The 127,347-nt window shown below is 36.9% G+C and overlaps 3 protein-coding genes across 4 annotated transcripts in view; 2 read left to right on the top strand and 1 right to left on the bottom strand.

The window, feature by feature from the left end:
• LOC140140124 (uncharacterized protein C16orf52 homolog B-like) overlaps positions 1–1,508 on the bottom strand; it is a 14,592-nt gene extending 13,084 nt beyond the window's left edge. For both annotated transcript variants that reach the window (XM_072161959.1, XM_072161960.1), the window contains exon 1: positions 1,429–1,508. The gene's annotated coding sequence lies outside the window, so the exon portion shown is untranslated. The remainder of the gene's footprint in view (positions 1–1,428) is intronic.
• Positions 1,509–7,420: 5,912 nt separating this feature from the next.
• On the top strand, positions 7,421–41,864 carry LOC140140123 (polyunsaturated fatty acid lipoxygenase ALOX15B-like). Its single transcript, XM_072161957.1, has 14 exons — positions 7,421–7,534; positions 18,924–19,267; positions 19,711–19,836; positions 21,324–21,371; positions 22,352–22,486; positions 23,704–23,855; positions 25,834–25,987; positions 27,091–27,201; positions 28,974–29,188; positions 30,767–31,044; positions 37,532–37,635; positions 38,177–38,404; positions 39,462–39,649; positions 39,809–41,864. Exons 1-14 carry the CDS (start codon positions 7,513–7,515, stop codon positions 39,939–39,941), a joined length of 2,238 nt encoding a protein of 745 aa, XP_072018058.1. The 5' UTR covers positions 7,421–7,512; the 3' UTR covers positions 39,942–41,864.
• An 18,411-nt stretch (positions 41,865–60,275) lies between these two features.
• LOC140139437 (uncharacterized) lies at positions 60,276–76,438 on the top strand. The gene is made up of 7 exons (XM_072161194.1): positions 60,276–60,664; positions 66,219–66,285; positions 66,838–66,917; positions 68,435–68,711; positions 69,395–69,712; positions 75,293–75,404; positions 76,219–76,438. The coding sequence occupies exons 2-7, from the start codon at positions 66,219–66,221 to the stop codon at positions 76,412–76,414; spliced, it is 1,050 nt and encodes a 349-aa protein (XP_072017295.1). The 5' UTR covers positions 60,276–60,664; the 3' UTR covers positions 76,415–76,438.
• The last annotated feature ends 50,909 nt before the right edge of the window (positions 76,439–127,347 follow it).

Below are 127,347 nucleotides of genomic sequence, written 5' to 3'. Positions count from 1 at the left end.
TTGAAGAGTTTAAAGAATGATAACTTTATTAATATATGTGATAAAGTTTGTGGTGAATCTCTTCATATTAAACTTTGTAAGATGATATTGGGAGTCCATCGTAAAGCTTCTAATCATGCAGTTAGAGGCGAGTTAGGAAGTTATCCCTTATTATTATTTATGCTTAGTTTATCTGTAAAGTACTGGTGGAAATTGAATAATGATGATTGTATGTTAGGAACTCATCTCTTGTTATTAAGGCACTTCTTAATGATAGAAAGTTAAATAGTAATAACTACTTTACTTGGTCTAATGGTATAAAAAGTATTTGTACTTTGATTGGTAAAAGTGAGATATGGGAAAAACCTAATATTTTAAAAAAGACAACGGTTTTTGATATTGTCAATTCTGGCTTAAAAGTTGTTTATGATTCTAATTGGTTTTCATATATATCTAACTCTAGTTCCAAGCTTAGAACTTACTGTAAATATAAAACATCTTTTGAGCATGAAAATTATTTGCTCTTTTTTAATCGTGCTTCATGTTCAGCTTTTACCAAAATTCGTATCAGTGCCCATTGCCTCATGATTGAAAAGGGTAGATATTCAGTTCCTAAAACTCCTCCTGAAAATAGGATCTGTCAAGCATGTAATCTCTTGGAAGTTGAGGATGAATTTCACTTTCTTATGCGGTGTAAGCTTTATGATGAACTTCGGGACGAACTTATCCAGAATGTATCTGAGACTCTTGTTATTGACAATATTTCTGATAATGAACTTTTCATAACTTTAATGAGTGCTAATGAATATGATATTGTTAAAGATGTTGTAAGTTTCATGTCTAAAGCTTATACTATTCGTAGTAATGATATGTAAATTCATAACACACATTTGTGGTCTCGGGGCCCACTCAGGTCAAACTATTTGTTTGAAAGTATAACATCTTTAGGACCGACGAACGTTAGATTGTCTCAAACTGGATGTGTTGGAGACTATCCATATCAATGGTGTTGTACGCATGTGTATTGGGTCAATTTCTTGCTCTTGTACTGGCTCATATGATGATATATATCGTGCATTTTTATATATAATTTTTCGTATTTCATGACTTGATAGACCTTTAAAAAAAATTTTAGTGTACACAGTTAATCTTGAAATGTATTGTATATGTTTTTGTTCTGTGTAATTGACTACACCTTTATATTTGGTATTTGTCAATAAAATCTGAATATCTATGAGTTGCAACGGCCTGATATTACCTTGTTTGTATGGAGATGGTTTATATACCGGCTCCATACATTCGATGTATGTAATTGGCAAAGATCTGACAGCAAGTTCAGCAAACTCTTTGTCTCTATCGACAAAACCCTGTAAGATTCTACCTTACCTCTTCAATTACACTATCTACCATAATGTTAAGTATATTCATAGCATTTCAAATTCAACTTACGGTATTTACAAGATCATTTTAATCACGATGGCGATTTCTTTGACGAAGTTTTCACAATCCCAACAACAACGAAGTAGCAATGGCGACAATCAATTAGTAGACTCTGGCGAATGCACTGTCGGAGTTCCAAGAGCGCATCATGTATACAGATGCAGGCGCGGTATTTTATAGTAGACTTCAAAAAGGCTATGTGTGCTATTTTTATCACATCAACAGAGGGCGACATTCATGACATTTGAAAGTAAAAATTCCTTTAAAAAGAAAGTGAGCTGTCTTCATGGTCTTGACGGGTGATCCATTGATAATCTTCACTAGCTTTGCCGGACACTGCAGCAAACACAAAATTAATATGTTTTTAAAATATTAGAAACGTGTTTTGGTTTGGGTCATACGTTTTCGTAATATTTAAATGAATGATTTTTAAACCAAAACGTTTTACATGAAACAAGAAGAGTCTTTCAAAAAGACACAGTTCACGGATCGTGTATAGTAACTTTCCATTTTCATATCCGACTATTCTGCACTGATCTTATAATCAATTTTAATCTTTTTCAAATCAATATCACTATCATAGGCCTATTGAAATTCAATTGATATACCATCCAACATATTTTTGCCAAACATTTTAACATAATATTAGAATGTTTTGCATCAAGTTTTCTAAACTATTTTTTTTTTTGTTTTTTTTTGTTCATCTTTAGCACCCAATGATGAAGTATTATGCAAGTAGCATCCATTGATGATGTCATCTTAGGTAGATAGCATCAATTGATGAAGTAATCTTAGGCAGATAGCACCCAATGATGAAGTCAACTTAGGCAGGTAGCATCCATTGATGAAGTCATCTTAGGGGACCTAGGTAGATACCGTAGCTCCCATTGATGAAGTCATCTCAGTAATATTACTTATTGATGAAGTCATCTTAGGTAGATATCACTTATTGATGAAGTCATCTTAGGTAGATATTACTTATTGATGAAGTCATCTTAGGTAGATATCACTTATTAATGAAGTCATCTTAGGTGGATAGCACCAACTGAAGAAGTCATCTTATACAGATAGCACTCATTAATGAAGTCATCTAAGGCAGATAGTATATTCAATGATGAAGTAATCTTAGGCAGAGAGCACCCAATGATGGAGTCCCGGATGGAGTCTTAGGCAGGTAGCACCCAATGATGAATTCATCTTGGGCAGGTAGCACTCATTGATGAAGTCATCTTAAGTAGATAGCACCCAGTCATAGGCCTATAGGTAGATAGCAACCATCGATGAAGTCATCTTCGGTAGATAGCACCCACTGATGAAGTCATCTTAGATAGCACACATTGATGAAGTCATCTTAGGCAGATAGCACCCAATGATGAAGTCATCTTAGGTAGATGGAATCCAATTATCATCATCATCACCAGTCGGCTGCTTTCTCCAACTATTGCAATCTTGGGCAAGCGAAACAATTTTGTTTGGCTGCAGCATCCCTTCGGTATCTCCCAGGAGGTGCTGGACATACTGTAAGTACAGTGTGCGTGGCCGTCCCGGTTTCCTCTTCCCATGTGGTGTAATATAAAGGGCATAATTCACAGGCTCGTCGTCTTCAAGACGCAGTATAATGGCCGAGAAATTTGAGTTGATGAATCTTGACACTGACTACCAGTGGAGTGGTGTTGGTCAGATTGTACGAACAGATAACACCAAATGATGAAGTCATATATAGGTAGATAGCAAGTCATCTTAGGTAGATAGCACCCAATGATGAAGTCATCTTAAGCGCTAAGCAGACACCACCCAATGATGAAGTCATGAGGTAGATAGCACCCAATGATGAAGTCATCTAGGTAGATATACCCAGCAAACACAAAAACGTTTTAAAAACGTTTTAAATAAGTTATATTTTGGCTTTTGGTTTAGGTAAAAACGTTTTAATAACATTAATATGTCGGGTTATATAAAGGTCATGATAACGTTTTAAAACGTTTTGTATGAAAACACACTACAACAATATTTTTAAATGTTTTCAAAAAATGTTATTGTAAACTATTTTTGCAAACATTTTTGCCAAATATTGTGTCAATACTTAAATAACATTATGTTAAAATATTTGAACCCAGCAAGCACAGAAATGTTCTTAAAATGGTTTTTTCAAAACCTATTAATAACATTTAAATGTCGGGTTATATAAAGGTCATGAAAACGTTTTTAAAACGTTATTGAAAATATTTTGGGCAAACATTATTCGCAAAATATTTTTTCAACTCCCAAAATAACATTCTGTTTAGAATGTTTTGTATCAAGTTTTCAAGAATGTTTTTGGAATGTTATTAAAACGTTTTTATACCCTTTATATAACCCGACATTTAAACGTTTTCTGTAAAACATTTTTGTTTGCTGAGCAATAGATTATCAGAAAATGTTTCTTAAGGTTATGAAAACCTTTTATACTCTTAATATACCATTTATATAACCCGACATTTAAACGTTTTCTGACAACCTTTTATAACCTTTTGCGAATGATGTCGAAAACGTTTTGTGTTTGCTGGGCAGCAAGTCATCTCAGGTAGGCCTAGATAGCACCCAATGATGAAGTCATCTTAGGCAGCTGCCATCCAATGATGAAGTCATTTTAGGTAGATAGCAATTAGCAAGTCATCTTAGGCAGATAGCACCTAATGATGAAGTCATCTTAGGCAGATAGCACCCAATGATGAAGTCATTTTTTTGCAGATAGCACCCAATAATGAAGTCATCTTAGGTAGATAGCAAGCCATCTTAGGTAGATAGCACCCAATGATGAAGTCACCGTAGGCAGATAGCACCCAATGATGAAGTCACCTTAGGCAGATAGCACCCAATGATGAAGTCATCTTAGGCAGAGAGCACCCAATGATGAAGTCATCTTAGGTAGATAGCAAGTTATCTTAGGTAAATAGTACCCGATGATGGAGTCACCCATGGCAGATAGCACCCAATGTTGAAGTAATCTTAGGCAGATAGCACCCAATGATGAAGTCATCTTAGGTAGATAGCAAGTCATCTTAGGTAGATAGCACCCAATGATGAAGTCATCTTAGGCAGATACCACCCAATGATGAAGTCATCTTAGGTAGATAGCAAGTCATCTTAGGTAGATAGCACCCAATGATGAAGTCACCTTAGGCAGATAGCACCCAATGATGAAGTCACCTTAGGCAGATCGCACCCAATGATGAAGTCATCTTAGGCAGATAGCACCCAATGATGAAGTCATCTTAGGTAGATAGCAAGTCATCTTAGGTAGATAGCATCCAATGATGAAGTCATCTAAGGCAGATACCACCCAATTATGAAGTCATCTTAGGTAGATAGCAAGTCATCTTAGGTAGATAGCACCCAATGATGAAGTCACCTTAGGCAGATACCACCCAATGATGAGGTCATCTTAGGCAGATAGCAAGTCATCTTAGGCAGATACCACACAATGATGAAATTATCTAATAGGCAGATATCACCCAATGATGAAGTCATCTTAGGTAGATATAGCACCCAATGATGAAGTCATCTTAGGCAGATACCACCCAATGATGAAGTTATCTAATAGGCAGATACCACCCAATGATGAAGTCATCTTAGGTAGATAGCAAGTCATCTTAGGTAGATAGCACCCAATGATGAAGTCATCTTAGGCAGATACCACCCAATGATGAAATTATCTAATAGGCAGATACCACCCAATGATGAAGTCATCTTAGGTAGATAGCAAGTCATCTTAGGTAGATAGCAGCCAATGATGAAGTCATCTTAGGTAGATAGCACCCAATGATGAAGTCATCGTCTTAAGTTGATAGCAAGTCATCTTAGGCAGATAGCACACAATGATGAAGTCATCTTAGGCAGATACCACCCAATGATGAAGTCATCTTAGGTAGATAGCAAGTCATCTTAGGTAGATAGCAGCCAATGATGAAGTCATCTTAGGTAGATAGCACCCAATGATGAAGTCATCTTAGGTAGATAGCAAGTCATCTTAGGTAGATAGGACCCAATGATGAAGTCATCTAAGGCAGATACCACCCAATGATGAAGTCATCTTAGGTAGATAGCACCCAATGATGAAGTCATCTTAGGCAGATACCACCCAATGATGAAATTATCTAATAGGCAGATACCACCCAATGATGAAGTCATCTTAGGTAGATAGCAAGTCATCTTAGGTAGATAGCAGCCAATGATGAAGTCATCTTAGTCAGAGACCACCTAATGATGAAGTCATCTTAAGTAGATAGCAAGTCATCTTAGGTAGATAGCATTAAATGATGAAGTCATCTTAGGTAGATATAGCACCCAATGATGAAGTCATCTTAGGCAGATACCACCCAATGATGAAGTTATATAATAGGCAGATACCACCCGATGATGAAGTCATCTTAGGTAGATAGCAAGTCATCTTAGGTAGATAGCAGCCAATGATGAAGTCATCTTAGGTAGATAGCACGCAATGATGAAGTCATCGTCTTAAGTAGATAGCAAGTCATCTTAGGCAGATAGCACACAATGATGTAGTCATCTTAGGCAGATACCACCCAATGATGAAGTCATCTTAGGTAGATAGCAAGTCATCTTAGGTAGATAGCAGCCAATGATGAAGTCATCTTAGGTAGATAGCACGCAATGATGAAGTCATCGTCTTAAGTAGATAGCAAGTCATCTTAGGCAGATAGCACACAATGATGTAGTCATCTTAGGCAGATACCACCCAATGATGAAGTCATCTTAGGTAGATAGCAAGTCATCTTAGGCAGATACCACCCAATGATGAAGTCATCTTAGGTAGATAGCAAGTCATCTTAGGTAGATAGCAAGTCATCTTAGGTAGATAGCAAGTCATCTTAGGTAGATAGCAAGTCATCTTAGGTAGATAGCAAGTCATCTTAGGTAGATAGGACCCAATGATGAAGTCGTCAAATACTTTTTATTATGATAAAGTGATCTACTCTACATTGTATGCCAAGACTAACCCCATTGTCAGCCAATTTGATTACAAAGTAGGAATGGATACTAAACTAGAATATTTCTTTATTGTTAAGAAAATTCATTCAAAGCTTATTATGTGGGACGCGTTTCGATTAACTGTGGTCGAATCTAGAGATCTCGCTGCAAGAAAATTGCTGAACTATCCATACTTGTAATTATTTATATGACTTGTATACAAGAATTTATACATGTATTTTTATTTCCGTACATGTAATAGGCAAAGAACCAAACGATGTATTGTATCTTGGGCTGGTTGATTTCAATATTCCTATTCCATAGTATGCTTATAATTGAATGAATATTTAGACTTTAGTTAATAGACCTTCCCGATATAGGCCTATTCATAATGTGCAGTGATCGTCACAATCAACATGATCAAGTTCATACACAGCTAGATTCATTTCCTGTAATGATACATTCTATGCTTCCCTGATTTAAGTTTACCTATTGAGTATCCACTAACTGGTGGTTATCCATAGTGAGTATTTCATGTTGCGGCCTCTATACTGGCATCACAGATCCTGTGTTGGCATGAAGATTTTATAGCTACGTTATTCTGGCTGACGGGGAGGCACACCGACATCGCCTGGTTAATAATTACTTGGCGCATCAGATATACTAAAATGAATACCCGGGATCGATACTGACAAAATATTCCATAAAAATGTGTAAAAAGAAGCATGAAACATAAAGCAAGTAAATTGTACAATCATAAAAGAGTCTTGCAATTATTATTGTTGCACATTAGTCTCAGATATGGACGATTGTTCCGTAAAGTTGGAGCTGCAACTGAGAAAGCAATGTATACAAAGAAATTGATAGATATTGAGGTATGACATTTTCACAAGAAAATCATCCTCATTCATTCTTAAATGTCAGTTGCTGTATGTACCTTCTACCCAATGAGGAAAGGGTACCCATGGACAACTAGGCCTATCCTGCGTAGGATTATGTATGTGTATACCGGTATCCTGGATAACTGGTACTGGCATAATGCGTTCTAAATTTGGAGTGCTGTGTTAAATGTTCATTAGTATAATACTAGTTGCAGTTGGTTGAACACGCCTGGTGGCTACTATGGGAAACCAAAATTCAGGCGGTAAGCATTTTACATTAAATTGAAATCAGATTTTAGCATTTTTGTAAATGTGTGCTAACATGTTGGGCTAACATGCCATGCATGCAGGTGATAAGACATAACACGTCCTAATAATGTAAAGCATAGAATATTGTAATTTACTACTAGCGCCCATGCATGTTACTCCGATACGGTACGATCCTCTGGGCGTGTGTATGTGTATCCCGCACGCCGTGTACGTACTGTGCATACGTGTTCGACTAATATTTCCATCGTTATAATAAAACGCCGGTTCCATTGTTGTATTCAAAATCTCGGATTTTGACAAAACTACAGCACATAAAGTCTTGATTTTTGCAGAGTATCTTTATTGACTAAAGTACATTACAATCGTGTAAAAACCAGAATTTAAAGTTTTTTGAGGGCGTTCTCCTCAGCAAATGTTAAAATATGGCTTTAACTATTGTTAGTAACCCATGCAGGCACAAGTAAGATTTCACTTTAACGGAATAACACATTGCAACAAAGTCAAAGCCCATTGAATCTTATTGGCCTTGATCTATTTTGTATTGTTTCCCAACGTAACATAGCATCCAAAACAAGCAAATCAATCTTATTTTGATTGTCAAAGGAACATTTGGAGACCATTTTGATATTGAATATCTGATTACGTTCTCCAAACCTGTTTTAGCTACATTTGATGGTTCGGATAATTTGCATTTTTACCGATTCAGTAACTTCTGATTTTCCCTTTGAATAAATACCTGGTACACTAGCTTCTAAACAAGAATTCCTGACAAAATGGTGTCAGTTCCAATTTACAATGTAATTATTATTTGAATGTAATGTTAAAGATGGAATTGCATGAGAAGTTTTGCAATGCAGGACTGACAGGAACATTTAGTGGTAGTTCATTTATCATTGAAGGCTTAATGTACGATTTCCTTCAAATTTTAAATTTGTCATTATATACTCAAAATGCTGAAATAGTAGTAATGATCGGGAATGGTTTCTGTCCATTTTGAGCTGAAATAACGAGGTAACGTGAAAGAAACACTGCTTGTTATTTTGGCCGTTTAACACGCAGTTCTAAAGGGCGGACATAAATTCATAATTTCTTGAATTATGACTTTATGTCGAACTTTGCTCCGTTTACCTACAAACACAACAAATTTGGCTGATTCCATTTAGGTGCATGTTGTGACATGTGTAAACATTACAAATATGCCAAAAAATCAGGTTTGAAAAAAAAAAAACCAAATTCATATTATAAGATCGTACATTGGGCTATTACAGAAATTAACGGCACCTACCCTATAGAAGACTTGGGATTCCCAAAATAATTTTTTTGATTTACGAGGTTAGATGTGTCAAATTTGTCTTCTATAGGGTATGTACCTTTTATTTCTGGAAAAGCCCATACAGAGCAGGGTCACGTGACACAAAACTTCGGACGCTGTGAGAGGTTGCATATCAATCTTCTGTCACAGTTCAATAACAGAGATGCAAGAGTGAAGCTAAAGCAGCAGGCAGAGTTGGGGGTATGAGGCTATTATTGAGTTAGTTTCCAATATTCTAATAAAGTTTGGTTATTTCTTCATCATGTAGGCCTTAATTTACACGAAATTAGGATTAGGGTTAGGGTAAGGGTTATTAGAAGGATAATGGTTAGGTTTGGGTTCGGATTAGCGTATACGAAATCATTTACGTGGAGTATCAACTTCAGATTTTTTTTTCGTTTTTTTTTTTTTTTTTTTTAAGTTATTAAGCATATATAAAGATTTTAAAAAACGAGTTTCAAGAAAATTTATCTTCGAGTCCCAATTTTTTTTCTTGAGAAAAAGGCTGTTTCGTGATTTTTCTTCCATAGATGACAATGTTAAAACTATTTTTGTTTTTATCCGTTTGTCAAAATGGAGACTCGGATGGCTTTCAAAATAGAGTACCACGTGCCCACGGATATGATGATTGATATAAAAAAGTTTGAAATTGACAACCGAAATCCGAAATATTTTTCATTTTATACCAAGAGAGATTTTCCAATTCAGAACAAAATATTTGATGTGCATTTTACGAAAAATGTCAATTTTAAGCTGTTGAAATCCAAAACGGAAACAAATTTCGTTCCTTCAGGTTGCAAGAGATACGACGTGCATAGAAATGGTCAAAGAGTGTGCTTTTCTAGCACTTTGGAGAAAATCATATTTTCAAATTAATGCAGATATCCCGTTTTGTCGGTTGCGTAGGTCTATACATTTTTAAACATTGGATATTGATAAACTAATGATTGATGATCGATAATTGTTTATAGATAATTGATTATCGATAATCGATAATTGATTATCGATAATCGATAATTGATTATCGATAATCGATAATTAATTAGCCATAATTAATTCCACGCACAACCCCCCATACCCAGAAGGAAATCATCCTTAGCGATTCCCAGTTTTGTCGGTTGCGTAGGCCTATACATTGAATAATTGTTAAATGATTGATTATCGATTATTGATTATCTATAATCGATAATTGATTATCGATAATCAATACCCCATCACCCCCCCAGTATCCACAAGGATATCATCCTTAGCCATTTGAACATGAGAGTCTGTTTCATCATTTGCGTGTTAGGGTTTAGAATTTAACTGAACGTTGATAACTGATTGATCATTGATTATCGGTTATCGACTATCTATAATTATATCTCCTCCCCCACTCACACAAACTCAAACACTACTTAACTATGGCATCTACTAGCGTGGTCGGAAATGGTTCTGCATTATGACATTTTTTTTTTTGGGGGGGGGGGAATAAATAAATAAATGGGCTATTACAGAAATTAACGGCACCTACCCTATAGAAGACTTGGGATTCCCAAAATAATTTTTTTTTTGATTTACGAGGTTAGATGTGTCAAATTTGTCTTCTATAGGGTATGTACCTTTTATTTCTGGAAAAGCCCATACAGAGCAGGGTCACGTGACACAAAACTTCGGACGCTGTGAGAGGTTGCATATCAATCTTCTGTCACAGTTCAATAACAGAGATGCAAGAGTGAAGCTAAAGCAGCAGGCAGAGTTGGGGGTATGAGGCTATTATTGAGTTAGTTTCCAATATTCTAATAAAGTTTGGTTATTTCTTCATCATGTAGGCCTTAATTTACACGAAATTAGGATTAGGGTTAGGGTAAGGGTTATTAGAAGGATAATGGTTAGGTTTGGGTTCGGATTAGCGTATACGAAATCATTTACGTGGAGTATCAACTTCAGATTTTTTTTCGTTTTTTTTTTTTTTTTTAAGTTATTAAGCATATATAAAGATTTTAAAAACGAGTTTCAAGAAAATTTATCTTCGAGTCCCAATTTTTTCTTGAGAAAAAGGCTGTTTCGTGATTTTTCTTCCATAGATGACAATGTTAAAACTATTTTTGTTTTTATCCGTTTGTCAAAATGGAGACTCGGATGGCTTTCAAAATAGAGTACCACGTGCCCACGGATATGATGATTGATATAAAAAGTTTGAAATTGACAACCAAAATCCGAAATATTTTTCATTTTATACCAAGAGAGATTTTCCAATTCAGAACAAAATATTTGATGTGCATTTTACGAAAAATGTCAATTTTAAGCTGTTGAAATCCAAAACGGAAACAAATTTCGTTCCTTCAGGTTGCAAGAGATACGACGTGCATAGAAATGGTCAAAGAGTGTGCTTTTCTAGCACTTTGGAGAAAATCATATTTTCAAATTAATGCAGATATCCCGTTTTGTCGGTTGCGTAGGTCTATACATTTTTAAACATTGGATATTGATAAACTAATGATTGATGATCGATAATTGTTTATAGATAATTGATTATCGATAATCGATAATTGATTATCGAGAATCGATAATTAATTAGCCATAATTAATTCCACGCACAACCCCCCCCCCCCATACCCAGAAGGAAATCATCCTTAGCGATTCCCAGTTTTGTCGGTTGCGTAGGCCTATACATTGAATAATTGTTAAATGATTGATTATCGATTATTGATTATCTATAATCGATAATTGATTATCGATAATCAATACCCCATCACCCCCCCCAGTATCCACAAGGATATCATCCTTAGTCATTTGAACATGAGAGTCTGTTTCATCATTTGCGTGTTAGGGTTTAGAATTTAACTGAACGTTGATAACTGATTGATCATTGATTATCGGTTATCGACTATCTATAATTATATCTCCTCCCCCACCCACACAAACTCAAACACTACTTAACTATGGCATCTACTAGCGTGGTCGGAAATGGTTCTGCATTATGAAATTTTTTTTGGGGGGGGGGGAATAAATAAATAAATGGGCTATTACAGAAATTAACGGCACCTACCCTATAGAAGACTTGGGATTCCCAAAATAATTTTTTTTTGATTTACGAGGTTAGATGTGTCAAATTTGTCTTCTATAGGGTATGTACCTTTTATTTCTGGAAAAGCCCATACAGAGCAGGGTCACGTGACACAAAACTTCGGACGCTGTGAGAGGTTGCATATCAATCTTCTGTCACAGTTCAATAACAGAGATGCAAGAGTGAAGCTAAAGCAGCAGGCAGAGTTGGGGGTATGAGGCTATTATTGAGTTAGTTTCCAATATTATAATAAAGTTTGGTTATTTCTTCATCATGTAGGCCTTAATTTACACGAAATTAGGATTAGGGTTAGGGTAAGGGTTATTAGAAGGATAATGGTTAGGTTTGGGTTCGGATTAGCGTATACGAAATCATTTACGTGGAGTATCAACTTCAGATTTTTTTTTCGTTTTTTTAAAAAATTTTTTTAAAAGTTATTAAGCATATATAAAGATTTTAAAAACGAGTTTCAAGAAAATTTATCTTCGAGTCCCAATTTTTTTTCTTGAGAAAAAGGCTGTTTCGTGATTTTTCTTCCATAGATGACAATGTTAAAACTATTTTTGTTTTTATCCGTTTGTCAAAATGGAGACTCGGATGGCTTTCAAAATAGAGTACCACGTGCCCACGGATATGATGATTGATATAAAAAAAGTTTGAAATTGACAACCAAAATCCGAAATATTTTTCATTTTATACCAAGAGAGATTTTCCAATTCAGAACAAAATATTTGATGTGCATTTTACGAAAAATGTCAATTTTAAGCTGTTGAAATCCAAAACGGAAACAAATTTCGTTCCTTCAGGTTGCAAGAGATACGACGTGCATAGAAATGGTCAAAGAGTGTGCTTTTCTAGCACTTTGGAGAAAATCATATTTTCAAATTAATGCAGATATCCCGTTTTGTCGGTTGCGTAGGTCTATACATTTTTAAGCATTGGATATTGATAAACTAATGATTGATGATCGATAATTGTTTATAGATAATTGATTATCGATAATCGATAATTGATTATCGATAATCGATAATTAATTAGCCATAATTAATTCCACGCACAACCCCCCCCCCATACCCAGAAGGAAATCATCCTTAGCGATTCCCAGTTTTGTCGGTTGCGTAGGCCTATACATTGAATAATTGTTAAATGATTGATTATCGATTATTGATTATCTATAATCGATAATTGATTATCGATAATCAATACCCCATCACCCCCCCAGTATCCACAAGGATATCATCCTTAGCCATTTGAACATGAGAGTCTGTTTCATCATTTGCGTGTTAGGGTTTAGAATTTAACTGAACGTTGATAACTGATTGATCATTGATTATCGGTTATCGACTATCTATAATTATATCTCCTCCCCCACCCACACAAACTCAAACACTACTTAACTATGGCATCTACTAGCGTGGTCGGAAATGGTTCTGCATTATGAAATTTTTTGGGGGGGGGGAATAAATAAATAAATGGGCTATTACAGAAATTAACGGCACCTACCCTATAGAAGACTTGGGATTCCCAAAATAATTTTTTTTTGATTTACGAGGTTAGATGTGTCAAATTTGTCTTCTATAGGGTATGTACCTTTTATTTCTGGAAAAGCCCATTATGACTTTAAATAATTATACACTTATACGTGTTTTGGCGAAGCATATTCCCAAAATTTCAGTTGATTCCGATTTTGCGTTTGCGAGTTATGCATGATTATGTGTATTACACTGCTCCATAGACAATACGTTGTAATTTCGTTCTGGTGCACCAGAACGAAATTCAAATTTCGCGACATCTTTGCTAAACGAATTAATCTGCAAGAAATATTTTGTACATAAACATTATGTAGCCAGAGTATTCCAGTGATATAAAAATCTCAACTTTTTTTGAGAAAAGTGGGGGATGAGGCTGTGGATCACGAAGTGCCCCTTTAATATTGACGTCACAGATTCGATTTGTCACGTGATCGTCAAACCTGTAGGAGAAGGTGTCAGTTCTTCAGGAGCTGACACAAAAACATAAAGGAGCAGTAACTGATAATATTGATTTGCTCTCTTTTCTATTATGCTAAAATGGTGCTAACCAATGTGTTTATCAGTGTCAGGAGACTTTGCGTTGCCTGCACAGTACGACCAATGACACTCAACTGATTTGTTATTCGCCGTAGATGTAACAGGATTGACCTCCATAATGACCATAACAATAGGTTAAAACAATTTTGAACATATCGCCCTGCACTATAAGCAGGTTGTACTCATCACCTGTGTATGTCTGCAATAATACAATACCGTTCTTTTCAAAGATATGAATCTTACAGGTGCGAGTGATCAGCGTGATATGAATATTCTATAGTGCAGTGCGATATATTCAAACATTGATTGTTACTTCATCACTTCTACGGCGAATTGGTGTTTTGAAAAATGGTAATAAATGAGTATGATCCTTAATGCTCTACGTGCTAGCCATGCACTTCAATGGAAAAAGTTCAAGTTTTGAAATATTTTCTCAAAATATCAAGAGCTATCTTAAGAACTACTGATCAATACTAGGCTTGTTTGTACTCATTTTAATGCATTTTTCATGCTGATTCCAAATATGGTCATGAAAATTTACATTTCTGAATTTTTTGAATTTTGATTTCTTTTTTTTAAAAACTTGTCGTCTGCAGTCGACACCCGCGTGAAGAGAGTTAAATTTTGTTGGTACATAATGTTTTAGTTACTATTACTACTGTCTGTTCAATTAGCTTAGATTCTTGAATTTTTAAGATATTTGAAAAAATAAAAACTTGTGGCCAAAGTCATCAAAGAAAAGTGTTAGCACAGCCTTAGACCTAACGTGATTTATACTTTTCAAATTCCCAAGTTCAATTTAAAACCCCATTTCTTTTCAATTTTGCCTCATTTTGGGCAGTTACTTGGGTCCACCGAAAGGGTTCGCGACCTTTTTACAAATCGAGTGGGACGGTCCATTCTCAACTTAGGGCATAGACCCTATCCAATTTAGCAAAACAATCTGTCCACCAATCTGTCCTGCCATTTCAATTGTTATACCGTTCCGGTTATTGGATAGGTTCTATAGGTGATGATGGTCCACCGGTTTTTGTTACATGAAATTATATGGCACGAGTACGTTTTATGCATAACATTATTCTGAGCATTATTTTTTCCTAAACAAGGACATTAAAATTATGGATTTCGTTCTCATTTCAACTGGTTTACAATGTAAATTGAGTTTTGTTTAATACCACCATTCCTTCCCAAGAATATCAGCATTCGCTTGACATTTTCAGATACAGTAACTTTACAAGAAATGTTTTCTGTAACCTGATTGTTTTAAATAATATTTTCTTGTATAAAAGTTCTTTTGTTTCACAGTTTTTTCAGTTTGTATTCAACAAACAAAAGGAAATAACAAATTGAAAATGTGTAGTTTTATAATAGGCCTATAGGCCTATACCTTCTCAGACCCATTCTCAGACCCATTCGCACAATAAATAAATAAATAAATAAATAAATAAATAAATAAATAAATAAATAAATAAATAAATAAATAAATAAATATATAAATAAATTAATAAATTAATAAACAAATAAATAAATACACAAGGAATGTATTTATATAAGCTGGGCCTATTTTAGAAAATCTTAGTTCCCATAAATAATAACGTAATGATTCGACAGTAGGGTTTCAACACAAATTATAGGCATACTGGCAAATATTTTGCTGGACAATACTTCCTGATGCGGATGGTCGAATAAATACCATCTCTGCGCATTGTGACATTCGTCCCCATTGCTCTAAATGGATTGATTCCAAAAATTTTATGGTACCCGACGTTCTACGGCTTTTTATAAAAATATCGCGGGAAAAGACCAAAATTGAAAAGAAATGGGGTTTTAAATTGAACTTTAGAATTTGAAAAGTATAAATCACGTTAGGTCTAAAGGCTGTGCTAACACTTTTCTTTGATGACTTTGACCACAATTTTTTATTTTTTCAAATATCTTAAAAATTCAAGAATCTAAGCTAATTGAACAGACAGTAGTACGTATTTAGATCCTTGAAGGAATATCACAACAGGAAATGGCAAAGTTAAATGTCGAAGAGCGATGAGGCGTAACAGAAGTTAACCTTTGCTAAACAACAACGTGAATTGTCAAAATGTCATGTTATTGTATTGGACTATATGGGTCCTGATTTCTTGGAATCAGCACAATGAACGGGCTAAATTCGTGCCATGTTATTTCTATGAGGAATTGGATCTTTAGGAATGGTTGACATCTACCTACTGATCCTAATTTCATTAAAATCCATTATATTTATTTATTTATTTATTTATTTATTTATTTTGTTACTTAGTTATATATTAATGTTTACATTTCTTGTTTATCCATGAACATGATGAAAGTTATCATCTAGGCAACAGCTACAGATACGGTTCCCTGTGTCAGATATTTGCATCCCGCTAGATTTGCGTGCCAAAATGGCTTTTAATCTTTCAATTTTGGGGTGCTGATTTCAAAAACATTAGTTAGGTGCCATTTTCAAAATGGCCGCCATTTCTCATTATTCCTATATCTCAGCTTCTGTACAACATAGAAGAATAAAATGGTACGTATTTCTGAAAGTTAGGTAATCATCTGTAGAAAAGTAATACTGACTTTTAAAAAGAAGTCCCATTCTCGTAACGAATCTACCCCCCACACACACACACCCGTAGGACTTTTAACGCACCCCGGTCCCATCCCATGCACAGGTTAACAGGAAATTGTTTACTTGCATGTTGCCGCTCTTTCCCTTTTATTTTTTAAAATGACATATAATACTCAGTTCTACACATGCCATCAATCAACAGTGTTTTAGACGAAAACCAATCCGAAAGAGGGGCGGTCACCCCTTTCCCAAACCACCCCGGTACGGTACTATCATATGCCCCTGCCCCGGGCCCCTGCTACACACTATTCAACATTGTAAAGTTCCAAAGGAAAAAAACAATGTAGCGGGGAAAAAGTATGATTCGGCAGTCAGCACCTGGGAGTTACCGAGTGTGGCGGAAATAAATTGTCTTCTATATTGTCATTTAAAGTGGAAATTGAAGGTCAAAGGATATGTATATTGTATGCGGAAATGATTTCGCCAGGTTTAGTTTGTTTATCGTGTTTTTAAATGCTTCTATTTGTATAAAAACGTCGACGACTTTGTTCCTAGATCCTGTATCCTTCATACTGCAGTTACTGTCCGTTTTCCTATACACAATACACAGTGCTCTCACCATTGACGCGTGAACTGTACAAATGATGTATGTTGGGAGAATGGACACTTGCCTAGTTAACATCACTGTGTGAAAAATAACCAGCCAATATTTTATTTATTCTCCAAAACTTCTAGCAAATATATTTCTCTAACATGACCTAAATTTTTAGCTAATTTAGATGTTTGGAGAGGGTCGCACTTTTGTGTTTTAGGAAGGATATGTAAACGACAGATAACACCAAAAATATGAAGAAATTATTTCCAAACCGTGTTAAGTCAACAATCATTATGTTGCTCATTTTGAAGAATGCTGGTTAACAAAAAGCAGGTCTTTGTCTCATTTCGTGAACAAAAGTACACATACCATTGTTTCCTTTCGTTTCCTTTATAATCGGTTACCCAACTGAAGCTATAATACGCAAACTTTATTGCGATATCGCACATGAAAACAGTCACATGTGCACAGCCAGAGAAGATCCGATTTAATCAGTTGAGCTGTTTCAATGAGTGTTATCTTGGTTTAATAGCTTTTAATGGGGTTAAGTCCTGCATCATGTGACGCTAACACCCCGCCGCCAACGGCCAATACGCGCTAGCAAGCGAAAAGAAAACACGGGGATCTCTGAAATATTTCGGCCTTGGTAAGACAGATTCGCCGGCTGCTTTTGTCATCAAATAGAAAGATAACGGGACGGCCCACACCGACATCGCCCGGTTAATAATTACATTAGTACAGCCAGAGACACTCAAATGAATACACGGGATCGATACACGTAAATGTGCTATGCACGATTGATATTCAGACGATAAATCTTTTGATACCGGGGTGGAAAATGATGAATATCTCCCGTAAATGATTTCGTATAAAGAAACCAGATGTGGTTCCTTGCACTTGAACATATATGTTCAACATATATTATCGTCGTTAGGTTGCGCTTTGAAAAACCAGCGTGCGTCTTGAGCTGAAAAAGTGACCAAAATCATCAGATTTTATATAGCGCAGCGCGCAGCGTAGACCCTCGTGGAGGTAGTCTCGTCCCAGACTGTATGATGTGGCTATCACGAACATAGGCCTACAGGATCGACGAGTGTCCGACCGACTGACACAAACTGACTGTGTAGGAGACTATCGTAAAGGCAGTTAAAAGCATATGACAATGGCGTATGTATGTTCGCTGACCGTACAGAGGTCAGTCACAGGCTAATATCATTAGCCTTAGTCGGATGTCCTTCAGCCTATTATGTGTTTTATAAACAGGTGGGAACACCCATTCGTGGCTGTGGATTCACCCTACCATGGCATTTTCTGCCATGAAGATATCGGGACGATGACACTGTGCGGCCATTATCCAAAATAAGTGGTTATACATGAAGATAGATTATCATGAATTTCTGTAGTTCATTCTTGTATTGGACCCTTATTATGAGTTTGAGGGCCTGTTTTTGGAACATTTTATAGAGGTGGTGATGTCACAACATTGTTTTAAGTATTATTTTGTGCGGGGGACCCACTCCGATATATATGGGCTACGCATACGCTGTAATAATAAACACGTGAAAAAAGGATCGGATTTTCGCCATCGGACGTCGTTTTGGGAATAAGGGGTAAATTTTGCACTGTTTTGACATGAATGGTGTGTTTTTGGAACAACGCTCATCACCATTAAGGCCTGTAATGTTTATGGACCTTCATTTAACATTGCCCATGTATTTCACTTGACCCATATCGTGATTGTCTTTGCAACTCTTGATAACACTTTTTTTGCAGATGGACATTACCAGTTCCGGATATCCATTGTAACTGGACAATACATGGACCAAGATATAATCGGCAAGGGGGATGTTTGTATCCGATTTTGGAATGTAGATGGCACCACCAACTATGTATCTGACATCTTCAAGTATAGTGGAAGATATTTCTGCAAAGGCTCCAGGAATCATTTTTACGTCTCTGCACCCTTTGAAAAAATCGACCAGATTGAGATATGGATCCATCGTGTTGGCAACTTTACAGACCTGAAGTGGTTTGTGGATACGATTACATGTACGGAGGGACGGACCAAACATAAGACGCTGTTTCCGATTACACGATGGATAACAATGAGATCTCAGGTATATGTCATTCAAAACCATATAATGAAAGACAATAATAAACAGACTAGTTCGCCTCTGAAATTCTGACAACTGGACAGAAAATGCCGTACTGCGCAGGTTGGCAACCAATCACGGCGCGCCTTTGCCCTGACGTCAGACGCAATTTAGTCTTTTTATCTCTGTCTTTCATTATACACATGTGTTGCATGCAATCACAAGGGGAGGGGTTGGGTAACCTGGGTTCTCCTCTGAACTTTGTGGTAGAATCAACAAGAGAAGATTTAAATCAGGCGTTTGCCGTTTTTGTTTCCTCTCCAACTAGATTGCATGGCGCAAATGGGCAAGGACTGCGATTTTGCCCCTCCTCCAGACTGCTTGATGTGCACGGATCACAATAATTATAATAATATTGTTTTAAGGCTCGTTGTATGCCTCTAATGTTGACATCCATTTTCTTTCAGATCATCACAGCAGTAGATTCATGTCTTCCACAGTTTGATAGGAACGCGGAAAGACGACATGAAGCAATATTCATGGACAGAGACTGGTTCTACTTTTCTCACTTTGCAGGGGGCATTCCAACAATGGTAATAATATATTGTTAAAATACTAAAGAATCCAACGAGCCGAGTGATGCTCTGCACCAAACTGGTGTTGTGACTGCCCAATTGGGTGGATTAAATCCGCTTAAAAATCGATGCTGAATTGTATTGTGTTGTAAACTTTCATCATTCTTTTCTCTGCGTGTAACACGGGTGATGGAATGCAGTTTAATATCCCCGCCAAGACCACATCATTTCACATTTTAGGTGGGATAGACCTAAAGGGGGACCCAGCTATGGCTGCCATTGAGGTGTAGGAATGCGTGAAAATGTACAAGGGTTGGGAGTGGGCACTGTGGTAACTTAATATTGAGGTTTGCATGCGGTGTCACCCTGAATCAGCTGTTTCTGAGTGTATTGTTGACGTCGAGAAAACAAATTAACAAGTATTAGCTACAACAACTGATGTGCTTCAAGAAAGCTGGCGCTTAGATAGCCATATTATTAAACTTGTCGTCAGTGGTTTTCAACATATATGTCTATATTATAAACATTAAAATGTCAGCCCAATCAGGTAAAATTAATGATTTATCCTGAATTACCATGTTGAATTTCACACTACCTCCGGATTCTAAGTGTATTATATCGATTGTAGGGTCACACTATAATCGACAATGGGTAAATCACTGCGCTTTTTAAAATGGGTCAAATATTGGTCAAAATTTTCTCCTCGTCTGCGGACGCTGTACTTGACAAAACTGAACAGTATGGCTCACAACAGACAATTTTATAATGCTGGCGATATTAAACTTTTCATATTATGGCAAAATATTGGCAATGTAATACAAAATTACGAGTGGCAAATCCACCCCCACATCACCTTATGACATACACAAACACTTTTCGTTGAAGACGTTGTTCCTATTAAAAGTTATCTAACGATATGTGGAAATTGTAAACAAGTTGCGTGAAAGATTGTTTCCCAGCAAACACAAAAACGTTTTCAAAACGTTTTAAATAAGTTATATTTTGGCTTTTGGTTTAGGTCAAAACGTTTTAATAACATTAACTGTCGGGTTATATAAAGGTCATGATAACGTTTTAATTAGTTATTGTAAACTATTTTTTTTGCCAAATATTGTGTCAATACTTGAACATTATGTTAAAAATATTTGAACCCAGCAAACACAGAAATGTTCTCAAAATGTTTTTTCAAAACCTTTTAATAACATTTAAATGTCGGGTTATATAAAGGTCATGAAAACGTTTTTAAAACGTTATTGAAAATATTTTGGGCAAACATTTTTCGCAAAATATTTTTTCAAACCCAAAATAACATTTGCTGAGCAGTAGATTATCAACAAATGATTTTTAAGGTTATGAAAACGTTTTATACACTTAATATACCCTTTATATAACCCGACGTTTTCTGACAACCTTTTATAACATTTTGTGAATGATGTCGAAAACGTTTTGTGTTTGCTGGGTTGTTATTATAGTGGTTCTCATATTGTTTTTACAATTTCTTTCAGACTGATGTGTTAATAACTTCCCAAAGGTTCAGCAAGAAATACTTCGATGTAAGTTTCGTTTTAATTCAGCCATATTACTTATTAGCTGTACATTAAAGCCATATACGATCTTATTATTATGAAATTGGTTAATTTGTTTAAAGCCTGATTTTTTTGCATATTTGTAAGGCCCAAACTGAAAAGAATTCTTTGCATGCCCTCCAGTGGGATTTTTGGGGTGGGTCGGTAGGTCGGAAAAAAAAAAAAATCTGTTCGATCTTTGGATCGATCGTCGATGCTGATTCAATGCTTGTAATTATGAACTAATAACTAATTAATCAGAGTTAATGCTAAGTTTATATTGATCAATATCAATTCAGGCAAATATTTATATCTTATCACTATTAAGAATAGTCAATTCATAAATAATAAGGATCGAACAAGCATCGATAGTCGATCAAAAGATCGAACTAATTTGTTTCTATTGCCTTATGTGGAATAAGAAAAATATGTTCGCTTTGTCGAATCTATCTCTAGCCTTAGCTTCTAACCTTAACTCTAAACCGAGCCCGAACCGAGCTAACGTTTATTTCACATTCGACATAACGAACCTTATTTTACATAGCAAACCTTCGACATAGAGGTCTGAAAACCTGATACCATGCTGCACCATTTTGGCCTAGTTAATTATTTATAAATTTGTAGAATAATCAGGCCATATATTTATAATATGTGACACGATCTGGTCCATGGAGGCCATAGAAAACATTTTTGAAAATTGAGTTACTACAATTATTACCTTATACAAACATTAAGCTATCATGTACGGAAAACGCCAAAGGTGTAGCATACTTGGTCTTATTAATGTTATGGAGTTTAGTGATGTCTATATTTTTTATGCATTTTATTGTTTTTTACTCTATTTTTTGCCTATATCTCAATTTCAAATTTGCCGCCCTTGGCTTCCATGGACCAGATCGTGTAACATATTATGTACAGTTGAAACAATGCATCTATGTGATGCTTTTATCATTTTTTATATTTTGTAGAATGTGTTTTTACAGCAAGGAGTAGTGAACAAGATCAAACAATTTCTGCTGCCTATATTTACACTTAAGTGGCGGCGTCTGACGGACCTTGACAATATCTACGGCAGGTGCTGTCTTGCCTTTGAAAAACCACCGGTAAGTAAGGCCAAAATTGAAGATATCCCTCTCTCGGACCATACTCGGAGCCAGAAGAAGTATCACGGGGATTGAACAGGTTTCCATGCTATAGACGAATCCAAATACACGCATGCCTACACCTGACTAGCAGCCTTTAGTTGGGTCCCCGTCGGCTACAATGCATCCAAAATGTGAAATGATTCGGCCTTGGCGGAAATTTTAAATTGCATTCCATCACCTGTTTTACACCTTCCGCGAAAACACAGGTAGACAAAAGAATGACAACACAATACAGTTCCAACAGTTATGCAAATAAAAGCCGCCTTACACCTAGGGAAGGTCGAGGAGGGTAATTAATAGAATAATACAATAGATATAATTCCGCAGGTACTAGTAATCCCAACGCATCTATTCATAGATGTACAAATGGATGAACAAAAGGACTATCACGGTATGAATAGATGCGACAGGATTACCTCTATTGTATATTATTATTCTATTAACCCTCCTCGTCTTTGCATCTTCTCCAGGTGTTTGGCGGCTTTTATTTGCACAATCGGGCGCTCAAAACCCCAGGTTGGTGCTAGCGGGAAACCAAAGATGGCCGACCAAATCCTGACCATGACTTGGCTCGTTGACTAGAAGAAAAGCAGAACTCTTGATTAAGTACTACTTATCACTTGAGCCTTGTAAAAGCAACTCTTTTGTTAACAAACGCAACGACGTAAAAACTGTTTGTTGTAAATCTTAGGAAGTCCTAAGGCTTATAAATTCCCCAGCAAAGTGTTACGTTAATCCGATTATCACTATATCAACTGGATCACGCTTTTGAGTTCTGCACCACGATTGAAACGATCGCAATACAAAGTCTATAGTCGTGTTCACACAGTCGGATTTAAGTCACTTAATACCGGTAATAAGTCACTAATACCGGTTGTAAGTCGCTTATTACCGGTAATAACTCACTTATATCCGACTGTGTGAACACGACTTATGGCATGTACTACCAATATCAAAAGGTGCGTGATCCAGTTACCAAGGAGTTATGTAACCACTTCGCTAGCGAATAGGACATTAAATCGCGGTGAAAGTCATTGCAATGGTATCAAGAAACATGTGCGCTTTGCCCCTCCCTTTCAGCCCCAGTCACATTAAATATCACTTATGTGGGCATAAATAGCTTTGGTGCCACTACTACAATGAATCCATCTAATTTTCTTGTATACATTACGCAGACTGTTGCTACGTACATGAGAGTTTTGAAAAGTGCAAAAGATGGCAAGTTTGACCAGACAGAGTTAGACAAGATTTTTGGAGCCCAGCGTCTTAATGGTACCAACCCTGTTGTCATCAGACGTGTTGAATCAGCTATAGATATTGAACAAGCGTAAGTAGATAGCAAGTTAGGCTATGCCATAGTCGATATTTGAAAAATGAAACAAAATGTTAATACATGCAGTTAAATTCAAAATAATGCCGATTTACTACAAAGCATAAAATAAACAGTTACGATATCGATCGTATTAATCATAATGATTTCGTATGATGCCAAAAGTAATTATACAGATCTGCTTTGGACATTCTGACTTTGTAATCTACCAGTTTAGCGACTACAAAATCCCGATTATATAATGCCTTCTGCAAATGCACACTCTTCTAAGTCCAAGCGAACTACGGAGAAGTACATAGGCAAGGTTAACCAGACTGAGTTAGACAAGATATTTGGAGAACGTCGTCTCATTGGTACTCACTCTGCTGTCATAAACAGTGTATTTGAGTCAAATAAAGATATTGAACAATGTTAAGTTTGATGAACAGTAGACTGAATCACACAAGAAATTTGGTGCCCAGCGTCTTATTGGTACAAATTCTGTTGTCAAAAGACGCGTTGAGTCAGCTAAAGATATAGACCACTTGGCATGTGATGTCATTGCCCGGCAGTATGCGCGCGCATTATGGCCACATTTCATATAGTACAAGAAAGCCATTGAACAGTGTAGCGGATCGTTCAAGCATATCGACAGACGAGTCCCTCGCCTTTGTTGATAAACAGTGATGTCAAGTGGTCTATAGAACAACGGTATATAAAGTAGATGGCAAGTTTGACCAGCTATTAGGTGCTCAGCTTCTTACCAATCCTGATGTCATAAGACGTGTTGAATAAGTTAAATACATGTATTAAACAAGCGTAGGCGTAAGAAATTTGGTGCCCTGCGTCTTAAATGTACCAATCCTGTTGTCATAGTGACGTAGTGAGACAGTTAGAGACATTGAACAAGTGTAAGTGTGACTTAATCATTTGTGACACTATGAGCGTGTTTATAGTGAGCCAGATTATGCGGTATTTAACTGGACTGCCACGCAGTCTATATTTGTTTATGTTTTACTAACCATTGCAAATCTAGACTACGCGGTAGTTTAGCTAAATAACGGAAAGATTGTCTCACTATAAACACGCTCTATTTAGTCTAGCCACAGCGAAGGAGGCTATTTTGCAAATTCACCTTGTGTATATTATTGTTGTTTGTTCCCTATTTTTCATTGCTTTCATGCATCTCAAATTCCCGATGCCCCCCCATGGCATGATTGAAACAGATCGTATTACATTTTGAAACTGGTATGAAGTCCTTATTTGGGTACTTTATTGTCAATAGGTACATTCTCAATGTAATACCATCATCCTCGAACCTCACTTCCAACCTAATCCATCCCCAACACCAACCTCAACCATATCTATGTACATGTATTTGGCCCCATCCAGGTTTCATTATCATTGAGGTATAGGACTTTTAAATTTTTTCGGAGAAGAGCAGGTAGGGCAACTACTTTTAGAAAAATTAGCATGGTTCATTTTTTTATATTACATTTTTGTTACTAAAATTGGGGTTATAGCGCCCTCAACGGACACCCTCTCCATAGGGCTACATGTAAAGACCAGTTATAGAAAAATGGCCCTAAAATAAAAACGCCTCATTCATTTTCCCTCAAATTTTGCGTATGATGTAGATTTAACATCTGAAATGTCGTTGCTGCTCTTCTAAATTCATTTGTAAAATGTCCGCCCCAGACCAAGGTATCCTGCCGTTTCCATAACATTACTGCATCCCAAAACAGCTTTCAAAATTTGTGACTCAAATGAGGCGAAATTTTGATAAATTAACCATCTATATTTCATTGACCTACAAAAAGGGGGTAATTGATCCGGAAGGCAGGAAGCTGTAACCCATAATGCTTGGAGCATGTCCCCGTGTGCTCATTTGTGTTGAGTAGCCCCCTATGAACTGGAACTCCCAAGTAAGATTGTTGAAGTAAATGTACTTTTACCCAATACTCAATGAGAGAACGATTTTTTCCTTATTAATCAGAATGAAGCGGCCTGATGGAGTAGAGGGAAGTTTAGATGACCTGCTCAAACCTCACATGGAGGGGAATACATTGGAAGAAGCTGTGGAGAAAGAGCTGTTGTACAAGGTGGACTACACAAACACCTTGGCAGATGTCCCATGCAAGACTGGATTTGTAAGTTGAATGAACAAATTAATCATCATTAATGCTCTGCGTGCCAGTCATAAGCTTCAACATAAAAAGACCAAGTTTTGAGAAATTTTCTCAAAATATCAAAAGCTATCTTAAGAACCGTTGAACCAATACTAGGCTTGTTGGTACTCATTTTAAAGCATTTTTCATGCTGATTTCAAACATGGTCATGAAAATTTACAATTCTGAAATTTTTGAAAAATTCAAATAAAATTGGAAACTTGTCGTCTGCAGTCGACACCCGCGTGGAGAGAGTTAAGAATTATGTTAAAAGCCCCTAAAGATCCCTACATTTTTACGCTCACGGCCCTTTTCTTGAAATGTAATTATAATTGTAGTTGTAATTTCTTCTGAGTTATAATGTTTACCCGGCCCTACTGTGTTCTCTAAGGGTCCCTTGAATAAACCAGGAATAACCGGGCCCTTTTAAACCAGTCAAAAATTGACAACATAATTATGCGATGGCCTGTATTAGACCAAAATTAACGCGAGTTTGCCCATCTCAGCATTGCATTTGATAATTTCATGTGCTTTGCGCATTTATTTAAGAGATTTGAGCCTTTTCTTTCCTTCTGTTTTTCCTTCTTTTGACCCGTTCTTTTCTCCTTCCTCAACTTTGCAAGACGGTGGCAGACAAGCTTTTGAAGACGACATGACCGACTTGTATTTTTTATTGATAAATCTCCAAAGTGAATGCAAAATCATTAAAATCAAAAGTTCATTTTCTCATGAACATGATGAAAGCACCCGTAGTTAATACACCTAGAGTCAGTCTCGATGTTTATTGCGTGGTGTGGGAGATTAATATTGTCTAGCTAATTAAGGGGTCCCTCTGCACAAACCTAAACTTAAGGCCTGGTCTAGCTATGGAGATTCGTCCAACGGAGCTGGGGAACTTTTTGGTATTTAGATGGCTGTAGTTTAACTTTTGGACTTTGCTAGGTAAAGGAGGCGGGATTTCAGATTTAGCGAATTATCCCGTGGAATTATTGAGAGTATGTCAGATTATATTATTAAATCTAATGGCTGACATAATTGTATACATGTTATGCATTTCAATAACGATGCATTTGATCCCTTTTCAGATTGCAGCACCCATAGCTCTTTTCTATGTGGATAAAGACCAGGATCTGATGCCTGTTGCAATTCAACTCTTTAGGAAGGAACACCCACATTCAATGGGACGAGACAATCCAGTAAGAAAAATTAATATTTGACTAATTGGTAGAGGAGTGTGGTGTAGACATAATTATTTAAAAGTATAGGATCCAGTAACATGTACGGCATACAAGGCACGGGGGCAAATTGTGACTATAATAGTCTATCTACCTCACAGAATTATCTACCTCCAGTCAGCGGCACTTGCTTTGAAGTTCAGCGTGTGCTGCGTTTGCTTAGCGTCATTTCTTGCGTGTAAATATGCGCCACTTTGATCGAGGGCGTAAAAGATATGTACACGCACCAAGTAACGCTAAGCTAACGTAGAACACTTCAAAGCTTGTGCCTCTGACTGGAGGTAGATATAGCCTGCTTGTTAAATGTGCACACCAGGGGCGTAAATCAGAGAAAATAAAGGTAGAGAAGCGACACTCCGTACAATTAACGTGCAGACGGCCTATACCGATGTGAGGACAGAAAATGTGACTCTCCTGCTAGTCTCGGGCGCGGGCCAGACTGTATGCGGTATGAACAAAAACATAATTAACTGGTTGTGTAGGAGACTAGCAGGAGAGTCACATTTTTCTGTCCTCTGCTGTCCTCCGGAGTGTCGCGGTCCTGCGTAAATCCGTTTTTGAAAGTGGGGGGGACACACTGACAGTGGGTTGCGGCCATCGCGTCGCACTTGCGCGACGCAGGGGTGTCTGAGGGGGATGTGCCCCCTCAGAATTAAAAACTTTTGCAAAATGAATACCTAATTGAAGCAATTTGGTGGCCCATTTGGCACTATTAGTGTGTAAAATTTTAGTTTAAAAAAGGCAAAAATTTGTGAAATGACAGTCCACAAAGCCTTTCGTAGAAAAGTTTTCCATATTATTGTATTGTTTAAGTGAAAATGGCTACTTGTTTACCCACTATGTAAGGGGTGTCTGAGGGGGATGTGCCCCCTCAGAAGTAAGAAACTTTTTTAATTGAATACCTAACTGAAGCGATTTGGTGGTCCATTTTGGCACTAATTATAGTGTGGAAAATTTTAGTTTAAAACAGCCACAATGTTGTGAAATGACGGTCCATGAAGCCTTTCGTGGAAAAGTTTTCCCTATTATTGTGGGCCTATAAATTACATAAATTGGCAAATGTGGAAAGCAGAACCGAAAATGGCTACTTGTTTACCCACTACGCAGGGGGTGTCAGGGGGGATGTTCCACCTTGAGAAGTTGGACAATTTTGCAAAATGAAGGTCCAATTGAAGCCATTTGGTGCATCATATTTACACTATTTAAATCATTGCTTAAACAAAAAAGGGTCCGAACTCAATTAGCAAAATGTTAAATGTTACACAGGTCCACTGATATGTTAGGCCTATAACTATAAGACCCACCCCCTGAATTTTCACACGCTTATGGGCGCGCCCACCCACCTTCACACAATGCCTAAAATAACCACAGGCCTATACCGGTACCGACTGTGCGGTTTTTGTAGGCATGGGCAGTGATGGGCATACTCAATTACATGCAATTTAACCTTTCTCTTCTTTTTTTCTCCCTTTTCTCTTCTCTTTTTCTCCCTTTTTCTTCTCTCTTTTCCTTTTTTTTAGGGGTGGGGACCAAAAAGTGGGGGGGACATTTGATATTGTGTCCCCCCCACTTTAAAAAGTGAGGGGGACGTGTCCCCCTGTCCCCCACCCAATTTACGCCCATAGTGCACACAAATATGTGAGAATGTTACATGTTGAAGTGATTGTTTTCAAAATCCGTTTTGAAGTGCCCCACTCACTCTAACTTACAGGCTATTTCGGTCTTTGTTTTAGATATTTACCCCAGATGATGACTCCTACACTTGGCTTCTTGCCAAGATGTGGTTCAACAATGCCGATGCCTCATTTCACGAGTCTTCATCTCATCTGGGCTTCACTCATCTCATTATGGAGACCGTATACCTTGCCTTACAGCGAACTGTGTCTCTTTCTCATCCACTCTATCGGCTCATGGCTCCACACTTCCGATATCTGATGAATGTAAACAGGCAAGTTATGATTGGGAAAATATTAAAATCATAATACAGTATGTCCCAAAACTATGCTAAGATCCAAAGAAATATAAGTCTTTTTATCCAACTCATAATATCAGAATCAGAAAACTGAACACAATATTTTTTATTCCATCATATTTAAGGTAGTATGAACGGCTAATCAAGCTTGCAGCAAAATAGCCACAATAGCAAATTGGAATTGTGTACCTTAGAACAAATTAATGATAAGTCTTCACTCCACCTATTTTTAGAGTTTCATAAAAATTTTACCATTTCTTATGTATTTCTTTATTTTTTGAAAATTACCTAAATTTTTCCACATTATAATTTTTTTTGCCTGCATGGAGTGTGCTATGGTTTCCAAACTTTCAGGGATGGTGTATAAGCTTAATATCTAAATGCTCTCGCCAGCTTTTTTGGATAAAGTGTTTAATTTTTAGAGATTTTAGGGAAATTTAGAAACACCTATAACTTAAAATAGAAACACTTAATTTAAAAAAGCTGGCGAGAGAATTTTCAAAATTTGATTACCTTTCATATTATGACACCTTGTTTGTTGAAATTGGACCTATAGTTAGCTCAAAAACATTCTAGAATTTAGGTAATTTAGTGTTTCTAGAAAAAGTCAAGAAAATTGAAAAAAGTACTAACATTACCATTTTATATCTCCTTTGTTAAGGCCAATACCTTGGAAAAAATTGCTGTCCTTTATTAAGTAGCATTTTTGCAATAAAACAAATTAAAACCCAGATTTATGCAGTGGGTATAAAGGAGAGAAAATCACAATTAAACAAATTACTTGTTTTCAAAAATTAAGCTGATTTGAAGATCTTGGCAACATGCCAAAAACATGCCGTGTGCAAAGTCTATGGGGTTTTCCAATCACAAAAAATTACATAAGCCAAAAACGCTCTTTTGAAAAAAATTCAAAATTGGCAAGTGAGTTTTTCTCACCCATCGCCACATTCTGTATAATTTTCAAGCAAATCTGAGCATGACACCGTAGCCGTTCTTTGTAACCCACCACTTAAACAGGATTTAGCCAAAGCAAACAAAGACTAGAGCTATTTAAGAATTCTATAGACATAATTAGAAGCTTATTATCCTCTTCAACAATAGGAATATTGATTGGTTTAAAAGATGTTTGACTGGCACTAGCAAAATGAGATACATGTAGCACCAACTTGATATACCTATGAATACGACCTTCATGCACATTTTCTACTGTAATTCAGAATACAGTTTGCCGACTTTACGGCTGGATGAACGGTCACATGATTAGCTAAATGTATAAAAATTGGATCAGGTTATTTAATGCCCTAGGAATGGAATCAAAACTCGACCGTGCCCGTGCACCCTTTTTGTAGTCACACTGTGAACATTTGTAACATCACCAAAGTTAACAAAAAGATGTAACAAAAAGATGGATACTTAATATAAAGTCCGAAAGTGGACATTTTTCTATTTTGAGGAGTTGTTGCTATACCCCTACGTCACTTAATTACTCCTAAGATCAAATCAACTGTCCTAATGTGTCTTATTTATTATTGGTCTTATTTATATTCCATTCAGTATTGCGTGGGACTTACTGCTGAACAAAGGTGGTTGGGTGGACAGTGAAATGAACATCGGAGTTGTAGGAATGCTAGAGATCATCCGTCGCAAATTTGAAGGATTTCAAGGATCTGTTGAACCCTGGCGTCTCCACGTGGAAGGCAATATTGAGAACGACATCAAGAACAGGAAAGTGGAAAACTTGCCCAAGTACACATTCCGTGATGATGCTGTTCGTGTCCATAAGATCATCAAGGCGTATGTAGCAGAGAAAGTTGAAGAGTCGTACAAAGGAGGTAAGAGATATGAAGAATTCAGATGTAATATGCTACCCAGCAAACACAAAACGTTTTCGACATCATTGGCAAAAGGTTAGAAAAGGTTGCTAGAAAACGTATAAATGTCTGGTTATATGAAGGGCATATAAAGGGTATAAAACGTTTTCATAACATTAAAAAACAATTGTTCATAACCTACTGCAAATACAGCCGGTCTCAAAAAACATTGTGCAAATGTGCTGTAAAATTAAATACATGTGCATGTCAATGATTTTATCATGGTAAATACTGTTCTCTTTGTCACTCGAGACATGTTAAAAGACAAACAAATATTGCACACTTATAGGTTAATGAACGCGTATTACTTGTTGGGAGAGAAATTAGACAAAATAATACATGCGCGCTGATGTGATGCGTCTAATGCACGAGCCCCGAAGTGGGAGTGCATTAGACGCATCGACATCTGATTCAGCTATCATTGATTTGCATTGTGATTTTACCCTTTCGTTGTTAAATAAACATATCTCGAGATTGAAACAAGCAAATTGAACAGAACAAACGGCATTTGAGAGCTAAGACTGTGCCCTTGACGTTTATTTAAGCATCATGTCACAAAGGTATTTTCTAATTGTCAAAGAGGGCGCTTTTCACTTGCACAATTTTTGTTTTGAGACAGGGTGTATTCTAACATAATGTTACTTTTAAAAAGTGCTAACAAAATATTTGGTAAAAAATGTTTGCAAGAAATATTTTACAATAACATTTTGACAACATTTTAAAATGTTGTTGTAGGATACCGTAGTGTTTTCATACAAAACGATTTAAAACGTTTCCATGACCTTTATATAACCCGACATTTAATGTTATTGAAACATTTTTATCACAACCAAAACACAAAATTTAACATGTTTAAAATGTTTTCAAAACATATTTGTGTTTGTTGCCCAGGGGCACTCAACTTTAGAAGTGAGGGGTATGTACCTACCGGCGTCGCGAAGTAGGGGCCTATCGGGTACAAAGCGTTATTTTAAAAAAGGGGGTCATTGGGTACAAACAAAATAAAAAAGGGGGTCATTGGGTATAATATTTTGAAAAAAGGGCAGGGGCTATTTTAACGTGCCTCACTGTCACGATCGTGCAATGAGATAAAAGTGTTGATGAAATAGAGTGCGTTTCTAAAATAAAAAAATTGACATTTTTACCTGAATGTGACCATAAGAAAGGCTCTACCATTGTCTACTATTAAAGCATATCTACTCGGATTGTTAATTGTCACTGCACGAATATTTTATCTCGTCACGTACGTGACAGTGAGGCACGTTAAAATAGCCCCTGAAAAAGGGGGTCATTGAGTATAAGATTTCAAAATAAGGGTCATCGGGTAGAAATTTGTGAAAAAATGGAGCAAAATTTCGGCATAATTTTGAAAAAATTGAGCAAAATTTGAAAGTTCGGCATTATTTTGTTGCATTTTGATGATGCTATTATAGAAAATCTAGAAAAAAAGGGGGCCATTGGGTAGCCACAACCAGAAAAATGGGGTCATTGGGTATGGCTTTTTAAAAAAGGGGGGTCATCGGGTATAGTCGACTTCAAAAGAGGGGGCCTATTGACAGGCACATACACCGTCACTTCCAAAGTTGAGTGCCCCCCCCCGGGGTTTTGTTGGGTAAATTACAGCAGTGTGATGTGTATTACAATCGTGCGAAAAGTATAAATTAAAGTAAAATTAAGGGCGTCCTTGTCAGCAAATTATACATTTTGGCTTTAAAACCACATTGCAGCTGGCCTTTGAAAAGACGTAGGCCTACTCCATGATGAAAGTTGTGGCTGCAAATGTATGTCTTAAGAGCTCTTGAACATAATTTTTTAGATGTGGCTCTATACCTCAAAAAATAGATTTTTCTGATATTTTGTGCAATGATACATGTTAGGGTGTAGACTACTTGTGTGACTAAAAAAAATCAAAAATCGGCTCGTTGCCATGGAAACGGCCAAAAACCAGATTCTGTCATTTTGGGCCAAATCGGCACTGAAATTAGTTTAAAAATATGTTATTTCAAGTGTTTGCTGTATCTAAGTCATATAATGCTGGAACATTACATTAAGTTCTTGTGAAAGGACATTTATTCATCTGATGATCAGCATACTTAAAGGTCAAAAAGTTATTCTTAAGGGTACGTGCAGAGCCCATCTGTCAGGTGTATTTTCACTTTTTCAAAAAATGTCATTTTAGCACCTAAAATATCATCATGAAAATCAACAACCCGGTGTTGCCAGGATTTTGTCCATTCTAGTGTGGATAGTGCAAGCTAGGTACTTTACATTTTAGCAAAAATCAGCTTGGGCAAATGTTACTTCTAAACACAGTGTTGCCAGAAAAACCGGTATTTCTGCAAATTGACATTTTGTCAAATTACGCCTTTTTGTCACAATTTTGTGCATTTTGACAAATAGTTTCCTTCAGGGTGATTCCAAACAACACTTTTCGTCTCTTTAAATATCTAAATACTGAAACTCAAAATTAGTGTTGCCAGAAGTCTTGATAAAACACCCAATATTAGCATTTTACTGATAGTATGAATTTTTGTTCATGATTTGGTTAGGAAATGCTTATTTCTAATTTTCATACATCGAATGTATATAGTATAGATTGTTATATGAATGTTTAAACACCAGAGCACAAAAGAAGTGTTGCCAGAATTCTTGATAAAACACCCAAAATCATATATATATTTATATGTGCCACGATCCAGTCCACTTACGCTTAAGTTGACAACGTCAAAATTTGGTTTACTATCATCAATATTAATAATAATATCAAAAATATTAACATCATTATCAATAATAATCCAAAATATTAATATCAATATCAATAATAATCCAAAATATTAACATCAATATCAACAATTATCAAAAATAATAACATTAATACTAGAACTACCGGTACTTTTAAAGCCATGATATTTTGTAACACGGATTACGAAGGTGGCTTGCAATACCCCCTAATTTTCAATTATAAACGTCATATACCGTTAAGTCCGTTATATTTGGTAACAATGTATAGCTATGGGTTTCCTCTATCCAGTGATACCAATAAGTACAAACATTCCCCACATAATGTCGCTATGACTTCATAATGTAAGGCGCCCATGCAAATTTGGGAAATACCAGCTATGTACAAAAGTATAGAGAAAATTGATTTTCGGCTAAAAATTCCACAAAAATTTGATTTTGACCGAATTTTCTCCTAAATATAAAAGGAAATGACTATTTCAACCTAACTAACAAGTAAAAAGTCAGTAGCTTATAATAATTTTATATGAGCGAAATGAAAATCATTGAAAGTGGGCCTCACCAAAGGATGGATCTACGATTAGCTTAGGTCGTTTGGGCGTAAATGCACGCGTTTTTACAGCAGATAAAAGATCTTAGGGAGTTGGTACTTTGTAGTTCTAGGGTTAATATCAATAATAATCCAAAATATTAATATCAATATCGATAATAATAAAAAATATTCATATCAATATCATTTATAATCAAAAATATTAATACCAATACCAATAATTTTCAAAAATATTAATATCAATATCAATAATATTCAAAAAATTTAATATCAATATCACTAATAATCAAAACTATCAATATCACTAATAATAAAAAATATTAACATCAATATCAATAACAATAAAAAATATTAATATCAATATCAATAATAATCAAAATATTTTAATATTTTAAAATTGATATTGATATTAATATTTTGATGATTGATATTGATATTTTGATAATTATTCATATTAATATTAATACTTTTGATTATTATTGATCTCGATATTAATATGTTTGATTATTATTGATATTGATGTTAATATGTTTGATTATTATTGATATCGATATTAATTTGGTTGATTAGTATTGATATTGATATTACCGTAATATATTTGATTATTATTGATATTGATATCAATATTTTGATTATTCTTGATATTGATGTTAATATTTTGATTAATATTGATATCGATATTAATTTGTTTGATTATTATTGATATTGATATTAATATATTTGATTATTATTGATATTGATATTAAATTTTTTGATTATTATTGATATCGATATTAATTTGTTTGATTATTATTGATATTGATATTAATATATTTGATTATTATTGATATTTATATTAAAATATTTTGATTATTATTGATATTGATATCAATAATTTTGATTATTATTGATATCGATGTTAATATTTTTGACTATTATTGATATTGATATTAATATTTTTGTATTATTATTGATATTAATATTTTTGATTATTCTAGATATTGATGTTAATATTTTTGATTATTATTGATATCGATATTAATTTATTTGATTATTATTGATATTAATATATTTGATTTATTATTGATATTGATATTAATATTTTTGATTATTCTTGATATTGATGTTAATATTTTTGATTATTATTGATATCGATATTAATTTGTTTGATTTATTATTGATATTGATATTAATATATTTGATTATTATTGATATTTATATTAAACAATTTTGATTATTATTGATATTGATATCAATCATTTTGATTATTATTGATATCGATGTTAATATTTTGACTAGGCCTATTATTGATATTGATATTAATATTTTGATTATTCTTGATATTGATGTTAATATTTTTGATTATTATTGATATCGATATTAATTTGTTTGATTATTATTGATATTGGTATTAATATATTTGATTATTATTGATATTGATATTAAAATATTTGATTTTTACTCATATTGATATCACTAATTTGTTTATTATTGATATCGATGTTAATATTTTTGATTATTATTGATATTGATATTAATATTTTTGATTATTATTGATATTGATATTAATATTTCTTTATTATGTTTGATATTATTGATATTGATATTGATCCAATCCACTAAGGCTTAAGTTAAAGCCATGATTTATCCGTGTTACAAAATTTAAAATCCGTGTTACAAATTGGATTTTCCGTTTTCCACATAATTATAAAGACCTAAAAGGTTAAAACAAACATGTTTATTTTAAAGTGTATTTTGTCTTACCTTTTATTGTAGTATGGCCAGAGTCTTGCATCGAAGGCCTAGAATTAATGCTAGAATGGATTGTTTAATGGTTGATTACTGCTAAATGATCACTTTCCTTTGTTTTATTTTGCAAATCAACACAAAAGGTAGACATTTTGCATAGTTTTTCACTATTTTGTGGCATTTTCAAATTTCCGTTCACGAGCAAACCCGAATTCCGTGAATTTTTCCGTTTTTCCGTATAACGGAGAAATCATGGCCTTAGCTTAAGTCACCAGTAACTGTATTGGCAAAATAAGGTGGCAAAATCCAATAGAAAACAAAGACCAAAATTAATACCCATATACCTTGACCATAACTTTGTACTAGATAATACTAAAATTGTGGGGTTTTCAAAATTTGAAAACGCTTTTTAGGACAAGCTATTGATGATAGTAAACCAAATTTTGATGTTGTCAACTTTAGCGTGAGTGGACTATATATGATTTTGGGCGTTTTATCAAGAATTCTAGCAACACTTATTTTGTGCTCTAGTGTTTAAACATTCATATAACAATCTATATGCCTACTATGTACATTCGATGTATGAAAATTAGAAATAAGCATTTCCTAACCAATGCATCAAGAAAAAATCATATTATCAGTAAAATGCTAATATTGGGTGTTTTATCAAGAATTCTGGCAACACTAATTTTGAGTTTAGTTATTACAGTATTAACAAAGATGAAAAAGTGTTTTTGGATTCACCTTGAAGGAAATTATTGTCAAAATGCACAAAATTGTGACAAAAATGGGTAATTTGACAAAATGTCAATTTGCAGAAATACCGGTTTTTGGCAACACTGTATTTAGAAGTAGCATTTGCCCAAGCTGATTCTTACTAAAATGTAAAGTACCTAGCTTGTACTATCCACACTAGAATGGACAAAATCCTGGCAACACCGGGTTATTGATTTTCATGATGATATGTTAGGTGCTAAAATGACATTTTTTGAAAAAGTGAAAATACACCTGACAGATGGGCTCTGCACGTACCCTTAAGAATAACTTATTGACCTCTAAATATACTGATCATCAGATGAATAGATGTCCTTTTACAAGAAATTAATGTAATGTTCCAGCATTATATGGCTTAGATGCAGAGAACACTTGATATAACATGTTTTTAAACTAATTTCAGTGCCAATTTGGCCCAAAATGACAGAATCTGGTTTTTGGCCGTTTCCATGGCAACGAGCCGATTTTTGAATTTTTTTTAGTCACACAAGTAGTCAACACCCTAACATGCATCATTGCACAAAATATCAGAAAAATCCATTTTTTGAGGTATAGAGCCATATCTAAAAAATTATGTTCAAGAGCTCTTAATCTTTACAACTTGATGGAGATGTGAGCTCATTAATCTTTCTTGTCATTTTTCCTTCACTTACAAAGATCCAGCAAATCTTAGATATGACTACGAAATACAAGCATGGGGTAAAATGTTGTACGATCCTTCCACGCCAGCTGATCCTGCAAACAGTGGATGCGGGATAAAGGTAGAGTGTATTTTTCTTGTTTGTTGAACTTTCGTTAAAAATAATTGAGATCATAATGGTCATCACAAATATAGGGCAGTGATACCAAATAAGGCGTCCGAAGATATGGGTTGTGAACACTATACCGGGCACTATACATGCCACGCAGCTATGACCAAGTTGGTTGCAGTTGGATGATTTGAATGTTGATGTCAGACCATGTTTTACCAGTTTACCTCACATGACCTTTGACAATTCATGTAGATTTTTGTTTGTTTAAACGGGGGACACACTTGGTTGCGATCCGATTTGAACTGTTCGTGAGAACAAATTTTATGTATGGTTGACGCGTGCGCACACCACCCACAGACACACTACCCATGCTTCCGTAAGGTCCAATCTTTGGACGTCCTAAGCATTGTGTTAGCATTCACTTTGGTTTTATATATCATCTAAGGTTTGTGCCATCACTTGCTCATTTTGTTTGTCTTCAATTTCAAACATTGCATGGGTTAATTTGTCTGATAATGAACCTTGCTTTCTTTACCTTTAATTTGTATAGGGTTTAGCTTTTGAGCACCCCAAGGAGATTGATGGACAGATGGTCTACTTCCAGACGCTAGATCAACTGATAGACACTGTCACAAGCACCATATTCACGTGCAGTGCTGCACATGCTGCCGTTAACTTCCTTCAGTATGCGAATTATGGGTTCCCACTCAACTACCCAGCTCTGCTCCTTGGAGATCCACCACGAAGCAAGGCTGGATTCGGTCCAGACAACAAGAAGGTATGAAAATTAATTACGGGCAAACTTGAAGGTGGCATGCAGGTGGGGCAGACTGGACGAAAGAACAGGAGAGAAATCATGAAATTAATATGTAAAGAAAATTAAATCATATTCCAGTATGCAGCACTCACATTTTTTTATCCCGTATTCTACGGTTGTATTAATCACTAGGCCTACTGCTCTTATAGCTCATGATTGAAATGGGCGTTTTTGACTTCTCCAAAAAGGCTGTAGGCCTATATGGTATATTCCCATAACTCAAATGGCAAGGAACCCTGTCGAAACAAGAGGTGGTGGTCCATTACCATGGTCAGCCATAATCCCCCGTTAGTCCAAATAACAAAAGATATGGATGGTGTGGTACAATACATCTCGATACACACATTGTAATTCGATTTGTACGACTGTTTGACATTGAATAACTAATAAAACCACACTTTAGGGAAGGCCTTGGCTAAAAATAAAAACTTATTTCAATGACTGTATACTTTAATAAAGTTTACTGACCACATCAGTAAAATGCATGCAGCTGATAAAAACAATCTTAAGTACTCCTAAGATGGAACCACCCAGAATCTGTATGGAAAGATCATAGAAGCTTGAACTGGTGTGAGAGAACAAGAACAGAAAGAATGCCACCTGGAAGAAGATGGTGGACCATGCAGCAAAGGCAGCCCCAAGAGAAAGCTATGCAATCTGGTTCACCAGAAACTCCAAAGTTTTCCAGAAGATGTCCTCAGTAGTACAAAGACCAACAAACAACCCAGAGGGAGACGGTTTATGGCCACGCAGAAGTAGTTGAATCCACCAAAGCCTGGTCCTAAGCCCAGGAACCTAGAATTAGTCACTAAGCACAAAAACTATATTGACAATGATCAATATCTTTGTCCACATGCTGCTTCCAGATCGCCAGTAAATTTTGACATTTACTTGAGTACATCCCCTCCTCTATACATGCATGGGGCTATAACATCAGAAAGACATTCAAAACACTATCAATATATATCAGACAACTGACAGCTCGTAGTCTTCTTTTTTTATATATACATTTTTATAGGTTCAGAGGACTGCAGGAGACATACTCCAGGCTTTACCTACTAAGCAGCAGACACTTGGTACTATGAATATCACCAAGATATTGAGCAACAAGGCCACCGTGGATAAGGATGACAAAAACAACCTGGGCAATTTTCCCATCCAGTATCAATTTACTGCAGATGGCGGAGTACCTGAGAACGTCAAAACGTATGTACTAGTATGACCATCATAAAAAATCAGGTTGCATAAAAAAAGTGAATTTTACTTCCATATTATATTTCTAGTTGTTCAAACCAGTACACTAACCTTACAAAAAGATGAAACCTGGTATTTTCATTTGTATTATGTTCTTGTCTAAATATCTAGGTTCCAGAATAATCTCTACGAACTGTCACTCAAGATTGATGAACGTAACAAGGCCCTTAAACATGAAGGCAAGTTTTTGGAGGTCTACGATGTCTTGGATCCAGCACACATTCCAAACTCCATCAGCATTTGAGATGGAAAGCCACTATTATCTGATTCATGATCAAAGACTTACACCCTTCGGGCTTTCAACAACTTTGGCTGTGCGAAATAATTATATTATGCAATATTTATAGTATGTGACTTATTACATCGAAACACGGCAGTTATCGGAAATTCACATTTAGAGGTAATGAAGAAAATATGTATGAAAAAACATAAAGACAATAATAATGGAATTTGTACTAAATTTGTCAAATAAAATCAATATTCAACATCTAACATCAATGTGTGATATGTCTATTTTAAGCGAAACAAAAGACATTTTTGAAGACATCTGCCAATTGTTTTGACGTGATGAGTCGCATATATAATATTTTACTAGTAGGTAGACGGTAGACTATGCCATAGTCTATTTTTGATGTTAATCATGATGAAAGCATTCAGTTGAACTCGAAATTATACTGATATTAATTACATCAAAATACTAGTATAAAATTGTTATGAAAAAGTTTATATAATTATATTATTGACAGTAAAAGTAACGTGTACGTAGGCTTATATTATTGAATGCAACATATCATAATGTCATAATTGTATTGGCACTTCAATACTGAACAATTCTGATTTTAGAATCTGCCAGTTTATTAATCGCGAAATAACACATGTGAAAATCTATCAATTGTGCACACATTAATTAAATCAGAGTTTTAAGCTTAAATACAATATCCAGAGTATGCACAATGGGCAAGTAGACTTCGGGGTAGTCTAGGTAGCGGCAGAACGAACCTGTTTCTATGGTTTACGGTAAAGAGTAAATATGGTGCTTAAAATCATTAGAGAGTATGAAACTTTGACTCATTTTACTTTCAATTCATTTTAAATCATATATGAGGTTTATATCAATGAAATATATAATTTGAATAGAAGATTATTAGTTCTAAATGTAGACTATTAGATAGCAGGGGTTATCAGAGGTCAGTTTGTTTGTTTAAACGGTGACTCCGTGTTGAGACACACTTGGATCCTGATGGGACCAAGTTCAAAAAATGTACAATATTGAAGCTAAACTGGTGAAGTGTTGTACAAAAGTGAAATACATTCGGGCAAAGCGCGTAAAAATTGGCCCTTTTTAGGTTTATATGGCCAAATATGAGCTTAATTTGGTTAGAAACCCACACACAGGTGACAACATGCAGGGTGATTGTATGGACCGTCCAACTATCAATATATTGGAGGGATTTATCCCCCATCCCCTATAGGATTTACGCCTATGCCCATGGCTAATCTCCATTGGTGCTGATTGGTGCTTAGGAAGGGCGCGATGCAGAGGGGTGATGTCTTGAGGCGAGATTTGATTTGAAAAGTCTATGGAGTTCGAAGAGCAAGGGGGAGGTTATTCTACAGCATTGGCGCTACGCGCGAGAAGCTTCTGTCGTACGTTCAGGGCCGTCGCCATGGGGGGTGCGACACCCCCCTGCCGATCCCTAAAAAAACAGAAAGGAAGAAAGAAAGGAAGAGAGAAGGGGAAGAGAGAGGGGAGGAAGAGAGAGAAGAGAGGGGGTGGGAGAGGGTTGGATAAAACTACATTCAGTTTGTAATATAGGTCCTATTAGGGCCTACAATGTTGTTGGTCAGGCGCGTTGAGGCGATGTGGACATAGAACTAATGATTTTGCAAGATCTACAAAATATGTGCGCAAATCAAATCTCGCCTCAAGACACACCTATCATTCATGTATTATGTGTATATTTTGTATTTGGTAAGCCTATTATAATTTCAAAACATTATTTCGTTGAAATAGGACCTATTGTTTGCAAGGGTCGACCACGCCCACTGAATATATAAAATATTATTCTAGAAAGGATTAAGGGTATAGAGCCTAATGGTAGTTTTATATACACTGATTAATAGGTACATTGGCGGAGGTGGGTAATAAACCAAAATAAAAACAAAATGTGTTCTTGTTGAATTCCTTCAAAAATTGTGTTTCCCACTCTCAAATATTCTCCACCAAAGTCCACGTTCCCTTAAACGCTGCATTCCCTTTTAATTAAAATCATTTCGTAGTTGCATGTCTTTTGTAGCACGTGATATGATGACGTCATCTTGGGTAGATAGATTATATTAGTCAGAATAAACCCAATGGCGAAGTCATCTTAGGCAGGTAGTATTCATTTATGAAGCCATCTTAGGTAGATAGCACCCATAGATGAAGTCATCTTAGGTAGATAGCACCCATTGATGAAATCATCTTAGGTAGATAGCACCCATGAAGTCATCTTAGGTAGATAGCACTCATTAATGAAGTCATCTTAGGTAGATAGCACCCATTGATGAAATCATCTTAGGTAGATAGCACCCATTGATGAAGTAATCTTAGGTAGATAGCACCCATTGATGAAGTCATCTTAGGTAGATAGCACCTATAGATGAAGTCACCTTAGATAGATAGCATCCATTGATGAAATCATCTTAGGTAGATAGCACCCATAGATGAAGTCACCTTAGATAGATAGCATCCATTGATGAAGTCATCTTAGGGAGATAGCACCCATTGATGAAATCATCTTAGGTAGATAGCACCCATAGATGAAGTCATCTTAGGTAGATAGCACTCATTGATGAAGTCATCTTAGGTAGATAGCACCCATAGATGAAGTCACCTTAGATAGATAGCATCCATTGATGAAGTCATCTTAGGTAGATAGCACCCATTGATGAAATCATCTTAGGTAGATAGCACCCATAGATGAAGTCATCCAAGGTAGATAGCACACATCGATGAAGTCATAGTAGATAGCATCCATTGATGAAGTCACCTTAGATAGATAGCATCCATTGATGAAGTCATCTTAGGTAGATAGCAGCCGTTGATGAAGTCATCTTTGGTAGATAGCATCCATTAATGAAGTCATCTTCGGTAGATAGCACCCATTGATGAAGGCATCTTAGGTAGATAACACCCATTGATGAAGTCATCTTGGGTAGATAATGCCCATTGATGAAGTCATCTTAGGTAGATAGCATCCATTGATGAAGTCACCTTAGATATATAGATAGCATCCATTGATGAAGTCACCTTAGATATATAGATAGCATCCATTGATGAAGTCACCTTAGATAGATAGTATCCATTGATGAAGTCACCTTAGATAGATAGCATCCATTGATGATGTCATCTTAGGTAGATATTACCCATAGATGAAGTCACCTTAGATAGATAGCACCTATTGATGAAATCATCTTATGTAGATAGCACCCATTGATAAAGTCACCTTAGATAGATATTGATGAAGTCATCTTAGGTAGATAGCATCCATTGATGAAGTCACCTTAGATATATAGATAGCATCCATTGATGAAGTCACCTTAGATAGCATCCATTGATGAAGTCACATTAGATAGATAACACCCATTGATGAAGTCATCTTAGGTAGATATCACCCATAGATGAAGTCACCTTAGATAGATAGCATCCATTGATGAAGTCATCTTAGGTAGATAGCACCCATAGATGAAGTAACCTTAGATAGATAGTGCCCATTGATGAAGTCATAGGTAGGTATCGATAGCACCCATAAATGAAGTCCTCTTATGTAGGTAGCACCCATTGATGAAGTCACCTTAGAAAGATAGCATTCATTGATGAAGTCATCTTAAATAGGCTAGATAGCATCCATTCAAGATGAAGTCATCAAAAGCAGAACAAATAAGCCTACAACGTCCGAATCAATTGATTTTTTTTGTGGAAATAGACTTACTTTGAAATAAACTGTGATTGTGTATTTTGTTGTTGTTGTTGTTGATTGGGAGCAGAAGTAAATTCAATCTCATCTCAGCCCCGAATGCATACATACCCACCCGAAAACCAATAAAACACACCAGTCTAAATGATTCTTGTTTTGTTCATTAAAGTTACATGTTTTAATCATGGTATAGGTGCGGCCACACACGCAAGCTATCTCGCGCTCTACATCATATAATATCTAATATACAATACAATACAATTATTATTATAATTATAATTAACATTATTCTTATTATTAACGTTGACATTATACATTATCATTGATGTTGTTGAAATTCTGGCGCATAAACTGTTAAATAATATACTCACTTTAACCAATCCTTTTGCCTGACATAATTGCTGCAAATTCGCATATTAAAAAAATTAATAAATGAATTAAACAAATCGTGAATTTTTGATATTCAAAATATTAAATACTTTCCACTTTCCACTGCTGATTCATATTCAAACGAAAACCGTCATGGTTTTGATCATTTCGTGATCGAATAACTGCGATTCAACGCATATCAACTGACACTGAAGTGGAACTGTCCAAGGATATAAAACACGAAACAGGTTATATTAACCACGAGTTTATCATGAAGATAATGACCTTAATCTACCATTCACTACACAAATAAATAATAACTTTATCACATAAACATTGGAAATTAATAAATGGCTGACTTCGTGATCCAAGAGTATCCTTTTGACAAATGTATACACTTAGAAGTATAGGAACGAGAAAAATGATTGAAAAGAACAATAACCGAAATTGGTGGAATGAAATTCAGATTTGCAATCATCAAAAGATGCGAATGAAAATGGCATCATAATACATGCAATGAAACCAATGGCAAAACTCAAAACGACCTTGGGATAGGCGAAAACAGAGAGAAAACCTGAACAAATCAGGGAAATACTCTGGAAATTCCTATCCGGCCCCCGATGGCGACCAAGCGGTAACAGAACGACGAACATTTTTGGAATGCTCCAAGGTCAATCACTAATTTAGAAAATTCAATATTTTTGACAATAACGAGCGAACAAGAGCAAAATATATCTCCTAATCTAATTATTACAAATTATGAACTGCATGATATACATGTATATATATAGGACCCCGGGAAAAAAATGAATCGTGTGGCGTGGTGACCGCGAATGACTGATACACCCAAATTACTCCAACACAAAAACTTCTCGCATCACTACCCCATTTGCATAACACTAACTGATCGATCTCACACTTACGAAGAGATAACAATTCCCTTCTAAACACGTAACGAAGTGAATTTATCAATCTCATCTCAGCCCCGAATGCATACATACCCACCCGAAAACCAATAAAACACACCAGTCTAAATGATTCTTGTTTTGTTCATTAAAGTTACATGTTTTAATCATGGTATAGGTGCGGCCACACACGCAAGCTATCTCGCGAGCAAAAAAAGTTCGGAAAGGGTGTAAAAACAGGATAGATTTACCAAAAATTAGACGATTTACGCCTCAAATTTAACGATCATGAAATATGACACTTAAAGCTTCATCGCACGTGACACAGATAATTTACTTGACATTGAGTCCTTAATGTACATGTCCTTGGATATCAAAGACTTCCATCCTCCTTGCCTAGTAATACATCTTTCGTTTACCGAACCCGTAGAGGCGGCTTCGGTTGCGCCCCCTGCTCTTAAACTATGAGTACCCAGAGTGGTAGGATCGCTGACGTAAGGAGATAAACCAGATAAGATCAACTCTCTCGCAGTAGTATATGAAATCGCTTTTGTTGTGGGTTTCAAACCTTGACGTTTTGAACGACGAAATCCGCAAACTACCGGATGTGACGACTTATCTGCGATTCCCAACATTTCGATGAAACGCTCCGCCATAACAACTGGGCAAGTAGGATTGCCTGATCTGGCGATATAAACTGAATGCCCTTGCCTTAATTGGTCATTTTTCCTCTTTGGTATAAATATAGACATATGATCGGATAAAATGTAATATCACGTACACGTAAAGATATAATCTCTTCACATCTTAGCATGCCGGCAAAAGACACGAGACATATAAATAGTAAACGAAGATCAAACAATGAGGCATTCGAATCGCCTTTATCGGCTACCAATTTTGCTAGAACCTCAGAAGATATAGGCTCTTTTGGTGATTTACATTTTGCAAGCTGACGCCTACTTCCTTCTACGATCAATTTAACAAAATTATCATCTGTGGAAGATGGTACACCTGCCAAATTGTGTGCCCACCTTATGCTGTAAACAGCCGTATCAATTGGAGCTACAGAAGATGCCGAAGCCTTTAAATGCTCAATATATAGAGCTAACTCAGTAGCTTTGACGGGAAAAACTTGCAGATTAAACTGAAGTGCGAAAGACTTCCACCGCTTCCAGCCTCCGCGATATTTGTCCGTAGTAGACCCGGCTTTTGAAGCCAACGCAGTGTCTTGAAGAGACGAAACTAAACCAGAGAGATATTCGTTGTTGCTAATGTCAGTATCAGATGCAAACTCGCTCCAGACTCCACTGTCCAGTACATCTGAAAAATTAAATGAGGTGGCCGTGAGTAAAAACGAAATATTGCAATAGAAACTCATCTTATTGCAAAATACGAAAGAATTGACAAATTCTGATACAAATGTTTTTTGATTCAAAATACATAATCAGGATCATATGCGAAGAATTGACAAAACATCTTAATTAAGTCAAAAACTCTGAATTTGATATCATTGACATATAAATTACATACTCCTCATGAAATTGGTTTATTTATCTTCTGTCGCTCGTGGACTATAACGCTGACATTAAATTACGATTTACATGCTCTTTCTCTCAATATAAATTGATAATGATGATTATATAATCAAGGACTGGTGAACTGTCAAAAAATATTTCGATTACTGCATAGTCTTTCATAGACTGGATCAAAATAATCTCTCATGGACTATGTAAAAATCCATCATGGATTGCAACAGCTCTTTATTACATCGTTTATCAAATTAATTCATGTCATTGATAAGTCTCTCATGGACTGATTCTTAAGTCTCTCAAGGACTGCGAACAATACAAAATCACTCATGGATACGATTTACATGCTCTTTCTCTCAATATAAATTGATAATGATGATTATATCATCAAGGACTGGTGAACTGAAAAAAATATTTTGATTACTGCATAGTCTTTCATAGACTGGATCAACTAATCTCTCATGGACTATGTAAAAATCCATCATGGATTGCAACAGCTCTTTATTACATCGTTTATCAAATTAATTCATGTCATTGTTAAGTCTCTCATGGACTCTCAAGGACTGCAAATACAAAATCACTCATGGATTATTCAAGGACTACAAACAATACAAAATCACTCATGGATTACCAACAACTCGGATGCATGTGCGCATTTTCACTTAGATACAATATTATTATTATTTTTATGCTTTTCTGAAATCGAACCTCATGGCAATCAAGTTGAACGGCAAAGCGTTTTCAAATAAACGCTTTCCTTTTTTGTAAGCAATGCACTGCCCTCGACCTGGCTTACACAAATCTTGCAAATTTGGCAAAATCACGTGAGTCACCAAATATTTCTTCAAAGAACCCAATTTTGGTGAAAGGACGGGCCAAAATGGTGCAGATGGCCATTCTGGAACTATAACAGTTCCATATGCTTTGCATTTCATCATGTGCTTCACTGCATTCAAAATCATAGAAACGGGAGGGCAGACCCAATTGTTCTCGTGAACCCAATTCTGCGTAAAACAGTCAGCCGCTACACAACCAGGATTCCAATATCTTTAATTGAAACGAGGGATTTGCGCGTTGTAATATGATGCAAATCTATCAATGGTGTGTGGACCAAATTGATTGTCCAAAAATGCGAAAACACTGCGATTCAAAGACCAATCATCCGGATCAATGATCCTACTTAACTCGTCTGCTCGTGTATTGAGATCACGCGGGAGCCATTCAGGCTCAATAATAATGTCAAACTGTAGACAACAATTGAACACATTGATACTTAAATCGTGTAAATTGGGGTTTGTACTACCCACGGAAATAATACGACAAGCGTTCTGGCTATCGGTAAACCACTTCAACTTTTTTCCCGATAGTTTTGGTCCTAATGAGCGGAGTACATACAAAATGGCTCTGAGTTCACGACTTGTTGAACTTTCACGACTTTCGGCCTCGGACCATAATCCCGAACACACTGAATCGACCAGCTGAACTGAAACCCCCAAAACCCGAATCACTTGCGTCGGAATACACTGCGGCTGTTGCACAAAAATGGGTTTTATAGGCTGACCATTCACGCGTGCTATATTTTTGCACCAAAATTGTAATTCTCTGATAGCACCTTCAGAAAGAAAAACCTTACTTGACCATGAATTGCGAGTTTCGATCAATCTGTACAAATGTCTAGAAAACAATCTTGTCAAACGACCGATAGCGTCGGATGCAGAGATAATAAAACCTGCGATACGGGCAATGTCTCGAACGGGAATACATTGTGAACGCTTATTCAGACAATCGGCAATGGCATTTTGTGTTTTTGCCAACTTGTTACCGGTAAACTGAATTGCATAGAGATGGTATCGATCAATAAACCCAACCATACTCCTGATTGTTTAGGTACAAAATCACTTTTGACACACTTACTTTAAGACCAGATAAAGCTAGGTCTTTTTGCACGATATGGCTTGCCGCAAGAGCTGAAATCTTGTCGGCGTGACCTGAGATGCCGTCGTCAATATATAAAATAGAACAATGCCCCATGGAACGCCATCTTGTAACCAAAGGTCGGAGCGTTTTCGTGAAACAATGACTAGCTGTGTTTAACCCGAACGGGAGAACGGAAAACGTATAATAACGGACACGATTGCCATACATCCAACTAAAACCCAAAAACTTTTGGTGGGGCTCAAAAATATCAATATGATGGTACCCGCTTTCAAGATCAAAGGTGAAAAAATAAAAATCTTCAGAAAACATGTCAGCCAAAGTAGAGATACCTTCATACTTGAATTTGGACACGAATGTATATTGGTTTACGTGTCTCACGTCCAAAACCAATCTGAGTTTTTTGCCCTCAGAAACTGTGAGGGGTTTACAACGAAAGGGGTGAATCGTGCTCTTTAATACTACCTGCCTCTAACAACTTTGAAATGGCCTCGGTGACGAAATCCGGATGATCCAAACTTGATCGATTATTCTTGAGATACGCTGGTGGCGGAAGACTTGTGAATGGAATTACATAACCCTTATTAAGGATATCAATGACAAACAATGGAGGATTAAAATTATCGAACCAGTATTGTTTACAGCGGCGCAAACGGCCTGCAACTCCAGAGAATTCGGAATTTAATTTCGCTTCATACTCATAATTCTTTTCGATTTCAAACTCGTCAAAAATACATGTACTTATCTTATCACTATGCTTTATTTCCTCCCTGCCATTGCTGGCCCGTGCTTCCGCCCGATCTTTGAAGACATTGGTATTGTTTATACCTTCTGCCAAAACTTCTTTAGCCTTTTGAAATTTGCCTGCATCGATGCTTATGGTTGCCTCTTCTAGTTTCTCCTTCACTTGTTCATTGTGATGATACTGCTGCTGGCACCCTGTTTCTTAAATTGTACAGGATTCAGTCTCTTTTTCACAACGGAAGTCAATTGGAAAGCCGACTCTTCCGTGATCTCCCTCTTTAATTTGGATAGTTTGGTATCAAGGATAGCCGATATCTGATTAATATCCAAGTTCCCAGTTGGGGGAAGTGGAACACCAGTACTGCTTTGGCCTGAAATAGAGCTATCTTCTTCCATTGAAGAAATATTGAAAGTGTTATATAAAAATTCAAACGGGAAATGTATGGAGAACCGAATGAATGAAATGAATCGTGTGGCGTGGTGACCGCGAATGACTGATACACCCAAATTACTCCAACACAAAAACTTCTCGCATCACTACCCCATTTGCATAACACTAACTGATCGATCTCACACTTACGAAGAGATAACAATTCCCTTCTAAACACGTAACGAAGTGAATTTATCATTCTTATACACCGTCTGTCATTGGGAATCCCTATATTAAATTCGTGGAATACATCATCTGGATCGTTTGATTGATTGTTATACCGCCACCACTTTTTCATATCGTTCGGTCGAATGTAAGAGCAAAGACAAAGTGATGGCGTTTTCAGACTTCCTCAGTTTAATAGTTTTACCCCGGCCCTTGACCAATAATGTAGACCCCATTGGGATGTCCAGGGGGTGCCGGGTGTCCGGTGTATCCCTTCCATTATTTTGATGAAGGGGTGGGGTCCATACAATATCATTTGTATCATTTCTAAGTCACGTGTATGATCCGCTTTTGAAGACTGCTAGCAAGACTAACAGCTTTAGGATCATCACAGCAACACCACCAAGCTCTGATAAAGTCAGTGGTTCATTGACGAAACTGTCAGCGAGAAAGACTAGTAAGTTACTTTTTGAGATGTTTAGCATTATGACACTATAGCGCTAACATATCAAAACAAACCCATGAAACAAAACCACCATATAATGGCAAATTAGTTGTTTTTGCAAAAACGCAAGCGGGTAAATCTCAGACCATCTTGAACAAAATGCCCAAGATGACTTCATCAGTAAGGTGACTTCATCATTGGGTGTTATCTACCTAAGATGACTTGCTATCTACCTAAGATGACTTCATCATTAGGTGGTATCTGCCTAAGATGACATCATTGGGTGGTATCTGCCTAAGATGACTTCATCATTAGGTACTATCTACCTATGATGACTTGCTATCTACATAAGATGACTTCATCATTGGGTGCTATGAAGTCATCTACAGCAGAACAAATAGGCCTACAACATCCGAATCAATTGATTTTTTGGAAATAGACTTACTTTCAAATAAAATGTGATTGTGTATTTTGTTGTTGTTGTTGTTGTTGATTGGGAGCAGAAGTAAATTAATTCTCATACACCGTCTGTCATTGGGAATCCAAATTCTTGGAATACATCATCTGGATCGTTTGATTGATTGTTATACCGCCACCACTTTTCATATCGTTCGGTCGAATGTAAGAGCAAAGACAAAGCGATGGCGTTTTCAAACTTCCTCAGTTTAATAGTTTTACCCCCGGCCCCTGGTTTTACCAATAATGTACACTAAGCCAAAAAAGAAAGTTATAATATTTCACAAGGTCATATCTTAAAATCCTGTCCATCAAAATTAACCAAAATTACACACAGGATTGCCTCAATACTCTACTCTAAACACATGTTAGTAACCATCAGTTGGCCAACTGACACAGCCGCAAAATGCACTGATATGGAATAACTTCCTAAACCACATTCGCAGCCCTATTGGCATCCAGCAAAAGAAATCTGTGAGAATGGCATCTTGAATCACAGGTCACATCCAACAATTTTAACAACATTAAGTTAAAAACATTAAAGAGAGTCAAAACAAACTTACCAGGATCATCATGTCACATGTCCAAACAAATAGTGAAGTCCTTTAGTAACGGGAAGCATGGGACGATCTTCCCCAGGATATCATCAGGAACTTAGTTGGAAGCATGAGAAGCCGTGGACCGTTACTAAAGGACTTCATTATTTGTTTGGACATGTGACATAATGATCCTGGTAAGTTTGTGATCTGTTTGTATCGGTTGGTAAGTTTGTGACCTGTGATTCAAGATGCCATTCTCACAGATTTCGTTTGCTAGGTGTCAATAGGGCTGTGAATGTTGTCCAGGAAGCTGTTCCATATCAGTGCATTTTGCTATTGTGTCAGTTGGACAACTGCCTGGTTACTGACATGTGTTTAGAGTAAAGTATTGAGGCAATCCTGTGTGTAATTTTCGTTAATTTTGATCGACAGGATTTTAAGGATCCAAAATGAGCGTTTATTGCGTTTCGACAGTATTTTTGTGGGACATGAGAGCACCTCAGACCTATCAATTGCATTCTGAATACGAAGCATGTCTTTCTGATATCAAATAATTTTCATTTTTAAAATCACAATATAATACAAATTTTATGACAAATTATAAAAATTTGATATTTTTCAAATTTTGATATATAACAGTCCTCGAAGTAAATTATATAAATCTAATGATATATTCTTAAAGTGTACGTAGCAGGGAGGAAAAGGCGACGGTCAATTGAAAATTTTGACCTTTCATATTGAAGATATGGATTTTTTCCCAAAAGACCTAATTTTTGTTGTTGTTTTTTTGGGAAAAAATCCATATCTTCAATACGAAAGGTCAAAATTTTCAATTGATCGTCGGCTTTTCATCCCACCTACATACACTTTAAGTATAAATCATCAGATTTATAAATTTTACTTCAAGTACTGTTAAATATCAAAAATATCAATTTTAATGATTTGCCATAAAATGTGTATTAAATTGCGAATTTCAAAAAATCAAAATTATTTGATATCAGAATGACATTCTTCGTATTCAGAATGCAATTCGATATGTCTGATGTGCTCTAATGTCCCAAAATAAATACTGTCCAAACGTTCATACCCCAGCCCTTAAGATACGACCTTGTGAAAAATTATAAGTTTCTTTTTTGGCTTAGTGTATTATAGGCATCCCCATTGGGATGTCCAGGGGTATATCCCTCCCATTATTATGATGAATGGGTGGGGGTCCATACAATCATTTCCCCAAAATTGACGCCCGTGGGGGTGTGTGTGGGGTGTGTACTGTATTCTTGACCAAGTTAGCCTCATTGCCAATCAGTTTCAGAATTCTACCTACTTCAGGATTTTTGACCAATCCCATCCCCCATACAATAGCCATGATAGCGTAGCCCGGATGTTAGTATGGGGACAACGGCAACTTTTCGTCCCCACTTGTCATTTTTTGCATTATTATTTTGTAGTTATTTTAAGGACACTTTACCACGGTGCCACCGACAAGGGGAGGTTACCCCCGGGCCCGCGGGGTCACCAGGGAGCCCGTTAAAAATAAAGAAAGAAATACCTTAATGGGCCCATAAAAGCAAAGATAAGAGACATAGGGGCTCGTAAAATGGGGGCCTATGTGCGTTCATTTTACCCCCAGGCCAGTATAAGGCTCTCGCCCGGGGGCTCTCGGCGGCAGTGAAGTGATTTTACTCTTTGCCGTCCCCATTTTATCCCTGAAAATTTTATTATGTGAGCAGTTTTACCCCCTGGCTATGCCATCATACACGTGACTTAGATTGTAGATCCCCTCGTTTCTGTTCATCAATCATCTTCCTGATCTGACTTGATTAATCCATCTTGCTTTTCTGAATAGCCTAATGAACATAGACGAGGTGATCTACAATCTAAGTCACGTGTATGATCCGCTTTTGAAGACTGCTAGCAAGACTAACAGCTTAAGATGACTTCATCATTGGGTGCTATCTGCCTAAGATGACTTTATCATTGGGTGCTATCTACCTAAGATGACTTGCTATCTACCTAAGATGACTTCATCATTGGGTGCTATCTGCCTAAGATGACTTCATCATTGGGTGCTATCTACCTAAGATGACTTGCTATCTACCTAAGATGACTTCATCATTGGGTGCTATCTGCCTAAGATGACTTTATCATTGGGTGCTATCTACCTAAGATGACTTGCTATCTACCTAAGATGACTTCATCATTAGGTGGTATCTGCCTAAGATGACATCATTGGGTGCTATCTGCCTAAGGTGACGTCATCATTGGGTGCTATCTACCTATGATGACTTGCTATCTACCTAAGATGACTTCATCATTGGGTGGTATCTGCCTAAGATGACTTCACCATTAGGTGCTATATACCTATGATGACTTGTTATCTACCTAAGATGACTTCATCATTGGGTGCTATGAAGTCATCTAAAGCAGAACAAATAGGCCTACAACATCCGAATCAATTGATTTTTTGGAAATAGACTTACTTTCAAATAAAATGTGATTGTGTATTTTGTTGTTGTTGTTGATTGGGAGCAGAAGTAAATTCATTCTTATACACCGTCTGTCATTGGGAATCCAAATTCTTGGAACACATCATCTGGATCGTTTGATTGATTGTTATACCGGCACCATTTTTCATATCGTTCGGTCGAATGTAAGAGCAAAGACAAAGTGATGGCGTTTTCAAACTTCCTCAGTTTAATAGTTTTACCCCCGGCCCATGGTTTTACCAAAAATGTATTATAGGCATCCCCATTGGGATGTCCAGGGGTGTATCCCTCCCATTATTTTGATGAAGGGGTGGGGGTCCATACAATCATTTCCCCAAAATTGACGCCCGTGGGGGTGTGTGTGGGGTGGGGGTGTTCTTGACCAAGTTAACCTCATCAATTGCCAATCAGCTTCAGAATTCTACCTACTTCAGGATTTTTGACCAATCCCATCCCCCATACAATAGCCATGATAGCGTAGCCCGGATGTTAGTATGGGGACAACGGCAAATTTTCGTCCCCACTTGTCATTAAGTTTTGCATTTGTACCGTAGTTATTTTAAGGACACTTTACCACGGCCGCAGACAAGGAGAGGTTACCCCCAGGCCCGCGGGGTCACCAGGGAGCCCGTTAAAAAGAAAGAAAGAAATACCTTAATGGGCCCATAAAAGCAAAGATAAGAGACATAGGGGCTCGTAAAATGGGGGCCTATGTGCGTTCATTTTACCCCCGGGCCCGTAAAGGCTCTCGGCGGCAGTGAAGTGATTTTACACTTTGCCGTCCACATTTTATCCCTGAAATTTTTTATTATGTGAGCAGTTTCACTAGCGTACCGTGGCCGCCCCAACCCCGGGGGCTGAAGAAGAAACAATTTTGCCGCCCCTTCCTTAACAGCCCGAAAAGGTTGACCCAATTTTTTTCACGGTCGTTTGAAAAAGTGAAGAGCAAAAAAAAAAAAAAAAAAAAAAAAAAAAGGATTTTAGGCGCTAGCGTCCCAAAAGCAACCTTGTTTCGAAATTTTTTTATGCTTTTTCGGCGCCCTTTTTCCTTTGCTAATTAGTTTTGCCGCCCCTTCGTTTTTGCCGCCCCTGTTTTTGCCGCCCCTTCGTTTTTGCCGCCCCCTACTTTGACCCCGGGGGGCTGGCGCCCCCAAAGCCCCCAAAATACGCGCATGAGTTTTACCCCTGGCTATGCCATCATACACGTGACTTAGATTGTAGATCCCCTCGTTTCTGTTCATCAATCATCTTCCTGATCTGACTTGATTAATACATCTTGCTTTTCTGAATAGCCTAATGAACATAGACGAGGGGATCTACAATCTAAGTCACATGTATGATCCGCTTTTGAAGACTGCTAGCAAGACTAACAGCTTTTGGATCATCACAGCAACAACAAGCTCTGATAAAGTCTGATAAAACCACCATAATGGCAAACTAGTTGTTTTTGCAAGCGGCTCAATCTCAGACCATCTTGAACAAAATCAGAGATGTTTTCATTTTTGTCCATAACCGGCGGGAACTTTATAGGTGCGCATGAATGTTAGGTCCTACATGCAGCAGACGGACATTCATGGAGTTGTGACGTTGGAATTGATATACGGTGTCTTTGAGCCAAATAGTTAAATGCCTAATAGAAGATGTTTTGTGAATTTGACTCTCTCCTCCGTACAAAAAGTCAATAGGCCTATATGAACTGGACATCACATTTTGCCTTTCTATAGGCCTATTGCTTTCACCTTCTTTAAGTAAACCAGGTTACAGACTGCCTCAAAATGTAGAGTTGAATGGCACTTGCAACGAATTGCAGGAAACGTACTGTGTTTATTCGATCAAAAGGAAGCATTGGTGACATTAAATCAGGATATCATTCCCCGTTGCATGCCCTGGCTGGTTTCAAAACTTTAAAAATGCTATAAAAGTGAATAATTTTGTAGAAAAGGGGAAATTAAAGTTGAGAATGACTCATAAGCATCTGTATACATTAACATAATATTACTTGTGGCTGTTTAGCCTAAAATTTGGTTGTACATGATGTTTTGTTTGAAAAATTAATAAATGATCCCATCAAACAACCGTGGCAACAGATGATCATATCAGCTTATTTCCTCCCTAAAAAGCGTCCATTTTCAGGGTATCTACAAATAATTGTCATTACCTTAGACAGGTATTGTACCCATTGATGAAGTCATCTTTGGTAGTAGATAGCGCTGATGAAATCGTCTTAGGTAGATAACGCACTCACTGTTTCATAAGCCAAACTTCAACGGTTGCAAAATTGGGCTGTCAAACTTATTCATCGCGCTGGCAAGCAAGACCATGCCACACCATATATAGAACAGTTACATTGGCTTCCGATTCATGAACGTATTGTTTTTAAGATATTGCTCCTTGTTTATAAGGGGTGTTCAGAAATACTTTGGTGGGGGGCTGGTGAAAAGGAGGGGGCCAAAAAGTTTTGGACCTTAAAAAGGGGGGACCAAAAAGTTTTAAGTGGTAGGAAAGGGGGGACAAAAAGTTTTCCTCTTCAAAACCCAAAGTTTTCGCGCGCTTCGCGCGCATTGAGAGCCTCTAAATCACTTTTAACATGGACACGTTTGGGTTTTCAGTGCTTTTGTTTGAAAAAATGATGGCACTAGTCTTAGTGTACACATATCTATTAATTATATAACGTTAAAGATGATCAGCAACATGCAACATCTGGGTTGGTCTAAGAAATACTGGCACTTTTATCATAAAATTTTATATATCTTCAAAGTAGGCTACAAATATGAATATGTACCAATCTGATCAAAATACAACTAAATCAAGAAGTATTGCAAATAAATTGGATTTCTTTGCACGTAAACTGCACACTTAAGTTTAGGCCCATGGTTAGATTTACCATAGGGCAGAGTGGGCACACAGGCCCAGGTACCACGGTCTTTGGAGGCCAAAACTGATACCTGTGTACATTTGCGTGACCAAATTAATCTCACACTTGACCATTTAGCTTTTTGCATAAATTAGTTCCAATTTTAACAATATTTGACCATTCAAGCTTCAATATGGTCAAATTTTTTGCGCGGCTCGCGCGCATTTGTACTAGGCCTATCATAATAGCCACGGATCCAAATTATGCCGATGTGCCTATGAACCTCCAAATAAATCCTCTATTTCATTTATCCCTGTCAAATCAGATAAACACCCTGATTTGGGACAAATCTAAAGTAAGTATAAAATGAAAATTTCCTTGTGTTGTGCTTCTATTTCATGCGCAATTGTTCCACCAGGAATATTTCAAACATTTGCCTCCCTCAATGACATGTGACTCAGCTACCACACCACTGGAAACAACACTATTAATTATGTTTGTTATATGATAATGTGGGGGGGTCAAAAAGTTTTGTCTGTCAAAGAGGGGGTCAAAAGTTTAGCAGTCCATCGAGGGGGGGGGTCAAAAAAAAGTTTTCGAGGGAAAAATTTGAGTTAGACCAGCCCCCCCTACCAAAGTATTAATGAACACTCCCTAAGTGTGTGAATAACATTGCTCCTTCATATCTGGCCTCCAACTTACTTAATTACGCACCTTCCCGCACTGGACTGCGCTCGTCTGCAGATACTACCCGGTTAGTTGAACATACCATTCACTCCAGGAAACTTCAATCCGCTGCTGACAGATCTTTTTACTTCGCTGCTCCAAAGTTATGGAACCAACTTCCAGCAGCCCTTCGTTCTGCAACATCTCCTCATATATTTAAGAAGAATTTGAAAACATACATGTTCATGATGCAGTCATGTCTACAGTAGAATTCATCTCGACCTTTGCAGGACTTAACCCCATTAAAAGCTATTAAACCAAGATAACACTCATTGAAACAGCTCAACTGGTTAAATCGGATCTTCTCTGGTTGTGCACAAGTAGCCTACAAGTGTCTGTTTTCATGTGCGATATCGCAATAAAGCTGGTATTCATAGCTTCAGTTGGGTAACCGATTATAAAGGAAACGAAAGGAAACAATGGTATGTGTGGCTTTGTTCACGAAATCAGACAATGTCGTGCTTTTTGTAAACCAGCATTCTTGAAAATGAACAACATAATGATTGTTGACTTAACACGGTTTGGAAATAATTTCTTCATATTTTTGGTGTTATCTGTCGTTTACATGTCCTTCCTAAAACACAAAAGTACGACCCTCTCCAAACACCTAAATTAGCTAAAAATTTAGGACATGTTACAAAAACTATATTGTCTAGAATTTTAGAAGAGTACTTTTAATATTGGCCGGTTATTTTTCACACAGCGACGTTAACTAGGCAATGTACTATTACCTATAACATTAACTAAAACACCAAAGTACGAATATTTCCAAACATCTAAATTAGCTAAAATTTAGGACATGTTAAAAAACTATATTTTCTAGAACTTTAGAAGAGTACTTTTAATATTGGCCGGTTATTTTTCACACAGCGACGTTAACTAGTCATATCCCCATAGTTTTAACGTAGGGGTATTTGTAGGGGTCACGCGTCAATGGGAAAGAGCACTGTGTATTGTGTATAGGAAAACGGACAGTAACTGCAGTATGTCCCATATTGACTTGTCTTTGTTCATTCTTTGCTCTGTAGGCCTATAGTGTAGTATTTTATTATGTATCATCACACCCGCTGTGGTCTTCATGAAATGGCGGGCTACAAAAGCCTTATTGTATGTATGTAGGCCTATGTATGTATGTATGGGCCACTGGGAAACACGTTTTTACTTCTAATAATATTATCAAAACGGCTAGTGGTTACCTCAAAATTTGGAAATCATATTATTTTGGTACATGCCTCAATTTAAGGAACAAAACACAAAACAAAAAAAATCTGACCACAAACCTTTAATGTTATTAAAACGTTTTGGATAAACGTTTTAATAAAATGTTTGTGTTTGCTGGGTCTAGCCTACTATCTTTACGGAAACGTTAACATATTGCTTTAAACGTGTTTACAAACCGCAATACAGTCTAGACACAGTTTTGACACAAAGTCATATATAATAACCAAGTTCTGGTTCCATACGTTTATGTATAGGGCCTAATATGTATGCAAAAGGTATAAACAAATTTCCTTTAAGAATATTACAATATCGTAATATGATCCCTTAAAGGCTTAATCTCATTCTCCTTATCCAATAAAAGGTTTCTTAGAAAATAAACAAAAACACATGCAACTTCCCATCAGGCATCACTACTCCCCATTCCAGAAAAAACAGCACTAATTTTTTGGGATAAAAAAAAAATATTTTCAAGTTCTGTCAATCAATCTTAATCATTCATTTAGTCCTAGCTGGAGAAAAAGTTCGTTATTTTACTAGTCTTAGTACAGTCTTTGGGCTTAAAGGAGTATTTCGTGATCCTAATAGCATCCTCTTTTTATGACATTTTTCAGTAGATATCCACGAAAAAAGCTTATTTCCAAAATTTCAGTTGATTCCGATTTTGCGTTTGCGAGTTATGCATGATTATGTGTATTACACTGCTCCATAGACAATGTGTTGTAATTTCGTTCTGGTGCACCAGAACGAAATTCAAATTAACGATATTTTTGCTAAACGAATTAATCTGCAAGAAATATTTGGTACATAAACATTATGTAGCCAGAGGTATCCAGTGGTGTAAAAATCTCAACTTTTTTTTGGGAAAAGTGGGGATGAGGCTGTGGATCACGAAATGCCCCTTTAATTGTCACAGCATATACGAAAAACACCCTAAATACCCTTATTTCCAAAAATTGGCCAAATGTTAAAATTTGACATTTATTGCTAGTTAGGACTAACTATAAAGGATTAGGATTTAGATATGTTTCATTTGGCAATACAGGATACAATTTTTTTTAATCCCACAAAATTAGTGCTGTATTTTTCTGGAATAAGGAGTATCAGCTGTATCAAAAAGATATTAAAACTTATCTCAACCAAACTGATATGCTTTTCTGACGCATTTTGTTGGTTTTGAGATTATTACGTATACAAAGGTACACAAAGTTTATTTTAAAGGTTGAATCAAAATAAAACGTTTACTAGTAGGCCTATAGTATAATACATAAAACGAGATAAAAATGATTCCTAACTTCCTATAGGCCTATGCCTAGATTTGAGTCCAGTTCTCGGAGTTTAGGGGGGCTTAGGGTTGGGGTAGGGCAGTCTTGTAATAAGACTAGTAGAGTTGCACCCTATTCGGCAATCGCCGATTCGCTCCGGATATTCTGCAGATGATGCTTCATCAATGCTGCTCATCAGCAGTAGACAGCAATTAGCAATTAACGGCGCATACTGTCTCGAAACCATGAGGAGCGATAGAAAGCTAGCGGTTGTGAAGGAGTCAAGCTGAGACACAACCTCTCTCGGGACCTCAATCAAATTCGTATCCGGGATCACGCGAGTTGAAGTCAACGACACAAAAGCACAAAATGCTTTAAATTTAATATAGCTAGAAGCCATTTTAATTCAAAGTCTTGTCATTTTATTTAGAAAGATCTTGAACCAAAATTATGGCAATGTGCCAACCGCCGCGCCATAGCAAACTCATTTGCAACTCGCCGCGTGACGATTGCAAATATTTGGGGATTCCCCGAGATAAAGCGCTAGGAAAATACACTGCCGACCTCACACCTTTATACACAGAGCTCTGCACCTTACATTCAGCTTGTCTAGTTTGAAGCGCAAGCATCACAACACTAAACTTGGTCGTGTGCAATGAACAATAGGCATATATCGGAGAACAGTATTAAATGTTGGAAAGATTTTGCCATGTGACAGAAACAGTCTCAGCAGACCTGAACCCGGGACCTGAACATTTAAAACTTGAAGTGGTTAGGCTACTGGTTACATCAACTAGGCCCTATATTCAGTGCGGATAACTCACAGTTGGACAACAAACCGGGCGACACGCCGTTGATTTTCGTCGCACCATCTCGAGTTGAACTTCAGATAGGTTGCAACTTTTTCGCAGATCATTTTGGAGCTTCAGCTTTCAAGTCAAGGTAAATGAAACTTTTCATTTCAATGTATAAAAAATGCATGAATGAACACAACTATATAAATACCGTAAATGATGCTTATTATATCGTGCATGTAATAATAATAATAATTATAATGATGATGATTTTGTAAACATTATTAACAATAATTTCAATAGAAGTGCATGCATGCTGCATGGTGAATTCACCATGAACTGCTATTGAAATTACACGGTCTAAGTCATAATTATTATATTATTATACTAAGTCATAAATACAAAATCACGTTGCACAACAAGTTCACTTGGTAGAAGTTAATATGTTTGATGTCTAGGTCTTTATTCAATCCAATATTTTTACGTCCTGGAAGTAAGAACTAGTGATAGACCTGAATGGGCAGCACCAGGAATTTTTTAACAGGGGGCCAAATCAACAAATTGTGTGCAAAATTGCCGCAAAAAGTGTAAATTTACGTAATTTGGGGTTTTACCTCAAAACTGGGTGGCAAACTGGGGAAATGAAAAATATTTTTTGGGGAAAATCCCCCCCCCTAGTGCTGCCACTGCCAACAATATAACTAATGAATTATGTGTAGGCCTACCCCTGGGTAATGAATTATCAAAATGGTGTTCCAAAATAATGAAAATTGCTTTCCCCCTTTCTACATGTCAAAAAAATTTGGCTATTTCACCCCAATTTCACACTGTTTTTCAGCTTAGTTTGAGCATTTCAACTTTTGAACTCGGATAGCGATATTTTCACATTTTTTGTGGGACCTGAGAGCACATCAGACATCAAATTGCATTTTGAATACGGGGAATGTCCTTCTGGTATAAAATAATTTTTTGAAATATGAGATATAATAATAATAATACACAATATATGGCAAATGATTAAAAATTGATATTTTTGATATTCAACAATTCTTGAAGTAAACTTTATAAATCTAGTACTTGAAGTGTGTGTTCTAGGCACTACGAACCTAAAACCAATGAACAATTTAAGATTTTTTTACAATACCTTTTTTCTTTTAAGCACGGTCAAAAATAGTCAATTTGTTCACCCAATTTGTTTTTCACCAAAGCCTTCCGTCTACCGACGGCCTGACATAAACCGACGGCCATCATGAGCGCCCCCCCCTCCCCACTGGCTACGTCACTGATGAGGACTCTTGAAATTTCAAAGGCAAGGGTCTGAAGGACACTTGGATCTTTATTTTTTCTAATTTCGAGGCCTGCATGGGACTATTTAAAGATATGAGTTCCATGCACTATTTGACTTGGGGGGCTGGAAGTTGAGGTCAGGGAAGTTTTTTTTTTTTGCCCATGCACACTGGAATTCACATATGGTGCATACCTGAAAGGATTTTTGTGAGGGTGCAGACTTTCCAAAAAAGTGGACATTTTTTTCTAAATAAATTCACTTGCATGCAAAAAGTGGACTTAACCTCCATATAAAATGTTGTTACTTTTTTAAATATATAATTTGGACCTTTATGGGTAGCCTAATGGGTACATTTTTACAATTTCTCCAAACATGTCAAAATGTTTTTTCTCATATGCCCCCCTTGGGCTTTGCTACTGTCGATGCCATAATAGCATTTCATTTTTTATAGAGCTACACATAATCATGCATAACTTGCAAACACAAAATCAAAATCAATTGAAATTTTGGAAATAAGCCTTTTTCGTGCATGGATACTGAAACACCATAAAAAGAGGATGCTATAGAATCACAAAATACTCCTTAATATGAAACTGTTAAATTATGTAAGTTAAATGACATGCATGATCAATTATAGCAGTCAGTAAACATGGTAAAGAACAGAAATGATGAGAATATTAATAATTAATATTTAGGCAAATACTAGTCTCGGATACTAGTGCGACAGTATGTCTGCATTCTTGCATCATTACAATGTATGATGGCCAAGGGATTTTTTGTAAAGTTGCAGTATGCTGGGTTTTTCCAGATTCGCTTGTTGAGTAAAAGCACTATCCCTAACCATCTTCATTATATATCCCACCCTTTGCTGAACTCTCTCCATGGCAGGTGTCAACTGCAGACGACAAGTGTTCAAAAAAATCATATTCAAAAATATGACCATTATTTGGAATCAACATGGAAAATGCATTAAAATGAGTACAAACAAGGCTAGTATTGGTCCAGTGGTTCTTGAGATAGCCCTTAATATTTTGAGAAAATATCTCCAAACTTGGGCTTTTTATGTTGAAGTATATGGCTAGCACGCAGAGGATTAATTAAAAAAAATAAAGGGTAATGCATTATCCTTTACACCCAAATAATGTGTCCGAGGCAGTAAAAGCGTAAATAATGGGTGAGGCGCAGCCGAACCCATTATTTAAACATTTTACTGCCGAGGACACATTATTTGCGTGTAAGATAATGCTGCACCCTTGATTTCTATTCTATTACCAGAAAATAGTGCAATTTAAAGAGAAATGTCATTTTTTTGGCACAAATATTTTAAGTTGTTCACTTCAAGGTGGAGCGCGTACGCGTAAGTGACAGCGCGTATCGCGGAAATACTGCACGCGTAGCCAAGCGTAATGCTGTGCGTAGAATATGTTACGGCGCTTGACCCATTATTGCATAATAATGGGCTCTCACGTGACGCGTTTCAACAAATCACAGTGCGCGATTTTGAATAATGGGTCGTGGAGGTAATAGAATTAATATTAAGGGACCAGGTGTGGTGGGAGGATAACATGATAAGTTTGGGAAAAGAAGGGAACAAATTTCCAGGTACAATCTATTTTTAGGGAACACAAATTTGGAGGAAACACACATTTTAAGAGAAGGCAGGGGAGCTTCTCCCCCGGATATAAATTGATCAGTCATAACATTATACCTTTAACATCTGAAGAATGCGTTGGGGAATTTTTTTATAATCACATGTCAGGTTTTTTGTCAGGTATTTCTGACTCAGAATCACAAGCTGACTGAAGTAGTAAATTGCGCAACTTATAATTTGTACAGTTTTTTGATACTGATGGGACCATCTGAATTGCAGATGTTATAAGGAAGGACATTGTGATCAAGAAATGTTTTGGGTATTTTTTGAGTCACAGAAGCTGGTGAAAGTACTATAAGCAACATACAAATGTACTTTTTGGATATTACAAGGAAGTAAATAAGGATACTCTTTACTGGGTGGGTAATTTAATTGTACTCGAATCAGGGAAAATAATTTACTGCATGGGTAGCAGCTGTAATAAAGTAATGGTATGCAGGATTTTGGATTTTCCAAAATGTAGACCTGTTTTTGCGAACACAATAATTGGCTTCGATGTAAAAAGTGAACTTTTTACCCCCTAACCCTGGAATTACAGAAACTTTCGGGTCTCATAACTGCTAAAATGTTTTTTGTTTTTTTGGGGGGGGTTCTCCAAAATGAGCATTTTGGCCCAAAAATTTGACCTCCTGAGATGAATTCATCTTGTCTTTACCATTCTAAAAATGTAGACTTTTAAATTCTTTAGACCAACACATGATTTAGCAGTTATGAGGCTGAGGCCAGAAAGTTTCCATAATAGATCTATATGTGCACAAAGACGTTGACTTACAGGAAGGTGACCCGATATATTTGGAAAATATTTTTGATGATTTCTCAAGTTCAGAAATATATTGATATGGAATACCTAATTTCAATATGTTAATGAGAAAAATATGAGCTTTTACCCGATACCAAAATTTGCATTTGATGTGTAAAGCTAAGTGGGAGTGGGATGAAGCTGTCAATCAGGTTACCCACCTTTAAAATGAGCTGCAAATGCATAATGAATAATTTCAAGTCACAATGTTTCAAAGCTATTAAAAAGACACCCCATTCAAGATTTCATATGAATGCTCAGTGAATTCTGTCAGGTTTTGTGTGCAAATTGTTCAAAATAATTTTAATTTACATAAATTGAATTAGCGTCCTATACCATCTTGTTCTGTTCTATTTATTCCTGCTCTGATGTTGAAACTGGAAATTGATAAATTATGTTCTGAATTATGATATATACTATCACTTTCAACATTACTTGAAAAATAGCAGCAATTGATTTCAAGAGATATCATCGGCGACAACCCTCTAGTCCGAAGGTTCCCGTAGTCCGAAGGCTCCTCAGTCCGAAGGTTCATTAGTCCGAACATGTAATTTACCATTCGCTAGTCCGAATTCTGGAAAAGGTTTGCTAATCCAAATATCAGGTTCTCTAGTCCAAATAATAATAAAGGTTCTCTAGTCCGAACCACAGGCTCGCTAACCCTAACCATAAACCCTAACCCTAGGCTTATACCTTATTCTATATTCGGACTAGAGAACCTTCGGATTAGTGCACTTAATTTGGTTTTCGGACTGGCGACCCTTCGGACTAGAGAACCTTCGGACTAGCGACCCTTGGGACTAGAGAGAAGTCACGATATCATCACGATTCTAGTTTTATAATAACTACTAGTATGGTGCTCAATTTACATGAGATTCACCTCCCTGAATTATGTGACTGTCTGAATCGATTGCATGTTGAAGGAGAATTATGTGATTTCAGCGTAAGGGGATTTCCAACTTATAAGTGTGCTATATATGAAGGATAATCAGACAAATCATATACAACAAGACAAAATTAAGTATGTTACCATGGTTACCAACTGGATTTAGCAGGAATTTTTATAAACTGGCCTCAAAAAGAAACTTGAGGTGAGTTTATTTACTGAGCAGTGAATACTATTCTAATGTAGTACACATTGTTGTTTGTTTGTAATATTTGCTTTGTTTGTTTGTTTGGTTTTTTTTAATTTCTTTAAATTTTTTTAACATAACATGGTAAAAGTAAACAATATTATGTATATTAATTAAATTTTAAGCACATCACATATTGCATGACATATATAACATCACATTAATTATATACATTATAACATATTTTAATAATCCCCAGCTATGGCAAATGTAAGCATTTTAATACATGATATGCTGTCTACTGTAGATAGCAATACATGCAAGATGGCTCATTTTGTTGTGTTGTCGTGCCTTGACATTTGTTGTTGTGTAAATTATTGTACATTAGGTAAAGATTCATGTCCTTCTCTCTTTTGTAGTAACTTGTGGCCAGACTCCTTTGTGAATAATGTTGCAGTTGGTTTGTCCATTTCTTCTCCCACACAACTATTGAATAACTTGAGTACTTGGATGTTGATTATCTCTTGTGGTAGATTGTCTATGACGGACGGTTCTTGAGATAATGTAGCAGTCTTTTGTGGGTAGTAATTCTATGAATGATTAGGAATGTCCCTGGTGGAGCGCTGAATCGGGGCGCAGTAGTGTTTGTACTGGTATGGAAAGGTAACCCTCAAGTGCTGTGTTTTATCATATTTATGGTGCCTTGTGGCACTTGTGTTCATGCTGCATGCTGTGCTGTGCTATGCTAAGACAAAGGTATCTATAAAATATGACTTAACTTATAATAATTATGATGAAAATATGCTTTCATCATGGACTGTAGAAACTAACAGTCCATGCTTTCATACATGTTCATATAATTTATTTTTAAAAAAAATCTGATATTTTCAGATGAGTGAATTACTCTATACATGCTTTCGTGTGGGACTTCTTGCATGGCTATTCATTACTTATGTTGGTAAGTAGCATTTTCAAATAGGGCCTAAAAAATTATTTAATTGGCGCAACATAAAAAAAAAATAGGGTAGGTATAGGTAGGGATACCACGTTGAAAACATTTTTTTAAACTGCTTAGAAAAACCAATTAATTTTAATTGAGTACCTGATTTTTAAAAAAAAGCAATTATTTTTGTTTTATCAAAACATCGCCAAGCTTGTCAGTGTTAGTTTAGAACTTTTCAAGAATAATAATAATAATAATTATTATTATTATAAGGAAACTTAAGATTTTGATGGTTTTTTTGCAAAGTGCCTATTAAACTGTTATCCTATCACTATGGACCACAATGGCCTCATCCCAATGGCATAGCTCAATAACCTCAATTAAACACTGGTAGTGCAAAATTTGACCTCAAGTTGCAGAGTATGAGTTTTGTTACCCCAAGTTTTCAAAGGTCATTCAATGAATGTATAAATGTATTGGGGTTAAAGAACTGTGCCCTGATAGGTGAGCATGTTGTGGATCCTAGTGTATTGATAATTTATTAACCCTGTAACTCTACTTTTTCAGAGTGCTACCATGTAAAGCAGAGACCACTGCCATATACGTTTTGTGAAGGCTCCTTTGAACATTTTGTAATCACATGTGTGGTATGTATTACTCCAAACTGTCGAAAATGAAAAGCAAAATATTTTATGTCATCTTATAATTATGTGACCCATTACACCCCATCAACAACCTAATCCCCACCCTCCACCCCTGTTGCATCACTCTCTGTTTCTTCATCAATCTTGGGGTGACCCTGAACAGCTAGTTTCGAATATGTATATTTATAAATATGCACATGACCCAATGGCATCAGTGGCGTACTGTGGCCGCTCCTACCCGGGGGGGGGCTGAAGAAAATTCAATTTTGCCACCCCTTCCTCAACAGCCCGAAAAGGTTGACCCAATTTTTTTTCTGTGGTTTGAAAAAGTGAAAAGCAAAAAAAAAAGGATTATAGGCGCCCTAAAAGCAACACATTTAATGTATAGTACCGTTTTTTTCAAAAAAAATTTTATACTTTTTCAAATTTTTACCGCCCTTTTTCTTTACTAATTCTTTTTGCCGCCCCTTCTTCATCTGCCACCCCTCTTTTCGCCGCCCCTTCGTTTTGGCCGCCCCCTGCTTTTACCCCAGGGGCCCAAAGCCCTCCCCACAAAATATGCGCATGGGGATGACATACCAAGACAACCAAGTGTGACCAAATCCTCATACAGACAAGGATAGCAGTGGTGTACTGAGGCTGCTCCTACCCAGGGGGCTGGAGAAAAGGTGAATTTTGACAACCTATGGCAGCGCTGAGGTAGTCGCATGCATTTATGAATATAGTCGAAGCACACTGCTGAACTGCAAAGATATTTTGCAATAATGCTATGTGTCAGATAATACTAATATTTATTTGAATTACCAAAAAACAAAGCAATGTAATAATGATATTACAAGTAAATGGTAATTCAGGAAAGAAAAATAGACTTGTAAGTCCAAACACATAGTGCTTTCCTTTCCAGTTACACAACATAATTCATATAAGAAAATACAAAAATAATACAAAAATAAATAGATTGATAAATAACCTGCAGAGGTGCAAAATTTTAGAAATTATTTTTCTCACTTGAATTCTGCTACTTGTAGTAACAAAATTTATATGCACACCAAATGGTTCAGTTGTTGTTACACATGATGGCAGGCCCGTACGCAGGGGGGTGCGTCGCACCCCCCCCCAAATTTGCCAAAGTGTTCAAAAAGTCCCAAAATGTCAGAATTTGCGGCGTAGCGATCAAAAAAAAATTTTACGGGTTTTCGTCAAAAAATGTCCAAATTTTGGAAAGAAAGTCCACTTTTCACAAAATCGCCCCCCCCCCATTGTGAAAAAGGTCCACTTTTTCAAAATCAGCACCCCAAACAAAATCCTGCGTACGGGGCCCCTGCATGATGGCATGCTATATAGAGTTAGATCAATGTCTTTTTGAGCAATTGCGACTGAGTTTCATCCCTGGTTTCAAGTTAAAAAAAGTTTTTAAAAAATCCCACCGACAGACCCTGTCTTCTACAGTGTGGCCCAGGACAATTCATTTTTTAGCCTAACATGCATTTGAATAAAATATGGAACCTTTTTTTCTGCAGACTTCCAGACAAGGAATTAATCCCAAGCCCAAATGGAGGGGATGGAAAAAGGACGATGAACTCATTGATATAGATGATGGACCAGGTGGCAACTATCTCTCCCTGAAAGACCCTAATAACCATCAAGTATTCTACCTGCTCTTATCCAAGGATGTACTACAGGCTGCAAATAGTGGTGATAAGTATGACTGTTTTGACCCAAGTCAGAATTATACAGGGGAGGAAATAAATGGAAGGAGAGATGAGGTACCAACACTCAATGTGTTACCGGTAGAACGTGAGTGAAATCATCTTATCGAGGGATTAGTGACAGATGGCCTTATCTTCAATAGCTGCCCTATAGACATTTGACATTCGGCATTCTATATTGTACACAATATTAAAAATATGACATCTGGCAGCTATTGCAGATAAAACCTTCTTGCCGTAAACCCCTGTATGATTAAATTTGTATTCAAATGTTGAGTGAGATGCCGACCATCGGACTACTAGGATCTTGTACTTGTTTTGCTTTTTTGCTCATTTCATGCACCTTCTTGATGTTTGTGTGTCATCTCCCTGGACAAATTATACTTTTGTGTTGTGTCATGATGTCATCTGCTTTAATAGATTTCTGTTTTTGTTATGTTTTAATGATTGATCGAATTACTGGGGATTTCCCTTGCAGTTTTGAGCAGTTTAGTTCCATATAATTGCATGATACCCATATCTGACGGTGTACTGGATTTTGTAATGTAATTGTTAACTTTGTAAATTCTCCTTGGGTATGATTGTTTACTTATTTAATTATTTTTATAGTTTTATGAATTTTATGTAAAGCATCTAGAGGCCTTTTTGGTGTTGGGTGTATATCAAGCACCTTGTTGTCATCAATCTATTTCCAAAAATTATTAAAATGAAAAAATAAAAATATTGTGATAGAACCATAAATTGAATATTACATTGATTGTTTATGTATAGGTTGCTTGGAGGAGCCAACAACAACAACAATACCATCAACAACAACAGTACCATCAACAACATCAACAACTACAGTACCATCAACAACTATAGTACCATCAACAAGAGCATCAACAACTATAATCCCATCAACAATAACGTCAACAACTACAATACCATCAACAATAACAGAGACGATAACACCAACAGGACCAATCACAAGAGAGAGGACTGTTCCAGAGAAGCCATTGTGTACTGAATCACCCCCTAAAGTTGATGGAGAAACTGAAGAACAAACTAAAGAAAGGATCAATACGGATCAGGATCAAAAGAATCAAAGTAAGTTGTTTCTTTATTGCAAAGGGCTATTCCAGAAAATAAGTGCACACCCCCTATAGAGGAGAAACTTTTCAATCAAAGAAATGTTGGATTTCCAAGTCTGCTTTCTGAAAACGACTGGAATCCAGTTGCCAACATCACATGAAAAGGCATGGAAATCCAATTAAATGAAGGAAAAATCACGGATATATCCAAAATGAGCTCTCAAATTGAGGATTTCTGATTTTGAACTATTGTTTTGCTGGATTTTTTCGCCTTTGGACACTTTAAAAGTCTGGATTTCCAGAAATCCAAACTACTTTACACGGGGTGTGCATCTATTTGCTGGAATAGCCCAATTGTACTTTAGGTGATGAAAAATAAGCCTGTTCTAAGAGACTATCATCATCATCATCATCATCATCGTCATCGTCATCGTCATCGTCATCGTCATCGTTACTGTTGTATGTTTTTTTCTAAGAGACCAACCTACCCAGATTTTTTTATCTTGGTGTCCGATATGTCTAAAAAAAGTGCAGTTTGAAACATGTATATTGTGTAAAATTTGAGTTGGGTCCTTATAATTGTTGTGGGCCCGCAATATTTTAGAAATACAGGCCAGAATGGCCTGAAAATATTTCAGCTTATTTCCAAGACTGTACAAACCAGATCTTGTTTTCTTAAAGATACATTGTAGAGTGCAAAGTTTTCCTTTTTTTAAAAGGTCATATTTTATTTTATTTTCCATTTTCTAAAATATTCCTCAAATTCCCCAATACTAGGGAATTTTGTCAACTTTCAAGAAACGCTGCATGTACACCAAGAAATAAAGGAGCATGACTAAAGGCAGCATAAGACTCAGTCCATATTTGTTATTTTCTCCATTGAATAATTCATATACTTAAGGTGGGACAGGTGTAATTTAGGCAAAAATCATCATTTCATCAAAAATTAATTTTTGTCATTTTTAGACACATTAATGTAAAACATGTAGTTTTCATAACATAAAACAAAATCTGGAAAAATTATGCAAATTGTATAAAAAGCGTGCTAATTACAAGAAGAATCTTATTATTTTCTTTGTTTACGAACCAGTTGCATGACATTTTTTATGCATTTCATTTATTCAGCAAATATCAAATTTGGAAAAAATGTGGAGCCGCTATAGAATGTCCTATGAGGCCCATTGAGGTATCAAAATAAAGCTTATTTAATTATCTAGGGCATGGACCTAAATTAAAGTAAATTCAAAATACCTGAAATTGTGATTTTGGTACATTTTCAAAATTGCATTCACCTCAAATTGGAAAATCCAATGGGGTAACCCTACCTAACCCTGTATGTATACCAGAAGTAGGTCCATGCTCTAGATCTTTCAAAGAGCTTTAATTTGACACCTCAATGAACTTCCTAGGACATTGCATAGTGGCTCCACATTTTTTTTTTAATTGGCCAATTTACGCTAATTAATTATGCAAATTAGCTAATTAATATGCGTAAAATATGTAATTAAGTATGAAATGTATATTTCAGCATATACTTGTTTCATATACTTAGTAAGGGTTTCCTAGTATGTTTCCACTAGAAAAAGTGTCAATTCCACCTGTCCCACCTTAAACCAGTCAAATGCATGAGCTGTCAGGTTCTTATGTAGCACTACTTTCGGGCTCTGTTGCTATTTAGTATACTATCCAGAGAGGTTGCGTCAGCAACCGATAACACAACTAACTTGGTTTTAATTTTGATTTTGTTACTGTGTACTAATATGCATTAGATGTTAGCACTAGCAGCTAGATGTTAGCAATGAAAGTTTTAAAACAAATGTTATTGTTCCTTCTGTGGATTTATTTTTAATGTGAAATGAAACAAAAGGAATGAATTCTTTTCTAGGATGAGATCTCAATTTCTCTGGTAAAGTTGTTACTAGTACCTTAATACAGAGGTGCAAAAACAACATGTACTATATGTACCTGACAAACCCAATGATTTATAACTTCAAAATGTTGTACAATACTATGTACCACAAGACTTGTACAACATAATGTTGACAAAGAATAATGTCTTGAGATTGTTTTGCCAAAATAGATTATGATGATAGGCTAACATCTTGGTAGAATTACATATGAATGTTTTGTTCCAAATCCATGTGAACATAGCGCATGCTACTACAGCATGTTGTCACAACGGCGCATTACACACGGCGCGGGCGCAGTGCACACGGCACGGTACACGGGCGTCGCTAGTCAGTCTCGCTATGGCGCATTAACCAAAAGTCGCAAGCATGGGTCCGCCACAATTTGCACTGTAAGATAATCAGTCGTCACTACGAAGCATAACGCAGTACATGCGCCGTGTAGGCGGCTGGTGACGCTTCGATTGAGCGTCTCGCGCTCGCGCTCGATTCCTCTCGCTTCGCGCTCGCTTAGTCCGTGAGGGCCACAGACTTCGCTGACGCGCTCGATTGAACGTCTCGCGCTATGCGCTCGATTCCGCGCGCTACGCGCTCGCTTAGTCCGTGAGGGCCACAGACTGCGGCTAGTTCTTATGATGCCTGAGGTTGGTTTCAAACTAAAGTTTGTAACAAGCAAAATTGCTCCTCCGAGGTGAAGTTTCTGATGAGTATTGGAGAGCCAATTAAGGCAATTAAATAAAGGAAATGAAAAAAATATCAGTAAAAAGTAGTAAAATGTGGGGTTTGCTTGGGCCTTTTACTGAATGTATAATTATTCAAAATAGCCAGTATGTTAGCCCGGTGGGTTCAGTTTGTATTTAAAGGTAGGACGTATGACCGTTCCAGGATTTGAAAATGACCCCTATTTCACGGGGAATTGAGGACATTTGTAGCAATTTTACCCCCTATTTTGCACGAAATCAAGGAAAATTTGCCCCCAAATACCTCCCCTATTTTTATCATTTTGAGGACACATTTTCATTTCACCCCCTTATCACAAGGACACACCGTCGGCGTCCTATCGATAAATATAAATTTAATACTCCGTTGGTGAGCGACGGCGAGTGGTAGTGGCGACAGGCGAGTGGTATTTCACTGAACGCAAGAAAAGGAGTTCTATCTGATTGGCTAGCAATCGATCGCTTAGGTCGCTCAGTAGTCAACTACAAACTCATGCATTCAATTCGATTGAAATCGATTATTCTATTATTGACGAAGATAAAGAGCGTGATAGTGTGTCAATAATGTACATTGTATTGCAGCTGGATTTTACATACATTCCTTTATATTATTATTTCTCAAAGAGTTGAATATGATCACAATTTTTACCCAGGATTTCAAATTTTTTACCCGCAAATTGCAGTTAAACATATCCACAGCAAAATACCGGTCCTCACTAATTAGTACATTTAATTTCCAGGTAGTACATTTAAACGAAACCTGTGATTTACGTGACAACAAATAAATTTTCTTACAATAGAAATATCATATGGGATACTGATATGGTAGGCGCAACCGCCACAACGATGGAGCTGCTACTGCCGTAGCTGACTTTTTGTTCCGTGGAGCCAAATTGACCAATCATGTTAGAGTTTTTCATTACTCGGAGGTAAAACTGACCAATCAAGTACGACTTACTCATTACGTGAAGCGAATTTAGTCATTAAGAATTTGCCAGACGAGCTTCACGTGGTTGCAAGATATCCTCGGTCACGATAGTTATGATTCAAAAAGTAATTTATGAAAAGTACGAACCGACTTATTATTAAGATGGACATGCACTCACAAGAAACTCATACAGTATTGTACACAACTATATAGCTAGGCAGAGTGGTGGTAAACCATGCACAGAATTCTGCGATCTGCAGTGTCGCCGGGAGCTGATTTGTACATCTTGTGCGGCGTGGCCTGCGAATTCGACCTTCAGCAAACCAGTTCGGATTTACTTAATATACTAGTAGTAGGCCATACATACTGTAGTTACGGTACTGCCCGTTTTCCTATACACAATACTCAGTGCGCTCACCATTGACGCGTGACCTAGTGTATGTTAGAAGTATTATGCCATTGCCTATATGACGTCACTGTGTAAAAAATAACCAGTCAATATTTAAAGTATTCTCTGAAATTCTAGAAAATATAGTTTTGTAACATTTCCTAAATTTTAGCTAATTTAGGTGTTTGGAAATATTGGTACTTTTGTGTTTTAGCAAGGATATAAACGACAGATAACACCAAAAAATATGAACAAATTATTTCTAAACCGTGTTAAGTCTGCAAACCATTATGCTTCTCATTTTCAAGAACGCTGGTTAACAATAAGCAGACTATTGTCTCATTTAAGTAAACAAAAGCCCAGACAGTATTGTTACCTTGCGTTAAGCTTTATAATCATTCACCCAACTGAAACTATAATACCAGCTCATTGTTCATTGCACAGGTAAAACAGACACAAGCGCAGTGTGTATTTAACCAGAGAAGATCTGATGTAACATAGTTGAGCTGTTTTCATTGAGTGTTATCTTGGTTTAATAGCTTTTAATGGGGTTTAAGTCCTTCAAAGGTCGTGGTGAATTCTACTGTAGACATGACTGCATCATGATTATTTTAAAGTCAACAACATTCAACAATATGATCACCGTGATAGTATGACAGTATCAGTACCGTGGGTGTCAGTGATCCTGGCCTGACACAGTAGACAAACAAACAAACACGCCACACACATGGCACATGCATTCAAGGTAACATTGACTATACACTAATCAAACAATGGTATTGTACAACTGTTTGTGGTTTATTTACATTCGATTCATTTAAAATCCACATAGTAAACATTAATTTTGGCAAGAGTTTTCTCTCTCTGGAGCGATGATGCATCAACTGGCTCCGCGTAATGAAAAGATCTAACATGATTGGTCAATTTAGCTCCGCGAAGCGAAAAGTAAGCTACGCGTAGCAGCTCCATGTTGTGGCGGTTACGGCCAGCCATATACTGATCATGCGAAAATCGTAAAACATAGAATAGAAACAGTGTGGCGGCTCTCAAAATCTCAAATTGTATGCATAGCCTGAGTCGCATACGGCCTATCTCGAACAAAATAGCTCAAAATCACCATGCGTAGTTGTTGAAAAACGTGAGGATTTATCGTACTACCACGGCAATTTTTAACACGAAGATATAGGGATGTTGACGGTGTGAAGGAATCAAGGACATTTTTCGAAATAAATACCCGTATTTTTACCATTTCAAGGGCGCTTTTGAATTTTCCCCCTTTTTTTATCGGAAAAATACCCTATCAATTTTGTTTGGAACTACTAAAAAACGGACAGAAAAAATACAAAAAACAAAAACTGTAGCGGTAAATCGCGGACAAAAGTCCTAGAAATACACCCTATTTTTCATTTCAAGGACAATTTTGCTCCAAAACACCCCTTATTTAGACAATTGTGAACAATTTTGTCCTCGAAAATTCCGCGGACATTTCTTGAAAAGTACCCCTAATTAGAACCATCGTGCGTACACATTGTCAGTGAAGACTGAACCCACCGGGTATGTTAGGTGGAAATAAGCTTAATTTTGCAAAACTGCTGGACAAAATTGTATTTTCCATCTCTAATTCTGCCAATCCTCTTTCCCGTTTTCCTTGCAGATAATGTAGTCATGATATTAATGGTAATTCTTATAACGCTATTGGTAGGCGTGCTGGTGGTGTTGGTCTTTATATGGAGGAAAGTGAACACAGTTATATACAAGCAAAAAAGGTGAGTTCTTATACACGTGTCACTTGTATGACCCACCCCATGACCCCCGGGGGTGGTGAGTCACTTTACAAAGGTGCGTCGGATTTAACTATACCATGACCCACATGTGCGTCTAAACAATGACGGACATTTGCCGACAATGACTTAGCCCCTCGTCAAAATTGTGGCGCACATGTGAAGGAGTATGACTGTCCTCATGACGCAAATTTGACTCACCATTTAGGTATTTTGACTGACACTGATGCACCTAACCATTGGCGCACCTAGGTAAAGTGACTGACACTGGCGCACCCTCGGGGTATGTTGTGACGCCTATATATTGAGTAAATGACCGTACCCTGCGTCACTAATTGGTTGGTAAATGACCCAACCATGACGCACATCCCCCGGGGGTCATACAAGTGACATGTGTATTATGTCCTTATGATAACAAAATTACAAAAATGTACTTTTATAGGATATTGTAAATACATTGTACAGTGGCGGCGCTACGGGGAGGTGGGGTGGGGGGGGCAAGGGAGGCAATTTGCCCCCCAATGCCCCACCCCGAAAAAAAAATTCCTGGCGCCGCCACTGACATTGTACCATCACTTTACTATTTGTGAACGGCAGTGATCCTGGGGATTAGCAGAAACAGATTTCTATAAAAACCTACCCCTAACACTAGGACTAGTTTTTATCGGGACTTTTTGTGAAAGTCCTCCTATAAGACCAAGTGCACAATTATGACAATTATTGTACCGTAAAACAGGTTTGGTTTTTTTCGTCCCCTAATTTATGTATGTACCGGTATATGTTTGCATTATGTGCATAGGGAGGAATATGCCAGAAGTGACATGGCTATAGAAAATGGACTACCACTCCTACCTGTTACCAGAAGCACATCACATGACTGCAGTGGTCATGTGACAACCAGCTCGTGTGACTGTAATGGTCAGGTGACCACCACTTTAAGTGACTTCAATTCTCCCAATGGTCATGCACCTACAGATCCGATTGATAATGTTTAATGACCAACAAGAAGTTACCAGGCAAGTTTTGATTTTGTCTCCAATAGTGACCTGATCTGATCCACTCAGGCCAAAGTTGGAAATGTTGAAAATTGAGTTACCGGTGCTATTACTAACTTGCTCAGTAGTCAGTATCTACACTTGCTGATGTTGAATCTCAGGGTCTCTTGAATACTTGGTTGCACAATTGAACCTTTTATATGTCAATTTTCTTTTGGTTTTTATTGGGTTTTTTCTCCTCACTTTTTGCTTAAATCTCAGTTTCATTATTGCCGACTTTAGCCTGATTGGATCATATCTGGTCACAATTATGATTTCAATGAAAATGCTGCTAAAATGAAATACTGAAAAATGCATGTAATGTGTTGAATATGATGGCAGAGCTGGGCTTATAGTGACCAATTTCAGCATTAAAAAAAACCCATTTGAATTAATGAAATATTGCATGCCTCAAGGTACGTATTACAAACAACTTTACATAACTTTGTGATGGAACAGCAGCACAGTGGCGAAGCATGAGTCATCCTATTGGGGGCACCGACCATGACCCAGCAAACATTGTAGTATTGGGCCGATACTGGACACCGGTATTGGGCCGATTCATGTTTGCACACCGGCATCGGACCCCGGGCATCGGACTGGGCCAATACTGGTTGTAAACTGGACAAATTTATATTTTCTGGCTGAACATGCCAGTGTGTGGGTAAGAGAGTGGGAGTCATTAAAGAGTAAGAGAGAGAGGGGAAGAAGAGAGAGCAAGCTTTAAATAGTAATTTTTACTTGTCCAGTTTACAACCATTACTGGCCCAGTCCGATGCTGGTGTGCAAACATGAATCGGCCCAATTACGGGGTCCAGTATTGGCCCAGTTAAGTAATGTTTGCTGGGGAGGGTGGCACAGAGCCTGATTAGGGGCACAAGCTCAGTTTTTCTACAAATTTTCCTATGAGATTTTCTAAATTTTTATATCGATGGGGGAGGGAGCATATGTGCAGGATGAGTGGGCACTTATGTGTTTGGACTTAAGCCCAATCACTCATCCTGAATTATTTGCTTTTGTCATGTATAAGAAATGTAAAGTGTGTTGATATGTTGTCACATTTTCTATTTTGCAAGTATTTCAAATAAATATTATTACTATTATCTATATGCTCCTATGATGCAATGTCACTGGAACATCAAGAAGTTTAATTCAATTCTCCGTTATTTTCTATTACAGAGATATGGTACAAGATGCATGACATCATAGAATGTCTCATTTCATCAACAGCAAGTCTTTAATTTTCATTTTGAGAAGTTTAGACGGTATGCTGGATGTTGATTTAAGCTTGAAGAAGTAGGAGACCTGTTACCATGGTTACCGTCCGGGGTTACAGCACCTGAGAACCAGGCTGTTACCATGGTTACCCTGCAATTTTAAAGGAAATTTCCTGTTTGTAAGGTAGTGGTATCACTGGTTAATGGTTGTTGACTTTCAACTACTTAGCCTAGTAGTATGATCAAGAGAGTTCACAGTGGAAGAGAATAATGAAGTTTATTTAGTACAACTTTGAATAACTTTACGGTTGAGAGATTTTTCATTGAACTGAAGAAATAGGGACCTCATTTTCGCAGATTTTTTAACACTTTACAGTTGAGAGATTTTTCATTGGACTGAAGAAAATATGGACCTTATTTTTGCTGATTTTTAACAACTTGACGGTTGAGAGAGTTTCCATTGAAAGAAAACTGGACCCCCGGCCCCCGCACTCCGTGAATCCGCGGGTATTCATGCTTGCTGGTGAACTTTAAAAACACCCCCTTTTGCATCTCATTTCACGAAGTTTTTAGGGGAAAACACCCCTTTTTTAGCGATTTCGCGAATTATTTGCCCTTTGACAATATCCCTATTTTCGCTAAAACGCGAACAATGCTACTGGATGAAAATACCCTTGTTTTCAATTTCGCGAACACATAGTTTGAAAAAACACCCCTTTTTTTGTGTGTTTCGCGAATCACGTTTCTTCATCTGAAAACACCCTCGGCCCTGATTTGGTAAAACGATCTAACTTGAAATTTGGACATTTTGAGATAAATCCATATCATGGGTAATGAGAGGGCGCTCCTTCCATTGGTGACATCCTAAAATCACTACCATGCCACCAAATAATGAGATTTTTATATTTTCTAAGACATTAGATCTGTTTAATAATTTATTTTATTCAAAAAGAAAAACGCCAAGTGTTCAAACTTTAAAGCTCTTTTTCTCGAAAGAGCGATTTTAATTTCAAGTTAGATCATTTTACCAAATCAGGGCCGCCCTTATTTCGTGAAATTTTCGTAGAGGATGAATACCCGCGGATACACGGGAGTGCGGGGGCCGGGACTGGACCTAGGCTGGTATTTTGGCAAAAAAAGTGTCTCAGTGCAAAGCCTATGCTGAGTGCAACAGACTTTGAGGTCATGAGGATGCTAGCTGGTGCAGCAGGTGCACACAAGCAGCGGAGGAGAAAAACCCTGTCACTGAGAACGCCCTGTTAAATTTGTAGGCCTATTGTTTGAGCAACTTCTGAAAATTTGAAAGATGTCCGTTTTCTTTGGACAAGAGTGGACAAGGATGCCCAGTGACAAAAACATGTGCAATATTAAATTGAAAGCTGGGCTTTCATTCCTAATAGAGGAGAACTGGACTTATCCTCTTCATTTTGTAAATTATAATAAACATAATAAAAGGTTGATTTAAACCATTAAGAAAATATCAGTTTGTTCCATGCATGTAATTAATTTCCTTTTTAAGGAATACTCTATACTAACTTATGCTGTTTAAATGTATATGCCTTAATTCTCTCTTTTTAATGAACACACAATGCTGTTTCCATGTATGCCTTGTTTATAAAATGTCATTATTAGGGCCCAACGTTTTTGCGATGCCCTGTGCAACTTGATTTTCTCCACGCAATTAAAGATTTGTTCCATGCAGTCAATATGACTTTTTCCCCGCACTTCACCAATTTTGTGCCAAATTTCTGCAACATAATATGGTTTTCAGTGGTGTACTGTGGCTGCTCTTACCCGAGGGGCTGCAGAAAAGGTAAATTTTGCCACCCCTTCATCAACAGCCCGAAAAGATTGATTCAATTTTTTTTTGATTGTTTGAAAAAGTGAAGAGCAAAAAAAAGAAAAGGATTATAGGCATTAGCGACCTAAAAGCTAAAAATTTTATGTATAGACCCAATTTTTAAAACCTTTTTTTAATTCTTATGCCCTCTTTTCTTTAATCATTATTTTTGCCCTCCCTTCTTCCACCGCTGCGCTTACCCCGGGGGCTCGCACCCCCAAAGCACCCTCCAATGCATGGTGGCTATGCATCATAGGGGCACGGGGGCACGTCCCCCAATCTACTGCAAAATTTAGAAAATCCCACAGGAAAATTTCGTTTTCAGACCCGGGGCCCCCAATCATGGTTGGTGACCCCCAATCGGATGACCCCACGCTATGCCACTGCCTCCAAATATGTGCATGATTTTTCTACTTGCTTTCTGCCATTTTCCTCACGAAAAATGATCTAACAACCCAAACCATACACTATTCTTCAAACCTATGATGTTGCCAGAACTTTGCGCAAACACCCACCAAATTAGCAATTTTCAGTGAAATTTCCTGTGAAATTTTCTCTGTAATTTTCATGTTTCACAATACGATGCGCCGCCAGCGGTTGCTTTTGGCAGTCAAATTTTCTAATCCAGAGTCAACATCGCCGTTCTAGCTGCTATTGAATTTTCACGCGAGTGTGATAATAAATATGTTGAAAGGTTGGAGGATTCCCTGTGATCAATAGATAGAAAATGGATCTAGGCCTACTATAGTTGTAAATGGTATTTTTAGTGTGCATTTGCATGTAACATCATTATAATGACATTTAAACCCACAATGATGCATGTTCCTGTATTGTATTCGTATTACGCTGGCTTTGGATTTCGACTCATTTTCCCATGATGCACTGCATATTTTGGCCTCGACCCAGCGACTGCTGGAGGCGCATCGTATTGTGAAATGCGAGAATTGGCTATTTTCCATGCAATTCCCCACAAAATTGACCAACGTGCAACGTCACATTTGCCATTTTTCCCATGTAATTTTTTTTGTGCAAATCGTTGGGCCCTGATCAGTATGTAAATATTTATTTGTCAATATAACTCAAAATTAGGTCAATGTACAACAGTATCTCTACAGGATGTAGATTAGTATTATTTGTGTCTATATATTTTTCTAAGCATGATAAGGTGCTATCAATAATCATTTTCAAGGTAATTTCTACTTCTCAACATTGTCAATAATATTTTTAAAGGCCGATATGATGATATCTCAATTTCCAATTTTATAATACCATAACTTACGAACGCAATATCTTCGCTTGGGAGTGTCCAATTTCATTGGGGAAAACAGCATTGTGGACCAATATATCTCTATATTTAAGATATGTAAAAACCTCAAAATTGATAACCTGCCTAAAAGTGTCTCCTTTTGACATGACAATTGGGTGGAGTTTGAGTTGGATCCAACAGTGCGCCAAAAGCCATAGGGGGTGGGTGCAGGGTGAGATGCACCCCCTTGCAATATGAAAAAGGTCCACTTTTATCTGTAAAAATTGTTGAAGGAAAATTCACAAAGATCCACTCTTTTTCAGGAAGAACAATACATTAACCCTTTTTTGAAAGCAAAATTCACTAATGGTCCACTGTTTAGCGCTTGCAACCCAGTCAAATAAACCCTGGCTCAGGGGCTATTTTAACGTGCCTCACTGTCACGTTCGTGCAATGAGATAAAAGTGTTGATCAAGTAGAGTGCGTTTCAAAAATAAAAAAATTGACATTTTTACCTGAATGTGACCGTAAGAAAGGCTCTACCATTGTCTACTATTAAAGCCTATCTACACGGATTGTTAATTGTCACTGTACGAATATTTTATCTCGACACGTACGTGACAGTGAGGCACGTTAAAATAGCCCCTGCCCTGGCTTGTGCAGACCTGATCACTACCACCTCAAAATATAGTACTTTTGTAGTTCACACACACCCTATACATTAATGTCATATTCAATGTGTATTGAATTGGTACTAAATGCATTGAATTGGCAGCGAATCAAAACAACTGAGTAAACGAGACTTGAATGGAATCAAAATACTTTAAGGGTCATGAGAATTGAATGACTTTGTACTTATTTTGTGTATGGAGATAACACTATGTCTATTTGGACAAACAATTAATCATGCACTCCATGTATTTACTAAAGTACATGTAGATCATAATTCTTGTATTCACAAAAAGGGACTAAAACTGAAACAGGACTTATAATAGCTGAGAGTAATAAATATGAGAAAAATAATTACATGATTGTATTTACCATGTTCACAAGAAAATTTCAGTTGACTGGTCTAATTTTGACAAAATCTATAAAATAGCAAAAAATTTTTAAAAAAGAATGACTTTTAGAGCAAGAATACTCCTTACAAAAACATTTTATCAAATTCACTAAAAAACAACAAGTTTTCAGCAATAAATGAACAATTTTTAATTGAAAGTTAGTGCTCAGAAGAAATTAAATATAAGTCAAGAAAAAATTCCTATTGACTTAAAAAGTTGAAGTCCTCAAAGCCCCATTTGACGTTACTGTACCAGAGTTTTTTTAAGGGGGGAGGACAAAGTGAATTTTGGAGGGGCAAAAAATCTGACAATTCCCCTAGGGCAATTATTGCCCAAAATAGTGGCCTTTCTGTGATTTTTTGTCTTGACTGGGGGCAAGAAAAAGTGGGGGTTGGGAAATGCCCCCTTGCCTCGCTGTAACATGGTAAAGGTTCTACAGTCCTACAATCATTGAAGCAGTTCAGTGAATACTATATATATTTAGTGCCCTTTTGTGAACAGGTATTGTAATTACCTAGCTGGGGGGTTTACACCCCCCAGCTAGGTATTGTAATCGTTCGGGTTCTTCCGCTGGCAACAAACCACTGTAATCTTCCCGTTTTCTTCCGCTGGCAACAAAGTGAAAATGCACATGTTTTTTTTTGTTACCCTTTGAGTATGAAACCCTGACTTGATGCTATGTAAGAATTATTTGACTAGTGAAGATATGGTTTGGTCTTTTGAATCATTGTTTTCTAAAGGAATGAATGTGTTTGTTAGTTTGTTACTGTAATTTGTTATTTAACCTAAGGCACTTAATTAGTTGAAAAGGTAATAAATGACCTGTTGTTTCTGCAAGCCCAGGGAATGTATGTGTGGGAGGATTGATGGCTAATATGATTTTGGATGCAGTTAGTTGGAATTGAAAGGTTGTTGCAGAAAACTTGGATAATAGTGACAGTAGTTTGTGTAGGAAGCAATAGTTGAAATAATGGCATATGGGCACATGAACAAAGTGAATAACTTTAGGTGATTGCAAAGCCAAAGGTTTTCTTTAAGGTTGAATGTCAATGCAGTGGAAATAAGCAGTAATGGCATATTTATATAGGTTTTTTTAATAGAAATGTGATTTTTGATATGAACCATGCAGGTGTGTTAAAGGCACTCCTTAACAGTAATTGTAGTATAAATTTATAGGTTTAATATTATGTTTACTATTAAAATACTAGTATTAGGCTCTGGCTTATCTTTTGATTTTGATTTTGCACCCGTATTTTACAGACTTTGGTGGTATGTTTGGAAACAGGGGATTAATGAGACAGGCTTTAAAATGTTTAGCATTTATTTCTGTATGGTTATGTCCGACCTCTTTCTTTGTATTAATGAAAGTGTTCTCTGGCCTCTTTCTTTGTAATGAATGTGTTTTTGGCTTGATTAGTAATTCCAATGTTAGTACCGGTATATGAAACTATCAGATGTGTTTCCTTTGCAGTAGGAACTTTAATTCTTTCAGTGCCATTATCATGGCAGTTAATATCAAACTCTAGCTAGCATTTGTTTACAGGCTCTATGTTTTGCTTAAGTAAATGATTGTTGGGGATTTTCTTGTCTTCTGATGTTAGGGTTTTTTGTTTTATACTTATATCTTAGAGTATGTATCTTATTTTGTTTGATTAAAAACATCTTGCATTAATATATATTTGAATTCCAGTTCCTAATTTGTGTGGTTTAAAACATTAACAATTGGTGTTCTTGTATTTTACAGGAAATTAAACATGGTTTAAGATTATGCATAACACAAAAATAGCTTGCAAATGGAATAGACCTACATGAATGCGGGACATGAATTCATTTGTTTTCCCTACCTTTTTGTTTGTTTATGAAGTTGGGGAAAATAGTATAAAAGCCTTTAAAAGTCTAGTAATTGGTAACTGTAAAAAGAAGGGCAGGAACCCTTCATGATACCTCCCGAGTCCACTGGGTATTATACTGTGCGTGCGCGGCAGCACTATTGTGGTGCCACATTACATTTGATGTAGTATATATGTCATGGACTGTAACATTTGAGCTGTTTAAGGGGTCAATAGGTCAGGGTATACAAGTAATATTGTAAATAATTTTTATTGCACAACCTTATGCCCTACAACAAGTTAAAACTGCATTTCTAAAAGGTTTCAGTGTTAGATGAAAATTGGTCAGTGCATCGTGGTATGATAAAATTCCTTCTATAATCTGTGGATAAATGTTTATAATCTGTGAGTTAATGGTACCAGTACATTTTATTGTTATCATGGTTATCACCCATTTGCTGTTTTCTGTAATCATGGTGATCTTGAATGAGAAATACTAGCTAGTACTATCATAGTTTAATTAATTTAATTCTATTTAGTGATAGTTACAGGACTATTCATGGGTATTGGAATAATTCTGGTAGACCCTGCACAAGTATAACCCTAACCCTAAGCAACCCCAATTATAACCCTAACCCTAATCCTCACCGTTTATAAACCTAACCCTAATCCTAACCCTAATTTAATTTTAAATTATAAGGGGTCTGTCATTTTCTTTGGAAGGGGGTCATGAATATACTGGGGAGTGGGGTCATAGAATTTTAGACCAATTATAGGGGGTTATAATTTTCAACACCCAAAATAGGGGTATAGAATTATTAAGGGCTGGTGACTCAAACTTTTGGCGCGCTGTGCATGTATCTTGCACACAATCTTTCATTATATAATGCAGATATTTTATGCATATAGGCGAATCCAAATACACGCATTCCTACACCTGACTAGCAGCCTTTAGTTGGGTAGCCGTCGGCTACAATGCACTCAAAATGTGAAATGATTCGCCTTGGCGGAAATTTTAAACTGCATTCCATCACCCGTTTTACACCTTCCGCGAAAACACAGGCAGACAAAAGAATAACACAATACAGTTCCTTCGACAAAACACACAGCATGGTCTATTCGCTGTTGAAGTGACATAATAATCGGATTAATACACGCGTATCTATGCATTGATGTACTTGCGAACAAAAGGGCTATATGGATGAGTAGATGCGACGGGATTACCTGCGGCATTATCTCCATTATATATATTATTAGCTATTATTCTATTAACCCTCCTCGTCCTTGCATCTTCTATAGGTGTTAGGCGGCTTTTATTTGCACAATTGGACGCTCAAAGCACCAGGTTGGTGCTAGCGGCTACCCAAAGATGTCCGACCAAATCCTGACCATGACTTGGCTACTTGGATTCGTCTATAGCGCCTTCTTTACACACACAATTAAATTTTAACGCACTCCACACACTTTCTTTGCTCTAAAAGTTTTGATGCGCTCCTCGCCTTTGTTCCGCAATGAATAATTTGTCTTGAGTCTGTGTAGGTGGAAGTGGGTGGGGGGGGGGGGTCATAAAATTTTCGACCCAACATAGGGGGGTCTAAAAAAATTGTGCCCATAATAGGAGGGTCATAAAAATTTTACTCGGTCACCGACCCCCCCGACGAAGAAAATGACATCCCCCTAACCAAACCCTAAAACACAGGGTGCACAGGGTAAACCCCCGGGGGTAAACCAGAATTATACCTGGGTAATAATAATAATTTCTATTCATGTTTTAGTCCAAGACACAATATGTTTATCAGCACCGTTCAACATCTTTATTAACCACTCCCGTTTACTAACTGCTCCTGTTTACTCTACTAGTGCACCTGCAGCTGTGAGAGCCCTGATGCTGTGAGAGCACTGGCATGATAGCGATACTGTTTGATGACCTAAGACCTCGGTGTAATTTTTTTCATGCTCCCCTCATACGAAGGATTCCACCTATCAAGTTTAAGCCCAATAGGGCAAAGTTTAAATTTAGCCCCTACATGACCTTTGACCTCAATTTTGTTTTATGCATATATTCCCCTCGTATCAAGGATTCCACCCACCAAGTTTGAGGCCGATAGGACAAAGTTTGAAATCCATGACCTTTGACCTTTGACCTCGGATGCCCCCCAAATAATGTGTTTCATGATCCCCTCATACGAAGGTTTCGACCCACCAAGTTTGAGCCCGATCTGACCAAGTTTGAACTGTGACCCCTCCGTAATGACCTTTGACCTCAGTCGACCTCGATTTTATTTTGGGCATATATTCCCCTCATATCAAGGATCCCACCCACCAAGTTTGGGCCCGATTGGACAAAGTTTGAAATTTTGACCTTTGACCTTGACCTCCGATGACCTTCGAAACTACCTGGTAAACAGCGCCCGCCGGTACCCATCTATGTGTGCAATATCGGGACGATGCGTCAAGTCTTGGCCGGAACGCATAGCTGGACAGACACACAGACAGACACACACACAGACGGACAACGGCTATTAGTGCACCTGCAGCTGTAATGGCCATGTAGCTATTAGGGCACCATCTGCATGAGAGACACACTTTTTGCTGACCTTTGAACTGGGATGACCTCGATGTAATTTTTCATGCTCGATCATATCAAGTCTAAGCACAATAGGGCAAAATTTAAATTTAGCCCCTAGATGACCTTTGACCTCGGCTGACCTCAATTTTGTTTCGCACATATATTCCCCTTATATCAAGGATTCCATCCACCAAGTTTGAGCCAGATCGGACAAAGTTTGCAATTTGACCCCTCCGTAATGACCTTTGACCTCGGTTGACCTCGATTTTATTTTGGGCATATATTCCCTCGTATCAAGGATCCCACCCACCAAATTTGAGCCTGATCGGACAAAGTTTGAAATTTGACCCCTCCGTAATGACCTTTGACCTCGGTTGACCTCGATTTTATTTTGGGCATATATTCCCTTCAGTATCAAGGACCCCACCTGCCAAGTTTGGGCCCGATCGGACAAAGTTTGAAATTTTGACCTTTGATCCATGCGGGTATTTTTCCCTATGACCTTTGACCTTGACCTCCGATGACCTTCAAAACCACCCGGTAAACAGCGCACGCCCGATACCCATCTATGTGTGAAATATCGAACGATCGTCAAGCGCGTGGCCGGAACGCATAGCCGGACAGACACACACACACACACACAGACAGACAACGGCTATTATTTTAGTAGTATAGATAGATAGCTCCCGCTAGTTTTGAATAAAATAAACACACTATCTGTGGTCATCTTGTGACTCCCTACATTTTGGTCATCAAAAGTATTATGCCCCCCCCCCGCATTTTTCTTTCCTAAAATTTATGACCCCTGTATATTTGGGATCCTCCTTCCAAAGAAAATAATAGCCCCCTAAGGGGTATTTATGGGGCTCAAACTCAGTGACAACAAACCTCACAACCAGGGGACATTTTGCAGGGGTCATGTCAAATCTTAGAATTGCTGCATTTTCTGGCAATATGTAGGGGGTGGGAGCTCAAACTCAGTGACAATAAACTTGATGAGAAGAGTAACATTTTGGAATATTTTGCATGGATCAGGTCAAAGGTCAGCTGGGGTCAAATCTTCGAATTTCAATATCTGGACATCTGTGATGGGTACTGGGCTCAATCTCGGTGACAACCTCATGACCTGGGGAACATATTGGAACATTTTGCACGAGTCAGCTCAAAAGACATCATTCTGGGGCCAAATCTTAGAATTGCGTTATCTGGACATCTGTAAGAGGTACAGGGCTCAAACTCGGTGACAACTCATGACCAGGGGTGAATTATGGAACATCTTGCAGGTGTCTGGTCAAAGGTAATCTGGGTCAAATCTTAGAATTGCATTTTCTGGACATCTGTGAGGAGTACAGGACTCAAAACTCGGTGACAACAAACCTCATCACAGGGGAACATTTTTGGAACATTTTGCAGGGGTCAGATACCTCCACAACACCAACATGCCCCAGCTAGGTTTGTGGTCTATGACCACCATTTGCCTCTAGTTAACATTGTCTTTTATTCTGATGGTACTAAATATAATTATGATGTGATCTGTAGTGTAGATGTAGTGTTACAAACCCTGAACTCAATTGTCAAATTGCCACATTAACATGTTTATCCATTTTAATTAATTAAGGTTAGAATATCCTTAGAATTATGGAAACTTTGGGCCTCATAACTGCTAAATTGTTGGTCTAAAGTATATAAAAGTATGATATTTAGAATGGCAATGACTTGATAAATTCATCTGTGAGGTCAAATCTGGGCAAAAATGATCAGTGGGGGACACCCAAAAAAAAAAAAAAATGTTTTTAGACCCAATTTGTTTTTGGGTATAACTAATTCTTGAGTAAAAAAATATTATTAATTTTTAAAAATTAGATATAAATATCTAGGACCTGGTTTGCTTTTTTTTTTTTTTTTTATTTATTTAAATTTTGTCCAACTTAAAAACATTTTCACCCAAAATGCTTAGAAATGCTCAATTTTGCAAAAACAACCATAAAAAACGCTTGATTTTCAACCAAATTTCAAACAATTTTGGCGAAGTTGATTAAAATTTAAAAAAAAATGGGGTCCTAGATTTTTACTCAAGAACTTTGTTTCCCGAAAAAAAAGGAAAGATGGGTTCATCAAGTCATTTACCATTCTAAATATGTATACTGTTATATGCTTTAGACCAATAATTTGGCAGTTATGCGGCCCAAAATTTCAACAATTCCGGTGTTAAGACCAACCAAAGAATACTTTGGACCAACCTTAATGCTCTGCATGCTAGCCATGCGCTTCAATGGAAAAAGTTCCAAGTTTTGAAATATTTTCTCAAAATATCAAGATCTATCTTAAGAACTACTGAATCAATACTAGGCTTGTTTGTACTCATTTTAATGCATTTTTCATGCTGATGCCACATATGGTCATGAAAATTTACATTTCTGAAATTTTTGAATTTTAAATTTTTTTTTGAAACTTGTCGTCTGCAGTCGACACCCGTGTGAAGAGAGTTAAAGAGTTTAGTGTTACATTGGTCCACATAATGTGACACTTAACAATAACAGTATAGAGTCTCCCATCATCAGGTAACCACATTTGAAATTCATGACTCCCTGTGTGTGGGAGATTAAGGTCATGCCATTCTATAGGGATGTATGATGGATGCCAACTTGAATAACCCATACTGCACTTCAAATTAGATGTAACATTACTAAACATGAACTTTGTTCTCAGCAATTATTATATTTGATTTATTTTTAAAATTCACGATTTTGAGTTTTTTATATAGACCTATTCATAAAAAGAACATTATTTGCATGTTTTTATTTTCGCATTAGCTGCATTGAGCGCGAAAATTAATGTACCACGAAAATTTCCACTTTTACAGTATATTTAAAAAAAAACCACCTGTCATATTTTGGCTTTTTGAAGAACTACAGGAATAAGCATGCCTTTTTTATTTTAGCCTCATAATGTCTACTTCAACTTGAAAGTAATACTGTTTAACAGTAAAGAAAACAAAACAAAAAAAACAGCCAAATTTATAATTATTTATAATTCATTGGTTGCATCACATACTGACCTATATGATGCAACACATGTATTTCACATACAGAGCTATTAGTTGAATACCATGTTAAATAATGATACTAGAAAGATTGCTCAATTTTTCTCAACAGGGTATTTTTGTGAAAACACTTGGAAAGTTTTAATTTTGGTGAAATATACATGTTAATCTTTCGAGTAATATTGTTTAACATGGTATTAAACTTATAGCTATGTATGTGAAATGATTTTGTATTAAACTTATAGCTCTGTATGTGAAACGATTTTGTATTAAACTTATAAGCTCTTATAGCTCTGTATGTGATATGAAAACAGAATGACATGTATGACAGTACTTTTAATTAAGATAATATTAAGGTGATATAAACCCAAATCATGGTTTGTCATCACCACCAATTGTAAAATCCAAGCTTGGACAATAATTTAATGCAATTTTCATAATATTATGTACATTGCTGTTGGTGGTGATAGCAATCTGTCTAATAAAATTGCTTTAAACTTACTTCAAAATTGCTGCTTAAACTTGAACCCCAAACTTTATGGCCATAAAACCACTTCACTTAAGTTCTGAAGAGTAGAATACCAGTACTTTGAAAACTTTTTCAAAGTAATTCATGCTGCTGAATTTGTGTCATCATAATGAATTAATTGCTGGAGTTTTAAAATTAGAAGTTAATGCTCTGCGTGCTAGCCATGCGCTTCAACGGAAAAAGTTTTGAAATATTTTCTCAAAATATCAAGAGCTATTTTAAGAACTACTGAACCAATACTAGGCTTGTTTGTACTCATTTTAATGCATTTTACATGCTGATTCCAAATATGGTCATGAAAATTTTTTGAATTTGATTTTTTTTAAACATGTCGTCTGCAGTCGACACCCGCGTGAAGAGAGTGAAAATTGAAAATGAAAGCTATGGACCAACTCCAGAAGCAATTCGGCCACGGACGAGAGCCAAAAAATAATTTAATAGGCCTAACAGCGCCAGAATGGTTATGGTTTTTTCCAGGGAGGAGGCAAGTAGAATATTTTTTTTTGGGGGGGGAGGGTAATTTTCCCCAAATTGGAAATTATGTGATTTCTTTTTTGACTTGGGAAAAAGCACAAAATCTATGGATTTAAAAGCAAATCCTCCTGCCCACTGCATGGCGCCACATTACTAGTGTTATGATATTGCAAACAAAGTTATTTGACTTTCAAGTACTTGTACTTAGAATCTAATTTCTGTTCTCACAATCCAAAAATTTAGCTTATTGTCGTATCTCAAAAGGCTGCCTTGGGTGATTTGTTAGTACTGCCATCGAAATGTGATGAGGTTAGATTGTAAAATTAACTTTTATATAAAATGTTGAGGTTGGCCTATTATTACAATCTCATGTCCATTCATAAAAGACAAAAGCATGCTGAAATATTAAATAACAATAAGAAATGATAATAAAAATCACACAAGGCAGCCTTGTATTTGAAATTATTGACCAAATATATGTTTACACCAATATAGGCCTATGTTATATTAAGAATCCTTGGTTAGTTTGATTTCCAAAAATGTATCCTTTTTAAAAACACACTTGTGTGGACCGGATCTGAGTGTGCACAGTCCCTTTCAAAAAGTGTTTATATTGATTCATTTTATACTGCCTCAAATGCTCTGAAAAACTGCCTTTTATACCTTAAAGACCTATTCAGTGATTCAGTGTATACTTCAATAAACTAACATAATTTCATACCCTGCAAAAATCAAGGTTTTAGGTGCTGGATTTGTGACAAAATCTGATATTTTTATTTTTTAATAAAATGATTTTGTGGAAAAGAAATACAAATACAACTATTTCTTTTGGAAATGTTACAATATGGCATTTTGTAGAAAAATTAGCTACATGTATATGAATGGTGCTTCAACTTTGTCAGTTCTGCTGTTTTCCTAATGTTTTTACCGAATTTGTAATTTCAAAAATTCTACCTAATGACAATTTTAATGACTTATCCTTCATTTTTTGCATCTGAACTCTTGCTAAATATGCCAGACACTTCAAAAATAAAGAAAAAAGCCCAACCAACCAAATCGTCATGTTTTTGTGCCCCATGCTGGGTGTCTTGCAGTAAACTTACTAAATATTATGTAGGGCCTATGCCTTAGAAATGTGATGTGTTGTGCGTGAGGTCATTCTTGAGTCAGATCCTTGATAATATGCCTTTAATATTTCTGCTGCACAACCAGGATGCAGAGTGACACAATTGTTTGTAAGCCAATGTGTAAACTGCATATTGGCATCTCATTTTACAGCTAATACCTATTTCAATGCATTTTACCAAATCACCATGCAAAAAGTGCAATGGTATGAGTTTTGAGTATGCCTACTGAACATGCTGAACACAATTGGCATCCTTTGGGACCTAGTTTTCAATGTGCATGCCGAAGATGAATTTTTGTAATTATTCACGCAAGACATATAAAAGTATACATTTGTTAAGGCAAGACATCAATGAATCTCAAATTAAATACAGATTTGGTGTAAAAACAACAATTATGAAGAAAATCACAAAAAAGTGAATTTTTGGCAATTTTTCTTCGGTATATCATAACAAAAAAACACTCTTTCCAAAATTTTCTTAAAGGCTTAATGTACGATTTCCTTCAAATTTTGAATTTGTCATTATATACTCAAAATGCTGAAATAATACTAGTAATAATTATCGGGAATGGTATCTGTCCATTTTGAGCTGAAATAACGAGGTAAACACTGCTTGTTATTTTGGCCGCTTTAACACGCAGTTCTATAGGAGGACATAAAGTCATAATTCTTGAATTATGACTTTATGTCGAACTTTGCTCTGTTTACCTACAAATACAACAAATTTGGCTGATTCCATTTAGGTATAAGTTGTTACATGTGTAAACATTAAAAAAAAAAAAAAAAATCAGGTTTGAAAAAAATTAACCAAATTCACATTATAAGATCGTACATTATGACTTTAATCTTGAGGCACCATTCCAAAAACAGTTTTTTTAGTTTTTTGATATTCGCCTAATTTTTTTGAGATATTGACCATATAAAGGCATCAAAATGAACTTTTTAAAATTCACAAACACCTATTTGTACAAAATAATGCCTAAAATCGGAAATAGACTTTGTCGGAAATAGTCCTTGTATTTATAAAAAACATAAAGTAAATACATTTCAAAAAAGCTCAATTTTGCGAAAGAAACAATGTCTAGCTAGAGTACACAGCCACGTTAAGACTTAGTTCAAGTTTGGACATTTTCTGGACTATTTCTTTACTTTTCTTAACTATATTACAATTTAAATAAAGAAATAGTTAAGAATGTCAAGTAATAGTCAAGAAAATGTCTGAATCTTGAATAAATATGAACAAATGAATTTCCTAGTGTAATGTTTTTCAATGCATTTCGTTTTAAGGTTCTGAGGTGGTAAAATATTACAAAACATGTTTTTATACGGCCTATGTGTTCAATTCCCCATTAGGCTCAAAATTTATATTGTTTATCTGAATATGTGATGTTTTAAAATATTATGAAGGAAAAATCTTTTCATATGGTAAAACCTAACAGGTTTCGTAGTGAAGGCAGCTTGAAGTTGCAGTGCACTCTCAGACATGCATGTAGTACATCATAATAAAAAACTCCCAAAAATGTTTTTTTCTTAATCTTGAGATTCCATTCCAGAAACCTTTTTTTAAAATTTTTTTTTATATTGGCTTTATTTTTTGAGTAATGCCATATAGGCCCTAAGGCAACAAAAATAACTTTTACAAATTCACACATGCCAATATGTACAAAATGATGCACAAAATCAGAAAATAGACAAAAAGTTTTAAAAATGAGAAAAAATAATGGTTTCTGGAGCCGATCTTGCTTTTCACGATGAGCATAATTGCTTATACCTATATATGCTGTATTTATTGAGTTATCGTGTACTTAAATCGCCATTTAACTGAGAAAATGATCATTAAAATAATGGCTGTTGAAATTAAAAGTAGTCACATTTTGCACTTTGATCAAAGCTTGCAGGAGAATGCGATATCTCTTGTTATTCTACCTCACATTATGTGAACATCCGGTAAATCCACAGCCCCTTGAGAAGTAATTGACCAAAATCCATTCATTACTTGATATTTAAATCAGACAAAAGATCTTGAAAATACCCCTCATTCTACGTGTATCAGCTAAAACGGAGCCATTTGACCATGACTACTAGGCCTAGGTTTCTGTAAAATCAGTGCTTCCATAGGAGTGGGCCACACATGCAGATAAGTGTCGCATAGGCGTAGCTTATAACGCAATGCGTTGTCGCAAAGGTGTACCCCGCTGGTTCAACAAAGATTTTCTTTCCTATAAAATTGCGAACATGAGTGAAATAGTGAAATAAAATCCATAAAAAAATGCATTTGGGGTTTTTACAAATCTGAATTTTTGTTGCTTATATTTATAAAAAACATTACAAAGTACATATTCAACTAGAGCGGTTCTCGGCTTTCGCGGTTCACAGCATTCGCGGTTCTCGGTGGGTGTTTTCGACGAATGGGATGCCTCCACCATGGGGCGATTTAAATGTGTACAAATCTTATAACGCTAAAAGTCAACTAAGTGGTAAACAAACAACCATATAAAAAATATGGGCAAAAATAAGAGTCACATAAATGAGGTTGAAATAGTGTATAGGGAATTCCATAGACATTTAGAAAAGTTGCAACTTTCTTTTGAAAGCTATAACAACAGCAGACAAGCAATTTACTGACATCACATGCTTTGCTTTCATAAAGGGCATGTTTTGAAAGTTTATAACCATTGTCATGGGCGTGTGCAGGATTTGTTACTGCGGGGGGCTGAATCTAAATCGTTTATGCCACTAAGTATATTACGTCAAGCTTATGCGACGAGAAAATGTCTGAGGGGGATGTGCCCCCTCAGAAGTGAGAATTTTTGCAAAATGAAGAACCAATTGAAACCATTTGGTGGACTATTTTGCTATTATTATTGTGCACAATTTGAGTTTGAAAAAGCCGAAAATTGGTGAAAAGAAGCTATTAAAAAGCCATTCGTGGACAAGTTCTCACTATTATTAACTGTATAAAATATTACTATAAACATTAAGTGTCGGGTGTCCAAAGCAGAAACCAAAAAGGCGAAAGCAGGGGGGTGTCTGAGGGGGGCTTTGCCCCCATCAGAAGTGAGAAACTTTTGCAAACTGAAGGCCCAATTGAAGCCATTTGGTGGACCATTCTGGCACTATTATTGTGTACAATTTTAGCCCAAATTGAAGCCATTCGTGGACAAATTTTCACTATTATTGTATAAATTATTGCTTTTAGTGTTGGGTGAAGCGAAAAGGGGAATTTGTTTATCCATAAACACTGTGTATTAACACAGGGGAGTTGGAAAAATTTGCAAAATGAAGCTCCAACTGAAGCCATTTGGTGCATCATTTTTACACTTTCTTTAAGCATGTTAAGGGTCTAGAATAGAGATTTGATTATTTATGTTCACCCAGACATGTTACACACAGCACATTATGGGATAAAGTGGGGGGCAGGCCCCCGGTCAAAAAAAGATCAAAATACATTCAATATAAGTTTCCAAAAAGTCCGCAGAAAAATTAGAAAGTGTCTACTCTATAATAAATCACATCGATCATATACATATGCACAATTTTTGGATCGTGTGTTTAGGAAGCTTGTCAACACTGGCAGGCCAAGCGTTTGCGGCGGTCCACGGGGCTGGCCCCCTGGTGGGGCCCCCCTTACGTAAGAAAATTTTGTATTTGGTGAACTAAAAATGCATAATTTCAGGCCCTCTTTTAGTCTAAATTCACGATCACCAAATTATCAAGAAACTAGAGCGGTTCTCGACTTGCGTGGTTCTCGACGCAAAGCGTCGGCCGCAATGCCTCCACCTTGACGCGTATCATTTTAACTGGTGCAATTTCACTGGGAACTGGCCATCTCTAGAGGACAGTGTAGGTTTTTAGAAAAAGTGTAACAAATGAAAGATCCTTGACTCAGTTTGTCTTCATCAAAATGGTTTGATTTTGGTACCAGAAGCAAGGAAGTATTTTGATACTATCAGAGTGGAATGTAAGGCCAAAAATGACCTTCCAAAAAATTTAACTTTATATGTTGACTGTACCCACCAAGTTTCATGCCCATACGACAGTTTTAAGTTATTTGACCTCAGATGACCCTGGATGACCCCAAAATGACCGTCAAAAAATTTGACTCTAAATGTTGACTGTATGCACCCAGTTTCATGCCCATACGACAGTTTTAAGATATTTGACCTCAGATGACCCCTGATGACCCAAAAAAGACTGTCCAAAAATTTGACTCTAAATGTTGACTGTACCCACCAAGTTTCATGCCCATATGACAGTTTTAAGTTATTTGACCTCAGATGACCCCTGGGTGACCCCGGATGACCCCAAAAGACCGTCCAAAAATGTGACTCTAAATGTTGACTGTACCCACCAAGTTTCATGCTCATACGACAGTTTTAAGTTATTTGACCTCAGATGACCCCTGGGTGACCCCAGATGACCCCAAAATGACCCTCAAAAAATTTGGTTCTAAATGTTTACAGTACCCACCAAGGTTCATGCCCATACGACAGTTTTAAGTTATTTGACATCAGATGACCCCTGGGTGACCCCGGATGACCCCAAAATGACCCTAAAAAAATTTGGTTCGAAATGTTTACAGTACCCACCAAGGTTCATGCCCATACAACGTTTTTTTGCTAATTTGACCTCAGATGACCCCTAGATGACCTTGGGTGACCTTGACCCACTAACCAAACCTACTGGAATCTAAGACCGCACACGACGATCCCTCCACCAAATTGCATCACTGTACATCTTATCAGTTCCGAGATATTGCACCCGCAAGCTCGGACGGACGGACGGACAGATGGACGGACGGACAGATGGACGGACGGACGGACGGACAACCAGGAAACATAATACCTCCGGTGGAGGCATAAAAAGCTAAATTTCTCGAAAGAAACAACACCTATAGGGCACAGTCACCGAATAAAAGAATTCAAAATGTGAATAAAGTTAATCTATTCAATCATTAGGTCAATTTCAAGATCAACATCAGCAATATTTGCTGTAGCTTTATCTTTAGTTCACTGAACCCCATGGGTTGGTATAGCTACTGGGAAAGTTAAAACAGGGTGAAATTGAACAGAAATGACACTGAGAAAAGCTAAGAAAGTTGTTTTGGCTATAAAAAAATGGGAAACCATGTTAGTTCCAGGAAGTACATTTTTCTTTCATGACATTTTACACAATTCAAACCTTGCTTGATCCCCAAGGCTTGATCCCCTGGAATAATGGAATTGAATGTATAAAATAATGTGACTTAACACCTTGGTCACTGGTCAGGTACTGGCATACTTACAACAATTTATCATCTGCCCTCACTGAGATATACATCAGAATACAACAATGACACAACTGAAGAGCAGCTCCTCTCACCACTCTCATCCTCTAACAGCTCCCAGTACACCTGGGTGGTGTGAGGCAAGTGAAGTAAAACGCCTTGCCCAAGTGCACACCACATTGGTGCTACTGGGATGGAACCCACGCCTCGGGCTACCCACGATTTATGAGTCAAAGAATTTTGTCAAGTTGCCTTGTTGTGCCCTCATACATAACTGATCAAAATGTTTGTGGTTCTTGGACACATGGGTCAAAATGAAATTGATGTTTTTTCAAATAAGTTTAAAAAACTTCAATGCAATGCCACATTTGCTTGATTTTAAATTATTTGAGTGAAATGTTCGTTAATAAACTGTGAAGCGCTAGAAAAAGTGGATACATATTTTGAGGAAAGGAATTATTAAAGAGGAAAAGGGACAAAATTAATTTTGGGGGGCAAAATTAACCAATTTTGCACAAAATGCCGCAAAAAAATTAATGTGATTTTGGGGTTTTTGCCTCAAAAGTGTGGGTTGGGGGCAAGAAAAATATTTAGGGGGCAAATGCCGCCCCACCCTGCTGCTGAGTGCTGAGGAGGCTAAATTTATGGCGATTTCATTCATAGCACCCATAATTCCAACTAATCACATAAGCTTCTTTTTCGCACAATTTCTTCGAAAATACATTGAGCGTCAAATTTCAGGATGGTAATGAGAAAAATATGATCTATATATTATATAGAAAAATTGGGGGATGATTTTGTAGATTGGGTTATGGACCTTTAAGCACTTTGTAATTGGCTACCAAGTACTAGTACATGTAGTAGGTCAGCTATTCAATTAGTTCAACATAGGGAAAATGGAAGATAATAGTTAAAATTGGATTTTGATTTTAAAAAAGTGATAATATTATACAAATGGAATCAAATAAATTGAAATGTGACAGTTATGAATGAGGTTAATGACTTTGCATTGTTTTTTCCAGGTATTGTAAAAAATCTTTAGTATTTTAGTAAACTAACATAGCTGCAGTTTTGTCAAAATCCGAGATTTTGAATACACCGCAGGAACCGTCCGTTTATTATTACGATGGAAATATTAGTCAAATGCGTACATGATGTGCATAACACAGTACATACATGGTGTGCGGGCAGTTGTAACATGTCAAAAGAACCGACACGACTCGCGTTCGAATGAGTGGCTCGCATTGGCGACATATGCGCTGGTATTAAATAGCGATTTTCTTTGTATTGCCTTGTCTATTTGGACCCAAATTAAAAGAGGACATATCTGACAGTGAAAACTAACATTTTATACCAAAAAAATTCTATTTCTTATGGAAATGTTATGATATGGCTTTAACGTATAACCTACAGACAGTAGAATCCAGTTTTTCCTAGAAAAAAAAAATGTTTTTTAACGGATATTGTCAGGAAGCTTTCAATTGACTATATCCTCTTACATAGGAAGGCATTGATGCATGTTTTTATGTTAAGGTTAGCAACTATTTTAAACTGTTGCGATTTGGTAGTTCACAGCATCTTGCGAATGGTAGAGAGCTTTGGCAAAAATTGCATTGATCATTTCATACATGTAGCAAGTGTGTAGAAGAATTCAAATATCACAGATATACTTTTGTAGGCCCTGTGGTTCTTGAGTTATGTTGTAAAGACGGCTGAAACAACAACACTTTTGTAAAACGTATATAACTAAAACAACAATAAATCAAGTTTGCAAAGTGTATGATTTGTAGAATGAACTTTTGCAAAACATCAAAGTGTTATTTTTCAATAATAATTGATTTGAATAATGAAAATCTATTTTTTTTGCTGCTTCGACCAACAATACCTATCTTCAAGAAAAGTCTTTACACATTTAACTTAGCATCTTTAGAGGGAAATGAAGGCCCAGCTATCTTCTAATACCCAATATTGAACATTTTTATCTAGATTAAAAATATGTGTTTGATTTTATTAAAGATGCCTAAAGTGTTCCAAGGACTTTTTTCATGGATTGTAGTAGTCTATTAAGTGGCTGCGTTTCCCAAGTGGGAAAATTGTGCATAATTTTTGTGTGCCAAGTTTTTCTGCCCAACTCGTGCCGGGGCACTTCAATTTGAAATGGATATACATGTATGCGGCTGGCGCTTTTCGCACTATAGGGTATTCGGTGAGATCAAAATGTAAAAAATATGGGGTCATTGGGTGAGAGCATGATTTTTTGGCATTCGGTGAGAGCAAATGTAAAAAATATGGGGTCATTGGGTGAGAACATGACCTAATTTTTAAATGGAATCTTTGGGTGAGAACCGAAGCAGCGACACAAAAACCTCGAAAATCAAATTTCTAGTTCCAAATGGCTTCAAATTTCTTGATTTTTTCAAAATAAGTATTAAAATCAGTGATAAATGAAAGTTGCTGTTCAAATTGAACTTGTAAGGGTCTTTGGGTGACAGATCAAATGGAAAAATAGGGGTCTTCGGTGACAGAGCATGTGTTCAGTAAAAAATATGGGGTCTTTGGGTGACAGCGACAGCGACAGCTCTACATACGCGTCACCTCCAAAGTTGGAGTACCCCCCCTGGGACTCGTGCACATCCCCACTCTACAGTCCACACACACACCCCCCACACACAAAATGAAACAGGAAAACAGCTGGGGGAAAGTGAATTTCAGGGGGTGGGGAATCAACAAATTTTGCACAATTGCCACAAAAGGTGGAAATGGGGGGGGGGGTCAAGAGTTCTGACTAGGGGGCATTTCCCCTATGTTCCCAATGGTGCCACCACTGCTTAGAACAAGCTACGGGTACATTGTATAAAGATGATATACAAGGACTGTTATATATCAACAATTTAAAAAATATCAAATTTTAATAATTTGTAATAAAATTATTTGATATCAGAAGGACATTCTTCGTATTCAGAATGCAGTTCGATATGTCTGATGTGCTCTTATGTCCCACAAAAATTACTGTCCAATAGCTCATACCAAAGCGCTTAGGCCAAATAAAAAAATAAACATGTTTCACGTCCCCTCCCGCTTCCTTTTTTGAGGTTTCTTCAATTATATTTTTATTTTTTGAAATTCAGTCATAACTTTTCAATATATAGGTCTAGGAAGTAGAGATGCTTTCTAAAGCCTTGCTAATATATAAGAAACACTTTTGGAAGGTTTTGTGATCATTAGAGGGGGTCTACCTCTCAGAACAACAAATAAAGAGGCCTCCTCCTTTTCCCAGGCATTATTGTGTACGCTAAAACAGCTCTAATTATGGGTATTTACACAGATTTTGCGAAAAAAACATAAATAAAAAGCCCCCTCCTCCTCCTTTTTTTCCAAAATCCGGACGTGAAACATGTTTTTTATTTTACTTCGCCTTAAACAGAGTAAATAATTTTAGCAGAAAACATACATGCTACTGATTATTAAATGCAGAACCAGCAAGCTGGCTACATGCATATGTTTGTCATGATGTATTGCATCACACTGTCAGAGCATGGGGATTCCCGAATAACTATGATAAACGAAACTGCAAATAATGCTTGCACCTGCTGGTTACCCATGCAGCGATAATAACTTCCCGAATAACCTATCACATTATTTGCCAACATCAACAATTGTCAATACCAAGACTTTGGGAGATTGTTGATATAATACGAACAAACATAAAGGTCAAACCACAGATCATTTATGAAAAATATTAAACTTGATCATGATATTAGTTGACATATTTGTAAGTCATAATATGACGAGGTTGTTTTCAATTAAATAAAGGGATTAAAATCCATTTTGTATAGTTCTGCGAAAATCAACTTAATACTAATCATTATAGGTGGCAGTGTTACTTGAAAAAGCTAGGAAATGCAATTAAATGTAAATTTAAAAAAATGGAATTGTCAAAATGAGCCTCTCAAATTGAGGATTTCTGATTTTTTGCTTTTTTTTGTTGCTTTTGAACAATTTAAAAGTCTGGATTTCCAAAAATCTGATAGAATCATGACCAGTGGCGGTGCCAAGGGGGGGGGGGGCATGGGGGGGAATCTTGCCCCCATGTTGCCCCCCCTGAAAAAAAACCCAAAATTACCAAAATTTCCACTTTTTATGTAATTTGCCTAAGATTCACTTTGCCCCCCCAAAAAAAAAAAAAATTCCTGGCGCCGCCACTGATCATGACTGAACAAAAAGACCCGGAATTTGACCCCTCTATTGGTGGTATGCATCTATTTTCTGGAATAGGCCATTGTGGTGTTGTGCAAATACATCCTGAAGTTGATTTATTTTAAAGTTATTAAAGAGTGCAGACATTATTTATTTGCTTCAGGTTGTGATTTGGATCATTCAATAGCAGCTTAAATAAACTCTCCAAGGACATAATTATAAATGTTAAAGGAGTACCACTGCATAAATGTTCATGGAATAAGAAATTTTACTCAGAAATAGAAAAAAGGCCCTTCACAATTGATTTTGAGTTTACTGTTTCCCTCCCGCATCCAAAATTGAGAATGGCAAAATATTTAACTTTGATTTTTATTTCAGTTTCTCTGTTAAATGATATTTTAATTACATAAATTTGCTACTTTCTTTTACTTTTATTATCGTAACTAAGATGCTGAACAAACAAAGAACACCCCTGCATTATTATTACTGCATAAAATCAACTATAATTGCAATATAATTAAAGGGGCATTTCATGATCCACAGCCTCATCCCCCACTTTTCTCAAAAAAAGTTGAGATTTTTAGACTGAAACCTCTGGCTACATAATGTTTATGTACCAAATATTTCTTGCAAATTAATTCATTTAGCAAAAATTTGAATTATGTTCAGAACGAAATTACAACAAATTGTGTATGGAGCCAGTATGGAGCGGTGAAATACACATAATCATGCATGATTCGCAAATGCAAAATCAGAATCAACTGAAATTTTGGGAATAAGCTTTCTTCGTGGATATCTACTGAAAAATGTCATAAAAAGAGGATGCTAGGATCACGAAATACTCCTTTAAATCCGCAGTGCCAAATTGTACTGTTGATATTGGGCTGTGACAACTTGTTCCAAAATAAAGAAAATAATAAGTAATTAATAATTAAAAGTTACCTTGTGCCTTTTAAAAACTCTTAAACAGTAAACTAAGAATCAATTGTGATGGGCCAAATGAAGAGCCTATTTCCATTTCTGGAGTCAACGTCAAAGCCTGCAAATTGTTGTTTGCGCTTTGATTCAATGTGGGCAATCACTGCACTGCTGCCCCTGAATTTCACACTGACGTCACAGACAGTGTCGGCGCTTATCTGGTGTGTGGGGGGCAATATTTTCTTGCCCCCCCTCAGTTTTGAGGCAAAACCCCCAAATTACGTAAATTTCCGCTTTTTGCCCCCCCAGAAATTCACTTTGCCCCCAATGCCTCCCCCCCAAAAAAAATTCCTGGTGCCGCCACTGGTCACAGACTCCAAGAAGGTAAAAACACTATAGTAGTTGTTGTGAGAAAGTCCATGCACAATTTGAGTCATCCTGCTGATCCAGTGGTGAGCACTAGGATTTTTTCAGGGATGAGACAATTTCAGAGGGGCAAAAACCTGAAAATCTAAGTTTCTTAACAATGTCTTATTTTGGCAGGGCCGCTAAGCCCAAGACGGAAGAGAAATGCCCCATGCCTTCCTTGGTGCCGCCACTGTACTGACCTGACCTAGTCCTGAATAGACTTAACCCTCACACCCCAATGTTTTTTTGCTATCTGAAGAGAAAGAAGAAATGAAAAAGGACAGAAGACGAACAAAGAAGTCACTTGGTACCCGGCATTCAAACCTTGGACCCTCGCATGCCAACCACAGGATAACCGACCGGTAGCCAAAGGGGTTTCCATGTGTATATGACTTGTGTCATGGCATCATGTGGCATGCATGCGAGGGGTGGGTTTCCTTGTTCAATTTTGTTGGGAAAACCAAACAAACATGTAGGCCTAAAGATAAAAAATAATAATAGTTTTTACCCCCTCGGCTGGGTCAGTATGTCTGTACCGTAAAACCCCGTCTACAAGCATATAAAGTGCTTCCGATGAATTCCAGGCGCCATTATGGAGTTCAAACAAATAAATAACAGATTCAAGCATATAAAAACAAGTATTATTGTAAGACCAATCTATTGTATTTGTATATATACGTCTAATTAGTATTAGCTAAGCTTTCATAAAAACAACCCATATATGCTTGTAGACGGGGTTTTACGGTATAGTCTTTACTGTAACATGTTTAAAGAGGAAGCCCCGCCAGAGTACCGGTAGATCTTCTGGGGTAAACCAAACCTGCCTGGTTATCAAATTAATCAGTGACAAGGTTATCTCTGCATTTGACAGGTGCTAATTGATTGAATAACATTAAAACATGAATTAGCACCTGTCAATTCAGAGATAACCTTGTCACTGATTAATTTGATAACCAGGCAGGTTTGGTTCACCCCATAAGAACTGCTCTGGCAGGGCTTCCTCTTTAAACAATGTTTGGCACTCCTGAAAAAAAATGTTAATGGGAATATTTGGTTGACCAGGACATTGAAACCTAATCTTAGACCTAACCCTAACCTCTATTATAACCAGTAACCCTAACACATAATCATAAATTTGCTCCTTTCAATAATGCCTTTCCATATGCAATGTTCTAATACCCAAACCTGAAACTAACCTTTAGTGGAAAAAGCTGGAAATGCTCAAAAAAAGCTGGAAAATAGCATAAAATTGGGGTAAAATGGCTCAAATTGGGCTGAAAATAAAAGAAAACACATAAATTTGATCAATATAGAAAGCTGAAATCCGCTAAAAAGAGGAAACGTTCCAGTCTGAATACCTAGCTCATGTGTACCATTTTGCCACTATTTGTCATTTCGGCAAAAAGCGTTTCGATCGAGAGTTGCCTCATATTAGTTACACTGCCATAACATGTGCCGGTGCCAAGACAATTGGGCTATTCCAGTTGAAATACATACCCCCCCCCCATGGAGACATGAATTTCAATGAGGTTACCTGAATGGGTGGCTACATTTGAAATCTAACCCCCTGTGCGGGGAGATTAAAGGCCCATTCAGTGATTTGCTCATCTGGACAATCAATAAAGATCATCACAATTCAGATTTTGGTACCTTTGTCATTGTCATATGTGCTAACATAGTCTGCTAGTGGTTCAGCCAAAAGCTGTGTATTTAAGTCAAAATAAAGGCATTTACATGGATCTGTAATTTATACACTGACAGTATATAAATAAGCTACATGTATTTGAATGGGGTTTCAACTTCATCAATACTGCTGTTTTCTTCGTTTTATGCCAAATTTTTCATTCCAAAAATACCAAAAGTTAATTTGAATGACTTATTCTTCACTTTTAAGGGGGTACTACACCCCTCGATAAATTTGTGTCTATTTTTGCATTTTTCTCAAAAAACTAATAACACACTGGTAACAAAAGTTATGTATATAATTGGGGCAAGGAATCCAATTACTACACTGGAATTTCAGTGACCTAAGGCAAGCGGTTCGTTATTTATGATAAGAAATAAGGTACCGCTAGGATGTACCTCATTTCCTATCATATATGCGGAACCGCTTGTCTTGAGTCACTGAAATTTCAGTGTAGTAATTGGATTCCTTGCCCCAATAATATACATAACTTTTGTTACCTGTGTGTTATTATTTTTTGAGAAAAATGCAAAAATAGTCACAAATTTACCACAGGGGTGTAGTACCCCCTTAAGCAATTCATAAACAATTTTATTATTTTGACACTTGCGCTGGAATCACTAAATGGGACTTTAAGGGATCTGGAATGAGTGTTTTGAGCGTTTCTACAGTATTTTTTGTGGGACATATGAGAGCACATCAGACATATCGAATTGCATTCTGAATACGATGAATGTCTTTCTGATATAAAATAATTTTCATTTTTTGAAATTCCCGATAAAATACAAATTTTATGACAAATGATTAAAATTTGATATTTTTCACATTTTTTATATATAACAGTCCTCGAAGTAAATTTTATAAATCTAGTGATATATTCTTAAAGTGTATGTAGATGGGATGAAAAGCCGACGATCAATTGAAAATTTTGACCTTTCGTATTGAAGATATGGATTTTTTCCCCCAAAGACCTATTTTTTTTGTGTGTTTTGGGAAACAAATCCATATCTTCAATACGAAAGGTCAAATTTTTCAATTGATCATCTGGGTTTTCATCCCACCTATATACACTTTAAATATAAATCATCAGATTTATAAAGTTTACTTCGAGTACTGTTAAATATCCAAAATATCAATTTTTAATCATTTGCTATAAAGTGTGTATTACATTGCGAATTTCAAAAAATCAAAATTATTTGATATCAGAAGGACATTCTTCGTATTCAGTATGCAATTCGATATGTCTGATGTGCTCTAATGTCTCACAATAAATACTGCCCAAACGTTCATACCCCACCCCTTAAGGTCATGTGATGACTTCCAAAATGGGTGTATGGAATTCAACTGGAATAGCATTCTCATTTCATTTTCACTGTTACGCATCACTAGATAAATCAGCACACATGCATGTTCTGCACACAAATTACTACAGCACATTGTTGAAGACGAGATCAATCATTTTAATGGGCTCGAGTGCTTGTATTAACTAGCGCTTTCATTTTAAAGGGGCAATTAGAATTTCTAAGCCTAGCAATGCAACTTCTCTTTGTTTCTTTCCCATTTTGTCAGTGGCAGTGCTACGGGGGGCATTTCCCCCCCAAAATCTTGTTCTTGCCCCCCCTCCCCACTTTTGAGGCACAAAAACAAACAAAATCACACAAAGTTCCACTTTTTGCTGCAATTTTGTGCAAAATTTGTTGATTTTGCCCAACCCCCTGAAATTCACTTTGTTGCCCCCCCAAAAAAAAAAAAAAAAAAAAGGGAATGCTAGTTGCACAGTTTAAGTAAATTGGGAAGAAAACTGTGGATAACAAAGTGCCCCTTTATAATTATATATTTGAATAGTAGCTTGGCTCATAACCCAATAACAACTTTGATACCTTTGTCCTGAGTTTGATTGACCTTTATTCTCATTTTTTCAAACACCTTTATTCAAGTAAGGTGTTGATATAAGAAGTAAATTCTAGTTGAACTTTGAATCAAATGGCTACTGTGCAAATGCAATTGGTTCACGCAGTCAAAAAGAGCATGGCAGCAAGACTCAATGCTATAATATCGGGACATTGAATTTCTTATTTTTGACAAGGGCTAAGTAAGAGTAAACCTGTCCACTTGATTTTTGGAAGTGGCCTTTTCTTTCCATGTTCTTTTTCTTGTATTCTGTTTCTTTCTTTTCTCTTCATACAGGCAACATGCTTATATGTGTACATCTATGTTCTCTGTATTTCTTAACCATGTGACTTGGGGATTAGTGTAGTGACCTCCACTTGAGATGAGTCTGGTATCTATTCCCAGCTATTTAATAAAAAGACTCATGTAGCAGCCAACAAGTGCATCCTTTTGAAATGGATGTACACATTGTGATGCGATCAAGCAAAATCAGTCGGAACTCAGAAACACTGATTTTGAGATATAGCCAAACAAAGGAAATATTTCTGTTTGTTTTGGGAACTCTTTAATTGCTCATATCTGTGGAACTGGTTGTTCAATTTCAATGGGGTTTGCTGCAAAATGCAGCGTTGTAAATGCTTTGTGGCTTTTTACTATCTGAACACTTGATATTTTCGATATCTGACTGATTTTGCTTGATCGCATCACATATGACTTTAAAGCTTGGCTTGAGCATTGTGCTTTGAGCCTGCATGGTCCCATCAGGACCCAAGTGTGTGTCTACCCAGTTTGTATTAAACGCCCTGGGGGTATTGCAATTTTCCAAATGGGGGGCGTTTATTAAAAGTGAATTTTCAGTGAAAAAAATCGGCTGCAAACTTCTGGGTTCAAATTCAAGATGGCCGTGCAAAATGAAGCATATGGAGCATGTTTTCGCTATATACAAAGAAATTACATCCGTAAGTGCATCATCAAACAAGAAACAAGTGGAATTCTACCATGATTAGGCACTGAACTGAATGGAAGTTTGAGTTTTTTCCATGCAATTTAGTGATCATATGACAAGACTGATGCAATATGGTATGGCAATGTTTACATTTTTGTCCCTTTTTTCATTGAAAAATTGGAGGGGGCGTTTATTAGGGTGGGGGGCGTTTAATACAAGCAATACAGTAATTGAGAAAATTTGTGTGGACTATGCTGAATTACATAAAAAGAACATCAATAAAACATTTATAAAACATATCTATACTATTCTTTGGTATAATATTTTATTTTATCTCTTCAGCCAGGGCAGTTAAAAAGCTAGCATAATTATTATTGAGTTAACTAGCATTACATTATTTACAAACTTATAATAAATAGTGTACACAACTCAGGTTACAAATATGATGATAAATTCAGTATAATATACAAATGACGAACAACTACAATAATTTCAATTACAATCACAGAGCAATAATAACATCACATTGCTTTCCCTCATAAATTATTTCAATAGAGTTTGGTTTCAAAGACTAAGGATAAAAAAAGTTACTTCTCAAAGCACTTGACAGTTTCAAAAATGAATGTGGAATGCATTTTTTTTTTATTGAGATATTTTCAAACTTTTCATTTGCAAATTTGCCATTTTAGCTGAAATTCAAACTCACTAAGAAAAACAAAAGTGCAGGTGATTTGAGACAACATTTTTTGTTTAGCCTAATAACAAACATGCAGAAATACTTAGAATAAGTGATTTTGGCATTGCCAACTGTTAGACCACAAAGTCAACTGATTTCAATGAGCACAAATGAACATTTTTTGTGTTGAGGGCAGAGAACATTTTGCTTTTAACATAACCAATATTCAATGTACAGTATTCAACATGATTATCTGTAATTAGTACACCTGCAGACCTATCCAGCGATTTGATAATTCTGAAAATCAATAAAACTCATCAACATTCAGTTTTGCACCTCTGATAGTAGCATAGATTAGATGTGCTAACATAGCCTGCTAGAACAGTGGTTAAGCCGAAAGACAAAATAAGATATTTTACATGAAACTGTAATATCTCTATTTAAGTTGAGAAATTAGCCAAATGTATTTGACTGGGGCTTCAACTTCGTGTCAATATGAGACATTAAATATTAAATACAAGGATTCAGAGGATACATGCTTGAGAAAATATATAATATAAGAAATGGAGCTCAGACAAACTGGCATTATAATAAAGGAGAGAAAAAATCAGAACCGTTCGGATTCTTTAATTATTATATATTTTCTCAGGCATGTATCCTCTGGATCCTCACATTTAATATTTAATGTCTCATATTGACTGATGTTCTGCCAGGACACAGCAGATAGGCCGCCCTCTCTAATTATAATTAATTTACATTGACTGTGAGACATTTACGAGAGAATAAAATCATTACACATGTTCAATTCGCCGGCAGATCCGCCATATACAGTTGTTGTGGCGTGTGGTGGTGAACTGAACAACATGTAATCGTTAGTGCACGCTGGTTCGAATCCGAACGGTTCTGATTTTTTTTCTCTCCTTTATTATAATGCCAGTTTGTCTGAGCTCAATTTCTTTTTTAAAACTATTTAAATTTTTTACACTTTCGCTGGGATCACTGAATAAGGGCCTTCAACTAAACCTGGAGTTGTATTTATAGCATAAAATTGGTTGAAGTAAGCTGAATCTATTTCATGTAGGATCAATTTCAGCTATAAAGGTAGGATGAATACAGTACCGGCTATTATAATATTGCATTGAATTGTAAGACATGAAAAAACCATGTCAGCGACAATAACGCAAAACCATTAATTAGGTATCAATACTGCCCTCTATCATGGTCCAGTTTAGTCAAAATTATCTGTCAATATAGATCTACCTAGAGGGGGTACTCAAGTTTGGTTTTGGTATGGAGGCAGGTGCCTCCGAGAATCAAAGAAGTGGAACCCAAGAAGCTATGTCGCTGTGACCCAGCAGCTGACATAAAGCCCAAATTTTCTGTCAAATTTAACAAAAAGTTCATATTTTTACCAAATTGCCAGAAATGTTTGCAGTTATGTAAAATGACAAATTCTTACACCGAATCAAAATAGACTTAAGGAGGTACTACACCCATGGCCAATTTTGTGCCTATTTTTGCATTTTTCTCAAAAATTATAGCGCATTGGTAACAAGTAAGATATGTATATTATAGGGGCAAGGACTACAACTACTGCACTGAAACTTTTATTTCAGCACAGACAACTGTTGTGGAGTTACAGTCAAAAATTAGGGAAAACCAATATTTGATCAATAAATCAATAACTACTTGTCTTGAGTCACTGAAATTCCAGTGTAGTAACTGGATTCCTTGCCCCTATACATAACTTTTGTTACCAGTGTTTTATTAGTTTTTGAGAAAAATGCAAAAATAGTCACAAATTTATCAAGTGGTGTAGTACCACCTTAATTGACTAAATGGCCAAAAATGCAATGTTTGCAGCACACCTCAGTATGGTCATTTGTACTGAGTACCCCCTCCTTGAAGAGATCTACCTATATTGTGCTGTCAGCAGATACATGTGATTTGCTCCTTTAAACCTGGACCATGTCTTGCGGACATGATTTTGAGATCACGGTTGTTTGATGTATATAGAATTGGCTTCATTATTAAGTAAATACAAACTATAGGTGGCGCTATTTGACATAAATCATATTTCTTAATTTGCAAGGGTTAGGTAATCAATACTGCCATTTACACAGGTAAAATAGGTGAAACAAGCAACAAAGAAATTTTATCAACATATTTCATCAAAAATAAAAGGAATTATTCGTATTAAAAGCCTGAAAGAGTAATTTCCAGTATCTAAATAGCGCCACCAATCTTGTCATAAATAGATACATTTTATATCAGAAAAAGCTTGACAAAATGCTGTGAAAGTGACTAACGTTGTAAATAAGGGGAAATTTAAGTTGAAAATGACTCAAAAGCATCTGTAAGTTGAAAATGACTCAAAAGCATCTGTAAATATTAGCATGCTAATATTTACAGATGCTTTTGAGTCATTTTCAACTTAAATTTCCCCTTATTTACAACGATTTTGAGATCACGGTTGTTTGATGTATATAGAATTGGCTTCATTATTAAGTAAATACAAACTATAGGTGGCGCTATTTGACATAAATCATATTTCTTAATTTGCAAGGGTTAGGTAATCAATACTGCCATTTACACAGGTAAAATAGGTGAAACAAGCAACAAAGAAATTTTATCAACATATTTCATCAAAAAATAAAAGGAATTATTCGTATTAAAAGCCTGAAAGAGTAATTTCCAGTATCTAAATAGCGCCACCAATCTTGTCATAAATAGATACATTTTATATCAGAAAAAGCTTGACAAAATGCTGTGAAAGTGACTAACGTTGTAAATAAGGGGAAATTTAAGTTGAAAATGACTCAAAAGCATCTGTAAATATTAGCATGATACCGCTTTAAGCTATTTATTGGGTTGTACATGATGTTTTGTTTGAAAAACTAATAAATGATCACATCAAACAACCGTGAGATACAGGCTTAGGCTAATGAAAGTTGATGTTAAGTTTCCTGGCACATAATTTTTTGTCAAGTGATGAGGTGACTTGATTCATTATTTGACTGTACTTTATTCCAGGATTTTATTACCTATATTGTTGATCTAAGACCATGACAAAACAGGGTTTAATGCTTAAATCATCTTTACAAATGGCAACAAATTGACAAATGATTTGTTTTTTGTTTTTTATTAAAATGAAAAGAATTATAATAAAATCTTTGCAATCACCAGAAACATGACGAGGGAATCCTTTTCATTATAATAACTAGGTCTACATCTTCTACCCCTACAACTTTTGAAACACTGCTGGAATCATCAGCAGGGCATGTCTGACATTTTGAGAGTTAAAATATTTGATAATTTCCATCTCAATTGCCAGAAAATTTGACTTTTGCATGAAAATAATGGAAGTTTTGGCCAAAATGAAAAAGTGGTGCAGGCAGGTGACAGGGAACTCGGAATCAACTTTGATTAGCCTAACAAGAAATAAATAAAATACTAGAAAATTATGATAGGATCCAAAGCTTATTTTATGTTATTTTATTGCACTTTGTAAATTGTTACAATGGCCTCATATTCACTGCCATGGTTCATGAACTCCTATGAAACCCTTATAGCTCAAAATTTGACCTCTAGCTGTGGAGAATGAGATTTTGTACCGGACACATTTGTTTACGCTTTGTTTACATACTAGAGATATTATTTTTTCTTTGCATTTTGATATTTTATGTTTCAAAATGCCAGCACCGCATTGTTGTATTTGCCGGACACAAGCCAACAAGCGGATCGGCGACTTAATGAGCGTGATTTTTTGGCATGTTTTGGCATCGCCAGCACTGATTACGATCGCACGGGTCGGCTTTGTAATACATGTCATGGATGTGTTCTAAAAGAAAAGAAGGAATTACGCGACTGGATCGCGTAGATTTGTAAGCGACTTATTGACCAGCATGGACATAGATATATAGAAGGGAAGTGAAAGGCAAATCCAAAACCACAAGCGCCGATGCCAAACACGACTGATAAGCTTACAGCAACCACTAGTATTAGTAATGTTGGTACTAAGTACTCCTGTCAGAATTTTAAAACAAGGCCATTGCACAGTCCATGACTGAATTTGTTTATGGCTCCAAAAACTAGAATCTCAAGCAGCACCTATTCCAGACAAACGAGGAGAAATTGTAGCGAGGCTATTGAAGAATTTCTGGAGGAAAGGCTCCACGTAAGGAGCTTGAGAGGACCAAACTTGAATTACATTGTGAGAGATGGGGGAAAAAGAAATTTCAAGAACACGTATCATGCGAATCTGATTCGAGTACAGATGAACTGAGCAGAATCACTGACAGCTCGGCATGTGGTCGAAAAGCGGGTAGAAAGGAGTCAAAAAGGCAGAAAGAGAACTTTGAGTTAAGCTTAAAAGACAAGGTAAAAGCTCAAATGAGATTAGAAAGCTATTGGCACGTAGCAAGAGATGGGTTAACAAATGGTGGAAGCAAGGAAGGCAACCAGGACCAACACAGTTTACCAATAGGAAAAGGTTAGGTCGCCCTACCAAATTGACACCTTCTGACAAATCTATTCCCCAATCCACGTTGAGGGCGCTTGTCGACCGGCACTGGGTCCAAAGAGTCCGAAATGTTTTTAAACGCAATGGTGACAACAACTTCAGATCAGATAGTCAACGAAACTAAGGACTGGATAAGTTATTATGATTTTCTATCACTGTTTACACTTGTAATATATAGGGAGAATTATTGGACACGGTATACATGTACATGTTTGTCTATTGCATTCATAGAGTTTAGTCATGGTTTGTATCTTATTCATTCTTACTTTTCTAGCATTACATCATTACAACATTTGCAGCTTAATTTATTACTGGTGGTTATACCTTTCTTCTACTTACCTGATATTTGCTACAACATTAAAAACATTATTTATTTTATCAAGTATACATTCATAATCATGCAACCTTCAATCTTGAATATTGTATTTATGCTATAGACTTGTTAACCATTAAATGAGTGCCACAACTTTACACACTTTGCGTTTCTGTGGCATCCACATCTCGCACACCACATTATTTAAGTATTATTTTGTAATATTAAAATTTAGTATCTCAATGTAAACTGCTCCAAAAAAGAAACTTACCAGGTAAGAAATTTGTCTGTCAAATTCAAACGACAAATTGTGTTACACTAAATGGGATATGAGTGGAAGCAGTGTTAATTGACGCGATTTTTTACACCTCATTTGTTGCAAACGGATGAGTATTTTTGAAGTTATGCTTATTTAACCGAACCTATCCACTGGAATGAAAGTTGCACTCATACCACTTGAGATGGTTGGCAGTATACAGGTGTAATCAGTGCTCTCCTCTTCTTCTTTGCATGACTAACTTTCCTATTGCTTCTTGTGAGGATGAAGAATGATCAAAGTTCAATGACAATTGTCCTTATTCAATCATCTGAAGAAATTAAGTCGAATGAAAGAATCAATATGATGACCAGGGATTTAGGGGACCTTGGGTGTGTCCAGAGTATTGCGTTCATGTGGTCGTTGGTTCAAGACCTGACAAGACCAAGCAATATGCCTAAACAACAACTTTGGTCGGCCTAGAGCGGATACTGAGGAGAGAGTGGGCGGCAATTGAACAGGTCAGGATCGACAGATTGATCAACAGCATGCGTCGCCGGTGTTTGGCTGTCATTGATGCAGATGGTGGACACACCAGGTATTGAAGACTGTTAAGATGGTTCATGTGAGGAAGGTTTGAGCAGGAAAGTGTGAGTTGACAAAGAATAAAAGTTCTGAACATCCTTTCATGTGTCTGTTTATTGTGTGAATTCATTGGGGTGGACCTGCAACTTTCAAATTTGATAGTAGGCTTGTTCAAATGAGCATAACTTCAAAAGTTTTGATCTGTATGCGACAAATGAGGTGTCAAACTCACAGAAATGTACACCGCTTCCACTCATATGCTATTCAGTATAATACGATTTGTCGTTTGAACTTGACAGACAAATTTCTTACCTGGTAAGTTACTTTTTGGGACCAGTTTATATTATTTTTGCATTGCATTTTGTATAATGTATATTGTTACTAATTTATTACAAAATGTTTTCTCTGTATTATATTATTTATGTGTGTTGAGATGAAAATGAACTAAGCTGAACTTGATTCAATAGTATGTGGAATCAGGCAGTATGGTTAGAAGGAATAGGGAAAGACAAGAGGGAGACAGAGGGTACTGTTCCGGATACATGGGTCGACCAGCAACATCGCATTCTCTACTGGCCAAAAACGGACAATGCCTATAAAGCCATTAAAGAAAGATGGTGGCCAGAATCAGGCTGGTGGGAGTTCGACCTGGTCAAGGTCAAACATGTCTCAGATATGTTTGACATAGATCTGTAAAAACATAATGTACAAAAAAAAATAATACCAGTAATAATACTACAAAAAAAATGTTCACATCCACAGAGTTCCATTTCTACATGATCTAGGAGAAGGAAGACTGTAATGAAGTCTGTATCGAAATTGCAAGAGCCAGACACAGCAAACTCTGATGTGTTTAGTGTCGTTATAAATAGAGAGACTAAGAAAGGCTGGTACGGGACTGACCACTTGGTGACCAATTTTAGAGAGAATAAAGCCATTATACCCAGGTTCTTTTGCAAGTGAACAACAGGTGATTAACACCAACAATTTTGGCATCACTCAATCCATGATTAATCAGTACCACAAATGTCGCCTAACCAAGCCCAGAGAAGACAATACGTCAACGGCAAATACATGGGCTACGAAACCTGCAACTGAGCCAGAGGGCTTCTACTAGTATGAACAATATGCAGGCCTCTGCATATACAACAGGCAAAACTAAAACAAGGCGGTTCTCGAACCACGAGTCTCGCCTGCTTTTGCGACCGCCTGCTTTATCAATTACTTTTGGTAGCGGTAAATGAATTTGGCGGTTATCGGCTGGGCACGATTATCTGGCTGATGGTGACTGTACCCACCAAGTGTCATGCCCATGCAGCAGTTTTTACTAATTTGACCTCAGATGACCCCTGGTGACCCTGAAATGACCTTCCAAAAATTTGGCTCTAAATGTTGACTGGACCCACCAAGTTTCATGCCTATCCGACAGTTTTTACTAATTTGACCTCAGATGACCCCTGGTGACCCTGAAATGACCTTCCAAAATTTGGCTTCAAATGTTGACTGTACCCACCAAGTTTCATGCCCATACGACAGTTTTTACTAATTTGACCTCAGATGACACCTGGTGACCCCGAAATGACCTTCCAAAAATTTGGCTTCAAATGTTGACTGCACCCACCAAGTTTCATGCCCATCCGACAGTTTTTACTAATTTGACCTCAGATGACCTCGAAATGACCTTCCAAAAATTTGGCTTTAAATGTTGACTGCACCCACCAAGTTTCATGCCCATACGACAGTTTTACTAATTTGACCTCAGATGACCCCTGGTGACCTCAAAATGACCTTCCAAAATTTTGGCTTAAAATGTTGACTGTACCCACCAAGTTTCATGCCCATACGACTGTATTTACTAACTCGACCTCAAATGACCCCTGGTGACCTTGAAATGACCTTCCAAAAATTTGGCTTTAAATGTTGACTGGACCCACCAAGTTTCATGCCCATCCGACAGTTTTTACTAATTTGACCTCAGATGACCCCTGGTGCCCTCGAAATGACCTTCCAAAAATTTGGCTTCAAATGTTGACTGTACTCACCAAGTTTCATGCCCATCCGACACTTTTTACTAATTTGACCTCAGATGACCCCTGGTGACCTCGAAATGACCTTCCAAAAATGTGGCTGTAAATGTTGACTGTACCCACCAAGTTTCATGCCCATACAACAGTTTTTACTAATTTGACCTCGGATGACCTCTGGTGACCTTGAAATGACCTTCCAAAAATTTGGCTTTAAATGTTGACTGGACCTACCAAGTTTCATGGCCATATGACAGTTTTTACTAATTTGACCTCAGATGACCTCAGTGACCTTGACCCACTAACCAATACAAACTGGTTCTGTCTCGGGTCAAGATGCACCCACCCACCAAGTTTGAGGAACGTGCGACTCATAGTTTCCGAGAAAATAGGCGGAAAGCAAACTTTAACCAAAACTTTAACCAAATGTGTCACATACGCACACACATACATACGGAAAAGTGATTATATAGTCTCCTGCCTTATCAGGCGAGACAAAAACTAAACTGGAACCCTTGGGTATCTATCTAGACTGGCGCAGTGCTTACCAAATCATATTTCTCCTGCTTCTCTATTGTGGCAAGCAACTGAGTATCAATCGCAATTTTTAAAAATAATGATATTTCTTGAAATTAATTGCCCTATTTATAATATTTTAAGTTACCATGGTTACCACAACTTACGCAATAGGCCATTGGTTGGCAAAGATTTTGTGATGCGGTTGCAGAGAGAACCCACTTACATGATAACATGGTATTTTTAGCCTTCAGCTGGTGGAAACTCCTCCAGCAAGGCACTATGAGCCCACAAGAGAACCGCCCTGACGCCAGCAAGTGAAAGATGTGCAGGTCAGCCAATTGGACGGATGCTGAAATAGTGTCCAAGGGTTTGCTGAAAGGAGATATAATCAGATCAGCAGCAGTGCATATAGGAGGCTTTATACATGTGGGATCGGTAAAGAGAAGGGGGTCACAGTTAAAGGCTTGGTAAAGTTGGTATGCTGTGGTGATGAGATTAGAGAGAGAACCTAATAACAGTTATGATGCCAGTGCTGTAATGGTATTTGGCCCTAAGCTGGAGGAAATTCCTCCAGCAAGGCACATTGAGCCCACAAGAGAACCGCCCGGTGCCAGCAAGTGAACGATGTGGCAGGTTAGCCAATTGGACGGATGCTGAAATATTTAAGCTCAGTAGTGTCGAAGGGTTTGCTGAAAGGAGACATAATCAGATCAGCAGCAGTGCATATAGGAGGCTTTATGAATGCGGGATCGGTAAAGGAAGGGGCACAGTTAAGGCTTGCTATGCTGTGGTGTTGAACAGAAATTCAGCATCAAAACACCACATTGTTAGAAGCATGAGTTTCACATGCTCAAAAGGTGCTACCTTTTTTTGTTAGTTGTCATATTCAATAAAGAGATACATGTACTACTGAAGAATATTCTGTAACATTGTCCACATTATCCCATTACATTTTGCTGCCAACATTAATTATTCTGTCAGGTAGAGTAGGGAATCCATTAAAGAAAGTCAAACATGTAATTCAAGCAAAATATTCCTACTCCAATTTGAAAGTACCTATTCAAATCATTATACAGACAACAAGAGAGAAGCGGACAAGTGTCCAAGTACAACCTGCCTCCAAGAAAACGAAAAGTTCAAAACTTTAAAGCCTTTGCATCAGATAGGTATTTTCATAACTAACATGGGTTACAATATTTTTTTTCTACAAAGGATATACCCCAGCAGAGTATAGACAGAAGAAAAGGACAAAAGAATGTGACTGCCAGCAGTAAGAAAACAAAAAGTCAGACAATAGTGTGCACAGATTGCTCATATTAGGCAGAAAATGAAAGAGCATTCATCAACCACTACTTCAAACAACATGTTCAAAAAGTACCTCCTGTCTATACCGTGGTTTTAAGGGGGTACTACACCCCTGCCAAAAATTTTGCTTATTTTTGCATTTTTCTCATAAATGATATAAGATTGGTGACAAGTAAGATATGTATATTATAGGGGCAAGGTCTACAACTACTGCACTGGAAATTTTATCTCAACACAGGCAACAGTTGTGGAGTTACAGTCAAAAATGAGGGAAAACCAATATTTGATCAATAAATCAATAACTACTTGCCTTGAGTTGCTGAATTTTCAGTGCAGTAGTAGTAGTCCTTGCCCCTTTAATATACATATCTTACTTGTCACCAATATGCTATAATTTTTGAGAAAAATGCAAAAATAGGCACAAAATTGGCCAGGGGTGTAGTACCCCTTAATTGCATAGATTGTACTGAAGTTTGGATCAATTTTTTCAACCCACCAAATATCTGGTGAAACTGTATACATCAATCTAAATATATGTCCTGACTTCTTCAAACTACCACTGCAATAGATATGCTTTACATTTCCTAATCTTTCTTTGATTACTGTACTAACACTAGGATCCACAACATGTTCATCTATCAGGGCACAGTTCTTTAACCCCAATACATTTGTATATATTCATTGAATGACCTCTGAAAATGTGGGTACAAAAACTCATACTCTGCAACTTGAATTCAAATTTTGCACTGTGATTGTTTAATTGAGGTTATTGAACTATGCCATTGGGATGAGGCCATTGTGGTCCATAGTGTAATGTTTACAATTGTTTTTTAGAAGAAAATTTTACCCAGTTACATTTCAGGACATTTTTGTCCCATTACTTTTTTAAGAAATTTTTTATTTAGTCAAAACTGCTGCTTTTACCACACGGGCCTGCAAACCTCCAATAGAACAAGCCTGCCCTCGTAAGATTTGCAGCGCCAGGTTTTGCACCCCCCTAGACTGAGCATGCCCACACCGCTGCGGCCATCTTGGTTTTTCTCGATTGTGTGTGTACATGTGCACGTTGTGTTTGTTCACATGTTGCTAACGCACGAATAAGTTCTAAATTATCGCTTAATGTGTCATAAATAAAATCTAAAAATGCCACCACAACTTTGCTGCATATGTCGGTCACGAGCACACTAGCACACAAGCGCACATATTCGACGACGACATACGAGAGTGATTTTTGGGCTGTTTTGGCGTCAAACGCGAGGGTCGGCTGTGTACTTCATGCCAAGGTTGTATCCGAAAGTAGGCCTACAGGATGGATAAAATCAGACGACCGGATTGCGTAGATTTAAAAGGTATTACAGGCCAACATGGGCATAGAGTTGTTGGAGGAAAGCATGAGGTAGTTTTCAGACCAGCACCACAGACACCAGAATGCACCGGTAAGCTTACTGATCATGTTGATCCAACTCCATCTACTAAGTCTCAGCCTGTTGTAACTGCCAGTGTTAATACCGTAGCTTCTGAAACAGTACATGAATCTATGTAACAAAAAGGAAGTTGGACATTCTTACAGACGTCCGCCCAGATCAGCCACTAGGCAACAAGAAGTGCTATTCCATAAGATGGCAGAGTCTTGTGTAAATACTCAAGCATCGGGGACTAATTTTAAAAACTTTAAAACAAGACCGCTTCATGGGCCGGGTATCAATTTATTTACAGCGCCCAAAACACGAGTTGCAAGTAGCACGTGCTCTAATCAAACAAGAAGAAAGCGTAGTGAAGCGATTGAGGAATTCCAAGCCTACGTGTCTTGTGACGACAATCAAGATCTGTCAGAATCCCTTACAGCACAGCGAGCATCCATGTTCCGGCGAAATAAAGAAGCATACCTAGAAGCTCTACAATCTGCAGGATTCAAAGTTCTTGGAAAATTATGACAATGACTGCTTGGCAGTACCAAGGCAAATCTGTCTTTTTTTCATCACCTAAAACAAAATTTTAGATATGGATGTACACAATTTGAAAGTACCTATTCAAATCATTATTACAGAGAACAAGAGAGAAGTGGACAAGTATCCCATTACAACAACTTATGAGACAGACCAAGACCTGCCTCCAAGAAAACAAAAGGTTCAAAACTTTAAAGCCTTGGCTTCAGGTACCGTACAGTATAATATGCATATACCGTGGTTTTAATTGCATAGATTGTACTGAAGTTTGGATCTATGTTTTCAACCAACCCAAATATCTGGTATATTAAGGTCACCGTTTTTCTGGTTTTTAATGTTTGTATTTTCATATTTGGTAGGCCTATAAAATTTACAAAATGTTTTGCCTTTTGTAATTCGTACCATACAACTCTGAAAAAAACATTCCCACCCAGGCAACTGTATTATCAAAATATAAAGAGGACTCTCTTGCTGAATATATAATCAAGTGTGCTGACATGGGAGTCGGCAAACGCATGCAGCAAGTGAAAGAAATGGCAGCACTGATAGTTCAAGAATTAAATAGGTTGCACATTGCTGAATCATGGGAGTCCAAAGAGTTACTCAAAGTTCCATCCTGAAACTCACCAGGCACAGTCAAATAGTCAAGATGTTTCAGCAGGTCTTGCGGAGTCAGGAGAGTCACTAGAACATCCTCATCCTGAAACTCAGTGTTTCAGAAGGCAAAATGGCATGTGAAACTGTACCCATCAATCTAAATATCTGTCCTGACTTCTTTAAACTACCATTGCAATAGATATGCTTTATATTTCCAAATCTTACTTTGATTACTGTGCTAGTAATATTACAATTGTTTTTTAGAAGAAAATTTTATCTAAACGGTTAAATTTCTGCACTTTTTCGTCAAAAACTGCTGATATTACCAAGGAGAATCTGGGTTGGTGGCTCCTGTCATTTTTTAATATTTTTTTTTCATCCCCTAAACAAAATTTATGTGAAGACTTGTAAATGAAAAGGTCAAACGGTTTTTTTTTCTTCACAATTTGAGATTGTACAGTGTACCAAAAAGTATTATACAGCGCATATGGGTAAAGCTCAGGGGCAGAAATGGTGGCTAGTCTGCAAGACCATATTAATGCAATAACGAGATGGGAGTACTTGCATGGCTATATAGGTAGCTAATGACAACAAGCAACTGGTGGTGCCCATCTGTACAGTACACCCCTCATAAAGCGGGTCCACACTGACCTGAAGTATTCCGGAGAGATAATCTTCATGGATTCCAGTTCTAATATGAACAGCATGGCAGTTTTTGTTACTCACACACAGCTGTTCTGGAAATCTGCCATTGGGAGTGCTGATCACTACATCAGTGTCAGATAACAAGCAATTGGTGGTAGCCATCTGCACACCACTCTTGAAGAGAGTTCATACTGACCTCAAACACTCTGGAGAAATGATGTTCATGCGCACTAGTTCAAATATGGACAGGCATGGCTGCAGCGTTTTTTAATTACTCACCCATAGCTATGCTTGAGGTCTACTATTGAGGGTGTTGATCACAACATCGAAGTCCGAGGCCACAATAAAAGAAGCAATGGACTTGAACAAGTCCATCCTTCCACCAAATTGCTTTGATGGATGACGGATGTTTGTGCAGCAGAGCATAATACAAAGAGATTGGGATGGGAAGATTCTCTGAAAGTCACATCCTCACCCGTTAAGAATGATGTAACCAACGGAACCCTTGAAGATTTTCAGTTTCAGACTCTAGGGTTATTAATCACATGCAATGGAAAGTGCAATCCGTCAATGTTTATATCATTGAGCTTGCAGATTTTTCAAGAACATACAAATGTGACCCGCTTCTGACTAAACTCGCCAAAAGTCGCACTCAGCCATTTTGAGATACGGCAAGTCAAAATCAAGCATTTTGTTTTTCAGTTTTTTTGTTTTTATTCCTTAATATGTTTACTTTAACCTACCATTGAAAACAAAATATTCTTTTACATCTAAAGCACCCAAATCTAGCTTTTTCCAAGTCCTTAAACATGTCAATTTACAACTTTAAAGCCATTTTTCTTGCATTTGCCTTTTCTTTATGTGTCGCTTCCCCACTTACCCTTGAATGACCGTAGAATGAGCGACCACATGTCCCAGTAACATCCCATTCCTAGGGTAGCAGTTTTGATGTCATGTGTGCTTTTAAGAAGCAGACAGACCAAAGTGATCCTTATTTGATCTATAAACTATATGATTAATGGCCTGTCAACGTTAATTTTTAAAAGCAGCAAATCCATGGCTGAAATGGGAATCAGCATGGATAAAGACAAGGGGCAAAGGTGAAACTGCTATGCCTTTGCTGATACGAAGCATGACAGGACCCTGTCCATGAAGACAGTAACGTTGTGGACATATGGCATGGCTTAATAATGTGTCCATCCATGATGTATTGAATATCCACATGACTCATGAAGTAATAAAGCATATTAAAAAGATTTTAGTATGTAATTTTAACATAACCTTTTCTTTTTCTTTTACAGTGTATTCCATAGCGGAACTGGCAAAAACACTATTGTCTCTTGATGACGTTGAGCACTTACTTACAGAAAAGATCTCTCAAGATCCACTAGCGGAGTACTTCAGCAAGCAACAGGGAGCTAGATGGCCTAACACCAACCCTGACATGATACAGTTTGCAAATGCATTTGATTCACTGATTGTTTCAGGGTCAGCATCTGTGAGGGCAACTTGTGGTAATTGTCAGAACATAGGAAGAGGATGGTCAACTATTTCTGAATGAGGATCCTCTCCCAAGAAATGTCAAGGAAAAGCATTGATCACCTTCATTAAAGAACTGTATTTCTTTTAACCCATGAAATGAACTGTGAACAACATAGAACTTTTTTAACACACATCATGACATACCATCTTGAATCCCAATAAAATCAACTTCTGGACACTATAGCCCAGTGGACCAGTATAGCCCCTAATTATTTTTACCCAACAAAAGTGGTCCTGTCCATGATGCAGTTTAATACCCGAAGAACAAACAATTTGACATCATCAACAAGGCAATGAAGGATAACAATAAAGGATCTTCTACCACTCATCAGAAGATTCTGAAAGAAGGGACTTGTACAGGTTATTTTATTCATTGGCGAGTCCATCATGTGGTCATCTTATATTATTCAAAAAATCCTGAAAGGAATCACCAGCAATGTTCGTACACACCATACCCGGCAAGTGGCTTATTCCATGGAATTAAAAAAAGCAAGTGAATCAGAAAGTCTGCTACATGCATACATAACATTCGTTGATGCAGTTTTAATACCTTAAGGACAAACAATTTGACCTTGTCAACAAGGCAATGGAGGATAAAACTAAACGTTCTTCTACCAATCTTCAGAAGATTCTGAAAGAAGGGACTTGTACAGGTTATCTCATTGGTGTGTCCATCATGTGGTTGTCTTATATTTATATTCAAAAAATCCTGATTTGGTTAAGTTTCCTCCACAGAACAGTAGTACATCTTGCCCTGGGTTGTAAATGAGGATTACTATTACCAGTATGGTGTTATTGACAACTCATGATGGCGAAGATGAGGTAAGTAACAAGAGATGCTGTTGACGAACCTCCTCTTACAATACTTGCAAACATGGTCATTCAGTAAATCCCACTGCCGTTTTTGTCGGTATGGCATTATATCTGTAAAAACTCATGATGGTGAAGATGAGATCAGTAACAAGGGATGCTGTTGATGAACCTCCTCTTACAATACTTGCAAACAGGGTCATTCAGCAAATCTCACTGCCGTTTTGGTCGGTATGGCATTATATCTGTAAAAACTCATGGTGGTGAAGATGAGATAAGTAACAAGGGATGCTGTTGATGAACCTCCTCTTACAATACTTGCAAACAGGGTCATTCAGCAAATCTCGCTGCCGTTTTGGTCGGTATGGCATTATATCTGTAAAAACTCATGATGGTGAAGATGAGATCAGTAACAAGGGATGCTGTTGATGAACCTCCTCTTACAATACTTGCAAACAGGGTCATTCAGCAAATCTCACTGCTGTTTTGGTCGGTATGGCATTATATCTGTAAAAACTCATGGTGGTGAAGATGAGATCAGTAACAAGGGATGCTGTTGATGAACCTCCTCTTACAATACTTGCAAACAGGGTCATTCAGCAAATCTCACTGCCGCTTTTGGTCGGTATGGCATTATATCTGTAAAACTCATGATGGTGAAGATGAGATCAGTAACAAGGATGCTGTTGATGAACCTCCTCTTACAATACTTGCAAACAGGGTCATTCAGCAAATCTCACTGCCGTTTTGGTCGGTATGGCATTATATCTGTAAAAACTCATGGTGGTGAAGATGAGGTAAGTAACAAGGGATGCTGTTGATGAACCTCCTCTTACAATACTTGCAAACAGGGTCATTCAGCAAATCTCACTGCCATTTTGATCGGCAAGTGCGGAGCAGAAAAGCAGTCATCAACTTGACCAAGAATATTGAACTTGGAAAATTAAGTGTAGGGTATAGATTATTGGTATTCTTGGATTGGGTTTGTTGGTATAGGTCTACCTTTCATTTGTGTTAGATGGAGCCTTTGTCCCTAAATATCGTTTTAATGATGGGTGTTGTGGATTGATCAGATTAGGGTCAGATTATAGCCTATTCTATTAACCTCACAACCCATTATTCAAAATAATATTTACATTTCATCTGTTCTTACAGACTGGGAAGGACATTTCTACATCAACGATTTGACACACACGCCAAAAGCTAGGTTGGGTATATTCCAAAACAAAATGCTGTCAAATTGTGAGACAAGAGAACATGTACATTGGACAACACCAACAAGTGGCTTGACGCCTGATTCTGTAAAGCAAAATGTGTAGGGAAATGAATTTAAATGTGGAGCCCCATTACCTACTTTAAACCAATGTATAGTTTATAATCAGGCATGAGAATGAACATCCAAGAAAAAACCTGAAAGTGTTTGAAAAAAAACCTGAAAAAGCGTGTGGAATTGGGCTAACAAGGCCCAAAACAGGCTGAAATTAAAAGAAAATGCAGAAATTTGGACAACAAAAAAGCCTGAATTCAGGCTTAAACCTGAAAATTCTCATGCCTGTATAATGACACTTATTTCCAATTACAGGTTATCACGTCATCATGTGTAGATATTGTCAAACCACAACCGACCATAAGAGATATATTCAAGCTGCGATTCTCTCAATAGCAGGACCCGTCACTACATTGAAGTGCTTCTCGAAATCATTCCCCCGTTTCAAGATTACAACGCAAGTATGACAACGCCACAAAGGATCTCACAAGTTATGAAATGGGGGAAATAGTCAAGATCAAGGTCAGACATGCACATCCAATTGACGTTTTCATCAAGCCGCAACCGACATACGCCACCTACAAAAGAATTGATGAATTGGTAATACCAATAGCGCCAGCCTTCCTGGAAACCAAACTCAAACAACCATCACCTCCATCAATTACCAAGAACATGAAAGATGAGCTAGTTATCAAGAATCACAGCGCACGAGAGAAATTTAATGAATAGGCCTAATATGTTCACTTTATATCTAGCTGAAGTGCTGCAAGGTGGGAGTATTACATGCACATTTTTAAGACAAAGAATGCACCAGAAAAATTTATGAGTATCATTATTGATGGCATGGACCAGAACACAACTTCTTTGCCACCACCACTTTTTCTGTCCAAATTTGCATCTGCAATGTGGAAATTTAACATGCCATCTTGTGGGTGTTATTGTCCATGGAAGAAGTAATCATGTGTATGTTGATATGGGGGAGATCCCTCAAGACAGCAACACCACTTGTAATATTTTACTACAAACGCTGATGAAGTATGAAGGGCAACTGCCACCAGTTTTGTATATACAAATCGGATAACTGTGCCAGGGAAAATAAGAACCAGTATGTGTTTGGCATTTGTTGTACCATTGTGGAATATTTATTTCAAGAACATACCCACACAAATATTCTGGATTTACCCATAAGCGTGGTTGATTTGCTTGCACTTAATGGACATTCATGCGGACAATCTAAGTTTCATGAGCATGCAGTTGAATAAATTCCACGTTTTCCAGAAGTTGTTAATGTCATTTCTGTGGCGATAGAAACAACCAGAAGATCAACTGTAGGTATACGAAACCCAAGCAATGTTTTAAATGTTGTACTTTTCGTCACAAGCAGAGTTTGAACACGTGGAAATACTTTGTCTGACAGCCTTTGCACGGAGTGCACCACCATATGCTCTTGACACTGTCTTCTTAGGCTTGGACATTGACATGAGTTTCTTGCCACCTTCTTCTTTCTATACTATACTCTCTATTCATCCTTTTCCGGTCCAAGTTCCTAACAAGCTCTGAAAGAAACGAAGAATATAAGAACTTATTTTAACAATGATTCTTCTCATATCTCTCTTATTTAACGATATCTAACTGGCCTCTACCTGACTCGACTGGGGTTCCTTCTGTCCCCTTGCAATTGCAGCTCACTTTTGCTATCACCACCCGACATCTCTTCTTGATTCCTCGACTGTCTAGCTGGCTTCCTCATATTCCGATTCTCCGGGACTTTCTCGCCTTTATCTGTCCTCGGAATAATTTGCACTGCTACATCCGGGTTGAAGCGGACCTTTTTCTTCTTCTTTACACTGACTGGACGGTTGCTCAACTCACTTGACCTCTTTGGGTTCAGACTTATACTCAAGCTTTTCCTCTATTCGTCTTCCTCCCCTGTCCCATAACCTTCGTCTGTAGGCTTCTCGGCTTTAGACTTGGGATCTTCTGCTATTGGTATATCCATCAGCCCTTCAACATCCTGTGGCACCTCAGTTTCTAACTCTGACTGGTTCTCCACCGGAACTGGAAGCTCAAAAATCCAAGGTTCTAACTCTGGACCTTCATAAAGTTTGAGGCGATCTGCATGTACAACTTTTGGCTTACTTCTCGCCGTCTTCTGTATACGGAAGGTAACATCCGATAATGTTGTCACTACAAGATATGGGCCTTCCCATGGCAGCGTGAGCTTCTTCGATATGCCTGGCCTCCTTTTAACATCAAATAACCATACAAACTGCATAGTCAGTTATCCGATAAAGCCTAAAAGTAACTGAACTTCCACCGTTTATCACAATTATTTTCAAACAGTGCTGCGAGGAGGAAGCATCACATGCACATTTTTAAGGCAAAGAATGCACCAGAAAAATCTATGAGTATCATTATTGATGGCATGGACCAGAACACAACTTCTTTGCCACAACCACTTTTTCTGTCCAAATTTGCAATATTTTACTACAAACGCTGATGAAGTATGAAGGGCAACTGCCACCAATTTTGTATACAAATGGACAACTGTACATGTGCCAGGGAAAATAAGAACCAGTATGTGTTTAATTGGCCTTTGTTGAGCCCTTTTTCAAAAGGTGTGTTTCAAAGGTACGTAATCAGCGTAAAGTCGCAAGGAGTTAAAATGCCCTAATGCCTGCAAGAATTTTTCATGGGCTTTATTAATGACGCGCCGGCCAGCGGGTTACGGTTCGCTATCTCTAAGGTTCGCTATCTCTAAGGTTCGCTATCTCTAAGGTTCGTTATCACTAATTACGAAAAAGGTCCGCTATACCTAAGGTTCGATATCACTAATTTTGAAAAAGGTTCGGTATTTCTAAGGTTCGATATCACTAATTTTAAATAAGGTTCGCTATCTCTAATTTTAAATAAGGTCCGCTATCACTAATTTATTGAAGGTACGCTATCTCTAAGGTTCGCTTTCACTCATTTAAAATAAGGTCCGCTATCTCTAATTTTCAACATCCCGGTATCTCTAAGGTTCGCTATCTCCAATTTTAAATAAGGTCCGCTATCTCTAAGGTTCGCTATCTCTAAGGTTCGCTATCTCTAAGGTTCGCTATCACTAATTTCAAATAAGGTTCGCTATCTCTAATTTTAAATAAGGTTCCCTATCTCTAATTTTAAATAAGGTTCGCTATCTCTAATTTCAAATAAGGTTCGCTATAGCGGTCCTTATTTAAAATTAGAGATAGCGGACCTTATTTGAAATTAGAGATAGCGGACCTTATTTAAAATTAGAGATAGTGGACCTTATTTAATATTAGTGATAATGAACCTTGGTATTAGTAGCCATTCTCAGTTGTAGTGATAACGAACCTTAGAGATAGCGAACCTTAATTAATTAGGGATAGCGAACCTGAAACAAAATTAGTGATAGCGAACCTTAGGTATAGCGGACCTTTATTGGAATTAGTGATAACGAACCTTAGAGATAGCGAACCTTCAATAAATTCGTGATAGCGGACCTTATTCAAAATTAGTGATAGCGAACCTTATTTTAAATTAGTGATAGCGAACCTTATTTTAAATTAGTGATAGCGAACCCTATTTAAAATTAGTGATATCGAACCTTAGAACTAGCGAACCTTATTCTAAATTAG

Source organism: Amphiura filiformis, chromosome 18, assembly GCF_039555335.1.
Source record: "Amphiura filiformis chromosome 18, Afil_fr2py, whole genome shotgun sequence".
NCBI classification, from domain to species: Eukaryota; Metazoa; Echinodermata; class Ophiuroidea; order Amphilepidida; family Amphiuridae; genus Amphiura; species Amphiura filiformis.
Note: the sequence above shows the minus strand (reverse complement) of the source record. Positions and strands in the feature narration are given on the sequence as shown.

Bases quoted from the DNA above. Each gene is read 5' to 3' on its own strand.
- LOC140139437 (XM_072161194.1), top strand. From the start codon at position 66,219: ATGAGTGAATTACTCTATACATGCTTTCGTGTGGGACTTCTTGCATGG. The intron at 66,918-68,434 runs GTATGTATTACT...TTTTTTCTGCAG, and splicing joins ATTTTGTAATCACATGTGTG to ACTTCCAGACAAGGAATTAA. The intron at 68,712-69,394 runs GTGAGTGAAATC...GTTTATGTATAG, and splicing joins CAATGTGTTACCGGTAGAAC to GTTGCTTGGAGGAGCCAACA.
- LOC140140123 (XM_072161957.1), top strand. From the start codon at position 7,513: ATGGGAAACCAAAATTCAGGCG. The intron at 7,535-18,923 runs GTAAGCATTTTA...CTTTTTTTGCAG, and splicing joins GGGAAACCAAAATTCAGGCG to ATGGACATTACCAGTTCCGG. The intron at 19,268-19,710 runs GTATATGTCATT...ATTTTCTTTCAG, and splicing joins GGATAACAATGAGATCTCAG to ATCATCACAGCAGTAGATTC.